Source organism: Aquila chrysaetos, chromosome 6 (assembly GCF_900496995.4).
Source record: "Aquila chrysaetos chrysaetos chromosome 6, bAquChr1.4, whole genome shotgun sequence".
In the NCBI taxonomy this organism is placed as follows: domain Eukaryota; kingdom Metazoa; phylum Chordata; class Aves; order Accipitriformes; family Accipitridae; genus Aquila; species Aquila chrysaetos.
Window position 1 is genome coordinate 16,948,669 of NC_044009.1, and position 144,179 is coordinate 17,092,847.

General features: G+C 37.2%; 1 long non-coding RNA gene across 1 annotated transcript; it reads right to left on the minus strand.

Annotated features, from left to right (window-relative positions):
* Positions 1-27,868: 27,868 nt before the first annotated feature.
* Positions 27,869-107,483, minus strand: LOC115343236. The gene is made up of 4 exons (XR_003924057.1): positions 107,452-107,483; positions 104,295-104,403; positions 30,005-30,055; positions 27,869-27,961 (listed from the first exon to the last, which is right to left on the minus strand). It is a non-coding gene; the product is annotated as an uncharacterized LOC115343236 (long non-coding RNA).
* Between the last annotated feature and the right edge of the window lie 36,696 nt (positions 107,484-144,179).

The window sequence follows — 144,179 nt, forward strand, 5'->3', positions numbered from 1 at the left end:
TTTTCATAGGACATACTTTGGCTTGGAAATTGTTACATGTCCCAGAAAAATTATATCTAATGAAGAAATTAGGGCAAACTTTACCATATTTCTCCATTTTTCTCTCTCTGTCCTGAACCAGAGAGGTTCACTAGGACTGGAAAGGTCCTTCATTTCTTGGTCACTCTGACCCCACTGTAAGCCTCTATCTTGTCATGGGATGTAGATCAACTCCTTTCATAATTGATTTCTGAGATATTGTTTGCTGGTGGCACATAACTCCTGAACTATGTTTGCCAAGTCTAATAGTGGCAAACCACAACTCTTCAAAGAAAAGCAAAAGCATCAATTGGCTAAAAGAGAAATTTCCTTCTACCTGATCTGTATCAGTCAGTAGTCTCTGGGACTTCTGCACAGAGAAATGGTAGTAACAGTCTTCATAAAAATCCATGGAAAAAAATCACTACTTTATTGGTGGAGCTTTATCTCAGTGTAAGACTGCCATGGTTTAACCCCAGCCAGCAGCTAAGCACCACGCAGCTGCTCACTCACTCCCCCCCACCCAGTGGGATGGGGGAGAAAATTGGGAAAAGAAGCAAAACCTGTGGGTTGAGATAAGAACAGTTTAATAGAACAGAAAAGAAACTAATAATGATAATGATAACACTAATAAAATGACAACAGCAATAATGAAAGGATTGGAATGTACAAATGATGTGCAGTGCAATTGCTCACCACCCGCCGACCGGCACCCAGTTAGTCCCCAAGCGGCAATCCCCCCGCCCCACTCCCCCAGTTTATACACTAGATGTGACGTCCCATGGTATGGAATACCCCTTTGGCCAGTTTGGGTCAGCTGCCCTGGCTGTGTCCTGTGCCAGCTTCTTGTGCCCCTCCAGCTTTCTCGCTGGCTGGGCATCAGAAGCTGAAAAATCCTTGACTTAGTCTAAATACTACCTAGCAACAACTGAAAACATCAGTGTGTTATCAACATTCTTCTCATACTGAACTCAAAACATAGCACTGTACCAGCTGCTAGGAAGACAATTAACTCTATCGCAGCTGAAACCAGGACAAAGACTCAAACAGAGCAGTTTGGGAGCACTGCTCTCAAGAAACTCTGACAGCACAGCTGCTGCAAGGGGCAGCCCTTTGCCTGATCGCAGGTGGAGCCCCAAGCACAAAGACAATACAAACACAGTGACAAAAGAGACAGGGCCATTGCTGAGGCTGAAATATGAGAAAAGGTGGTGGTGGTGGGTAGGAAGGAAGAGAATGCTTTTTTAAAATCTCCCTAAATCATGTCAAAAGATTTCTCATTCGCTTTTCTTGGTGCCTTCCTTTCTCTTCTTGCTCACTGCTGTCTTCCACAATAAGGCAAGAATAATGAAGAAGTAAAAAAGCTAATTCAAGGACTTGTGTAACAAAAATATGCTTGATATTGTTCAGGGGTGCAGGAGAAAAAGCAAACAAATTAGCAATTGTATAAATTGGCTTTCTTATCAATCTACTGGCAATGAAAGCTTGTACTTTGCCAGGCTGAAAACTGCAGAATAAAGCTGTTTCCATACACACAGCTGGGGAACTGCGGCCATTTAGTGAGTGCTTCCACTTGGCACAACTCTGAGCAATGGGTTATATTTACTTTATCAGATTTACCAAATTACTCATCTGCCTACAGCCGTCACCTACAGGAGCTAAATGTATCTCAGCTGTAACAATACTTTCCTTCACCCAGTAGCAAGTCAGGATTGGTACGCTGTAAGGGACAGGAAATTCCTTAACCCTTCTAATTGCTGGCCTTAAGAACTGGAAGCAAGCGCAGAACTATGAGGACCTAAAGGATTCTGCAATATGCATCATTGATTTCTATATTTAGAACAAATTATAGAACAAAAAAGTGTTTATTGCAGAAAACAGTTCTATGCTCCCGACTTATTTTCCAGTGTCTGTATCAAGAGCTGGATGAAATAATTGATTCCCTCAGCTAAAATCCTCCACATCCCAAGAGACATGGCAATGGATATGAAATTCCTCTAGAGAATTCTGCCTTACAGAAGAGAAAAAACTATTATATGAAATAATTTTTTTAATGTTTGAATGCTACAGTGTCAGCAGAGCAGCTGCAAGAAGGAAAGAAAACCAGGTAGAAACTAGCCTTGGAGTATGTTTGATGGGAAATAATCTAAAAACTGTAGAGCACTGAAAAAGTGGCACAGCGAGACCTTAAGGGAAAGGGGAGAGCTGCAAAAGCTTCTAGAAGTTTTTAGGGTTATTTTAGACCAGCTAATTACACAGTTGAGGGAGCTGAGCTCAGGCAGGGCTAGTGACAGGAGCAGAGCTTCTTGATCTAGGTCACAGAACTGCTACAGCTCAGGTTTTTCTATCTGAGGGACTTTTATAGCTCCCGTCTGCATAGTATCTAAGAGCCTTACACTCTTTTAATGTGTTTATTCTCAAAACGTCCCTGTGAGGCAGGGAAGCATTGTTATTGCCATTTTACTCATAGGAAACTAAAACCTAGAGATTGTAGGGAAGATTCTCAGTTGGCATAAATTGTCACGGCTCCATTAAAACCAAGAGCGTCCACTGACTCTCCAGTAAGGCGAGTGGAACTAAGATGATTTAAACCAGCTGAGGTTCTTTCCCTACATGATTTGTCTGAGGTCACACAGGATCATGATAGTATTGGAGAATGAAACCAGTCTTCTGAGGAACACTAACAACTGGCCGATCATTTTGGTTTTCATGTCTGATACAGGCATGTGACTGAAGAAGAAACCTGAGCCTCAGAGCTGTAAAACGCATGAGGGAGCAGATGCACAGATTTAATTTACTTCTTCTATGGCAGCCTTTTTTCTGGTCCTTTCTGACTCTATCAGTTGTTGGGTTTGTTGGTTTGGGTTTTTTTTTGAGGGGGGTGGGGGGTGTAATTCTTACTGTATTTCTGATGATACATTTCTCTTCAGCCACCACTGATTTTCCTTCAGTATGTACTTGCCCGTTAGTTGCCATCACACTCTCCACTCCATCCCCAGCCCTGGGGTCCTGTACTCCCTCCCCGTGCTGTGGCACACTTTGTGGGACACACCAGCTGCCTGCAACCCCAGGGCTCTGTCATTTGCCAATGCCCAGCTGCCAGCAGAAAGCATTTCCAGGCTAAATGCATGGATCTTTCAAAGCCAGTACCTTAGCATCCAAACACAACCACATGGTTTGGCCAAGTATCAGCAAAAAGACCATGACAGGAGCAAAAGGTGTATCATCAATGCCTGGGGCTGGAGAGACTGTTATTCTACCAGCAGCAGAAAATACCGGAACTCAACGGAAGATGCTTGTTTCTCATGGAAATCAAGTTGGGAGATAAGTATAGAGAATTGAGGCATTTTTCCAAAATTTAAAAGTACTTTCACTGCATTTAAAGCACTTTGAATTTCACATTTGTAAAACATATAAAATATTTTGTACATTTTTTGTACTTCAGCAGTAACAGAGTAAAACTAAACAATTCACTTCCTGCAAGTTGCTGTGCATATCAACTACTATCCTAAGATCCATCTTATCTGTTGATGCTACATCTGGCTGTCTTGAACAACATTCATTAAATTTGAATTTTTCTTATAGAAAACTTGGCAAGCCTCAAAACAATGAGCAGGGATGACAGATGTCAGTCATTTCCTCTGACAGGTCAAATGCAAATTTTTGCTCGAATGCTTTAGGTTCTGCAGAATTTAAAGCAAAACAAGAATTATCACTACAGTATAAAATTAATTAAGGTGTATAAACTAAACACCAAAGATAGATATATATACTGATAATATAAAATTACTACCATGTGAACGAAGTGCCAACTAGGGGCAGCGCAGGGAGTGTACTACTGTGTATCAAGACAGAAGAAGATTTGTGTTCTCACTGGAAATACTTTTACAGCAGTCAAAAGAGAAGCCTCGAACTTGACAAAGAAGGTCTGCTCTTTCTTTGATCCTATCAATCAAGAGTCTGGTAGGTCCTAACTCAAATAAGTCATATCTTAGTTTCACCCTTGGACAAATACCAAGTCTTTTTCCTTCTGCTCTTCTGAAGAACAATTGATTGACAGTTTTTTTAGGAATGTAAGAAATGATCTTTGGAATGTAATTGATACTTGCAGGATTATTGACAATTGCCTCCACAGAAAAATGTCAAGGTGACAAATGCATTTGAGGATGACCATTTTTAATGTTGGATGGCATGACAGAAAACTAATTAAAGACATCATTTATGTTTTATTTGTGCAAGGAAGACACTGTCAGCAGCATACTGATATAACACAATAGGCCAGCTAAATTCTGCTATCACTTATACTGTACAGAACCCACAGTAAGTCCACTTAGCTATAACAGAAATGAAAACTATAGCAGGAGAAGGCCAAAGTTATGCTATCAGTTGTCTCACTGCCCACAAGTACTATCCTTTCTGGCAAACAGCTTTGAGTTTAAATCTCCATCTCTTATTCTGTCATGCTCAAGCCAGGATTCAGAAAGCAGGAAACAGATGTGGGACAAAAATATGCCTGAAATACACAAGGCCAGCTGAGAGGAACAAAAGGTGAAAAAAGTTTAAGAAATTTTTCTACAACATTCATTCTGTCTTTTCCCCATCACCAACTTTATTTCAGTCCAAATTTCGATTTTTTTTTACTTACTATCTTAATTCTATCAGTTATTGCATTTATCTGCATGAGATCATTTATAAAGTGCTGGACTCTACACCTCAGTTGTAAATCCTAGTGTATTGGCTTTGTGTGGCAAGGTTTTGGTAGTGGGGGGGGGGGGGGGGGGGGGTGTTACAGGGGTGGCTTCTGTAAGAAGTTGCTGGAAGCTTCCCCTGTGTCCGACAGAGCCAATACCAGCCGGCTCTAAGACGGACCTGCCGCCGGCCAAGGCCGAGCCAATCAGTAATAGTGGTAACGCCTCTGTGATAACATTTTTAAGAAGGAAAAAGTTGGGACAGGCAGTATTCGGCAGCCAGAGAGAGGAGTGAGAACATGTAAGAGAAACAACCCTGCAGACCCCCAGGTCAGTGAAGAAGGAGGGGGAGGAGATGCTCCAGGCGCCGGAGCAGAGATTCCCCTGCAGCCCGTGGTGAAGACCATGGTGAGGCAGGTTGTCCCCCTGCAGCCCATGGAGGTCCACAGTGGAGCAGAAATCCACCTGCAGCCCGTGGAGGACCCCACGCCGGAGCAGGTGGGTTCCCGAAGGAGGCTGAGACCCCATGGGAACCCCGCGCTGGAGCAGGCTCCTGGCAGGACCTGCGGATCTGTGGAGAGAGGAGCCCACGGAGCAGGTTTTCTGGCAGGACTTGTGACCCCGTGGGGGACCCAAGCTGGAGCAGTGTGCTCCTGAAGGACTGCACACCATGGAAAGGACCCAAGCTGGAGCAGTTCGTGAAGAACTGCAGCCCGTGGGAAGGGCCCACGTTGGAGAAGTTCGTGGAGGACTGTCTCCCATGGGTGGGACCCCACGCTGGAGCAGGGAAGAGTGTGATGAGTCCTCCCCCTGAGGAGGGTGAAGCGGCAGAAAACAACGTGTGATGAACTGACCGTAAACCCCGTTCCCCGTCCCCCTGTGCCGCTGGGGGGGTTGGTAGAGAAGCCAGGAGTGAAGTTGTGCCCGGGAAGAAGGGAGGGGTGGAGGGAAGGTGTTCTGAGATTTGGTTTTCTTTCTCATTACCCTACTCTGGTTGATTTGTAATAAAGTGAGTTAATTTTCCCCAAGTTGAGTCTGTTTTGCCCGTAACGGTAAGTGGTGAGTGATCTCTCTCCTGTCCTTATCTTGACCCACAAGCCCTTTGTTATATTTTCTCTCCCCTGTCCAGCTGAGGAGGGGGAGTGATAGAACGGCTTTGGTGGGCACCTGGCAACCAGCCAGGGTCAACCCATCACACCTAGGAACAGAAATCTATAGACAGATTTGGAGTGTGCAATGTATATATATATATAAAGTATATATAACAAACCTCCTAGTTCTTTGTAAATAAAACCCAGAAAACTACTGGTCTGGAGTCTTACAAATTGTTGCTTAAGCAATATGAATGTCAGTATTATTTTAACTGTTTTGGCTTTCAGTAGATTAGATTCTGTTATCACACAATAATCGCATATTAGCATGTCTCAAATACTTACAATGGTACATACATATAAATCCTCCTTGCGAAAATCTGTCTCAGCATTTAGGAACTATTTTGGCTATAGGCACGACCAGGAAATCTGTGCACAGGGTCCACAATCTGAATATCCAAACATTACAAACTAGAAACTACCACACTCAAAAAGCGAAACAATCTCTTTTCTGCAGGAATTAATAGCTTAGCACAGCAGCTACATGAACATAAATAGACAGGTACCACTCTAGAGCTGGCTTGTGTTCAGAAGGCCTGAAATATGAGAGGAACGACCTCTTATCATTCAGAGGGTGAGAGTACACCAAAGGGAAAAAAAAAACCAAAACCCCAAACCCCAAAAAACCCTATATGGACCTCATCTTTGATAAGAGAGAATGAAAAGAACCTACAAATCAAATCCTTGGACTCAGGATTAAGGACAAAAGAAAGTAGGAATCCTTTCTGAGGTCAGTTCGGAAGCCTCCTACAAGACTTGGAAAAACAATCACATTTTAAGGCTTTTTTCCCCTTTAATTTCTTGCAAAGTTTAATAAGAAGGTGTTGTGGGAACATTTTCAGCTAACGGTCACAAGAGCATTCCAGACGCCTTTAGAAGGCCTTGAACAGAATAAACAAGAAGACAAAAATAAGAAAGATACCAATTAGAAAAACACAGGTGCATATTCCACGATAAAGAGAACTTGGCACAAACAACCTCAATTTGGCAGTTTATCTTGACCAATTAGACTGAGATAAGTCTCGTATGTTTAGTTAGTATGACCAATTATATTTTATGTTTATGCGCGTGTGCAGTGTTGATGCAGCCAATCATTGAGTGCAACTGGACGCGTGGACAGTGCATGAATAGTGTGTGTAACCAATGGGAGCTAGTTGGACATGAGGAGGGGGAGATGTAGGGTACAGCGTTCGGAAGATCTCGCGATGTCACGGAAAGGTAGAAGGCTAGTCGTCGCCTCCCTATGACATATCAGTAATCCCACCTACCGTTGTTAGTATAAAAGGAATTAACTGCGCAATAAAGGATGGAGTTGGCACTCACACCATGTGTGTTATCTGTCTCTTCCCTGGTCCGGGCCGACCAGTGATCTAATCGCAGCACCTTGATATGTAGCACTGCTACAAGAAGGCAATACCTTTTAACAGGAGCAACTGATGGAGTTGAAAACACAGGCGAACTTTCTGTCATATAAAACTTTCTTGAAGTTTCTTCAGCTCTTTAAACCCTACAGAATTTCTCTTGTTTACATCTATTAAGCACCATAGTTATAGCCACATTAGTACCACTTTTCCCTTTATATCACAATCTCTATTAAAAAATGGTATGAATCCTGAATCCTACAAACAGCACAAATCCTATGAGTCCTGATACTCACTCACTAATGTGAAATATCTCATCGCCACCATCAGATAACTTTTTACATATTCTTGATCACCAGCAGAAAAGGAGATGCTAATAAGTTTCAACTCAAGGGTACGGTATAACATAACTAAGCCCATATGGTTTAGCTAACACAGCCAGCTTTCCAAGATTATTTTAATATGCATAGTTTGGTCCTTGCAGCTGGACAAGCTGGGGTTTTATTTGTTGTATTTCTTTTCTTTTTTTTTTTTTTTTTTTTATGTCTCCACCATCTGTTTTATGAATCCTTGAATTTATTAAAGGTCATTGTTTCAGCATATAGGGAATTGGATTTCGCTATTAAGGCAGAAGTTGGCAAGAATTAAATTAATATATACATTTTAATAAACGTATATGTGCATGCACCACCATAAGCATTTTGGACCACGTAACTTTAAAGTATTTGATAAATTGCTAGGAGGGTTCTTAGAGGGAAGTCTTGAACGAATGACCTCAAGGAAGAGCTTTTAATCAGATCTTTGGGGATGTGGTATGGATTCTTCACATTTAAAACAGACACAGTTAAGGCACATTCCTGATTTTTTTTGTGTATGTCTGTGTAGAAAATGCTATTGCAACACTGTATCAGCAATATCGCAAATATCCACCTAAGATCCTACAGGAGGAGAAGGTGATCTTAAAATTAAAACCTGAAGTGAAACAGGTTTCAGTCAGGCTCTCAGAGACTCGTACTCACCAGCACCTGGATATCTGTGATGCCCAAGTCTGCCCAGCTGTCAGGGCAGGGGTGCTCACCCGGTCCAGCCAGTGGTCGGGCACCCCAGTGCTCCTGTCCACGCATGTCAGGTCCAGGATCTGTTGTGATGACAGGGAGGACAGGGAATGGCAGCTGTCAAGTCCTTGACACTTCTCTGCAGTTCTTTGTAGGCTAGTGACAATGTCCGGGTTTTGGATACGTGTTTCTGAGACCTGGAGCTGACAGTGAGGAGTGTCTCCCTCCTGTCCCACCTCTGGAGTCATCAGGAGTCATCACTGTCCTTTGCCCAAAGCTGGGTGCCTTATGAAACTGCAGGTAGATGCACTGGGGTCTTGAAGGCGTGCCATCCCTGGTGGGTTAACATGAGGCATACTGAGAGCCTCTTTCCTGCTGTTTGCCCCTTTCGTGCTTCCACACCCAGACATCCCCACCAATTCCCCATTCACACTGACCTTAGCCTTTCTATTACAGTCCTCTACATCTGTCTGTGTGCATGTACTGCTTTTGGAGTGAGTTGTCTAATGTTTAGAGTCAAGAATTACTGTAGGCAATGCTTTGTAAGATACGAACTTTCGGTGAACGATTACTTATCCCGATCCTTAGGCTGTAAAACCAGATGGCAAGACGATCCTACTGTGCTTACAGAATAAAATGCAGCAGTGATCTGCGCAGCTAGGCTATCAGAAGACAGCCAAATGGAAATGAAGTTCTCCTACTCTGTGACCACAGGAAGAATCTCACAAAATATTACTTCTAGCAGTATTAAAACAGTGGCTACTAACATCGAGCTTCTTACAGCTTCATTCATTCAGAATTTCAATAGCATCACTGTCCTTTCTGGGAAAAAGGACAAGGGAATCAAGGTGCTGACATTCAAAGATGGACACAGCGTGTGCAGGACCTCTGCTTGGATATCAGAACAGAAGACTGTGAACAGCTAGTGTTATTTAACCAATTTCTAAGATAAGGCAAGGGGAACATGGGAATTTGTGTATGTGATACCATGTGTATACTATATACTTATGAGGCTGTGGGTTCACTGCTTGATGAGTCCCTTGGGATGAGAATGGCAAAAGGGGCACAGCCATTCTTGATAATTCTCTTGCGTTCCTTGTGCTAAGATGGCGTCTTCCTTCCTCCACCCAAAAAATAGTCTGAGAGCAAAGCAAACAAGAAAAGTTACATGGCATATCACTTTCAGTAATTGATTTTAACAATTGTTTTTGAGATGTGATTATTTTAGGATTGAAAAAGCAACCTTTCTGCTATTGTATTATGACTATTACTTCTGGGGATAATCTGTTATCACTTAAACTAGATAATTGAAAAGTTAACTTTTAAACTATATTTCTGTTGTTGAATTCAAAGCTCTGTGTATTTATTTCAATAAGGATTGATGGGTTTTTGTTTTTCCACCTTTACAGAATACTTTTACTGTGCTACGTAAAAATAAGGTCACATTTTATGATCCTCTGCTTTGACACGTGAAAACAGTTAAGAATCAGTCGGACGCTTAAGTGTTTCCAGTCATCGACTTCCCTACTATAGATAAAAGCCCAGCCTGGGTTTTAGAAAGCCTTTTCTTTCCATGATATATAGCATATTCCATTTAAATTAAGCACAGAGAATTTGCAGGAGAAAAAAAGGTAAAAATCTCAAAGACCACAATTAGTAACATAAAATGCTAGCCACGCTTAATAAATATTCAAACATTTTCAATGCAACACACCAGACTATGCATTTTTTTTCCAGCACAGATTTCCCTCCTCAGCCTCATTCTCTATTTGCAGGTCGGACAAGTTTAACGTATCACCATATTAGCTCTGCTCAGCTCATGCTGAGGGAAGGACCCCCGCAGTATCACGGCTGTCCATCACACTGAAGTGATTAGACAAAATCTTGCTTCCCCTGGCAGTGATGAGCTAGCAGCGATGAGCTTCTGCCAGCCCAGTCCAGCTCCCCACTGACTCTTACAGCTGAAGCTGAAAATCCACTGCGTGTTGTCATCCCTGACAGCGTCCATCAGTGGCTGCCTGTCAGCTCGCTGCAGTTTTGACCCTCAAACACTGAGCCAGTCTCCAGCTTACCGTGCCTCGGCATACTGCCATGATGGGTATAATAGGAGGAACAAAGGAATTGCCTCTCAAAACCTGAATTTTTCTCTGCTTTTGTTTTTCAGTATTCCTGAAATTATTTTTAAAAGCACTAATGATAATCTATTTGAACGCAATAAAGTACTCACAGTCCCAAATTCAGTTATGACAACATGTAGTCATTAAAATAAAGTCTTCCAGGCAGTAACCTTAGTTCCAGTTTGGGAGGTCTGAGATTATGAATTCTGATCTGTCAGTGATAAACAAGCAGCCATATATTCACACATAAGAACAATTCTCGCTGGTATCAGTGTGAAGCATATTGTGGACGAAGGGCAACTCTTCAACTTTAACTCTTCTTTGGTAACTCTTCACATAGTTGGTATCATGCCTCTGATCTCTTGGACACATCATAAAACAGGAACTTCAACTTGAGCGGAGTTCTTAGGAGCTACTGCAGTTCTAGAATGAGAAACAGCAACACAATCTGATGTAATCTTTGAGATACTTTGAAGCCGTAAGTACTAAAGAGTATTGTTTTTCCTTCTTTTGTTAGTATGTTTGCACACAAATATTCATTCCCCAACACAACTACTGCTGTTTGGTTTAGCAAAAATCTAAATATAGAGGAAGTAATTCCACTTGTTCCATGCAAAGGTCTTTTTCTTTTTTTGGTAGCAGAACACTCTTTATGAGTCAGCAGCAGTTTATTGCTTTTCTGTCTCAAGAATTTTTGAGGCAGGCTCTCAAATTAGGTTGGATCTTCACTCACGTCAGTCAGAGAGAACTTGTTGATTTCCCTGTCAGCAGACTGGTGGAGATCAAGTCTTTATACCCCACTTTTTAAACATTTTTCTCAACTCAAGATTTTTGAAAAGCACGTACAAAAAGTTTCATGAAACTTACAAAGACGTGGCAGGGAGTTCCATTAACATTACTGATTTTATTGGCCCTTCTACATCTTTAGCAATGTCTTTGAGAACTGATAGAGAACTTAACACTGTAAAAACTGTTTGCTCTCTTATAATAAATATGATAATCTCTCCTATGTTTACCCAACAGATAGAATTTTAAAGCCGAGATAAATAAATGTAACATCCCACAGGAACCATGATTGTAGAGTAAAAACATTTAGCACAGCAGTACATAACAGTAACAAATATTAATATGACTACAGAAGAAGCCAAAGAACTTAAGTACAGGCATGTACTGCTATCCATTGAGTATACCTGAAAAGCGTGACAGTTACAACTCAATAGACAGCAAAAGTTTTCCCCATAAGGTTCAATGTACTAATGGGGAAATGCACACAGGAACTCAAGAAATATATACAATTTAAATACACAGGGAAAATATACACCAGCATAAGATCTTTCCTATTCATGTTGCAACAAAACCATCCAAAAGAGCAAGAACTCAATAGTACAAAGGCAGAGCAAAGACAAGAGGCATAGCTGTAGACAAGATGCTTTCTGCTTTCCTACTATGGTGTAATACAAAAATAATATTGAAATATGAAAAAAACCAATGTTGTGGGCTGTCTGTATTCCTTGTAGTTACTTTAACATAAAAAAACCTGTGAACAAACACCATAGTTTGGGTTTGGGCAGTGTAAAAGGGTAGGGTGGGTAGTAAGAACACTTAACAGAGCAGGTTTCTAAATGATTGATGATTAAACTTCAAACAAAAAAAAAGATAAGGAACCAAACATGCAGTGTTACTAGACTTTCAAAATGCAAATACACAGTGGGCATGGTCTGCCCAGACTACACAATCTAAATCATGGCTGCTTAAATGTCATGTAAGTTCAGACCAGAGCCAGATCAAAAGTAAATTTTTTCGACTTCATTCAGTCATGAATAATTATGGATCCATGAGCCTGAATATGATGTTGAGTAAAATAAAGGAACAGCTAACCTGGAATTTGAATACAACTAATAATTAAAGATAAGGAACTGAATTTAGAGAAAACATGTCTTCCTGGAGCTCACAGGGAATTGGGCTCTAGTGTCGTGTTGCAACCAAGAAGGTTACAATAATATGTTTAAACAAAGGAATATTCCATACAAGTGGAAAGATTACTTTGTACCAGACATCTACAGTTTATAGGGGTGACTGTACTAGTCAGATGAAAGATTCATTTAGCCCAGTATCTGGCCTTTAACAACAGCCATTCATGGAGGCCCAGAAGTATATGAGCATGGGATGGAATGATACTTCCCCTGTCTCTGAGCTTCCAGCAGTTCCCAAACTGACAGTTACCTCAATGGTATCATGATTATCCAACTCTCCATCATTTACTTGATTGTATTTTGAACGCATCAAAACTTGTGGCATCTAAAAGAATCAGTGGGTACGAGTTTCTCAACTTAGTTATGCATAACACAAAAAAGTTCTTCTTTTCATTCAATATAAACTGTCTGCCTGATCATTTCATTTCATGTACCTTGGTTTATGTCCTTTGAATAGTAGATAATCATTCCCTCAAGACTTCCCCCATGTCATTCAGGATGGTATAGATCTCTATAATAACCCTTTGCGGTCGTTTTTTTTCTAAGCTATAGAGTCTTAGTTATTTCATTTCCTCTGCATAGAGAAGGTATTCTGTACCTCTGATTATTATTCTCTGGGTTTTTCTAGGTTGCTGTATCCTTTTCTGAAATGAGGTGAGCAGACTTGTAGTATATATTCAAATCTTAGTTCCCCAAAATTGTATGGAGCTGTATAACGATGTTTCATCCCATCCTTTTCAGTATTTCCTAACACCTTCACTTTCCTGCCCACCACCTAAGGCCAAGCTAACATTTATAGGTAACTACAGATAGGCTTATAATTCTCTTTCAATAATGGCATATTTAGAACCTACCACAATATACAAAGATTTTGTTTGCTTGTTTTCCCCTGTGTGCATGGCTTTTTATTTATCAACATTGAATTTCATCTGCTGCTTACTTGGCACTGTGAAGTGGTAGAACAATGGCCTATAGCCATCCTCAGTTTCAATACTCTCTATCATCAGCAAACATTCCCATTCATCCTTTTTTTTGTCACACAGGCGTATGTTAAATAGCAACCATTCCAGCATCTCATTTCACTGTAAAAATAGACCATTTTTTCTGACTTTGCTTTCTAACTTTAAAGTAGATATCAGTTTCTGAGAATACAGCTCCTTTTGTCTTGTGACAGGTTAGTTTCTTTAACAGCCATTGGCAAAGAACCTTTTCATATGCTTTGGTGTGCCTCAGGGAGGGAAATGCAGCTGGTGCAGAGCAGAGCTATGGAATTAATGAAGAGATATAAATACTTACAACACTACAGTGGGGGTCAAAATACTCAAGGATCATGTTAAAAGATGAGCTTATTGCAATTAAATATACCTTCTTACTGAAAAAAAATCTTGTAAAAATGACTACTTAATCTGAAAAAAGGCTGTGCTGGAAGTTGAAACATGATTTAGACTAGAAATAAAGTGCATTATTTTTAAATGGTGAAGACAATCACTCAAACAACCAGCAGCAGTGGTGGATTCTATACCACGTACAATGTTTCTCAAAGGTGTCTTTCAGTTAAAATTATTTCTTGCAAGTTCTATGTTTTCTATTATGAAGAGAATTAGATCAGACTGTTCTAATGGTATTTCCTAAGCTGACTCTAGAGTCTACTTAATGACGTGCTGCTTTATTAATTCCTTTTTTGGTCCAGTTCCTCCAAAATGTACTAACAATCCACTTCTGTACCAGCTCAGCCTAGAAATCTTACACAGGTATTAGTTTACTAAAAATAGTCAGTCAATAGTTTTCTCTCTCTAATCTCATCCAAAGAAATGTGCTATATTAATAAGCATTCACACTGTGGTATTTACAAACAGTGTACTACTCTGGTACAGACTGTTCTTATGTGAACACTTTGGCTTAAAATACTTAACTGCTACCAAATCTCTTCCTTGAATCCTTTGTCTGGATAACCAGGGGACATCCATATGCAAGGGACATCCATATGCAAAGTTAGTAGCTGGCCACTTTCTGATTTAAATTTCAAGTAAAACTGCTATAGAGATCCTGTGACAGATGTGGAATACAACAGCTGCTTAAAGGAGCAATAGATGTCTGCTCCCATCTCCTTGAATGATGGTGATATAATGCCTTTCTTCTAAAATTGCTGGGAAGATCTCCCATGTGGCAAAAGGCAGCCAGCATAGACAATGAGAGGGTTCACTGCTTTCAGCATTATGATTATACAATTATTTCTGTCTGATAAACTGTTTGAGAATCATCTGAGCCGAAAGCCATAAGTCTGTTCAATGCTATATCAATTTGTGTAATATTTTTTCCTGTAATCAAATGTCATATTTCTGTTCTAGTCAACTTTAGCTTATAGTGAGACCACTGGCTTCAGCTTTTCCACAAGCCATATGATCTCAATGTGTATATAGAGTGATTGTCCTTGCTCCAAGCTCCATAAACAAAAAGAAAATGTATTTATTTGGAATGCATCAGCTACATTTTTTTCCTGCAATGGTGAAAAATGTGCCCAAGCACATCTCAAGCGATGCTTGTAATTTGTAGTTTACTGTACTATGCTGCTGACAGTTTAGAGATCATATAATGAAGCGTGAGAGGTGTGCTGATCACTGCAGACCTAGTTATGTTACATTTCAAAAGATATGCAGCAGACTCACAAGCATCCACCACCACTCAACAGCTTATTAATCAGCAGCCTGCTGGTCTCTTAGCATCTTTGCTATTCCACACTGTCAGGAGCTATGCTTACACGAGAGCTCTCAGTGAAGTTGTTTCTAGGAAGGATACAAATACATGTCTTGTCCCTTTTCTGACTGCAGAACATGCTCATTGCTGATCCAAATAGGGCGCTCTGGATAAATGGATGTTATTTCCCTCAAAAAAACCCCACCACCAAACGTGGGAAACCACATAACCAGATCTCTCTCCAAGTTCAGTTGGGGTTCAGCATAAGACTACTCTAAAGAATGAAACAAAATAGAGACATTTTCAACATTTCATAATATGCATCTTTTTAAAAAAATCTCTTTTTCCCAAACAACAAGCAAAATAATTACTACTTATATTCAGAAAACAGCAATCAAGCAGCCCAAGATCAAGAGTAAATTCAGTTAAACAGAGGAAGCCCAGGTAAGGTTGCTTCTAAATTGTGCTATAATGAATGCACACCTTTAACTTTCTAGCTTTGAAAAATGAACAGGTAAGTTACCTGCTGGCTATTTACTCCTAAGCATCTGGGTAGTACTGTCTGGGACTTCCTTCTCCAAGCTGCAACGTCAGGAAGCACGAAATGAGGAATGGGAGGTTTTGCCAGAAATATGTGGGGGCAATAAAAATGGGACTACACAATGAACACTCTCCTACACTCGTGCAAATAGAGAGGAGGCTAAGGATGTGATATTTCAGTGTGATTTGCTTGAGAAACACTTAGTGAAGAACCAAAGATTTAGTCTATTAGTTTTTATTGAAAACATTGTTCTCAGTGAGGTTTTCTTGTTAGTGAAGTATAGACACAATGCTGAACTGAATTGTGAACTGAAGATAAGAGAAAATGGTAATTAATTCAAAATGAATGCAATGAACAAGGTTGGTCAGGCCATTATGAGCACAGGATGGGGTCTCCTATTAAAATAATGCCCTCTACTAAATTTCTTTTGAACATCTGAAATTTTGGTGGTTCCAGCTATGACTTACCACTCTTTAAATAGTGGTTTAAAAAACCCTGTTTCCATAGAAGGCATCCAGAACAGTCATTCTCCATATCTTCAGGAAAGCTCATACTGTGGGGTAATATTTCATGCTACCTACTAACTCAACAAGAACTCCAGACAAGCCCTACACTATGGTGAAAATGGAAAGCACAGAATGAAAAAATTGTCAGCCACAATACAAGGCTTCCTAAAAACGTAGGTCTGTTCCCAAACAATGCCACAGGGGCCAGCAACATTACTTTTTAAGAAAACAGCTATCCCACTGTGAACAGTTTGCCGGTTGTACACTTTAACAGCCGTTAACTCTTCCACTCTCAAAATAATATTCTAATAAATCCTTAACGAAAGGGCTTTTCATTATACACAGTTCACTTGTGTGCATTAGAAACTGTGCCGCTGACTGATTCGCAGTAATTAGTCTCACTGTGGTAGGCTTTTGATGTATCATCTTCTGTTTCAAGAGAGAGAAGCTGTAAGATGTGGTGGGATGATGGAATTGTTGTGAACATGTAGGAATTTCACTGTGAAAATTATTGTTGACCAGACAATGTGACAGGGAGCCAGCTCCAACCTTTCCTTTTTTTTTTTTTTTAAGTAGAAATTACCCATTTTGCATCCTTGATCTTGTATTTCAGTAAAAAGTGGACATCTTTTATTTTAGAGGTGGGAAGAAAAGCAATTATTATCTTGCCTTGCTAAATCTACCAATGGATATATGAGAAAACTTCAGTGGGTGACAGTTCATTTGTCAAATATGGTATACGCAGCATGGTACACCAAAGTAGAAATTAATTATTTCACTCTGATTTTTTTATTATGCATTATTTGTAAGACATCTGTGCTCAGAACTCCCAAATGAACTCAAAGCTCTGCAAATTCAGATGCTGTAAATTAGTACAAATGTCACAATCAGGTATTTATAATGGTTAAATATAAGGAACGTGGAATGGCCATACTGCCCAGCCAGCAGGTAGAAAGGCAATTAAAAAATATATGAACAAAATGTTTACACTTTTTTTGTCTTTTTTTCTGAGATCGAAATGGGGGAGCGACAGGAAGTAGAAAATTAAGGAAAATAAGGGAATTTCCTACACACACCAGTATGAATATACTAGTGGTTTTTAATTTCATTGACATTTCAAAAAATTTCAAATGAAATTCTGCCTGCAGAAACACTATTAACTGATCATCCATGCAATCTCTTAAAAACAAAACACCAATGAACAACCGAAAAGAAGAAGAAGGGAAAAAAAAAAAGCGGAAAAACCTTTAGGATTCCTATATGTTATGTAAAAGTGTTCAATCCAGTAATGGAAAACACTAGATCAACTCTCAGGTTAAATGGACAGGATTATTGGCTCTTATTCAAATTCAGTCAATGGATTACATTCTTTCTGTCACAATTAATATCTAATTGGTTTTCTAAGACATTTTAATTTCTTTCTTTCACTTCTAAGTTTAGATCATTGGCAGCTTTATCATTCTGTGCCTGCTGATGAAATGAGAATTAACACTGTCTTTTGGTGCTTGATGTTAAATTAACACCATTTCCAATGTGCTCTTGCAGGAAACACAAAGTATCACGATCTGATTACTCACCTAATCACTTCCTTCCCATCTGTCCTTTTGACTAGTAACCAAAGCACTTTTGGTCTTTTTTCCTATAAATGAATGAGTACCTTCAGTATTTTTTTTACTCTTTGGTCAATAACAATGAGACACACAAAGCCCAGGATATAATCCAGGTGCATTTGCCTACGTCCACACAGAGTCTGCTCCAAAAATCCTGTAATCCCTTTCCAAGCTTGTGCCTTGCAAATCTGTTCTCCCTGCAGGAAAACTTCTCCTCACCTCTAGCTTCTTGTAGTCTTCCACAGTTATGTATGAACAAACATAGGGCCCCTCGCTACAGGAAAGACATTGAGGTGCTGGAGCGTGTCCAGAGAAGGGCAACCAAGTTGGTGAGGGGCCTGGAGCACAAGTCTTATGAGGAGCGGCTGAGGGAGCTGAGGCTGTTTAGCCTGGAGGAAAGGAGGCTGAGGGGAGACTTTATCACTCTCTGCGACTACCTGAAGGGGGGTTGTAGTGAGGTGGGTGCTGGTCTCTTCTGTCAGGTGGCTGGAGATAGGACGAGAGGAAATGGCCTCAAGTTGAAGCAGGGGAGGTTTAGATTGGATATTAGGAAAAATTTCTTTACTGAGAGGGTTGTCAGACATTCTGATAGGCTGCCCAGGGAAGTGGGTGAGTCACCATCCCTGGAGGTATTCAGAAAGCGAGTAGACGGGGTACTCCAGAACATGGTTTAGTGGGCATGGATGATGGTTGGACTCGATGATCTTGAAGGTCTTTTCCAACCTAAATGATTCTATGATCCTATTGGAAGCACAAATAAAAATGAGCATATAATTTTTTTTTAAATTGCATATATAGCATCATTATGGTTTTTTAGTTATAACCAGATGCTCTTTTCAGTCTTAAGTCCAGCTCTCCACAGATCCTAATAATGGGAAATGAAGGAAGGAGTTTGAGCAGCCCATCACACTTGCTATTATTCTCTGGAGAGTGCAAGTTATGTGTTAAGAAAAGCAGCCACCAGGAAGTGACAAGCAGTAATGGAGCTAAAGGCAGGAGAAATACACCTACTTCCCAACTCAGGAGAGAATAGTACCTTTATCCTTGTCTAGTGTGCTACACCCGATAGGCTAATTTAACTTACCAATGCCCTACTTTTAGGAGACAGAAGAGGCTACACAAATTCAGTATGGATTGCTGAAACAGAACATCTTTTCTTTTGACAAGTTACTCAAAAGATTGTAACTCCAAGAGAAAATCTTAAACTGCTAAGAATGGAGTCTGTCCTGAATGTTATTGTCTAAAATGTGAACTAATCACTTCTGCTGTAGCCATATGTACAACACACCTCTACAAAGAACATCAGTTTATCTGGCACTAATGAGAGGGAAGCAAGAGTTTTGATCTTCCTCGGTGGCATCCCAAAGTGTGAATGCACTGTCGCAACATTCTAGTAGGTACCTATCACTATAATCAAGCGCTGCAATACCTTTAAGGTGATTATCATTAACAAGTAACAGTTAAGTCATATCTGGCAAGATAGTTGCCTGATTTTAACGTGGTATGTGACATTCTGTGTAGACATGTACCATGTATCTTCTCAAGACAGTGTTAAGCAAACAAAATCATATTAAATAGATAGCAATTTGGGGGGGGGGGGGGGAAGCTTTCAAATTCATTTTTGGGTAATGTGATATAGCAATGTCATGGCACATATCATGCTTAAAACAAAAAAAGCCAAACACCTTAAAAGCGCAGAGGGTTGAGGAGCATGCCAAATTATCATCCCATGACTATTAGTGCAACATGTTATGACAGAATATACAGTTTAGGCAGGAGAGTGCTATTTTCAGCAGGCTTTATCAAAAGTCATGAAGCCTTGTTTAAAGAAGAAACATCATCTGTCAGTGCAAGAAAGAGAATGAATGATAATCTTTGTTTAAAAACTGCCAAGGAGTGATTCAACATTCATCAACTCACTTCATTCTCATTAGCAAAATTTAAATATCCAATTTAGCAACCTTTCACTTTTCCATTTTAGATGATGGTATGTTGCTAAACTCATTTTACAGAGAATAATTGGTAATAATACTTCCCTTCTTTCTGTGAAATTCTGAGATGATTCATGAAATTATTTCCATTTCACCTGGAACATTTTCCCTTCTGCAGTACCTGTGGAATCAACCCAATTGTCTGTCTGTTTCAGAAATCATTAGCTCTCCAGTGCAAACCATCTCTCAAGATGCTTTTATTACTTCTGAAAGCCCTACCTCCTAATGGACGGAAGGTAATCAAGCACAGATGCTATTTGCAATGAATAGACAATCCAAACTTTCAAACAATTGCACAGCATTGAGCTACTCTGAGTGCACAAATAAGCTTGTTATTGTTTTTAATTTTCACCCGTTGGACTTGAAAATTGCAGCCATATGAAAACGTTATGCAATCCTATGGCTCATGGGCCCAGTTCAGACTCCATTTTGCCTGAATTAGAAAAGCAAAGCAAGTGCTATAGAACTACAAAGGCTTTACAATCTTGATCTTACTTGCTTTGAAAAACCTCCTGCAGACATCAATGGGATTTGCAATAGACCTTCTGTGAGTTATAGAAACAAGATCTGCTTTTTGTATACTTCATGTGAGTTCTCTAAATAGGAACTAAATAATATTTTGACATTTTAGAGTAGTAGTTGGTATTTAATGGAAATATTTCCAGAGATCATTGCACTTGATATTGATCAGTACGATTACTGACATCAGAAATATGTCATTTCCATAATACTATGGATTAGTGTGCTCAGAACGCTACACAAGTCATATCAGCAGTACTAAAGAGCAAAGAAAAAACCAAACCACTTATGAAAATTCTGTAAATAGCAAAAAAATTTGAAAAGGCTGACCTTTTATGAACACCCAATAACTTAGATATTTACTCTAAGTTTATCTGAAAGAACAAGAAATCAAATTTGGAAGGAGGTAAGACTGAGGGCAGGCTTTTGGCATTTCAGAATACACTTTTTTTCCTCTCATCCAGAATGGAGAGTACTCACTACTTTGCATCCCATCAGAACAGAAATTTCCTGCATTTTTCAATTATGTAGGAACCTCAAAGGAACTCACAGTTTAGGTCTCCAACTCTGATGTTTTGAGCGTTCTTATGGAAATTACTTGTTGAAAATGTGTATTTCATTGAAGTCAAACAGATTTGTGCATTTACGTTATACAATGGTTTCACAGGTGAAGCATTCCTAGAACAGCCATTGGTGGGATATAGATGTGCTAGACTAATGAAAATACCTCACAGCTGTTCAGTTGCTGGTACCTATACATCTTGGATTTTGTTGCAAGTCTTTAAAATAGTTAACATTAAAGCATTCAATTCATTAATTAATTCCTTTCTTGTAGACACACAACAATGAGAAATTAAATAGAAAACCAGGACCCGCTACATGGCTAATACTCACTAAAATTATTATTAGTAATCTGCTTTTCTTAGTTTTTTTCATATTTTTTTCATCTTAGCTTAGATGTGTGTCCTGGGTTCAGCTGGGATAGAGTTAATTTTTGCAGGAGCCTGGGAGGGGGCACAGCCAGGACAGGTGACCTGAAGTAGCCGAGGAGCTATTCCATACCATGTGATGTCCTGCTCAGTATATAAATGGGGAGCGGGCTGGGGGGTGCTCTTGGTTTTTGGTGGGGGAAGTGGTGGAGCGTCGGGTTCCGGGCAGTGAGCAGTTGCAATGTGCACCACTCGTTTTGTATATTCTTTTATTAGTACCGTTGTTGTAACTTCTCTTTTTGTGTTGTCCCAGTAAATTGTCCTTATCTCAATCCACGAGGTTCTGGTTTTTTCTTTTCTCCTTTCTGATTCTCCTCCCCATCCCACCGGAGGGGGGCAGGAGGAGTGAGGAGGGACTGCGAGGTCCTTTGTTACCGGGCTGAAACTACGACAATGTGTCAGAAGAATTTCATATGAACTATGAATACACATCCAAGGTGTTACAAATTGCACTGAACTGACCATTTGAATCTGCAAATAAAAAGCATCTGCACAAAACCAAAGGACATTCAGTGGGGTTTTTTTTCAAGCCTCAGGTGTCATCCTCAGTGAGTTGGGGACACAAGTCCCAACACACTCAGCTTCTGTTGCTGTCACTTGCCCACAGAACCACACTCAAGCTCTGTTAGTGCCTTGTATGTGTCTCCTATGTGAAAAATGACATATGAAAAAAAAGAAAAAAGAAATTACATAGTAGTTTGCATGCAAGACAATGCCTGTCTATTCAGAACAAGAGGTTTTAGCTCTTTTCTCCCTTTGAAATTTCTCTTTTGAAAAGGGAAAGAAGAAACAAGTAATTAGCAAGGTTGTCTACAAATCACTGTGGAGAAGTATTGCAACATTTGGAATACACGCACTTTGCAGTTTTAAAGTTTTTGCATATTTTACATACATGCAAATATCTTTTTAAAACATAAACTTCTGAAACTACTATTTTTATGACATTTTTGTCTTTTTTTAAAAAAAACATGATGATTGAAAGAAAATTAATGCACAACAACACTACTCCTACAGTATTTTATCAGGTAAGAAATCTAACCATGTTGTTCAGCACCTTCAGTTATTAACTTTGCTCTGCTTCTGTCTCCTCCCAAACTTGATGCCTGCTCTCAAATTCTACTTAAGATAATTTTTGCAACTTTTCCCCGTATTCTTTTTCATGAGACAATGTGTCAATCATCTGATAGTATGGGAATGTCCCCTAGCTATCCATCAAAAGTCCTGTTCCTCAGGAGACTAACATCACATCACTGGAAAACAATCTGTCTGGTCAGTCAAAATTCTCAGGGATTTTTTCAGTGAATTGTATCAGAACCATGTATGCAAAACTGTCTGTTAATGTAGACAGTTATTTATATTTGGGGGAAAAGAAATATTAACTGCATTACTTACTGCTGTAGTATCATGCAATATCTTTTTAACAAGGCACATTAGAACACCTACTTTAGATTTTGGGTGTATCATGCAAAAGCTTAATATTTAGATATGGTGGTGAACACGTTCCTGAACGTGGATTTACTTCATTTCAAGTTCATCTCCAAAAATCATACCTGGATTTCCAAACTTGTATAAATCTGTTAGGTCTGACTTTATCCCAGCTAAGTCTAAGCACAACTGATAGTTCAGAATTCAGGACTATTGATTCCTCCCTAGTCAATGTACCGAAGGCAATGTCCAGAAGGTAATAGAGATGCTAAGAGGGTTCAGTCACTTCTGGAAGTACTTATTATTCTTTACAAATACCCTGAAGTTAACCAGGGTGCTTATGGCCTTCTGACAACCATGTATATTTCAGCACCAGCATTAAAGGTGTGTTCCTTTTGTCATTTCTGAACATTCCTAGGTAAACTGCCAATGTTTTATTGCCATGAAATGTATATACAGTTACACTTTTTAGAAGCATAGGGATGCTGTTCTGCAGGCCACAGGCACTTGTGGTCAGATTTTTAAAGGCACAGATACATGTTTGAATTTTAAGACTTAGGCTTTTAGGCAGCAGAAGTTAAGAGCTCAGGCACCTCTTTGCATCTGTAAACAAAATCGGAAGTGCTGCAGAGGGCTTAAAGCAGAATGATTAATAGCAACACTGTAAGCACTGAATAACTTCAGATTTGCACCCACACAGCAAGAACAGCTCAAAGAAATGAAAATGCAAAAGTGTAATGGAACAGGCCCTGGCTCCTAATGTGTGTTTCTGTCACAGCAGAGTTAACATCTAATCAGTTATTTAAATTAAAATGTCTAAACATCAAAAATAACTAAATGCCTTAAGCAAGGGCATTTAGCCAGAACATGCTAAAATACACATCAAAGAATATTTCTAGCTGAAGAGTATGAACATATGAAGAGTTGATACATACCAGATGTTAAAGGTGTATAAGGTAGGCTCTTGCCTATAGCAGAGGAATGATGGATACAGGTACAAGAGCTTCTGCTATTTTGTGTTTAGGCTAGAAGCAGGAAGCATTTGCAAATGCAGTGATGACTCACTGAATAGGTCCTGTCTTCATTCTTGTAAAACTGACGCACCAAAAGCAAAAATATTGTGCTATTAACAAAATTATTATGAGAAACAAAATCAGCAGGAAATTTTTATCTTAGGCCTGTGATGGATGCACTCGACTCCCCCTTAACCAAACCAGCAGCACTTTGGTAGAGGCTCCAAAGGAGGTAAAGGCCTGAGCTGCAGCCGGGCCAAGAACTCCTCTAGGAAACCCACAAAGGAGCAGAGTGACCCAGTGGACGTTGTGTGGACAAGGAGTCTCGCGCATACCGCTCCCACTGTACGCAATTTGACTACCAGCCAACGACTTTATCCCATAAATACAACAGCCGCCTTTGAGCTCTCCCTGCTAGGCACTGCATGGCAGTGAGTAATCTCCAGCAATGTGATCTTTTACTAAGGACAGATCCCTGGGTGAGCCCAATTTGAATTCTCCCTAGACAGCAACTGAACTGCACTCCAGGCAACCCTCCTCTTGAGCAGAGACTCCTCTCAGTATTAAGAGATATTAGTCATTTAAATAAGTAAGTTTTAAATAGAATGAATCACTTAAAGTTACAATGTTGTGTGATTTAGTATGCTGTTTGCTCAGCTTTACTTACTTAGCACGAGTGGCTAAATTTGCTGAAGCCTTAGGCTGCAAGCTGTAACTTTCATTTAGATTGACTGTACCTACTTAGTCAAAACAGGGGTCTCCAGAACCACAGCGTAAATCAGAAGATAAGGAGGCTTCATGGCTACGACCGTCAGCAGCACCTGCAACTCAAGAAGATAACAAGCAGCCTTTCTGGAGACAGTGAATTAATCCAATAAGGAGTCAGAGGGCATCAGAAGACCTCAGACCAGAATCTGAGGGTGTGCGGAAGGTGTGTGAAGAGAGTATGAAGAATGCGTGAGGGGCGGGTGATTAGTCTGTAAGGGTATAATTGCCCAGGGATTTCTTTGTTTGGGTTGTTCTTCTCCTTCTCCCCCTGCCCCTGGGGGCACCCAGCTAGAGCTGATCCTGCTGCTGTACCACTCTATTAAATTATTTATTTTTATAAGACTCAATGCCTCAGAGTCTGTTTTGGGAAGCCAAGGGCTCAAACTTCGGAGCAAAATAACACCAGATGCCTGGATGGATTAGTAAGTGATTAATAGCATGTTAACTTTGAAATCCTAACTAAGTGATATAAAGGACTGATTGTGCACATATAATCTTTTAGATGTAAAACATTGACCAAGTCTGAGACTAAGTCTGGATCCAGCCGCACCTAGACTCCTTTCTGAGAAGGAGTTTAGAAAGCAAGGGGGTTTGTTCTGAACCTCATGAATCAATGGGAGGTTTTCCTTACCCTTTGAATCTCTTAGATATTAATAGTTGACCGGGTCTGAGACTAAGTTTGGATCTAGCTGCACCTAAGCTCCATCAGGAGTTTAGAAAGCAAGGGGGACCATTCTGAACCTCATGACTCAACGGCTCTCCCTTACCTTTTTGCACCTCTGATCTCTGTGCAAATGATCCTAAATCGATTCTAACTCAATTTTCCTTTGTATGTTTCTCCCATGTAGTAGAGTGAACCTTGCCATCGAACTCTGTTAAGTTGCACTTTTACAGATTCTTTAAGGATCCTAAATCACTCATCCACGACAAGGCCCTAACAAAGTACTAGCATTCAAGAACTCCTGAATGTATATTCAGCTCTTCTAAACAAGGGTTGAAGGCATAGTATGAAGGTCAGGAGTTATATGCAGAATGAGGTCTAGCTAAAACACCTAAAATCAAAATTATTTATTACCTCAGAGAAAAGAAACTGATTGAGGTAAATGGGCCAGAAAAAGACAACTTTGTTTTACCTGTGCAATTTTAAGGCTACAAGCATACTAGCAAGCTCTTTTAGAGGAGAACTGAAGAAAATGTAGTGTTGTAAGGAAAGTACTGTATTATCACAAGATTGCCATATAGAATATCGTTAACATCTGGGATTTTTCATACAGCCATGGAAAATATGCCCATCCAGCCTGTTGAAGTGAGGACTGACAATACTCTCATCTCAACCAGAAGTGATGCTGTGTATCTGCCATCATTAGAGAAGGTACTGCAAAAACTGAAGGTAGCTAAGACTCGGTGTCAAAAAAAGAGAGTGCTGCTTTGAAACTAAAGCATAGACTTAGGCTACAGGACCAAGGAAAAGATGAAAATTGTTTCTATGAAAGACAAGCTCACGACATCAGAATGAATCTCAGTCATGTAGAACATCATTTGTCATATACAAATCTGGGCAAAGAATTAATCTTGTCTTGTTCATCCTATATAGCTGGGACAGTTTTGTAGTATAACATAAAAAATAACAAAAAATGGTTAGCTGGGTATGTTTTCATGTCTCTAGCTAGTGCTTTTCCCAGCTGCAGCAAAAGTAAAAAACAAAACAAAACAAAACAAAAAAACACAAAACAGTCATTTTTAGCCTTGTGTGAAATCCCTTTTACCAGCTTGACATGTCGCATATGACTGGTAAGATTCAGCTCTGAAGTCAGCCAAAGCACCTGGCTGTGCATAGTACTCAGCTTTTGCCCAAAACTCAAATGATTAAGTCACACTAAGAGCAGCACTGTGCCAGCACAGATTCCCTCTATTCCCCTAAACCAGTCTAGTTCTGTGCTCATCTTAGATTGTATTATTCACAGAAGATGATAACTAGACGCCTGTAAAAATTTCCTCCGTTAGGGCTAGACAGGACCCTAACATGTCCCAAAGGCAGCAACATGTACTCTGTGTTGCTAGGGCAAGGTCAGGAGTACAGAAGTAGGGTTATAAAATAAATGTAGCCTGTGGGGCACAGAAGTCATCTTTCACTCACAAAACAAGATGAGCTATCTGCACTTCAGCTACCTGGCATTTTTTTGTATGAAATCTGTAGTTGATAAGTAAACAGAGCAGACCTGGAAAAAGCAGCAAAGAGATTTGAGCAGTGTTATGTATGGCAGAAAAAGCTTATAAGCCTGGCGACTCTTCTGGCTCGTGAATACCTGAATTCTGCCATGAGAGAGACTCTGTATGTCTGTATTAATGGCAGATATTCTTGTTAAAGCAGCCGCATGTTCAAAAGGGTTAGAAGGATACAGAAAGATCTTGACAACCAATGCTACCTCCAACAGAGAGCTCTGACAAACCTTTCTGAAACAGCCTGTTCTGGGGATCCAGTCACAGGCACTACTGCAGGTTTTAAAGCTCCCCTGAAACAAGAATGGAACGAAATATTATCAAACATCCCCATTCCATCACAAGGTCCAGATTCTAGATTTTCTTTTAAAAGTGAGGTGAAGAAATGATTAAAAGCAGTTTGGACAAAGCAATTGCTTTTTAGATGCTGTCTAACTCCATAAGCTCTGACGAGAGCAAACCTTCACCAGCTTTGGATGGAAAGACAGACAAGAACTCATTCAGATTTAATCTAATCCAGGACAGCAAGAGAACTGTGAAACAAGCTTTTCAAAATCAGTTTGTGTATATCACTCCAAAGAAGGAGTTAAGCCAAAAGAACCTGACATGTATCAGATGTTTCATGAGCTATCTGCCCTCCAGTAGACCATGTATCATTCTGGAGCAAACTGGATCCTTGTTATTCAAAGAGCATTAGACTAATGTTTGAACTCTAAGGAAACGTCAGGACAGGGTTTGCTTATGAAGTAACATGGAGTGCAAGAGTCCTTTGCTTCTCCCAATGATTTTCTGAAGGAAGAGAGGCCAAGAGGATTTTATCCTTCTGGGAACACCAGACACCGGGAGAATCCATAGAACTGAGGGACTGAGAGAGTAAAAGGTAAGGTGAGAGAGAACAACTCTTCCCATCTGAAATAAAAAAAGGACGTCTTTGTGGCTTTAAAAAATATCTTTTTGTTTGTAAACTAGGAATAAGAAAGGGGTCGACACAGAGTCAGCCAGTTGCCAGTAGAGATAAGGGATAAAGCTATGTTCTTCCCTGTCTCTTGTTCCCTGTCTGTTCTGTGGAACTTTCCCCTTCATCCTCTTTGTTGTATGATTAATATAAAGCTGCATGTTTCCTCCAGTAACTAAGTAGATTAGTTTCTTGTGAACAGAACAGCTGCTTTAAAAAGGCCCTGTATCACTTCTGAAAATAGGACTTAGGCACCTAAGTAACTTACCAATCTCTGTTGAAAATTTCACCCTTAGCATACTGCATGCTTCTCTTCTCCATCTGCAGACTAGAGATAAGAGCTTTTGAATGTGGCTGCTTCTATCATCTTGGGAATAAGAGCGTTAGAGGAAAAAAGACACAACAGCAGTGAGCACTCAAGCTGGTATAATGGCAGTGCTGCACTGATAGCATCCTTTTTCATATACTATGGAAAAATGTTACTACTCATCTTATCAATTCAAGTACAGTGATTCTCACCAATGTAATATTTGACCTCCTATGCCTTGTTTGATGCAGACCTCATGAAAATCTATATATAAAATCATACAAAATAACTAGGGTACGTTCCTGCTCCTATCAGACTTCCTGTACACCATAATGAAAACAGAATGCGTATCTTTATGAGAATTTATTTATGGACTAACAGGCATCTATATATTCTACAAGATCACTTATAAGACAGTCTGAACAAGAGTTGATCTCCAAGTTCAGTTCTCTACTAAGCAGAGCTGATGTTGACTGCTACATTTACCTTTCAAAATACCTCTATCCAAGCAAAGGAAAATAAAACCAGCAGGCAAAAAGATAGCTACAGTCTTATGCTGAACCTGAAAGTAGAGTGTTTCTGTCAGGTGCTGAATAAAACCATTGAGTTAGCTCTAATTTGGGACAAACTATTGTAAACATCTACCAACATTTAGAACTTATGAGCACTTTCCAATCAGTTGTGGCTATTTCAAGCCATGCTGAAAGATTATTTGGTCTGCTGCTATCAAAAACCAGTGAGGATCGAACCTCAGAAGGCTTGGAGGTTTCAGATGAAACCGCCACAATACCTGAATTGTGAGGTGAGTCATGTGGTCTTATGTTGATGCACAAGTAAAACATTTAACTGTGAAATCTGAAAACACACTTTGGCAACTGTTATCTAAATTTCAAATTGTATTCATTAATCCTTTATTGTTAAAACCAAAATAATCAAAAAAGTAATTTTCTTTTAAATTATGTCCATTTTTAACGTGCTTTGTGCAGCAACAAAAGATAAGATAACAATGCCATGGTATTTAATTCCTAACGCTGGACCAACAGGATGAGAACCCCCACTGGAATAGCAAGGATGTGGCATTTACTTATTGCTCTCAATTTCACACCACCACAGGGAGAAGTTCTGTCCCTAAGTCACCTAGTTGTGAGAAAGACTTTCTAAACTTCTTCACTGTGCCAATGGGGAAACCTCATGTTTATGATTGAGAGCAGACTTTTTGAATACTCATCTAAAATATATGCAATCAGCAGATGTACTACCACACCCTTTGTTCTGGCAGGAACCACAGCACCCCCTCAGATTTTGCCCCTTTGTCTTGCCTTGGAGGAGGCAACTCCATTGCTTACACAGCACTTTCCATGTGAGCTTCTGTAAGTATCACAAAGGCATCAGTTGCAACTACCATCAAGTAACTGATGCTTCTTAAAGTATGTGCACACTGTTCGGCCAGATCATTCTGTCAATTATTCTGATGATGCCATGAAACACGAGCACTGCAGGGAAGCACTGCTGTTCCATACTAATCCGTCAAATCCAGAAGCAGTAAGGCTCTCAGCAGTGGGAGGGCAGGATCACTCCCAGCCTGGAAGACAGTGGAGGCAAAGGCATAATGATTTGCTGATGTGCAGTTCTTAATGAGCAGAGCAAGCAGAAATGCAGGGAGCCACAAAAACCCCCACAACACTTTGAAGCTGCAGGAGCAGAGCAGCAGACTCACTAATGGGAGTTTGTTTGTTCCCTCTTCTAAGCAAGAAAGCAGAGATGGTAGTTAAGATCTGGCAACTCTTTTAAGCTCAGACTTTCATGCTGAGCATACCACAAGTATTCATAGTTAGAGCTAGTGCATTCTGGAATTTTAAAACTCTAGTGTACAAATACCACTGATGCAAATCACACTTGAACCGCTAAACTGGGTAAAATATACACTTGCTGTGTTCCTTTCCCCATTGCTTAACATTTTGGACTGTGCTTTCTGTAGATTTTTACACTCTCTGAAATTCAGTGAAGAATCAGAATTTATCCAGTGTCATTCCCTGGAGACAACCAGTCCTTGTCCGTAGATTCATTAAATGACATAAACATGGATACAGTAATAATACTTACCTGCAAATGAGAGGAAGCAATGCTGTTCAGAGAGGGTATTCAAATCTTCTGCTATGGGGCAATACAAATTGTTAATTAATCAATGCAATGCCATGTCGCATCTGTGAAGCCCCTCTGTATCCCTGTAGCAATGAAGTTTGCACAGCTGGCAAATTTTAAAAAAGCAATTACAAGAACCATTTTGAAAGTCTGGGAAACTCTGAACAGTATTAAAGACTAAATATTAATTATAACAAGTATCATTCAAACGCCTTATAGGACTCCGAGGTACTAATGAACTCTGTTAAGAGCAATAATCAGGTTTACAAATTAAACTACTGGATTATATATTAGGCAAGCTTCAGTTTGTTGGAGCTTTCTGTGTAATGAGGTTATTTTGCCTCTTGATAAAATAAATCTAATTTTACATGTTTATTATGACATCTTATTAAACTGCTTTATAGGAGGAGCATTAGAGACACATTTTGGAACTTCTCAATGTCCAAGCTAATTTAAAAAAGAACATCAAGTGCTCCTCTATGACAATATTATTTTTAATTCATTCTCTAGCAAAAAATAGAAAAATAAAAGAAAAAAGATAAGTGGTAGTTTCTGCTTCAGCTACAAGAAGAATATGTATATAGTCATGTTGAGCTTTAAAAGCCTGATTTTTTTTATTCTGAATAGTTTGGAGGTTTTTTAAATCTAAAATCCTAAAGTCTTTAATATTAGCAAGTCACAAAGTAGTCATCATCACAGATTTTGCTTCTGCTTGTGTGTCTGGCAATGCTACCCATAGAGGCTGTTCCACTACTGTGGGTAACTTTGATTTAAACTGAAATGAAAACTATAAATGAAAACAAGGAGCGAGTACAGTGGGATGAGGTGGTTTAGAAGAGGGAAAGAGAAAGAAAGTTTCTGTGTATGCACCAGGTAGGGACAATCCATATGTTTCTGTTGAACAAAACAACTGAATGCTGCAAAGCATAAAGATGTAGGGTTTTTTAAGCCAGTAGTAAACACATATAATCTGACATGTCAAACTGGCTTTGCTCGAACTAAAACAAAACAACAATGGAAAAAACTCAACAACCAATCCCCCCCCGCCCAAATACAATCCAAAACCTATTTTCCAATTAAAAAATGTAAAAACCTAATCTCAGTATGCAATGAACTGAACACACACAGAAATAGTCTTCCGTCCTTAACTAGGTTTCTGTATTTCCATTGATTGGCTTAGCTTCCAGGCAGTATATGAAATCTCATAAAATTCTCTTCTGACTCCAAGAAAAATACTTTAGTAGAGATGTATCGAACTACTAACAGAAATTTTGGCCTCATTTTCTACTCATGATTTATCATTATTTGTGTCACAGATGATATAAACCTCTACATCTTTCAGAATGATATAAAAAGTTCAATGTTAAATGAACAGTATAAAATGGTTAGTCTTTCTGACTAACTCAGCGTAAGTTACATGTATCTATAATGTAGGCGAGTTGATTAGTCACTTGAAATGTTTGTTCTTTTTTTAGTGTTCATCCCTTAGAAAAAAAAAAGTGCTCCATTTACAATTTTCAATTTTTCCATAAGAAATCTTGCTGCATGCATAAAGCACTTTCAAGTAATTGTCACAACTGTAACAGCAACTTTCAATTTTTACTTTTCATTAACTAAAGCTTAATAGACAGTAATGTTTTTTTTTTAAGTTTAAAATTTATGGCTAAACTGCAGCACTATGGATATGAAATGCTGGTTTTACTACTCAGAATATGAACACATTAAAATTGAGACAGTGTCATGTGCATAAAACCACGTAATGCTGCACAAGCCCTGATGCTTTTTTGTCAAGTGGGCTTCAGAGCCCACTTAAAAGCAAAAGGACTAAATAAAACATGACCAAAAGGTTAACTTGTGAAGAATGATACATGTTCTAGTATAAATCCAATTGCATATGCAACTTTATTTTATTTGAGCATCCAAACCAGAAAAAAACCTGCATATGTTTTCTAGTGTCATGCATTTAGCTAAAATACCCAGGCAAAGCAAACCATCTCTATTGACATGCAGAACTCAAGCCTTTGGTTGATTTTATTTGTTCCCACTGGCTTTAACAGAAGGCAAATTTTCTTGCATCCCCTCATGGAATATGACCTTCCATATGAAGTTAAATGCTACTGAAAACAAAGCTTTCAGTGGCAATACTTAATGTTAAAGCATAAATGATAATTGTTACCATGCAACTACCTAAGATAGCTTATAGCCCAAGCAGCAAAATAACCAGTGCAGTAATAGAATACCCTCATTTTCCATGTACTTAGACAAATGTCTTTAAATAACCGTTAGGCTTTCTCTTTTAAAAAGAGCCTACAGGTCAAAACGCTCCCAGGTGCCCCTGATGCTGGTGACCTGTGGAGCAGCCAGGCAGACACAGCAGCTCCGGCTGCCACCAACCTGCCAGCTCCCTTCTCCTGGAGGAGAGGCAGCCCTACACATCCCGAGGTGCGGGAAGCCTGGCCAGACCTGCCATCTTCAGAGTTTCAATGCATCGGGATGTGCTTGGAGCTCGTTCTTCTCTATCTCTGGGTCATTTCCTTCTAATTTTCATCCTATCCACCTCTCTTAAAAAACAGCTGAACAACTCTGCAGCACACCATGAGCATATGGAAGCGTCATTCTACCCCCCACTTTTCACAACCTTTCTGATAGAGTGAAGAAATTGCTTGACATTAAGATCCATTTATATTTCAGCTCAGACTCATTAAAACAGAGGGTGATTGTGGAGAGCTGCTGGAAACAAAGGCTAATACTTCCTCATTGGCATTTGTCCTGGCAAACTCTCTCTGCACTGAAGATAAACCACAGCTAAGTACCAGCCATCAGACCTGATCAGGCTACTTTAACTCCCCTCCCTTCCTAGGGAGGAGTCCTCCAGCATTCACAAGATTGAAGACGTGGATTCTCTATCCCACAAGTCTGTTACAAGCATTTTTGCATTTATAAAGCATTTTGCAAGGTGCAAAACTACCACCTATAAAGTAAATGCCTCATAGAAGCCTCAGTGAATCCAATATCTTTCTTCACAATTTCTCCAGTATATCCCTCAAAATGAACTTTGGAGATTTCTAAGCACCTCTTCTTAGAGTCCCTAGCCTGCACTGGCAATACAATGGTGAGAGAATATTGTCCTAAAACATTCTCCCAAGTAGCAGAGAAAGCAATGGGTTTCACTGACGACGAGAAAAGCCACAGAGCTTCCTAGCGTTTGTCATTTCTACTGTCAGATCCTTGAGGTTTCCTCCATACAATTTGATTTATTCATTCTATTTTTTTGTGTCATGTTTCTACAAGCCTCATTACATGGCTATGGAAAAAATATTGCAGATGAATTTTTGTTATCTGAAAAATGATAATGGTTCTTGTGCTAAATGGTTCAAGATTTGTTAGGTAGTGAAGTCATTATGTAAAAAGAACTCTCTTACAGGAAACCAGCTTTTTGGCACCAGGCTCTGGAAGTTCTACAGCTAATGAAGGAATCTACATAATGATATAGAGTCTGTGCATTCTTTTAGTAAAATATGAATAAGCAAAAAAAGGACATGTAAGGAAATTTTCCTTGAAAATAGAAACATATAAAAGTAATTGAATTATTTGACCTTTGAGTTTCTTATCTTTTTTCCCTCCTCAAAGGATTGCCTTAAAAATAAAATCTTTAATGCTGACTGAGGTAAGGATGATCACAATTTTATAACCCCGAGTGCTCTTGCGTATCTGTTTTTGAAGTGCTTTTGAAGCCCACACCCAAGGTGAAGTTTATGCTATAGGACTTAATTTTCTGTATCATATTTCATAGGTACATTCTCAGATTCTTGGCAGCCATTTCTTTGTTTGTGAGGAAACTAGTAAAATTAATTTCTTCTTTTGACTAGTTCTGAACAGCAAGCTGAGCACACAATGCATCATACATATCTATACACACTCACATACGCACAAAGATCTGTTTCTATCTATGCTATGTCAGTGCATTTGTGTGCACACATGAATACCTGCCTTAACACATGGTTAAATCTAAGCCTGTTATCCAGTGGCCATGCTAAGATAATTCCTACTTTGGGTTTATAGGTAACAGGAAGAGATTAAAAATTTTCTTTCCAGGAGCTTGTCCTGGTTTCAGTTGGGATAGAGTTAATCACCTTCCTAGTAGCTGGTACAGTGCTATGTTTTGAGTTCAGTATGCAAAGAATGTTGATAACACACTGATGTTTTCAGTTGTTGCTAGGTAGTGTTTAGACTAAAGTCAGGATTTTTCAGCTTCTGATGCCCAGCCAGGGAGAAGGCTGGAGGGGCACAAGAAGTTGGCACAGGACACAGCCAGGGCAGCTGACCCAAACTGGCCAGTGGGGTATTCCATACCATGGGACGTCACATCTAGTATAGGAACTGGGGGGAGTGGGGGCGGGGAATCGCCTCTCGGGGACTAGCTGGGTGCCGGTCGGCGGATGGTGAGCAATTGCACTGCGCATCGTTTGTATATTCCAATCCTTCTATTATTGCTGTTGTCATTCTATTAGTGTTATCATTATCATTATTAGTTTCTTCTTTTCTGTTCTATTAAACCGTTCTTATGTCAACCCACAGCTTTTGCTTCTTTTCCTGATTTTCTCCCCCATCCCACTGGGTGGGGGGGGGAGTGAGTGAGCGGCTGCGTGGTGCTTAGTTGCTGGCTGGGGTTAAACCAAGACAGAGCTAAACTAAAAACCCCTCTAACTTACAAACATGCACCTCAGCTGACCCTAGAGGTATGCTTCATCAGTACTGAGGGAGGAAGGAGGACTGAGTCCTGCTCTTAACATGCTTTTTCCTTCATATTATACCTGCTGGTTATTTGGAGAAGTCCTGGATTTTTTCGTGCCTACTCAGCTATGCCACAACCCATCCTGTATTAACAGAGACAACTGACTCTTTTAGTTAAATGCTAGTTCTGAGTAAACCCCAAATATAACATATCCCTACAACATATCTCTGCCTAAAAATGCACGATGTTAAAGTTACAGATTACAGCACACTTTTAATCAACCCTGATGTTAAACTCTTGTTTTATATGCACATACAAATAAATAGATGTGCGTATGGAAAAAGTATAACTGAGGATTTTATATGTTGTTCTGCTACATATATACATACCAGTTTCATTAGAACTTAGGTTCATACTGCAACAAGCTATTGCTAGGGGGTTTTGCCTTTGCTTAGGGAGTACATATTTTATTAAAATGGTCTTTTTTTACATTCTGGGGATATGACCTTGGTTGTGTTCAATGACTAAGTTCTGGCAGGTTAAGAAAAGCCTTTTATTTCAAAACACTGTATGAAATCTCCTTATCGACAAGGAGAAAATATTCTATACTCCTGTATTATAAAAATAACTCCATATTTGTGTTTTGTGAAGCATTAGCAGAGCTCAAGTTAGTCAAAATCCCATATTCAGTATTCCCCTCAACCTTTTTGAATCAGAGAGAGTGAGAGAGAGAGATACCCAGAAGGGCAAAACAGTACATCAGAAATCTGTGCTCGAAATCTGTCACTAGGACTGCAGGCTTTGCTACAAACAGCACAGCAGTCAGCAGCGTGGGCAGCCAAAAGAGCAAGCAAGGTCGTTCAAGAAGCTGCCACCGCAGACCTAAAAGCTGCTAGAAAAATACAGGAATTGTAGCAAGTACATTTAAATAACACCGAGGTCATGGTATACACTGTTACAAAGCACCAGGACTGCCACTCCATCATAGCTTGGTTTAGTCACTACCGAAGGAGTTCAAGAGATTTGTGCATTTGTTTCTTCACAGAAGGAACAGAAGCTGCTCATTCATCTAATGTTAAAATGCTGAGGTTTATTTTATATTAAGTTACACAGAGTCGGGAGGCCAGGATCTCAGCTACCACAGTAACAAAATAAAATGGCTATTTCTCATGGCATCCTTATCTTGTTAATAAAAGCCATGCCCTCCTTTGAGAGTGAGGCACGTAAGAACATAATACATGTATTTGGGCTGGAGAGAAAATAAACCATTGGATCCTCCAAAAAGAAATAGAAGAATGTGGGACATTGTGACAAAGTTCTTTGTTTGCAGTCTGTTCTGGGTTTGGCTAGGACAGAGTTAATTTTCACGAGAAGCTGAGAGGGGACACAACCAGGATAGCTGACCCAAACTAGCCAAGGGGATATTTTATACCATATAATGTCATGCTTAGTATATAAACTGGGGGAGCTGGCCGGGGGGAGGAGGGATCACAGCTTGGGAACACGCTGGGCATCGAGTTCCAGGTGGTGAGCGATTGCACTGTGCATTACTCGCTTCGTATACTCCTTTATTAGTATTATTGTTACTCTTAGTATTTCTCTCCTTGTGTTGTCCTATTAAACTGTCCTTATTTCAATGCACGAGTTTTTACCTTTTTCTTCCGATTTCTCCTCCCCATCCCACCGGGGCAGGGGAAGGAATGTGCGAGCGGCTGCGTGGTGCTTAGCTGCCAGCTGGGCCTAAACGACGACAGAGTCCTGTACATATACTGTAGACAAGAGTAAAGGGCATGTGTATGAGTTATTTTTCTTCCATGGCATAAATCCAGCAGTACCAACAGAGCTGGGACCTCTCCCAGGCACAAGAGATGGATGTAAGCAATTCAGCAGACGTGCTTTCTGAAGAACCGTATATTCCCTGCTTTGCTGGGGAAGTTTGATCTTAAAATCACGTGGAACTGCATCAACAAAGACCTCTTGCTGCTTATTGATGTTGTAGAGAAAATGAGGAAGAGAAAAAATTATCCCCTGTCCGCGATTTACCAAGGTTTGTTTGCAAAAGTTCAGTCTCAAAAGCCATGTGACAAAGCATCAAAATTCAGACCTTTCCAGTATAGCAGAGAAAAAGCTATAGGGCTTTTTAAGTGACACATGGTCAGGTGAGTCCTAAAATGGGACTTAGCATTACCTTTAGGTAGCTACAGTAAGGCAAAGTCTATTTATGCTTTATGTTCCCTATATCTGATTTTACTTTTAGATGATACATAAAAAGTCACAGTGAAGTTGGGCAAACAAACACAGTCCCATTGGCACTTTCAAGTAGGTGTATAGTGTTGAATGCTACTTTTGTCTTAGGAGAGGAAGCGCTCCAGAGATGTTTGAAATTACCTGTTTAATTCGACGGTCAGGTTGAGCTAGCCCAAGGGATGCAGTGGCTCTCTATGGATTCAGTGGCTTACCCGTACAGACATGATTACACATTTGGGACCAGAGCTGTGATAAACTTGTTAAAAATTTGAGGGTTTTGGATAAAAAAGCTGACACGAAAGCTATATATAATTGATCTTAATGAGGAAATGGTTGTGTTCATTGCTCCCTTTTGGTATAGAATCTTAAATTCTCTTCCTTTTAAATTATTTTTCCTGGAACTCATTCAGGTACCAGGTCCTTATCTACCCACATAGACACAGACTAACTGAACAGAATGGTGGTTGTGGGAGCACATTAAATAAAGGAGAAGATACAAGGCCATTCTAAGCTTTAAGCTGGTAAACGAGAGATGTGTCTGATTTTAAGATGAACGCTATTTTATTCCTGAACAGATGGTATCATGGTTTAACCCCAGCCATCAACTAAGCATCACACAGCCGCTCACTCAGTCCCCCCCACCCAGTGGGATGGGGGACAGAATCAGAAAAAAAAATGTAAAACTCGTGGGCTGAGATAAGAACAGTTTAACAGAACAGAAAAGGAAGAAAAGAAGAATAATAGGAATAATAATTTTAAAGAATTATACTACTACTACTACTACTACTAAAAGAATTAGAATATACAAAACAAGCGATGCACAATGCAATTGCTCACCACCCAGAATCCAATGCCCAGCCAGTTCCCAAGCAGTGGCCCTGGCCAGTTTCCCCCCAGTTTATAGACTGGGCATGATGTCACAGGGTTTGGAATACCCCTTTGGCCAGTTTGGGTCAGCTGCCCTGGCTGTCTCCCCTCCCAACTTCTTGTGCCCCTCCAGCTTTCTTGCTGGCTGGGCATGAGAAGGTGACAAATCCTTGACTTTAGACTAAACACTACCTAGCAACAACTGAAAACATCAGTGTGTTATCAACATTCTTCTCATACTGAACTCAAAACACAGCACTATACCAGCCACTAGGAAGACAATTAACTCGACCCCAGCCGAAACCAGGACAGAACCAAAATTCTTTAAAATAATTTAACTTTTTTTTTTTTTTTTTTTTTTTTTTTAAATCTTCAGATAACTCTGGAATTGTTACCGATGGAGAGAGACACTGGTTTTCACCTCTCTGCAATGTTTAGCGGTCCTGCTTAACCCCAGTGTCACACCTACAGACCACCAACTCACAACTGTGTTGATAGCACGTTTATGGCATTATCCCCATGCACTTGGTTGCTCTCACCTTCAATTCCTCATATGCAGGAGAGTTGATGTCCAACAGATTTCAGGTACAGAGTGTGTTATGCTTTTTGAGCTCTACTTCTCCCTGGTAAACTCCATATAGAGATTTCAAACAATCTGACCAGACTGAGGAGAAAGTGGGACAACTACAGGAAACTTCTTTCTTTAGCACAGGACCAATGCATAGCAGGGAGTCCTTGTCAGACAAAGGACAGCTGTCAAGCTAAAATGAAAAATCAACTGAAAACAAGAAAAGTTGTTTTAAAAATTAATAGTCAGAAAATACATTTCATCAAATTGAGACAGGCAGCAAATGTTCTCACTACATTACTTACACCGCCCCCCCCCCCCCCCCCCCGCCTTTTTATTCTGAAGTAGTTGTGCTACCGTAACTTCTTAAGGGGAAGACTACTGTACCCTTACTCAGCCCCTACTTCAAAGAGAATTACTTAATAGTAAAAGGTACCATATCTTCTTATGAAAGGTGCTACACTGTCACCCAAAGGAAATGAAGTTGAAACTACAGACAAATGTAATGTATAGCAGTACGTTTTAGCTCAGGTTCTTGTCTGACTCTAGTGGAATGTCACTCATTTACAACTACTAAGCATCTGGCTTAAACTTTCAAAGTTACTGAAGTAATTATTATAGCTCTTAAGGACAAAATCTTTATTTTTTAATGCTGTAAAAAAACAACAGTCTGTTTGAATGCTACTTTCTAATTAAAAAAGTCAATTTTTTTTTTGTCACTCAAAACCAAAGAAAGAGTATCTAAGAATTAAGCTTTAGACACAATTTGTGAGGAAATAGAATTAAAAAAATGCAATAACTTAGAAAATATCCTAGTTATCATAGACCAAAGTAAATTATATTGTACATAAAATTTTGGAAAAAAAAAGAAACCTCAAGTGGAAAACAGGAAGATTAGAAAAATGGACAAATGCTGCAAGAAAAATTAATGTGTTAAAAATTAATAGCTTTTTATTGAGACTCATAACCTTTTCAGGGCAATCAGTCTTTTCATGACCACTTACAATCAAATACTAATTGTCTCGATTTCTTCTTGATGAAACAGGTGTGCAATAGTTTAGTCAGATATTACCTGAAATGTTTGCTTGTTTTTCTTTCTCAATTGTTGACAAAGTTACTGAGATGACAGCTGCTGATAAACAACTCTCTGTAAATTTGAATTGAGCAAATTTACATATAGACAGATAGCTGAAGGCTTCCATACTACAAGGCTGATCAAAAGAAGAATTTCCAGAACAGAAAACTGGGTTATTTTAATTTGTATAATTTGAGTGAATAAATGTAATTATGCAGCATTTATTTTCATTTTAATATCATATTCCGGTAATAATGTCATATTTTCTCTATTTATCAAACATGCATACATCCTTCAATTAATTTATCTATTTTAATTTACTGATACTAAATTACCTGTGTATACCTCAATTAATTTACCTATTTTTACTTTGCTGTTTGCTGACATTAATTCAGTTCATGAGGTATGCTTTAGAAAGCCTTGTTGAAAATGTGACATCATGGTTTTAGTCTAGAGATGCAAAAAATTCAGAGGGGAAGAAATTGAAGGGAGATGGGTTTTTCCCGCTTTTTTTTATCCTGTAAACCTAGAACCTGAAAAAAAAAAAATTATGAATTTCATTCATAGCATTTTCTTTAAAAAATAATAAAATAATTCTATATCATCCTTAAGAGATTCTTTTTGCTTTGCACTTCGTATAAACTTCAAAGTGCTTTCCATCTGACAAGTATTTTAGATGAGTTACAATAGTTAGTGAATTGTGATCTGGCAATTTGCAATGTCTGATTCAAATACTCACAAATATCTGTCTGCAAAGCAGAAAAAATCACTGGAATTATAGGATCAGGGATTAAAATTTTATATAGTTCAGATACATTTTCAGATATTGGCATACCAAATGATATTGGCATAACAAATGGTTTAGCAATTCTGGAGTTACAGTTTCTTTGAGAGAGTACCTAAAAGGTCATGCTATTTTTATAAGCCTTAGCAGTCGAGCTTAAATGGGAGATACCTTCTTCAATGCCACTATTAAAACAGGATACAATTTGAAGACAAATGCGTCTTATCTTTTAGCTGAAAACACCTTAGTGTACAGTTCACTATTTGAGAAGAATATTTGAAAACTTTTTCCTTTTTCTGCCTCTGAAAAAGTGATCTACCTAAATTCCTTACACTTCCCACTCTTTTATGCTAATGATTGAAAAGCCAAATATTCTACTACAGACAATTGACTTGGGCCTTTAGCATTTAATGCAATTATTTTTTCTTGAGATGCATTATAAAATTCTAAAAAAGATTTTATTGCACCCATTTCATTACACCCAGGATGAATTTTGAAGGCTAATTTTGACACCAAACCAGGACTAAATGTATGCCAACTGGCAGAAATAACACATTGGTTTCATGTGAAAGCTTTGTTTGGATATTACTTTTCCATATTAGCAGATGTGTTCACTGATATGATCTAGAAGATGCTAATATGATTGCACATTTCATTGCTTACCAGAAATCTGATTAAGCATAATAACAAAGTCGTAATGGGCTATAGTGCAAGATGCCTGTCTAGGGCTCCTTGACATTTTCCCCAAAGACGACAGCCATGGTATGAACTGACTGTATATAATACGTAGGGCAGCGTCAAAAGGATGGTGGTTGCTGGGTAGAAGTGCAACAGTCATCTACCTAGCAATCGCAATGGAATGGGTTGTACAACTACACAAAATCATGATCTGCTGCCTCAATGAGCCCAAAAGTATCACCCGAAAGAGATACCAACAGAAGTGCTGCGTAAAATGATCTCAAAGTTTTTCCATTAATTCGGTGTTCAGAAAATATCAGATTGATACCCCTTTAAGGTTGAATATCTTCACTTGTCCTTATATATTAATTTTTAAGTGACAGATTTAACCACAATGAGTATCACCCTCAGAAGCAAGTAGGTTCAGAAGCACAGGAAGGTCAAGTCAAGTGATAAGGGATTACTGGGCAGTATGATAAGGCTATCTGAGCGTCTCTGCTTAGTCTTAGAGGAAAGCGACCTTACTCCAGAATGTGTCAGAAAATGAGCAAAGAATGTAAAATCACATAGACATGTTATCAGAGAGGACTAAGTGTTAAATCCAGGAAGATTCATGATGGAGAGCTGAGCTCTTCTCTTGACAAAAGCTCTTGTGCCAATTTTGCTCCACACTATAAGAAAGGGCAAAGATAACAGTAATTTCTTTGATTTAGCACAATAACATGCCTATTTCTTCATTTCATCTTAGAAATGGATTTTCTTTTTCCACAGAGTCACTAGCAGAGCCATTATCTCCCTTCAGCAGAGATGAAAACATATAGCAAGTAAGTGTACACAAAGTAGCAGTACACCAGTCATGGACTAAAGTAGAAGAAAATAAAAACGATGCTTTTAGAGCTTAGATAATTTAAGAGACACACAGTATGAAGAACAGACTTCAAAAGGTAGAGATTTGCTTTTAAAAACAACTAACATCTGCGTGTTAGATAACTAGGTCTAAAGAATTTCAGTCTCTTAAAGAGCCAAATACTATAACTTATGAGAGCAAACTTTTTTTTTTCTTCTTAACACAGCATTAATCATAATTCAAATTAATCTATTCAATTTTTTCCATTGTCAACTTGTCAGGTTAGCTTAGAGATCAAGCTTACTGTTCAAATTATTTATTTCTGTTGCTTTATAGCAGAGGTGAATGAATGAGAAACAAATTACACCTTTGTGGCAGCTTATAAATAGAAACAATATATATTTGCAGCTTAACTTTGACCATTTTAATTTTTACATATATAGCTATAGCTGGGATAAAAAACACAGTAAGGAGGTGTTAAAATGTTGCAAAAATTCTCTAGCTGAAACAGTTAGGAATCTGATTCTATCATTTTTGTCATTCATTTGTGCATATCCCACAGAATTATATAATAGGAATAAAGCTTAGATAATAACTAAATTTCAGATGCTCACCTGAAAGGTACAAGTTAACCTTCTGCAACACAGCATGTTGACATCCTGATCCCAAACTAGAACACTAATGGGGAAAGCAGTTTGGCTACCGTATTTTTCACATACGTAACTTGCACATTACTTGTTCAATATGGAAGGAAATCTCACTTGAGACCGACCTCTCGCAGGAACTGCCAGCCCTCTCCCCACCAGAATACTCACAACCTCAGACTCTTCCCTCTGTCACCACAGATTTTAAGCAAGTATATGAGGTTATGGGTTATCTGGAGACGTATTCTCAAATTTCAGGAGTGAAAGGTTCAAGTTGTTTCCAAGACATCACTGCAAATAAAAATAGCAACCCTGAATTACGGTACATACATTACAGGTAATTTTCCTAAATTTTTAAAATGTGTTGCTTCAGACAGGAACACCCTTAAATTTAATTGAGATCATACAATGGTTTTTCATACTATCTTACCTGATCAACACAAAGAAAGCAAGGCAAAATTCTGTTCAACTTTTAGTCAATATGCAACCATTTCCATATAAGCCAAGCCAATCATATGAATATTTCTGAGTGCATGCCCACTACTAATCTTGAATCAAGCTAGTAGGTTGTCAAAATCAAGCTACTTCATTCTGTATTTTATTCCTTTTATTCCACATTCAGAAATGAGAATTGTCCTTCGGTCCTGGTTTTGGCTGGGGTAGAGTTAATTGTCTTCCTAGTGGCTGGTATAGTGTTATGTTTTGGGTTCAGTATGAGAAGAATGTTGATAACACACTGATGTTTTCAGCTGTTGCTAAGTAGTGTTTAGTCTAAAGTCAAGGATTTGTCACCTTCTCATGCCCAGCCAGCAAGAAGGCTGGAGGGGCACAAGAAGTTGGGAGGGGACACAGCCAGGGCAGCTGACCCAAACTGGCCAACGGGGTATTCTATACCATGTGACATCATGCCCAGTATATAAACTGGGGGGAATTGGCCTGGGAGGAATCACTGCTCGGGAACTAACTGGGCATCGGTCGGCAGGTGGTGAGCAATTGCACTGCGCATCACTTGTGTATTCCAATCCTGGTTTTATTATTATTTATTGTCAGTTTATTATTGTTATCATTATCATTATTACTTTCTTCCTTTCTGTTCTATTAAACTGTTCTTATCTCAACCCACGAGTTTTACTTTTTTCCCCAATTCTCTCCCCCATCCCACTGTGCAGGGTGGGCAGTGAGTGAGTGGCTGCATGGTGCTTAGTTACTAGCTTGGGTTAAACCACACCACCTTCAAACAAGTGGCAGAAGCTGTGCTGTGCGTGGGCAAGATGATTTGTGGATCTGTAACTGTGAACAGTTTTCAATATTTTTAAGTTAAAGATATATTTTAAGTACTATGTTCAATTAGAGTTTTACTGTATTTCCTCTCCAGGCTGTACATACTTTAAAGGTACAGTAAATGAAGATTAGGCAAAAAGAAAAGCAACTTTTCAGAGGAGGAAGACATTAAACTGTCCTCAGAATTTTTTTAAAAGAGAGTTTAATTTTCTTCTTCAGTATAATAATATACCATAGGTAACCCAATAATATAAATTAGCCATATAAATCATACAATTTAACCCCTAAGGCTAAGTATCATTATTCCTACTTTAAGGAGTTAAGCAACAAAGACACTAAGGCCAAAATGATACATAACTTGTATGAACACAAACAATTGTTTCAAATCTCATTCTAGCAGTTGAAGGGAAAATAAGCCATAGATTTCTGTATGTCTCTAGTACTTTTATGAACAATTGTAGATTTAGTTTTAGCCATTGATGCAGTAGTAACAGGAACATCAGTGATAATAAAAGACTACTTCATGTACTTACATCTAGTCATATTGGTGACACAACAATGAATAGGTGGGGAAGCCAGGCTGTGCCCCTGGATTTTAAGCCAGAATCACTGCATAAACTTTAGTGTACTAACACTTTACCCATTCTGTATGGAAACCATAGCAAAACTGGGCCCTGAAAGGTCAAAAAGTTCAGCCACATTTCTCAAGGGAATCTAAATATGCGACTTACTTCCTAACTGGTTTAGGCTTGCCTTTTGAGGATGCTTCACCACACACATATATTTATAGTTACCTAGTTTTACAAACTTGCTTATTCTAGTGGAACATCAGGGAAAACAACAGTTTAATTTAACATCTCTGTTTATCATAGACTTAGCTGTGTTACAAGACCTTTCCAATTTCAGACAGAGTGAAACAAATAAAACATAGGTGCCAGGTTCATTAGCATTTAATGAATAACAAATTAACTTGCCTCTGCTAGTAATCTGAACTTGTCTTACTCCTGAGTTTTTCAATTATATTATCTTCTTTCATGCAAATTAAAGGACTACACAAGCACAATTAGATGTGGCAGCTACAAAAAGCTGGAAAAGAGCTCAACAAAATAAATTACAGAACTCTTCTTTATTCAAACGGAGCATGTATCAATTCAGTTAACTGGCAGCTCTCTTCAGCTTTTATCTATTGCAACCCAGACAGGAAATAGGTATTAAGTTTGTGTTTCTATGAAAATAAGCTATGACTTTTCCTCTCTTCTTTCATTCTCTCTCCTTTCCTGCTGCTTATGAACTCAGTTTCTTAATATTAAATTGATGCATTGTCTAGTTCCTCTGTTTTACTCACAAATCTGCTCACTAGAGTACATAAATATAGATCCTTCTGCTGATCTTAATTCAGTCTCTTTTTATGACATTATTTGTCCAAAAACAGTCAACATTTTTCTTGAATTCCAGATATGTTTGCCTTTAACATCTTGGGCTCCTGTTTCTTTCCCTCAGCAACCTGCTACAAGGGAGCAGAAAGCTACACCATAGGCAACCTTTAAACTTAGATTTTTCCATTACAAAAATATATTAATTATATTTTCATCTAAAATCTTATTCAATCTGTTGGGAGTAATGGGAGTACAACAGACCTACCATTATATAATTTTGGCTATCATTTTTTGAATGATATTTTAATTATAAATGTCTAAAAACTTAGACAAAATGTCTCTCTAAATTGGAGAGACATGGATTTGGTGGATGGACCACTTGGTGGATAAAGAATTGGCTGGATGGTCGCATTCAAAGAGTTGCAGTCAACGGCTCGATGTCCCAGTGGAGAGCAGTGGCAAGTGGCATTCCTCAGGGGTCGGTATTGGGACTGGCACTGTTTAACATCTTTGTCGACGACATGGACAGTGGGACTGAGTGCACCCTCAGCAAGTTTGCCGATGACACCAAGCGGTGTGGTGCGGTTGACACGCTGGAGGGAAGGGATGCCATCCAGAGAGACTTTGACAGTCTTGAGAGGTGGGCCCGTGTGAACCTCATGAAGTTCAACACGGCCAAGCACAAGGCCCTGCACATGGGTCAAGGCAATCCCAAGCACAGATACAGGGTGGGTGATGAATGGATTGAGAGCAGCCCCACAAAGAAGGACTTGGGGGTGTTGGTGGATGAAAAGCTGGACATGAGCCAGCAATATGCGCTCACAGCCCAGAAAGCCAATCGCATTCTGGACTGTATCAAAAGACGCATGACCAGCAGGTCGAGGGAGGTGATTCTCCCCCTCTACTCCACTCTTGTGAGACCCCACCTGGAATACTGTGTTCAGCTCTGGGGCCCCCAACATAAGACAGACATGGACCAGCTCAAGTGGGCCCAGAGGAGGGCCATGAAGGTGATCCTTCGGTGGATCCGGCTGGAGCACCTCCCATATAAGAACAGGCTGAGAGAGTTGGGGTTGTTCAGCCTGGAGAAGAGAAGGCTTTGGGGAGACCTTATAGCAGCCTGCCAGTACTTAAAGTGGGACTACAGGAAAGATGGTGTGGCAGTACATTCCCCCCCCCCCCCCCCCCCCATCCTGCCAGCAGGAGGGACTGTTTATCAGGGCACGAAGCGATAGGACGAGAGGTAATGGTTTTAAACTGAAAGAGGGTGGATTTAGATTAGCTACTAGGAACAAATTCTTCACTGTGAGGGTGGTGAGGCACTGGCACAGGTTGCCCAGAGAGGTTGTGGATGCCCCATCCCTGGAAGAGTTCAAGGCCAGGTTGGATGGGGCTTTGAGCAACCTGATCTAGTGGAAGGTGTCCCTGCCCATGGCAGGGGGGGTTGGAACTAGATGACCTTTAAGGTCCATTTCAAACCAAACTATTTTATGATTTTATGATTATATAAAAAGAAGAGTATAGTGTGGATGAAACAATTAGAAAACTAAATGATGCCCATAAAGTTTCTGGCATACAAGAGGATCAAAAGTATTGCTCTTTGACAGTTCCATGTTAATACAGTATACCTCTACTTTGAGGTTAAAGATGAGAATACTCTAACAGGAACAAACCCCCAAAACTACCCTCCATGTGCCACCTATTTTAGTCGAGTAAACTTTGTCTTACAAAGGTTGCAAAATACTTTTTACCTTGCAAAAATTATTCTCAGGTATCCTGAAAATCAGTTAGGTTCTTAACTGTATTCTTTCAAGGACACTGGTGATTATTTGTATGCTCTTCTGATACTGACCTCTATGAAGAAGCTGACCATATGTCCAGCAAAGTTTTGTAATTTTAGGGGGTAAATTAGACCTCCACAGCCAAATAACTTTAGGAGCAAAAGTCAAGATATTTGGTATCCGGAGTTTAACTGTTCAACAGCAAGGCAATGCTGACCCTCTCCTGAGACCTTAATATAGGCCACAGATTAATGTATCAGAGAAAACTACCAGCTCCTTCTTGTGCCCTAGAAATCAAGCAATATTAATGTATTTGTTTTGTAACCCCTGCAGTATGTTCTAGGTAGGTAAATGAAAAAACACTGACAGAGCAAGGAAAGCAGATTGATTTTACATGGAATTAATCTTTAAATGAAGGGGATATGAAAGTCTTTTCCTTTCCAAGCAACATTTGTTATCAGTACTCACTGGTATAACCAGGGGTAACCAGGCCATAAACAAGTATTCACTTCTTTGGAGAAGCATTCTGGAAGCATTTTGTCAGACAATCTCACAGCAGTTTGCTCTACTTCTGCCTTGTACTTAAATACACATTTAGGACAATGCTACATTTGTTTTAATTTCTAAGCCAGTATGGAAAGTGATTTCACAGCAGGGAGAAAACTGTAGAATCTGCAATCCAGTGCAGCAGCACATTGACCTATTGGGTTTTTTTTTCCTCCTGTAATATCTCATTTCCTTTTATGCTCTAAGGTTGAACAAGAACAGATGTGGGATATTGTGATCACTGCTTTTTCTGCAAGGAGAATAGTTTAATGGTTCTGTATCACAGGCAACAGCTTCCCACGCTTATTTCTGTGATCTTATCAAGGTTGCAAACTATCTAAGCAAAAGAAATGTATTTTGATGTCTACAGCCTTCTTTACAGTTTTTTGTTTTACGTCGATTAGCAAAAGCAGCAAGTTCTTATCTTGATTTTTTTAGTGTAAATTGGAGCATTGGTAGCATAGGAAACTCCGTGGGCAGGCAAGTAAGCTCTGGGGCTTTTATTATTGATAAAGAAGCTTACAGAAATTTGGAGACATAAAGGTTGTAAAAGATTGAAAATACATTTCAGATGAGGACAATAAGAAAACCCCCTCCAAAACTAAAAGAATAAATGAAAACAAAGCATGATGTTCGTGCGTGTCAGGGGGTATCTTTTAATCTTTCACTGTAGGAAATCTCTGAAAAGGGAACATAGAGGGATGTCACAGACTCAAATAGCCCTTTCTTAGCATCATTCAGATCAGTTGTGCTACTTATTGTATTTTAGCAAGTAAGAACCAACTAGAAGGAGACTCACCCATACATGTTTGTTAGGAGTTACATCTTCTAGCCCACCTTCAGAGACCGGATGAGACTTAAGCGGTGTATTAACGACTCTGTCCCTGCAAACTTCTACAGGCTGTATCCAGCACTTCAAAATCTGCTCGTATCAATATTAACTTTAACATTGAAGGCTTACATTGTGTCCCATTTTATCTTGAAAAGCACATCTACCAAAGCTCAAATCTAGACTTGCAAGCTCCATGCTAACCCATACCGAAAATTATTTTCATTAAACTTTAGCTATACAGATGTAAATATGAACTGCATACTTACTGTCAGCCCACTGGTGGTAAATCTCTGTGCCCACTGAGGGCAATAACAAAGATTTAATTCATCATGACTCAGTGCAGAACACATCAAATCCACAACTACGACGCTAGTTTTCAGTGCCTCATTTCAGAGCTGAACTGAAGTAATCATAGAAAGTAAAATACGAAGTACAAGAGCAGAATACCCTTGATTTTTTGTCTACTTCCTACCAACAGTTTGTATCACGTATACTTGATAATGGTTCTGTTCAATCTGAAGCCCGTTATCCTGTTATCTATATACAGGAACCACATCTACGTGACTGCCCATTTTATTTTTAAATGTATTTATCATTCTCAATAATCAGGACAAAATTATGAATTGTAAAATGCTTCTAACAACATATTTCAGTTTTCAATTTAGTTGATAATGTTGATGTAGGTTTAATTTAGTACAATTTAAGTTACATTTCAGATTTCCTCTCTGTAACTAAAGTCATGCTATTTCTGCACTGATTGCCCATCCATATTCTCTACCACAGCACTATGCTTTTAGTACATTCTTTTTCTTGTGTCACATTGATTTACAGCTTACTTCGGGAAATGCTCACACTTCAACATTTTGATTAAATTATGGGGTCGATTCAGATATATTCTTCACCTAGAAATTCTATGGGCTTCAGTGGGAATTTGCATGTGCAAGGAATGCCAAAGTAGACGCTGTTCACAACAAACACAAAGAAAAATATCACAGCTCTTTCACTAGGCACTTAACTTATTTTCATCTAATGCCAATAGAATAAATTGATGGAAATGATTATTTTTTACCTGTTCACTTAGGTTCTGTTAAGTATAATCTTGCATACTTGAGTAGTTTCATTAACTGTTTGGGGAATATCATACAAACTTTTGTTTCTTGGGAAGTGTAAAGGATTACCTTTTTTGTTCTACCTTTTTGCACAACTGTTTAGAATAACAATATATTTCATTGTACATTTCAATTTATGACATCTCTTGGTTCTTTCTGTATTCTTTGGAGAAGTGTCTTCATTTATATACATTTGACACTGGTTTGTATATAGGCTCCAGGTGGAGCTTCGGCCTTCATCACTTAGCCTCAAGTTTGACAGAGCTTAGTTTTCCTTCAGGATAGACTATATGCAGTCATTCAGCCAACAATCAATAACAGAATTAAAGGCAAGAATAACTAAAAACTTGAAAAACTCATATGAAAATAAATGGAATAACTGACATCTCATAGGAACACTTTGGATTTGCTTTCTCTGATATTTTTCTGATTAGAAATCTCTCCTTGTTACCTACACTCTCTAGAGACTTTAGATTTGCATGGGCAGGTATGGATGTTCGTACATGCAAGGGAAAGAGGTGGGAATATAGATGTATCTTCATTAATCTTATCTAGCCAGCATGCCAAATTATTAGTTACTGGACTTCAGAACACTTCACAGATATTTTGGCTGTTACTGTGAAGTACATATATGAATGGGAATGGAGAGGGGATGGTGAGTGTCAAGCTTTAATCAGGTTTCTGACTTTGTCACGTAAAAATTCATCTCAAACACACCTCAAGTTCTCTCAATGATATAAGTTCCTCTGTAAGGGCATACTTACCAAGACTTTCTCCTCCAAGGGATTACATCAGTTTGGGGGATAATAGTACGTATAAAAGAACTTTCACATTTACGCTTCTAAAGAGAGTCATACAGGAAAAGACTTAAAATAGTCTGCATAAAACTAATTTTTAAAAATAAATTTAAAACTATATTATTAAATACAGATAAAGTACTATCCTTTAAAGTCATGTGTATTCTCCTATTTTTGTGCATGCTAAAAGCACTTTTGTGCTTACTGAAAGTACTGTATCCAATAGAGAGCACTGACAGTTTATGCCTCCATTCCTTTGTTATTTTATATTCTAATTAGATTATTGTTAACATAAAGTGTGAGGATGCCATTCTGAGCAGGGAAAAGGGTAAATGAAGGCAAGTTAAGTTTCCACAAAAGAGCTTGTATGATGGTATGGGCCTATTCCAGTTAAATTGAATTACCTCTCCATTTTCTGATCTAGGCAGATAGTGAATGGCATTCGCTATGCCAGCACAGATGAGTTGTTTAGTGAATGCTACTGGCCCTCTCTGGGTATCCAAACAGCTAAAGTACATGACGCCTTCAAGTAATTAGATTGTTTTCCAAACTACTAGGGAAGATTTAAAAATTCAGTTTGCTATGAGTAACATCACTCTGATGAGCAGAATTCAGCTTGGAGGCAGAAATTCCACGAACACTTACACAACTGATCTATTTTCTCCTTTTGTTTTGTTTTTTTTTTTCTAGAGAGAATTTCACAGAGACGGATTCTATTTTCTTTTTTCTACGAAAATCCATTGAAACTGCTTTGTATTATATCAGCAAAAGCCTCGGAAACAGACCCAAAGATTTTAATCACAAAGCCTTACAAATTACCCTCTTTTTTAGAAAACATTTCAAAGCAGGGTAATATCTATTTATTAAAAAAAAAAAAAAAACAGGAAAGCCTATCATGTCACTCCCCTTTCTTTCATCCATTTTATTAGCTGGAGTAGTCCACTCAAGGACTCAAGAAAGTACGAAGTTCAGATGGGTAAGGTCAGACACAGAACTCAGTATGACTTAGAAGTTTGAGATTTGGTTAAAAAAGTAGCACAACGTATCTCAATCCAACAGCAGTTAAATGCACCTTCCAAGTTGCTCAATGCTCATTTTGAAGACATTTATTCTATTTCTTCCAATTGTTTCAAAATTTATTTCCTTGCTGATGAAAGGCTCTACAAAGTAACAGCAGTAAAATGCTTCTAAAACTCACACAGGGTTTTATATATAAACAGCTGGAAAATGGGCTAAATTGAGGATTGCATATGCAGGGGACTGAAATTTTAAAGTGACAACTGATGCTATTCAGGGAAAACAGGAAAGTAGCAATGAATAGTGGAACTAGATAAGATACAGTCGAACCTCTCATTCAATTTCTATCTGTAAATCACTAAATATGTTTCTAGCAATAATAGCACAGGAAGTCATATGCTGTTTCAGCAATCCATTCATATTTAATTAAACTTATAAAGTATAAGCCCCAAGTTATAATTTTTGCCTTTTTGATTCAAGCTATAGTTCATTTATTTTAATGCCTTTGGGAGTTTTGCCAGTTAATAATTGAAGAGGTCATTTTGTTATGAATTGCTTCTTGCTTTTCCAGCCTATGTATTTATTTAGTTTACAGTGAAGGGAATTTTCACATTTTTGAAGGCCTACCAGTAGGCACAGCCACTGCCAGCTCTGTGTTTTAGCAGACAGCGAGGCTTTGAATTCCTATTCTAAAACACAGCGAGACAATTTTCAGATCGCTGGAGTCGGGTACCTGTCTGCTGATCTTTGATTTGTTTGCTAAAATCTGGTTCTGCAACTGATGTGTCATAACATATCAACATCTGCAGGAAAGTTCTTGCTAGCAAGGCTCCATCACTTTAGGAACTGCAATCAGCAAGCAAAGCCCAGTCATGCTCTATGTTCATAAAAGCTTTTTTTTTTTTTCCCTGGGGTTTCTAAAACAATACCCTTAACAGCAAGATGTAATATAAGTAATGTTTTCTTTGTTGTTTTGGGTTTGGGTTTTTTTCCAGACAAACTAAATCAATGTTCACTAAAACACAAAATATCAAGGTTAAAAAAAAAAAAAGCACTGACATTTTTTTCAAGGACAGGACAGGGGAAGGAAAGAAGGAAACAAACAGCCACTATTTTAATTGACTATGTCATGCCTTCTGAAAGTAGCAAATATATTGTGAGAAATCCTATAATACATTCAAAACCTAGAAGACAATACGGGCCACCTCATTTCCTACATATACAAAGAGGGACCATATCTGGAACTTTAGCGGCCAAGTCAACAGAACTTCCTGCTGTGCTGCCTGTTACCACAAAATAGGATTTATATGGCAAAGTAGTGGTTCTTGTAAATACATTGCCTCATCAATAAAACCACAGCTATAGTTGTGTTCCAGAAAGGCCTCTGATTGTGTTAAGGGGCCATTTCTCATTTCCTTCTTTGGACGTCCATGCTTCAACATCTCTGATTGTAATACACCACTAAAGAATATTGAAAAATGCATTGCAACACTTCTCATTTGCCAGGAAATATTCCCTGTAAATAAACTGATACAATATACAAATTCTTACATTTGGAGATAAATGATCTTTCACTGGATTCTCCTCTGTGTTATTCAAGAGTTCTGATACCTGATGATCTTTTTTTCCTAAGGCTTTCAGTTAAATCTGATACCCTGGCTTATTGTCAGAAAAGTTTTCTTTTAAATTTACTTTTCAAAACAATTCTGGAATTTACAGACATAATGAAATGCTGTAAAAGTGTCATTGTAGATTAACACAGTTAAATATATCATTAAAAATAATTTTCAAAATGCAGACTGTAATCCAAATTAAATTTCATACATTTAAATAATAAAGAAAATGGTTTGGAACTGTCAAACATGTCTTCTCCTTTCACCAAAACATTCAGGAACACTCAATATTAAAAAGAAAATCTACCAGCAAAATGCATATGTGGAATGATCACTGGTGGATACCTACGCTTCATCTTCCTTTTAATGACATATCTATCAGCCGATTCATTCAAAAAGATGTTTTTATTTCCCACTTTTTATCAAGCATAATGGCTTTGGACTGTCTTTCAGTCTCCAATAGACACATTGAGATCGGCCAAACCTGAATCTTTGATTTGGATGAAACATTTATACAATTGCCACTGACATTTGAAATGGAGCCATCATCAAATTGCATCATACGGTATAAACACGAGGAACAGGGAAAAGCTTAGGGAATCTGACAGGAGAGAATTGCAAGGCAGAAAAATAATTACATAGACTGTTGTGTATAAAGTTCTTGTAGAAAGAGATCAGATATTCTCTATGTTCAGTAATGGGCATATACACAACTGCCTGCATATACCTCGGTACCTGTTGTGAGCAATGCCTTGAATAGGAATGCCACCATCAGGACAATCTCAGGCCAATAACCAAACCAGAGCTCTGATGGCCAGAGCTGAGGAGATCCTGGACAAGTCTAAGGCTTTGTTCATATATGTGTGTGCAAATCAATAACATGTGGAGGCAATCCAAACATTACAAGTAGCTTTGAATCCTTTTAACATACCAGGTTGCACTATTTGTGTAATCACAGTATTCGCTTAAATGCCTTGTATACAATCTAGTAGCATAGATAAACACAGACAGCGTGATGCCAACACGTAATGCACTTTATTACTTAAAATGTTACAGACCAATGAAAATGCAGTTCTTACTCCAGCTTTGCAACCCATGACATCTGACTTTTTTTAGAGGTGACACTTCGGGATTTATCTAACGCACTGTCAGAAGTCACAGACAATCTAACTTTCTTAGAATATATTAGTTTATGCTGCTGCTATAAAGGATCCAAATTGAATTCCCCACAGGGATTTTTAACTGCCATACTAAGATGTACAAAGTAATTTTTTTTTTTTTGCCTAACAACAGGGACTACAATAATGACTGTTGAATTTTGTTTTGATAATGACAGATGTTACAAAGACAAAATAAGAATTCTTAATGAGATTTTGGGCACCAGTATCTCAATTTCATAGACTTACACACTTTCAAATTTGGTACTAGTAAAACTGTTTACTTCCTTACAAGATACTGCTTTTCTTATTATTTTAGATACATTTTCTACGTTGCATCAGATTCTCTCTGTAAGTTGCTGTAATTCAGAGCCTTTTACTTGAAGCATTGTAGAAATCTTTGACTTCTTGTGGTAATATATAATCCTAATACATAGAGAAGCAGGTGAATGTAAGATCAGAAAAAGGGAATTTATACAAATCTCTAGCAAGGTACAATTTGCTCTCACTCTGTCACTATTTTATGTGTGGTTATAGAAATGTGGTTGAATAAAATGACAAAGCATTCTATTTTGATACAACAATGGATAAAACCACTTCATTTTTTTGACTTAGAAGTGTGATTTCCTTTTTCAAAAAAAGTGGAACACCTACATGGTGTAGAAAGACAGATGACTATGTTCTTAAAAGATGAATACTGAACAGACTGAATAAAATAATCAAATAAATAATTAAATAAATTTAGATTCTGATTATATTTAGAAATATAACAATGGAGATCTAGGTACCAAGGGTTTTTTATTTATTTTTTATAACTGAATTCTTTTAAAACCTCATCCTTTACCTTTTACCCCTCCTTGTCCATTTCCATCTCTTTTACTCTAATTAAAATATTCTAGTTTACAAGGATTTTAAGAAACTCTGTTCATGTGATAGATTTCAAGCTACCAAAATTAGCAGCCTGTCTGAATGCTCCCCAAAGTATTTGCAAACACATAAAGCAAATACTGAAGATTCCATGTGGTTTTCAGGTACAATATATTCTTTGACTTCTATAGAATTTAGTTTGCCAAATCCCACCCAAACTGTGATATCTATACCTTCAGAACACAGCACACCTGTAACTCCTGTCTGCTAAGAAAATAGCCATGTCCAAGTTATCTCAGAGACGCAAATGTCACTCATCAGATGTATTGAGTTGCACTCAAAAATAAAAGCGAGAATGCTTACTCTTACATGCATATAGCTGGTATACAGGAACAAGAAATTAATTCTTCTAAAGTTCTTTATATATGTTTTGAACACTGAATTCACACCACCTCTTTTTTAAGTTTATAAATCTCTATATGAGTAATGCTATATATTCTGCTTACATCCTGAAAGGCTAACAGCAAAATATTTTTAAAAACAATTGCAGATTTCTATCCATGTCCTCAAGTGGTATTTTCACTACACAGTAGCTACTGCATCCAATACAGAGAGTAGAAAAAGAGATCACAAACTAATGGCAGCCATTTGAGTAGTCCTCTGAATTATTAATAAATTAGATCTATGGAAGCCATTTAGAATGACTCATTAAGCCGATTAACTCCCTATTTCATGAGCAAATGTTGGGTGTTCTAACAGAACGGAAGGTAGGAACTAGTAGATAAATAATGATTATTAGGATAGTGGAGATTTTTCTGGAGCAATTGTCAAGCTAGAGAGAAAGTGTTACTTGAAAGTCTCAGGAAGGACTTTCAAAAATTGGTGTGACAGAAAATTAGCACGAACTAGTAAAAAAACCCCAGATAAACTGATTACATAAAATGTGCACATGACAATGTAGTAAATAAGGAACGCTATCTAATTTGTACAGGCCCTAAAATACAGCAGCCATAAATTAAAGCTACAGGTATATCGCTAGCTCTGCTCAGGATTTAATACCAGTGCTTAGGCACAGTAGATTAAAGTGTAGCCCCTAGTGAATAAACCCGCTGCATGCAGACTGAGAGAATTACCGTTACTAGGGGATGCTTCACTTTGCATTTTATGATTTGTGTTTGCCTGTGTAGTTTCAGCATTGTTTTACCATACTGTTTATCACATTTTAATTGATTAAAGTAATAAACTTCACACACAAAAAAATCAGAATATATCCTTGCACACTTAATGAGATTTTCTAAACTACTTTCATCTCCTTTATCAATTTAAATGTGAACTGGCTGAAGAGAAATTAGCTATTTTATGGTGTAGTGGAATTAAATTAATGGTGATTATTTGGTGATGTAAAATTAATGCATTTTAATCAGCTATTACTAGTGCATCTATTTACATGCAATTATTTTCCTCAAGTATTAAATGCAGAGTAAAGATATAGCAGATGAACATTTTGCAAATAGCAGTCGTCTGTATTACAGAATATATTTTCTTCTAATTTTGGAAAACTTCATTACTATAACACCTTATTTTTTCTGTCTACAAAAGATTATTATAGGAGAATCTAGAAAGAGAATGTTAGTGTCAGAGAATCATGATGTTTTGCAGCCCCATCCATATAGCAGCTTTTCACAGGATAACTGGAATTCACATTACACGTTCTCTACATGGTCCATGAAAGCCCCTTAAAATCCTTCCAAAACCTGCAACAGCATGCTGGGAGTGCTATAAAATGTCTTGTAGATACCTAAAACTAGTGCTACTCTAATTACTTGAAACCAACACAAAACCAGTCTCATATCAATGATGCTGATACACAGACTATAAATCATGATCTCACATATTAGGAAGAACTATTGCTAAGAATTTGGAAGACTTACAGAGATTTTATTAATTAGTTATTCAATTATTATAAAATTAGTCAATAAATATCATATAATTATCTATAACTTTGGTGTGTAGATATATGTATTTTATTATACTCTTCTAAGATACCAGTGTAAATATTTACTATTTATTAGCCCTTTAAGCCTTGCAAGTTAATATAGTCTAAATTATAAAGACCTGTAAGTTTTTTCTAATTTCTGCTTAATCATACAAAGAGCCTAGAGACCACAAGATGAAAGTAAGATCCCATTTTTTCATAAGGTAGGCTTTTAAAGGGTAAGCTGTTGGGGGGAAAAAAAAGTCAATAAATACCTTTGTAAATTTTTTCCTGAATACAATGTAATCTATAACAGAACCTATGACTTTAAGTTATAACTCTGTTTTAATAGAATCCATAAAAAAATCCAGAATCTATAGCAGAATCAAATCACTCCTTCAGAATGCAAAAATACTGACTTTTTAAAAAAAAATTACTATTTTAGACTAGACAAAACAAAGCTCATTAAGAGACTATTCTGAGAAAATCACAGGCTTGAATCAATCAATTAGTTCACATGTTATACTGGACAGCACCATAAATAGGGTTATGTAAAAAAAAAACACCAGCGCGAAAGAGCAGTAAAATGCCTGTAGATAGTACAGAGCACCTCTACCGAGAAGTTCTTGTACAACTGTTAGAACTCCTGCTATCTTTACATCTCAAAGTACATACCTCCAGTGCAAATGTGCTTCAAATTCAGGAGGCATGCAGAACTGGGTATGTGCATTACCTAAATACAGTTATTTAAACCTGTGCAGGATACTTGCACTCAGAGCGTTCCCTCTTGTCCCCAGATCAACCAGCCTGGCAGATTTCCTTGCAGTGTGCCCAAGGAGGAGACTCACCCAGGCTATGCCCCAAAATGCAGTCAGGATATAATCAGGGTGCACACTAGATCTAGAGACTGCTAAAAGTGTCCACCAACTGCTGGATGCTTGCTTATCTACATACCTTCGTGGAGCTGGTTGTATAAATGTCCTACAGAGTCAATGAAGAAAGGCAACTCTTAAATTTTTCTTCTCTATTATTTATACAGCAAAGCTAAAACTAATTTAGGCTAATACATATTTCTGCCAAACACATGCTTATTTAAGAGAGAAACTGTGTAATTTTTTATTATTTCAATATTCCATTCAAGTACTAAAAAAAAAAAAAAAAATACAGTATTTATACTGATATATATGTATTTAATGCTATAAAGAAAGTTAAGAACTCCAGTGGAGTTCAAATAAGCCTAGGAAGTCTTTTCTGTCAAAACTACCTTGGCTAGTTTTTCAGATAAGTCATCTTACTTCAGTCCTCTTGGCTACTAAGTGATAAAACTGATTTTCAAAGACAGGATTTTTTTTTTTTTTTTTTCCCTCCTTAAAATAAATCCCCAATTCTATACTATTTGGATAAATAAAAGCTACACGTATTTTCAGTAGGGACTAATCAAGGAAAGTTTGTGTCTTGCAGAGGACCAAATTCTGCAATCATAATGGGTCCCCTCTAGCCGTACTTATGAATGAGTCTCTTGAGTTATTACTTTTATTGGCCCTGATAAGTGCTGCTTTGCATTTCAGTTTCTGTTATTTATAGCACAATGCCTCAAGGAGTAAGTACAAACAACATATGGAGGATCTACCAACTCATGCGTGATAGTTCAGCTTGACTTGTGCTTCTACGGGGATTTAAATACTAATACTGAAATACTTCAGTATTGGTCTGGAACCCTCTGAAGGCAAGCCCCACTTTTCAAACCATATGATCTTTATTTGATAAGGAGGAAGAAAAAGAATGGAGCACAAGCTCAAATCTTCTTATTTAGTTGGTTAAGAAGCTACACAGTACTAAATACGTTTTACTAATATATTTACGAAGACTTTTGTGTTACCTCGACTAGTACACAGACTGTGAACTTTACATAGTTTTGGGACCAGGCTGCATTCCCTGTTCAGTTGTTTTGCACTGGTGTGATGGGACAAAGCAGACAGAAAGCCAATTATTTCAGGGCTGGAGAAATGCTCAGAACAACAGAGTGACTATTGTTTTCCCTTCAGAAAAAAAGGCCTGGGGAAAAGATCACGGTGTGGCTATTCCTGATCTTTCATAATTTCTCTCAAGTCCCTAAACCCGTGTACGTGCAAAGGTACGCATAAAACTGATGTCTCAAAGGTGTGAGAAACATTTTGCGCTTGCATCTTGTGCACGGAGGCTGCCTCATTTAGGAAAGAAAGAGAAGGGGTGAGCAGGAAACTGGGGAGATGCATCTGAATGGGTGGCCCTGCTGAAACTCAGGGAAAGTTTAGCCCTGCACCCTCCAGGTGATAAGCGTGAAGTGCTTCTCCTGCTTGGGAAGCCTTGTGGCCAGCACAGCATTAGGTCCTCTGCTTTGCTGTAGACACCAAGGCAGGACACCAAGATGAATTATTGCTGGTGGCTCCCGAGAAGCAACACTGGTAAGGTTATAAACTGTTTAAGCCAGGAATCTCTTCCCTCATTCTCAATAAAAAAGAGTTAATACTCTCAGTTGAAGGCATGAAGTATATTCTGTCAAGGAGAATATACTTTATTCTACATTCCTTTAACAGCCAACAGCATTCGCCAAAATTTTTCAAACATCAAATTTGTTTGAATTAAAACACAGCCTTTTCTGAACAGCCATTTCAGGAATGTATTAATTTGTCTTACTAGAGTAGTTATTTAATTATCTACGTGTATTCTTCATTTGTAAATAAAAAGTTGCAAAACCTACATTTAATTTCTTTTTTTTTTCAAATAGAAAATGGAAGCAACTTTGAAACCTTTTTTCTCCATTTTAAACAGATTAAGGATCACATTCTCTTATATTATGATATTTCCCCCTCTTTGTCTTCCTGTAAAAAGTATGATATATGACCAACACTAGACGCTATCTCAGTTGAAAGCTAATCTTTCGTCTAGGGTACCATAACTTCACTGTGGCTTATTTATAAAATGGAAGATGTACTCTGAAACTGAACAAATGCAATGTACTTAACCTCTTGCTCTTTCCCTCCCTCCTTCTCTCTCCCCCTCAAAACTTGATCATGGGCAACTGTTCAAAATATTTTTGAACTACTACCATTTTTACTGAGGTCAGTGAAGCCTTTACACATCCTTAGCAGTCATATTTTACAATTTGTCAACCATTTTACTGGCTTTAAGAAGGGAATTTTTATGTGTTCACTTCAGAAAAAACTCTGACAGATTAATATTGAGGTTAATGTGCTGCTGTTTAAGTACAGCTGTACTAACAAAGGGTTTATTCAAAGTTAGACAATGCCCTGGTTCTGATAAAATGCATATTTGCATGTTTGTCCTTATGCTTCACCATATGTCACTGCCTGCAATGTTGAGTAATACAGCTGTCATATTAGTTGATATGATTGCTACTTTAGTAGATTGAACAAATAGAATCTGATCGCCTACATTAAATATGGGTATTTTTGCAATAAAGTATTTTGCAGGGCTACACACTGATTGCAAATATAGTCACTGTCATAAAAGAAACTAAAAATCCTAGAGAGACTATTTATATAAACACCACTTAATACTGTCTCTGACAAATGAAGTGGAACAGGTAAGACGACTTTTGAATCAGGTTTCAGTGTCTGGGGAGAACTTCTTTTGTAATTTGCTGTATGGCTGTAAAAACGACTAATGCATTCTATTACTTGAAAACTCCATTTCTTGAAATTTTAACTTTATTTTTATGATGAATATATTTGAATATTAAATGTATACCAAAATACATGGAGTATGAAAATACAGGCTTTGTTTAAGAAATACAAAAATGCTTTTCTCACTATATGAAAAAACAACTTAGTAGTTAAATAGCAAGTATTTGTTTTCCTTATTTTGTTTATTAATTTGTGGAATTCATTGCCACAAGTTGTTTTGGATTCCAGAAATGGAAATGAAAGAAAAACCATCAGGGGCTATTAACACACACAAACTAGTGCAAGTAATCCTAGATGAGAGGGTGTATCAAGCTAAGCTATCATTCTGATACTTGCTCTGACATTATTTTCCCTCCACAAATATCAATTATGGTCTAGTGTTGAAGAAGGTGTATCTTATGATTAAGAGCCTCATCTTCTCCAGCACCTCCATTTCTATGTTCTTAATACTAATTGCCTAAAAAAGAGAGATGTGAACTAAAGGAGACAGCTTCTATCTTTCAAACACAAAGGTAGCAAAAGGAAAGACTTAGTGTCCATAAGATTTCCTCATTGTGGCAAAAAGGCTTTGATAAAAGCTATCACTAGGGCATATTTTTAAGCATAAAGATAATCCTATACTTTAAATTACACATTAATTTTTCTGTGAACATTATTTAATAGAAGAGGAAATGTATGTCAATGTTACTAAAATTTGCAGAGCTCACCTTGAACTTTTTTTTTTTTACACACAGTACCCGCATTTGTCTGTATTAAACATGAATCTTAGTAGCAAGACAGTGTGCTTTGACAAGAGCAGTTATAAACACATGCTTAAATATCTACATTTCTTTGCAAATTGCTTTTTCTCCAACACCACTCAGATTTAAATCTCTATACTGTCTTCTATAATATACTTTTTTTGTAATTTCAAAAAAATTTGCTAAGAATTTTTTGTTGTTGTTACATAAAATTTTTTGTTATATAAACGTATCTGCTAATGAGAATGTAATTTTTTAAAATCAAAACTGTAAGGGTAGAGCATTGGGAATACTGGATTTTAGGCAAAATTTTCAAAGCTGATAAATGATCTAAATTATAATGCTGTTTAATTGCATTCTTCCTTTCACAGGAAGCTTGCAAAGGGGAACTGCATCTTGGTTTTAGTATATAACCCTCATCCCATTCTTTGAAATACACTGAGAGTCAGGAATAATAGAAAAATTTGGTATAGTCCTACCCTCGGACAGTGATTCAATTGTACAAAGAAGAAAAATCTTTCTTCTGTGAAACTCTCATGCCAATATTACAGAGTGAATAACAGTTTAAACACCAGAAGGAATGCAGTGTATCATATCTAGCTGTTAATAACACATTAGCTTGAAGAACTATTTTGTCTAATATTTAGGAAAGCTTTTTTGTTGGTATTGAAATGTCTGTCTTTTATTATCAGTCAAGACACATTAAAACCAGATTCCATTTGGGGGGACAACAAAGTCCCAAAGATGGAGGGGGGGAAAGCTTATGGGAGTTACTTGAAATATAAGTATGCTGTTTATTAATTTAAGATGCATTGATTCAGACAATGTCCTGATGTCCTGATAAACATAGGAAGCTGGAAATCACATTTTTAAGCAAATATTTTCTAGAAATTTATTTTAAATAATAAAATTAAGTATCAGTTCAGGAACTGGAAGGAAAATGGCAAGACTTTATTGATGACATTTTCTGTAAAGATTTCATTCTGTGTTCATAATCTAGAACAAATATACAAAGTAATTGATTTGAGGTGTGGAGGAAGATTTTTTTTCAGCACTGACTGTCATCCTCTCTCCTATTTCCAACGCTTCCCACACTGAAAAAGAGGACACAAGGCAGTAATAGGATCCTATTTCAAAGAGCTGTCTTAGAGAAAAATGAATATGATCTCTGCAGCCTGAATAAATTAATACATTGTTTAGCCAGTTACTGTTCTTAGTTTTTCAATCTTTTTTTTTAAATTATTTTTATTTTTTGATTTATCAAAACAAAAAAGCCAATTTTTTCCTGTCCTTCTGCCAGAAATATTTTGCCTTTTGTCCACCCACTCTGCAACATAACATTCACTGTTAGCTCATGGATACAATGCTCAAAGATGAGCAAAGCTTCATAGACATTTTTATTGCCACACAATCTTCTAAATGCTGCCCTAAATTACAGATCCAATCACAGGTTTATTGCTTGTGGAAGGAGGAGGGGGATAGGAAATCTGAGAAGAACTGGAGACAGACTTAGGATAGGGGAGTGGGACCAAGAAAGAGGAGCCTGAAGAACCTGGTTTCTTTATTTCTATCGTTCTTGAGGCTGGGACCAACGACAGCCTCATGAGTCCTTGCAGTTCTGTTTGATTTTGGGGAGAAAGAAACCTTCTGCCTTCTTCACTGCACTTCTTCATGCAAAAGACCTGCCAAGACAATCAGGACATAGGAATGTTCTGCAGAGCAGAGCTTGCAGCTAGCCAAAGCAGCTGCAGTGGGAAGCTGCTGAAGGTGTTGCAGAGAGCTCTGGTAGGGACAGGCAGAGATTGAAGGCCATCCTCTGTTTAACATAATGCCCTCTGTCATTCAAGACTGTGACTTGTAAAATTTACAAGATCTCACTACTGCACTACAAAATATAATTGTATCACTGTTAAATACAAAATGTCCTTACTGTTATTAAGCACAAAGAAAAGAAAAACAGGAGAAGGACAAATGGTTGAAAACACTTAATGGCTTCTAAAGGGCCTAAATCAATAGGAACAAGAGAGAGGCAGCCCAAGTTTCCATCAGCCAAAACCTTGCTGGATACAGCACATTCCCAGCAGCAACAGCTGCCCGCATGGGGCAGAGAAAACAAACTCGGGGTAAGGCTTACTCTTTTACTGGCCAGACATTCTAGGTCCTGCCTTGGGACAGGAGCTCACCCACACCTTCCTGCAGTTCTGCTGGTAGAAAGGCAGCCTCCAGTATGCAAACCTCAGGAGCATTTGGTAAAAAGACGTCAGGTGGGAGAGCTGACTAGAAAGAACTGCCCTTGACAGATAAAAATAAAGGGAAATTGCAGTAAAATCTTTGTGAAATGATGATTATTTTGGATATAGGTTGACCAAACAACTTTATCTCAGACTTGTTTGAAGGAGGTTTAGTGGTTTTTTTCTCTGCTTTCACCTCTCTGATACACATGATGAGTATACAAGGAACAAAATAAAAGCAACTGGTATGTTACAAGACTTTATGCTGTCTTTTGAGTCTTTATTTTGCAATCAAAGCATAATTACATCACAACAGATTTTTATCTGGGCCAGAACATCATTGCAGTCAATTATTAAATTCAGTAATAATATCAGGGTATAGTAACTCTCATCCTTTTTTTTTTTTTTTTTTTTTTAAAAAAAAAAACAAATAAGAACTTAATTCATTTGGAAAATCAGCCAGGCTTTTGAAGACTTTCAACTCATGTTACTGAAGCCATCACCCCTAATTCCAAATCACAGTCAAATTCTGTTCACAGCTACTCCCCATTTGCACTTACATAAATCTGTTGTCTCCAGTGGAAGCATTTAAGAAAAATGTTTTTGTAGCTCAGCCTAGCAATCTCAGTCAGTTGTTCTTGTTTCAACAGGGCAATACACCTGTGGAACACATAAATTAATTGACCCAAGTGGTGTGAAAGACAAACTGTAAATGGAAGTACTTTTTTAAAGTTGCACCATGAAACAGTCATTTAACTAGAAGAGTTGTTGTTTCATGTTTTCCCAATTAAAAAGAGGAAAAACACAGAACTGAAGACTAAATTTCATATATGTCAAGACTGTACAAGATCCTGTTTTTGAAGAAGAGCAAATGCTCTAGACACTCTCCTAAGGTCCCTTCTGACCCTACATACATGATGCCTTAAGTTTTGTGCCAAGAGACTCCTTTCAGAGCGTGTAAAGACAAAAGGAAGGGTTAGGAGTCAAAGTCATGACTCTGTGAGTTGTTAAGGAATGGAAAGTTTGGAGGTGATAGAAAGGCAAAATAATTAGTTTACACAGTTCAATGTCCAAATAATGTGTCAGATGAAAGCAGCTTTCAAACCTCTCTTTCCTCATCGACTTTGATTCCTTTATACTTTAGCAGTTCATAGAGAGACTTACAAGGAGAACTGTATACCTATTGACAGCTGAGATTTGAATTATTAAGGTGAACTGAAATGAAATGCCCTTGTTTCTTGCACCAGTGAACATCCCAAATGTGGCATCTCTTTTATTAGTGATGAAACTACTACTTTATACTCTCCATTCCACAGTTTTCTGAATGTGCAAGATAGCAATTTCAATGGCAGCCAAGGACATTGAATACATTGTATTTCAGAGACAAAACTTTCGTTGTGATTGTTCACTGGTATTTCTACCCTGGAAAATTAGAATGCCACAGCCCATACTCAAATTAATAAAATGCCTATTATAATACTGATGTACGCTGCTGCATATTTATTAATCTTGTCTGCAATAGTGGAATATAAGATGACATAGGATAAAATGAGAAGTCTCAGGACATTCATTAATCTAACCAACAAAATTAATTAGAAATTAGTAAACTACCCATGTAGGGAATATGACTCTAATCCTATTGTCTCCCTTGAAAAAAATCAGCCCTAAGGAGACATTTGTTTTGTTATGAAATCACTGCAAAATTTGCCATTGTATCTGTAACTTGAATTCATTATGAGTGTTTGGTATTAATCTATTCTGTTGCATCAACAGAACTTTCAATCTTTTTCTTCACCGGTAGGTGTTTTGTATATCTGTGCTGTCCTGCAAAAAAATAACAGTTATGTATTCACGTTATCCTGCCAAAATCAGAGGTATCGGAACAGATCAACGATACAATTTTCAAGGGATTATCTAACGTGAAAAAAAAAAAGGCATGAAGCTTATGTAATTAGAAAAAAAAATATTTGGAAACTGTATAAGGCTGTGATGGGGACAGCAAACTCTATGTATTCTACTGTATAGTTTGGCATACTGTACTACTACATTGTAATTATAAGTGTATTACCAGTCTATGTTTAGTAAATTTTGCTATATCATTCTAGTCTGTCACTTTGTTTTTATCAGTTCCAACTGACTGAAACTATTTTCTGACCTCTTGAACATACCTTTTCTATATTCTTCTGATTATATACACAAAACACATATCTTCAATAATTAGTGATTTTAGGGGAGAAAAAGGGCAAGAATCCATTCAGTAATTCCAAATGCACTGCTTTAGTGCTTAGCAGCATACAAACGTATTTTTAAATTATAATTCCAATACAGCATTTTATATGCTCAATATTCATGCAATTTGTACTATTGGCCAGTATATGTTCCATGTTATACAGAAATACGTTTTTTTTTAGAGCCTGTGCCCAAGCGATAAATTGTACAGTCCTATCTGAAATAAATTTATCATCCACATTTGACTTTATCACCTGTTAATACAGCAGCCCCAGAATTTATTGTAACATGCCAGATCTCTGCGCAACTTCAAACAGTGCCCATTTTCTAAACCTAGCAAGTCAGAGATACATTTTACTTTTTCCTGTCACAGTACTCTCTCTCTAACATTCTCTGCTCTCCTCCAAAAGACAAAAAGAATTCAAAAAACCAAAGACAATCGAAAGCTGTCAAGAGTTAGGAGAAAGGATTCAGTCTTGTATCAGTAACAGATTTGCCATAAATAAACATTTAATTAATTTAAAATTCCTTTACTTGGGAACAGAATTTGACAACTTTGGAAAGAGTTGCTGGTTTTCCCTAGTGGTCTGGAATTCACTTTTAGGCTTTAAATCTTTTCTCTTGGGGCTTTCAAAATCTTACATTCATGAAAATAAGAGTGCGTATAAGACATTTATAAATAAGTATGATGTACTTGTTATTTGAAAATGTATTCCTCTGTTTTGCTTCTTTTAACTTACCATCTCTTAGCAAAAAGCAAATGTATAACATGGTCAAGTGCAGAAACAATAACTAGAATCAATTTTCAGCAAGCTAGCAATTTCATACTTCATGTTTCAGCTCGACATTGGTTAAATGAAACATTATAACAAGCCAAATACTGTAATCGAAGAAAATACCTTTTTACATTTTCATCATTCCTGTCCTTCATGAAAACTACTTGTGACCCTCTCAGAGTCCCAGAGAGGATTTCTAAGTGACATAGCTTTGAAAAGCAATCAGGTATAGCTCTTTAAAAGGAGGCTTTAACATAATCAAAAGCAGGGCAGACTGCCAGTTTTCCTGGCAATCCCAAGTGGACGATGTTCCATTACGCATTCCTCCATCAGCTTAAATTCATATTGAACTTAAATAAAAGCCTTGGTTGTGCAACTTCAGGGACCGCATCTTGTTTGAAAATGGCATGCAGTCCCTCACTCCGGTGAGACTGGATCAAAGAAAACAGGATAAAAGCTACAGCCAATTACACCATTGCTCTTTCTACACTGTTCAATAAACCAGCAGCTCAGTATGTGTGATATTTCAGGAACCTCTGTTTCAAACTATTTGTAAGAATTCATCGCCATTTAGTCCATATCTTGCAAGCCATTGAAGCAGTTGCTGCTGAAAACACAACCCACCGTGGCAGTAAAATCCCAGTTATATTACATTTAAGGGGCTTAGCCAAAATAAAGCAGTGTAGCTATTTTGTAGCTATTTTTATTTATTGGTAATACATTTTGATTTTATTATAAAGTAATAATTATCCTAAATTCGTCCAAGCAGAAATTAAGACAAACTATATGTTAGTCCTTTCAGATTTACTCAAACCTGAGTATTCCAGACTTCACTTGCAACTGCTAAAATGCACAAAAAAAGACTATATTTGCCATGCAGCCAGCAGTTCCAATGTCACATTAGCATTCATTTTTTTCCAAGAGCTCAGCTTCCCTAATACTGTTTGAAAATGTAGTCCACATAATTTTTCAGGGTGTATTTTCCACATTTTATATAATATCAAGGATTTTTCTCTTGGGACTCTTGGGTTTTGATGTCAGAGATAGCCTTGACTGACTGTTAACTGGAGATTCCACCAGCATCACCATAAGAAGCAAGTAAAGGATGAACTTAAGCACTTCTCTATAAGAAAGAAAAAATCAAAGAAAACACAGTCCAAATATAATTATAAAGCTAGAAAAGGGATTGTTAACAAGGAGGAGTTAGAAAGCCTCATTGACTCCATTTGTATTTTCTAGGTCCTTGACATTACCCTACGGTTTTGACATCAATTCAACACACTGGTTTCAAAACCTTCTTTGATTCATTTTTCTATTTAGCACAGCAGCACATAAGACCATGACCTCAGTAGGCAGATGAGTTTTCAAAATCCTTATTTTGCACCTAACTCTCAGAAACTGTTCTTGCAAATCTGTTTTTTTGAAAAGAAGTGTTTAATTTAAAACATTTCTTCCCTCCAAATTCTTGCAAAAACTTTAGGTGCAAATGGGACTATTACCTTTCATCATTACATTCAACGAGAGTTCTGGTTGTAACAGAAACATTTTATGTCCTTTGACTTTCTCATAAAATAGTATTTATGGAGCTTATGCACACAGTACAGTTGCTTTTTCCATTCACATTCTTATATCATCTACATTATTATAGTTTCTAAATACTTAACATACTGAAAAGACACAACAAAATTTTGCTGTGCCTAGAAAAGAGAAAAAAGAGAGATCATTTATTCACCACAAAATTCAATTAATGCCTGTCTTTTGTTAACGGCTTCTAACAATTCCTTATTGCAACTGAGCCATCGCACGAATCTTCTATTTCAACAGACAAGAAACCTGTAATTTTTAATTATAGTCATTGTTTGCCTGCATCTTTTTGGACAGTGCCATGCAGGACTGACAAAGCTCTTCCTCATCCTAAAATAGTACCTTACAACAGGTTACAGCAGTTCAAGGAAAACTGACTGGAAAGAGAAGCTTAGCAAGAGCCTGAAGAAATTTGCTGTTCCGTTATGACTGTTTCTCACTTTATGATTCATTACTGGTGCTTATTTCTAGCCTTTCTGTGTCGTGAAACCTAAACAAGTTTGAATGGGGGGGTGAGGGGGTGGGTCAGGAAGTCAGTAGTATTGTGTGAATACTACCAAATACTACCAGTCCTACTGCCAATATCAGCATACGGTAATTGCTTAGATGTTTAATTCCCTTATGTGTGGACAAAGACTTTGTTTTGGTCCTTGAGGATGAAAGAGCGCTGTGCGTTGTTTCAGCGGATGTTGACTCTCATATGCTTGGGGTTGACATTTACTTTGATTAGATGGAAAATGTGACCTGGTTTATGAATTGACTGTGGGAATCCTACAGTGATCATCCTACAGAGTCCTCGCCACCAGAGTACTGAAATCTCTGTGTCAGGTTTGGCATTTTATTTCATCATTGCTGACCCCCTACTATAAAGCTGAAGAAATACTTCTATTTTCGCAACGCTAACTTTTCAAACTACACTAGTCAGCTTATTGTCCTTAGACCATCATAGCTACAACAACATTACTACATAAAATATATATGATATTTGGCTTTGCTTTCTGTTGGATGAATGCTGCTAGATATATGCATTCAAATAAATTTGTTTTACTTAAGGCACCTTTTCATCATTTGAGGTCTGAAGAGAAAATGAATGTAATATTCTCTTTCCTGTGGAAAGACAATTCATCGGCAAATACAGAGCTCCCTAAAACAAGCAGAAAATTTAATACTTATACCAATTTGACCCTCCTCTTCACCTAAAGAACATAATAGCGCACTAAGAATTCTGTTCTGTCTCTCTTCATTGAAACATTACTGAGCAAGGCCTATTTAATTGGAGCAGGAAGGAGTTTTTTTCCCCCGAAAAACCTTCATTCTCAGTGCACATGTTAATCTGCTTTCATTCCAATTTTCTGACAGCAAGAGTCATTGGATTTATTTCACTGAATCACAGCAGTGCACTAGTGAATTATACTAGCGTTTTAAACTGATCATATTTTCTAGGGAGATAATAGCACAATCATTAGAAAAGCCCAGCTCCTCATTTATCAACATCTTATTCAGGTAACTCTAAAAAGAAGGTATCTTAAGATCCAAGGAAAAAAAAACAACTTAAATTTATAGAGAAAATAAATTCCTGTCATATCCTTGACAGGAATATGATAATAGTTTTGTTTCAGACCTCTATCTAATAAAACTTATAAAGCCTTGGGAAATTCTGAAACCTTCAGAGCTTAGTTGACTTCAGGTTGTCGGGACAGGAAGAGTTACCAAGAATACCTGTCAAAATCTTCAGCTCCACCTTGCAGAAGAGAAAAATAAGAGGGAGAACCTTGCCACAGGGGGGCATAATGTCTAAGCATCTGCACACACTACTAACTCGATTGCATGGGCTGCTATTGCATGCTACCAGGCAATAGAAATTTCACAAATTACAACAGAATTCATGATTGGTTGGGGGGCAGGAAGCAGGAGAGAATACTTAAGTACTTCTCAGAGTAATAAAATAGCAGATTAATAAAATAGATCACGTAACTTCTCACCCTGCCTTTTCCATCATTGTTGCTGCAATTACTATCACATTTTCTACTGCTGCTTCAAACATGATAGATTTGTACTTCAGTTCACATCAACTTCTCTCTCTGCTACAGGAAGATTTTTATTTTTTTTAAAATATTATGTAAAGTTTCACCACCCTGATTATTAATGAAAACACATGCCAAAATGCATACATACTGAAAATATGCCAAACCCCAACCAAATCCAAGGGAAATACTTTTAATGGCCTCAGAAAAGACAGGCTGAGACTGGGTACATGTCATTCTTATTTAACTTTTCCAGTGTCAGATTGCTGCTGCTGTCACTAAGACCTCACCTCCTCCTTCATTCCCTCTCAAGTACTGCAGCAAAAGCTACAGCCATACAGAGTGACAGTGGACACAGTGACACTCAGAAGGAGGTTCTGATTGTTATCCAACTGCTCTGGTCTAATCAACAGATAAATCAAATTAATAGAGTATTCTAGTTAGTTTTTGGATTTAGGGGAAGTTTGTCTCAGCATCAGGAGTTTCTAGAGAAACTTGTACCCATAGTGACACATTCAGGGATTTCAATCTTACAACACAAGGTTAAACTCATGAATGAAAAAGTTATGCTAATGAAATACCAGAGTCCAGAACTCAGGCTCCCAATAACTTTAACATTTCATACTCTGCTGAATTTAGTACATTTTGCAAGACTGTTTATTTCACTGAATCAAGAAGGACAGATTCTTAGCCAGCTGGTTAACATGGCTCTTGCACTTCTGTGAGAGCAATCACAATGAGAAGATCAAGGAATACTTGTCTGATTTAAAACTCTTTTATAAAACTTTTAGAAAACAACCATGAAAATATTATGTCATGTGGGAAGCAGTGCAAGAGCATGAAGGAAGAAGCATGGCTTTGCACAAAGTAGAAATGACACTATTCTTAAAAATGAAAAGTCCATAATAAACTTGTAAACAGAAGTATTTAAGAGCATTCATTTGTAAACAGTAATTTTACCACATATAGCTCTACAACAGCTGTAAATATTCCAAGTAAGCCACAACAAAGAAAGTAACATCTTTAAGCAATTCCAAGTTTTTAGTGGTCTAAAACTGTAGCCTGTCTAAACAGAACATTTCAATATTGAAGTTGAAAATAGCCATTTCTACTTCAATATCCAAAGTAGCCAGATCTATCAGAAATGTACCTTTCATCCCAATTAACCACGAGGATGAATACTCCATTTGAGCTTTTCCCAGTTTGCATCCTGACCAAACATTCACCAAAAATGAAGCTGTGAATTCAGAGCGGGGAGTCGCAGGCAGACTGGCCCAACTGCGGTAAGGCAGAACACAGAAGTAAGTGCAACACCCGTGCCACAACAGGTAAGGCACACCACCGAACGATGGCAAGGGCTGCAAGAACTGCACTAACGATTTGCCAGGTTTACCGAGAGGACTTGAGTGATTGCAGCTCTATGGAAGTTCACGTGAGAGTACTTGGAACAGATAAACCGCTGCCAAAGCTAGTGGTTTTTTTCAGCAGAAAAGGAACTTCAGGCTCCCTGACTGCGATTCATCTTTTCTATTGCATAAAATTAGCTGAGTTGCAGACCTTTAAGGGATGCCTTTGTAGTTGGTGGAGACAATTAGGAATCAGCATAGCTGTCTAAAGTTAAGAGCAAGAAAATCTATTCTTTTAGTTTCTGCGTTTCATCCCATGCAAAGATAGCTCAAACACATTTCAAAACAAACATCCTCTTTATCTTTACTGCTAGTGATTTTGAAAAACTGTGTAATAGGACTGAGCAGAAGCTTTCACCATAGCAAGCTGCAAAATCATAAGTACCATCTTCGCAAGTCCTTCTCCCTTAACAGCATTCTGAAAGGATGCTTAACAAAATGCATTTTGGGATCAGTTCTAGATGCTGGAGGAAGCAGTCCATCTTCCTCTCTTTCCAGTTAAAACTCTAAGTAATTGTGCTTGTGTTAAATGAAAGCAAAAATAGGTTTCATTCACTAGAGGAAGGGTAATCATTTACTTATCACCTGCTTTTGAGAAAATGGCGAAGTGTAACAAGAAATGGAAAAGTTTTTCTAGTCTTTGCATTTTAATACCAGTTAGTGATTATTTAGCTCACTGGGTGTTAAATATTAGAATAGTAAATGTTTTGTTTTTCACACAGAAATTCATACTGATGACAGTTCTTCAATGGGACATTTTCCCCCAGACACTAGGAATCAGGAGTTTGATTTTTGTTACATTTACTCTTCTAACACTATGCAAAAGAAAAAGATGAAAGTAAAGGCAAATTCATTAAATGCTTACAAATCCATCCTGAAAAAAAAATGTAATTTTCTTTGTCACTTATTACCTATCAGCCAGTCTGAGCATCTTTTTTCATTTTCTAGCTGTCACATCAAACTCCATTTGACTAAAATAAACCTTTAGAATCAAATATTGCTATACAGTATAATATTTTCTGGTACCTATAAACCATTTGGCTATTTGACTTCAGTTCCCTTTTCATTTGAATGAGCTTTCATGCCTTTCTGACATGTGAGTTATAACTCACAGTCATCTTACTTAACTAACCACAGATATTAATGCAGCAGAATACCAATAAACATGATTCCAAAAATAAGAGATGAGAGGTGCATGCTGTAGATGTAGATCTACCACCTATTTGGTTTTATTTCACTGGATAATCTCCCCTGTGTCATAGTCATCCAAAGACATAAAGCTCAAAACCAGAGTATAAGAGCATCAGTCTTTTACTGAATTAATGTCCTCTGTGCCAGCACAGATCCTCATCTCAGTCAAGCCTCATCACAGCACTGTGTGGGCATTCCGCGTAAATATATAGCGTACCCATGAAAAAAGCAAGAGTAAACAAACTAAGAAGGCAAAACTGCTTGGGCCACTAAGTAGGACAAGAGACCTGTGTTCAGTTCTCTCCTTTCCCAAAGACAACGTAATTCACCTCTCTGTACCTCAGCTCTGAATTTGTAGGATGGAGTAGCAGGACTTCCCATCTCCCACAAAATCTCAAACTGTATACCTGGAAGAAATTCAGGTTCATTCAGAGAGAGGCATTGGGAGTGTGTAAGCATCCTGGGCAGAAAACCCAAAAAAGATGCAAAAATGTGCTTCCTTAAAACACATGAACTAGAACAGTGGTCCTGACCAAGAGCCCATCTGCTTCACTACTCTGTCTTCAGCACAGTATAAAAGTACTTAGGCTAAAGGAAAACCAGGGCAAACATATGTGACTGCTTCCCTTTCGTATACACCTAGCCTCCAACTACTTCCAGCTCAGAGGATTTCCCTTTAATTATTAATTATTAATTTTAATTTTTAATTTAATGTTTAATTGTTAATTAATCCTTTTAATTGTTAATTCTTTGACAAGTACCACTTAGTCTGTTAATTCTTTTTTATAATTCATATATGATAAATAATCTTTACTCCTACTTGTAAGCACTATTTAGTAGCAGATTCTTTATAAGGCCAAATACCTGAGAATTTTAAAATATTTTTTAATACAAAATATTATGTTGTATTGATTAGTGAAGTGTCTCTCCTACCAAAGTTGTGATCTAATTATTTTTAATTTGATTTGGAATTTATTTTGATGCTTTAGTTGTCAACTATCACCTTTAAAAACCAAAACCAAAACCAACCCCCAACAGACGAAGAATTTTGGTTTAAACTAATTAGAAGTGGTCCCAGTATCCATTTTTCTGTGCTCTATCTTAACTTGGTAAAAACCATTGGTAATTCAGGCTTAGCAGCGTTGGCATGAACCTTAACCACTAGATTGGTTAATAAGATGAAGAAAATTGTTTTAGATAAAATAAACAATTTTCAGCTTTGGAATTATTTGGACTTCAATGTTGTTCACTGTTAGAAATATTACTAATCTTTGGGAGGTTAACTGTAACTACTAACTCATAAGCAATGTGCGAGGTTATACCCAGCTGGTGGTCTATTAATTGTGTAGGATTTTTAATGCTTTTGGGTTGCACATGTTTCAAGTCAAGCAAAGCTTTCATTTTCACATGCTTTCTTCTTCCATTCACTAAGATATCTATTTAACTTATACTCTAAATAATTTCTCTGCTGTAGCTCGATGTTATCCCATAGTTTTGTTTGTAGTCCAGAAACAGATAAATTTCTACCACAGCAGTCATTCCAAATCTATATTTTCAAATAAAAAAAAAAAAAAAAACCAAACAAAACCCAAATACGTTTGTAAAGTATTTGGGGCTGCATTCAGAACAGGAAAGTAACTTCTTCATTACACAAAGTCTTGAAGCCTCACTTGTCCTTGCAATTAGAAACATTTCAGTCTCAATTCCAGTAATATATTTGGCTTATCTCTATAGTTTAGCTATACAATCAAATCTAAGCCTTAAACAGATCATCTCATTCTAGCATAGACGTGCAAGACATTCAGCTTCATTTGTTCTGGCCAGGCAGAACAGCAAACCTCAAAATTTACTAGGAATGAAAGAAAAGATAACCAAATCCATATACATTCTAAAAAAAAAAAAAAATTATGAAGACTAAGATATTTTTCTCATGTCTTTCATTCTAAATAAAGTAGGGGTTTTTTGTTTCTTTGGTCTTGTGTGGTTTTTTAAATATTAACATAAAACTTGTCATACAAAGCTATGCACTAGCTGGGTTAATAGCCATTTCTTGTCACCCTAAATAGTTTTCGGTCAAGCACAGAGAGATAGGGTTTGTGAAGTTACAGGACTGGTGTACAGAATAACTGTTCATGCTTGTCTGCCACCTAGAATGGAGACATTAAATAAATGCTTGCAGCATGTTTATAACTGGCTCTTTCTCTTGCTAGTTATTTTGCAAATATTTTATTGGCAACTCTTTGTAAATGAAGTTACTTTAATATGATCCAAGGTAAATGGATCAATTCAGACCTAAAGTGAAAATGAAAAATAACTCTTGACTTGAAGTAGTGTCTACAGACTAATCGGCTTGCTTTCCCCAAACAGATTCCCCCCCCCCCCACCACCAGTGCTTTACTCCTACCATTTAATCCATTCCTGTTAGAAGAACCTTTGAGAAGTAAAAAGGTTATTCAGCCCACTCCTGTCCAAACTCTTACATGAAGGGATGTTGCTACTTATTGATACTTGAGGTCTACATTGTGGTATGGTTATTTGTCCTTGTTGCCTGGTCTAGCACTATAACAGTATTTTATTAAGACAGCAGCCTTCCACAACATGGTGATAGCTTTCGGTTATTACCCAGCCATATCAGCTGTGAATTGGTGACCTAAAAGTAAAATGATTCAAACCCATTTCCAACTGCATGAGCTTTCCAGCCTTCCAGAACTGTTAGCACTCACCTTTACAGACAGCAGATTAGGCTCAGTTTTAGTGCCTTACCATCTGGAGCTGCATTACATAATGGGTGATCTTTCAATTTTACTTTGATCAAAATAAAACAGAAAATAAAATTCACCACAAACATCATGCTTTACACATATCATCCAAAATAGCTGATTGAAAAAAATACATTTGTTGCCTATGTTGCATGAAAAATCTACTGTCTGAAAAAGTAGCTGTTCCCTGATATTTTACTAGTAAAAGTCACTGAAGTACTAAAAAGATGTACATTTAATAAAAATGTAAAAAGGGTTATAATTATTGCTACAGAAAGTAATAACTTTACTTTAGAAAGTAATAATTCCTTTCTACACTAGTAGCATGGAAAGTAATAATTCCTTTCTACACTACTAGCATTATCTAAAATCTTATTTACTGGCAACTAGCCTATCAAAAACTCACTGTACGTTTTAATTACTTTAGAAAGTAGTAGTATTATTAGACCTATACATTAAAAAATTTATCAGGTGAATTATTTTAAATCATTACTTATTCAATAAAGTAAGTAGATCTTTTACAGTACCTCATCAGAGTATATGAAAATCGCTTTTTATATTTACCACCTCCCTTTTAAAGTAGTATATTTTTCTGTTTTGATGACTAGCTGTAATCATTAAATCAGCTGTATTGTTGACCAAAGTAGCTAGAACAGAAAATGCCACAAAAATATGCTAGAATAATATGGTTAAATGACGGCAGTTCACAATTTTCCAACACAAAGCATGGACTATGTTTTATTTCTCCTTGAATTTAGAATAACTGGAAAAATTTTCTGTAATTACAACGTTCATGGAGTGATAATGACATCTTAGAGACAAAAATGCTGATTCACTTTTCTTTAAAACTTATTTTTAAGAGTATGTGCATATCAGAAATGTGATCTTCCTCCAGAGATTAATTTTCTGAGTGGCAGAGAGGGAGAAAGAATTGGCTGATAGCAAGCACTTCATTATCTCCCCTAGACTAAAAAAAATCTTTAAAGATCTTCTGTGTGTACAGTTTTACATGAGATGGTCTTTGTTCACTCTTATCTTCATGAGAAGCCAGCGATATACAGTAATTCTGCATGCATAGGAGAAAGATGCTGCAAAGAGAGAGATGCTAAGAGACTGTTTATTCAAACAAACTCATTTATTTCATGCAATGGACAAACCTGATGCAAGCAAAGCATAGGAAAAAATAAAGTAATGAAAGATTTCATTATTCACTGCATAGAAGTAAGATTTTCCAGCCATATATAGTGTCCAACAAGGACCAGAGCAAAACATCTGCTTTCTGTCATATATAGGCAGTTACTTACTACCCGATGAAAAGAAGACCTTAGCTTTAACGTATGACAGCAGACAGGAACCTCATTTTGTAGAAGCACAGCAGGGACAAGTTCACAATGGTACACGTAGTTCCATATGACACACCAGAACATGTGAGAGATGAGAACCACAGGACACAGATAAATGACACTGGAGCTCTGCATTCTCTGATAGCAAGCTGAAAAAAAGAATGACGTATGGAATCATAACACAAAAGTTTCATTCAAGCATTTAACGTAAACTGCTAACTTCTGAAAAAACTGTAAACTGTCAGATCTTCAAGGGGATTTATTTACTGAGCAAATATTTTTTCCTAAAAAAAGTCCACACAATGCCCAAAACCATGAACTAAGACTGAGTAAGTTCCAGACTATCAAGCTCCCCTGCTTCTTAGGAAATGCAATGTGTTATAAAGATACCTCAGCTAAATTTAAATAGGGTAGCGAGATGGTCTGAAGTAATTTAAATATGGCAAAAAGGAGCTCAAGGCAAGATGAAACACAGCAAAGAATCAGGTAATAACCATAAGTAACAAAAGGGTCACAGAGCAAGGTATGTAGTAACAACTTCCCAACTTTTTTTCTGCTCTGTGTGCAGCTTATGCTTATCCAAGACTAACATATCTATCTGCTTTAATCTAAGGCAAATAAACTGCATTTTGCAATCCCGTTTAGTAGCAACATCTGGAAGTGTACTAAGTTTGGGCTTATCACACGGATTTCAGTGTATGAATTATTACTTTCAGGAAGTTTTGAGAAATAAAACATGTCCGCTCTAATTCAATCTGCACCCATCATCATCTCTAACTCAGAAGTGTCAATTCCTTCTTCGTAAATTCCTCTCATGTCATTGTAACATCCTTTTCATGCTTGTAAGTCCACTTTCTTTTTAAGTATTTTCTTTTAAGGAGGGTTAAAGCCTCAATAAGATCACAAAATACTGAAGGAAAGCAAGTATCTTGACAATAGTATTCTGGATTGCCAAGAAAAATGAATTTAATTTTGGGCTAAGAAACTGTACTTTTCCTTACACATTAATCTAAAATATTTTCCACCTTTGAAGCAGCTTTTCCAAATTCAGGTTAATAGTCCTTTAACAAATTTTGGAAATAAACTAATATTGTGAAAATAAACAAAACATTTGCTGTAAGTCTGTCTCCTAAGACCACATTCATCAAAAGCAGAAGAGTTACGGACAGTTTCTCAGGGCAAAGAGCATCATGGTGAATTGTAACTGACCTCCTTGTGTGATGAGTATTTGGGGTTTTTTTGTAGCTGTCTTCAGAGACCAGTTCCATTTATCAAAACCTAAGCATTTAGAGAGACTAAAATAGCATGCTCAATGTACCCCATCAAATATTATCCTTAATATATCTGCTGCAAGGAAGCATAACATGTTTTGATGGCATTAAACATTTACCTGCTAAAAAACCTGAAACGCTGTACCTCTTAAAAGCAAAAGGAAACAAAGGGTTTGTAATGATACAGTTTCTTGATATGATTCCTTCCTCAGAGTCTCCTCTAATCCATTGCTCTGCATCAGGCTAAGCTCTGTTGGCTCTTTTAATCTTTTTCTTGGTGAAAAGCAATTGTCATAAGAATACATTTGAAACACAAACTTATGTTCAAATGTTTAAAGTTTTAATACAGAGCAACACTTTCAGATTGCAAACACTCAATACTGAGTTTATGTGATATTATATAACCACAATTTATTATAAAACTATGCTTTAACTTTGCCTATACTCTTTGTACAGCCATGTACAACTGGCTTAAGGGAAAAAAACGTCATAGGCATTTTCCGAACTACTTTGCTGTCACTTAGTCTTTTACCACTGTAATCAATTACAGGTTTTTTATCAGTCTCAAAGAAAGTGGATTCAGACCTGAGTTTTCAAAAGAATTCTGTCTTATGTGTTACATGAAAACATACTACTTTTTGAACAGCCAGAATCTATCATTCCTTCAGAGTCAGTAGACTTAGCTACAATTTGGTACATTTCATAACATGCCTGCAGGAAGTTCTATTATTGCTAATGACTTTCAAGAACATCAGATGTGCGTAGGAATCTCCCAACACACATTATTCCAGAGCTTCCCTACTGTCATGGTTTCAGCCCAAAGGACCACACAGCCGCTCGCTCACTTCTCCCTGCCCGCCTTTGGTGGGATGGGGAGGAGAATCAGAGAGGAGAAAAGAAAAAAAAACCAGAACCTCGTGGGTTGAGATAAGGACGATTTACTAGGACAACACATAAAGAGAAGTTACAACAGCAACAATGGTACTAACAAAAGAATATACAAAATGAGTGATGCACAGTGCAACTGCTCACCGCCCAGAACCCAACGCTTTGCCCCTTCCCCCAGCAAAACCCAAGGGCTTCCCCCCCAGCCCGCTCCCCATTTATATACTGAGCAGGACATCCCATGGTATGGAATAGCTCCTCGGCTAGTTCAGGTCACTTGTCCTGGCTGTGCCCCCACCCAGGTTCCTGAGAAAATTAACTCTATCCCAGCTGAACCCAGGACACCTACACAGTTATTTTCACAACAGCCTGTACTTCAGTACAAATTCCTAATATCCCAACTCCAAGAAGACATCTTCTAAAATAATTTCTTTTAATCACAGCACTAAACAATAGTTCTTGGAAATGAACCACTTGGTGTTACCTCAGAGTAACCTTATGCATCCAACCTTTTTATCACTTTTGCACTGGATAATTATTCTTGTTGTAAGTTAATTGCCTAAATATGCATAATGACATGGTACCTCGACTAAAACGTTTATTCTTGTTTTTGCTGTTGTTGCCTAATATTTGTTAGTAATTTATATGAGTTTCTGTGAGTTTAAAGCAGCCTGTGATAGTTTTCATAAATGTTAATTATTAATATGACAGCCAATACTATGAATCACAAGACTAGGAAGAACCTGAAGAAGTTCTGTTTCCCTGCCCCAGGGGAAAAGCCTCGCTGCTTCTGCCATTCCAGGCAAATATTGTAGTCAGTCCAGACACTGTTCAGTGGCCTCTAGCGAGAAAGACAAACTGTTCAGAGATGCATGAAGCCTATTATCCATGCCATCAAAATGTTTTTCCTAATTCTAAATTAAGATTTTCTTACTCCATGGCCGTGGGAAAGACATTGCACCTTTCTTCTTTACAACAGCCTGTTATGCGCTTGAGACTGCTACATACTTCTTGATGTTTTATTTAAGTTAAACAGTGCAAATTATTTCTCTTAGTAAGATTATCTAGATACCAGTCATCCTCATTTCTTTTCTATGGAGTAACTGCTACCTGCCATGCCCTGGCTGAAAGCTGTGCCATAGTAGAGAGATTGTTTCGCCTTGATGTTTGCCTTTTTTTTTTTTTTTTTTTAAATACCTTAATATTGTTATTATTCACTATAACCAGCTATGTAACAAATATAGCTATATAATATCTATATAAACAACTTTACTCAGTGAGGAAAACTTACTTATGAAGTCAGCCAGGGCCACAGTTTGTAGCAGGTCAGACTACAGCAAGCATGAGCACTAGATTGAGTACTGACTCTCACTTGTGCTGGGGGTATTGCATTTCACTGTGGTTTGATATTTATCTGTACTTGGAGCCAGATAAGCAGCTCTCTGGCAAAGGTTCAGTGCGCAGCACTGGAAAAGCTCGCACCGACCGAAGGAGAGCATTAGCCTAATTGGGTTGTGGTATGCAATGCTATAAACCTAAGTGGAACCTTTCTGTAACAACTGATGTTCTAGTCAAGCAGGGACAAGCTGCAGTGACCCCATCTTTTGATTTTGTTTTGCAGTCACATAGTATTTTGTAAAACTGATGCCTCCATACTGACAATTTATTGCCATGGAATTCATTTTTTTATTATTGTTCTGACTGAAAAAAATCTTACTATCTTTTCCATTCTCACACTAAGGCAGACTTCATACTGTTACAACAAAACAGACAATGGGAAACTATGAACTGGTCTAAACTGGCAATGGCATTAGAGCCAGCCTATGATTTTTTTTTTTACTATCTTTGATGGAAACATAAGAAAGATTTTTGTACAAAAAGACAGGCTTCCAAAACTCAGAGCAGAAGGAACAATAGCTTATACAACTTGAAATGTAATGGGACAACTCAGTGAGTAGTACAAGCATGCATATTCAAAGACTTAACGAGTTGCCTCCCATTGTCACGTAATACCAAAACAAAAAGTTTATGACATAGTGATTTAACAGGGGACATGTTTCCTGACTTTTCAGAACGTACATAAATTATGAAGCATTGCATTTCCATGCCCAGTTTTATCATCTGGAAGACAACATAAGAAAGAAAAAGGATCTGTCCAAAAAGTAACGATACTGCTAAACCTATTGCACGAATACTCTAAGTCTTAGATGTTGGTGCTGCATCACTTGCTGAAAAAAGGACTTGTTTTTGAATAGACAAACCAAAGTTTTATATTCCAGTTCAAAAGCTGAGCTCTTGTTTAAAAGAATTTGCCAAACTTCCTAGTGAATTTGAGTCAACAGTTTTATAAAAGGCGTCTGAACCCTAAAAAGCAAATTTGTTTGGATGTACTCAACTTAATAGAGCCTCAAGTGACCCATTAAATTTTGTTCATTAGACTCGCTGACATAATTTAAAACACTTCATCCAGGTAAATTTTATGTCAAGCACAATTTGTTTTGTACCCATGTGAAAAGTCCAGTCAGCAGAAGTTCAAATGGGATTTAATAGAATGAGCAAAGTACATTAATGATGGCTAGCAATAAAACCAATAAAATCTTCAGCAAGTGTATTTCTTAACCTAAGAAAGAGATACCTATGCATCAGTGGGAAAACAGATATCCCTCTTTTCAGTGCGTACGGATACATTCATCCCACAAACCTTTAGTGAGATTTCAGGGAAGGTCCTGTTTCACATTAAAACAAAACCCAAAGCCATCTTAAAGGCATTGTTTCAGGTGGTTGTTTTTTCCCCTCAATAAACCAGAAAGAAGGCAACACAGAAAGGCTAGTGGTTGACTCGTTCACATAATATGAAAGAGGCCTAGTTAAACACCTGTTTTGCCGTTCCTCATATCTGAGGAGCATGATCTTTGTAGACTTAGCTCGTGGTTTCTCAGCAGCGTAGGCAGAACTTATTTTTTTTTTGTCAGGATTTTTGTCCATGCTTTGAAGACAGTAAAAATTCAATTTTGCAGAAATGGCAGAGCTGATCCTAAAGGATAATAGAATACCTAGGTCAGTAGGATGCTAGGAGAAAGTGAGGGTTGAGAAGAGTCGGGGGATTTCAAAATGCTTTCAGCAGAAAGGAGGATTTCCCCCTCTTGCACATCCACCTGTCCTGCTGGAACATCTTTGCTCTGCTTTCTCTGTTCTCTCTACTAGTCCCATGCAGTTAGTGGGTGACTCTCCAATTCCAGCAACATTACAAGAAATGTTACCACCCTGCCATGATGGCCTTACTTACTATCTCATCCCCACGGGGGCTTTTTGCACATTTTATGAACATATCAAAGGGCTGAACCCTGTAGATGCATATTTACTGAGCTACTAACTATATTTTGGATGTACAACTTTAATCCTGCCTTTTCACTTCCAGGTTGTGTTGTAACTCTTAAAGACCTAACAGAAGAGGGACAGGGCATGTTCAAAAGTAAACATCTTAATCACTGTAGTGAATTTACTGAGACTGCTTTTTTCAGGATAGTACTAACACTGTCAAAGTGATTTGGGGAAGATTTGCGATCAGCTCCTCCTGAGCTCACACATCATACAAAGACAAGGAATGAGACATCTTTTCTTTGTCTGCTATCAGTGATAAACAGAGTGAGAAGTGGGGACAGAAACCAGGGGCAGAGTGGAATTGGTGCTTTCCTGGACACGGACGGGACTCCCGAATGAAACACAGAACGCTCTACCATTATTTTAGAATGCTCTCTTATCTCTTGCCCTCTGTCGTTGTAGTGAAAGCACTGACAGCTTTAATAATTTTGGGCAAAGCTTATCTTTTCCTACACGCTCCTCTTCCCATGTGCTCTCCGAAGAATTATTATGCAAAATTCTGGGAAACTTTTATTAAACTCTGTTAAATCATAGAAATATTTGTGAAGACCACTTCACTGAACAGCTTGGGCCTTGGAGCATCTCCACAGATGTTAAGGCTGAAGGACTCTGCCTGGGATCAGTTCAGTATCCAGTGGTTTAACAAAATGCCAGCTTTTAGTGGAAGGTCTGAAAGCGCTATCACAGGAGTTGGGTTGTAGGATGCATTTTTGGCAAGATATCATAAACCCTGCCTGAGTTACTGAGATTGACCACTCTTCTTTCTTCCTTCTCTCCTGAAATTCCATGCTGGACCTCAAAAATACTACCCAGTAGGACTGCCAGCAAAATTAATACATTTCTGTGAAGAGTTTCCATTTAGGGAAATATGGGTTTCCATAATAAAATTTTCAACCTTCTGTATGTTACACATATAGTTGCTTATGTAAATAAATTATTTTAACACTTGGTATTCAAACATTCATGTTCAATCTACAACTTTACCTATGCAGTGTATATTACAGAAAGAACTACACAATAAATAAATTTCATCTCAATGCAACAGTGTTTACAAAGATAAAGGAAACATCTGAGATGTGCACATTCTTATCAGATAGGTCCATAATATTTCCATATCTTAGCTATGTTTTATTGCCAGTGACAAAACTTAAAAAAAAAAATAAAAAAATCAAAAAGATACGAGTGAATACCCATGAATTTTCCCTACTAAAACCTACTTCAAAAACTGAGTGCAGTTTTCGGGAAAGGCTCAGACTATCATAAACACACTTCTGGTGGAAATGTTGAGCTCCTTTGTCCTTGAGATTAGTCTGAATTAAAGAAACATGCTCAAAAGACAGATTTTTTACCCTGATTTTGAAGCCTTCAAATTCTGTAGGCTTCATATGAATACATGCAAGACACAGCTTGCTTAGCCCACTGTTGAGATGTAGAAAAAGTTTGCATGTCTTGAATCATGATGATACATACAATTTTGTCTGTGTGCGCACTTCAAAAAGTAATTTTTATGCACTCATTCAGATTCGTGTTTCAAGCTTGGCAAGAAAATTAACTTTTCTGTGAGTCTTCATATTGGTCCTCCAGGGTCTAGCTAGTCTGGAATTCTTTGGCAATTAAGTGCCTAGAGATTAATTAGGAAGAGAAAACACTTCTTCCATAATGAAAACAAAAAAACCACAAACACAAAACCTTCCTTCTAAAAAAAAAAAAAAAAAATTAATTGGAAACACAATAATGTTTTCTACATAGTCAGCCAGTTGGAAACAGTAGAATGCTTTCCTTTCCATTTGCTATGTGTCTGCACATTCCCAGGCAGGTATACAACAGACTTGGCCGTCTCAGAAATAACCACTGTGCATTTGAGCCTCAATATTCTCCCTTTTTCAACCTGCTGTCAAATTGCAGACCATGAACTAATTGTAAATCTCTCAGTATAGTAACTCTTTTGAGAAGAATGGGCAGCAAAAAATGTTTATGTATTCCATATCAAGACAAAAAATTGGTAGTCTTGGATTTTTTTTTTCCCCAGTAGAAATAAAAAACAAAGTCTAAAAAGAAGGCTAACTATAAGATTGTGAGGTCCAACAGAAATCTGTGTAGCTAGGCAATACGAAACAAAAGACAATATTGATAATTGTGGTACTGTACACACTTAAAATACCTAATCGATTCAGGTACTTGCTGTCATGGTTTAACCCCAGCCAGCAACTAAGCACCACGCAGCCGCTCACTCACTCCCCCCGACCCAGGGGGATGGGGGACAAAATCGGGGAAAAAAAGTAAAACTCATGGTTTGAAGAACAGTTTAATAGAACAGTTTAATAGAACAGAAAAGAAGAAACTAATAATGATAACAATAATAAAGTGACAATAATAATAATAAAAGGATTAGAATATACAAGTGATGCACAATGCAATTGCTCACCACCTGCTGACTGATGCCCAGTTAGTCCCCGAGCGGTGATCCCCCCAGCCCCACTCCCCAGGTTTATATACTCGATGTGACGTCCCATGGTATGGAATACCCTGTTGGCCAGTTTAGGTCAGCTGTCCTGGCTGTGTCCTGTGCCAACTTCTTGTGCCTCTCCAGCTTTCTCGCTGGCTGGGCATGAGAAGCTGAAAAATCCTTGACTTAGTCTAAACACTACCTAGCAACAACTGAAAACATCAGTGTGTTATCAACAGTCTTCTCATACTGAACCCAAAACACAGCACTATACCAGCTACTAGGAAGACAATTAACGGTATTCCAGCTGAAAGCAGGACACTTGCACATCTTCAATTAAATAAACATTTAGAAAACAATTCTCAGCCTCACTATTAACATCATAATAGCAATTACGATGCACTTTATAGAGAAGATGATCGGTTTTAGAATAAGAAACAAAATTTTACATAGACAAAAATAGAGTTGGAAAAGTAAGAATATAATTTCTTCTTTTTATCTCCATCTCAGAAAGGATACAGAGACATTAAAAGACAAAAATACTTAGAAAAGGGAAATGAGAAGTGAAGCATTTGTTTGTTTGGTGGGTAGATATAGCACATGACAGTACAACAAATTATACCATTGTATCCAGAGAAGGTCACCTACGTGTTCTTTACCTTTTCTCACAAAAGAATAATACAAAGAATGTGAAAATAAAACACAATTATAAATAAAAAAAATCATCTATAATTCTAAGCGTGCTATACAATCCCTGGGGTTTAAGGGATAGTGAGAAGGCCAAGCATGCAATAGCTATGAAAATTACCATACATTTACACATACATAGTGCACTACGTATTTAAAGTATCCAAAGATACTCTAGGTTAGGTATAAAATTATGAGGAATTTAAATTCTCATGCTTCACGAGCATGACTAGTACTAATTGCTGCAGTTAGGAAGAAAGCAGACCCAGGAGACAGGAATTTGACTTAATCCATTACAAAGTTTTATACTCTTTTGCTCTCTGAGGTATCTGAAACTGGACAAACTGTAAGAGTAGGTAGACCAATAGTCTGCTGTAATGTAAAGCTTATATTCCTACCAAAAATGAGTTTGAAATGATCATGATATTCAACTTGTTCTTATCAACTACTCACTCTTGTTAAAATGAAAGAACAGTATTTTGCATTGCATTTGTACCGAAAATTATATTTGTGGACATACAGACATCGTAAAACCACCACAAATTAAGTAACATCTACAATCTGATACAAGTCCATCATAAGCACAACTGAAAGGAATAATAAGACATAACCCCTCGAACTAATTGAAAAGCCACAAACCTTTGGGACAATTGGGGCTACTCAAATGCAGATTTTGAAATTTTAAAAAATATTGCACATCATTTTTTTTTCCTCCCACTTTTCCCAGACCAAACCATTCCCAAGAATTGATGCAGATATGTGAATGGTTTCACTTAACTAAAAAAATACTTTGTGTGAGTTATTTACTGACCAAAAAAATGCATACTGTTCTAAATACCTCATTATCTGTGTTAAGTTAGAGGTACTGTATCATGAAGACATTAATAAATACTGTTTAAGCCATACCTATTTAAACCATAATGTACAATAGTAGAAAGTATGCATTATAAGTAAGAAAGAAATATTTTGGTAGTTTCTAAGTCGTTCCTTTTCTCCAGTTCACCTCTCAGGAGGTCCTTGTATACAGGGATTTTTTTTTTCATACAAATTGATACAAAGTCATTTTTTTCCAGTTATCTGCATAATAACTCTTCACAGCATTGCTGTAATACAGCTTGTATCGTACTGAAATCTTGCGGTGAAATTCTGGACCTTGAAGTCCATAAGCATTTCGATAAACAATTTAACATGGTCAAGATTTCATCTGTCAGAGAAATGACGATTGTCCTGGACTTCGATGAGCCTCTGTTTACTCAATCCATAAATTTTAATAGTTTTTACTTCTCCCAAGTCCTCCAATGTTCAGCTAACATGATCAGAATTATTTCACTTCTACTGCACGCATCCTTTATTAGACAAGAGATATCTATGAAGATATCCTTAGAGAGGCCATCCTAAATAAGACTCAAGGGGAACTGAAATGCATGATGTATTATTATTTAGCAAAGCATATAGCAGGAAAATGAAACTTAAGTCTTGAAAATAAGGAAACTATCTTTTAAATCTCCTCCAGAAAATAATTCTTTTTTCTGAAAGAACAAAACAAATATTCTAATTAACCAAAAATTATACCATCTAACTGAATGAATCCCCATGTAACTGACACACACACAAATCTCTACCTACATTTAAACCTTCATTAGAGAACATAAGGATAGCTGTGAGAAAATGACTTTATATGCATTGAGATATACTTCTTTGCTTTCAGTTTAGCTCCATAGGCATCAGCCCTCCCAGTGGACTTAGTCTGTCTGAGCCCCTGCCTCACTCTCCTGATAAGAGCCTTTAAAATTCATCATACCATGTGCAAAGACAAGTTAATGAGATCTCATAATTGCCTCCCAACAATATATGCTCAAGCAGATTACATTCATTAGCAATCATACATATAGCCTCATAAATCTATTGTAAAAGAGTATGGCATTTCTTTCCTTGAGTAGTGTCTATTCTAAGCCCATTTGCTGACATTGATGCTGATGGACATGGCTATTTTTGAGATCTGCCCTTGCACGGATGCTTTCACACCCACTGCTCCACAACAGATTCCCACCAGGGAGTCAAGAAAGCTTCTCAATAGCACAAATCAGGGTTGTTATTGGAAATGCCAAAGATCAAAACACCTGTGTGCAATACTTAGTGCTGCAACAAGTGTTGCACCCCCAGGAAAACATATAGGCACATTCCAGGAAATTTTCATGTCTTTAAGCCAACGAACCAAGCTGTAGCCAGCAAGCATTTCATAAGATAATAATAATAATAATAATTTCCATGCCTTTTCACATATTACTTTCTCAGAAACTGTTCTGATGCAGAAATCTTCTGTTGCAAGAGGTACCATCGAGTAACATTTTACACCCAAGTTACAAAATCACAAGGAACAGGAATAAAAAAATAAAATGCTCCTAAATCTTAAACTATAGTGATGTGAAAGTGAGTCTATAATTACTTCTGCCACTACAATACATTTTTCATATAATTCTATGGGGTAAGGTCCATCAATTATTATTTAGACTAAGAAAAACAATCCAAATTATCTTTTCTAATCTAACATTGTATACAACTGTAATGAATTTGTGCATTACGTACTCACTCCGAACTTCATGTGACTTGACATCATTTTAGTTGACTTTACTGAATTCTTACCTCCACTACAAAACCAGTCCTGAGCGATGAACAAAAACAAGATAGAGAAACTAAGATAAAAATTCAATGGTACAATATTTTAAATATTTAAGAGTAATTTGAATAAACGCTATTTGTCTTAACAGCACAATTTATAAATGCTCACCAGGAATAGAGACTTTCTCATGATAAATGCTTCTATTAGAATTCAGTAATGACTTAATTTTTAATAAGGCAATGATCTTGTTACCATTAAAGGTAATTTCCCTTTCTTTTTACATTAAAAAACTGGCCAAGTTTCTGCAAGCAGTTAACCTCTAGTTGTTAGGTATAAAGAATTACTATTTTTTGTACATTCTAAAGCTTGTATCTGCAGCAGGGAAGATATACTATGAAAAAGAAGAAAATGTATCATTTAGTGGTGCAACTAGGGTTCAACTCACTGGAAGGAGTTACCTTAGAGATTTATTTCAGCTGAAGAACAGATCTTAGGTTTTGTATTAAGCTTCAAAAAGAGTTAGTTTTTAAAGCATTTTCATAAGTGTACTTTAGCATTTTATAATTTTAAAAATATTGTTAATAATTTACATTCTAAATGTTTCCTAAATATATTGATATATGTATGATAATATAGTTAAGTACTGTATCAATTTATTATATATTTACACTTTTTTATAGCTCTAAAAATGTCTTCTAAATTAATTTTACTTATGGTGTAAATTATTGAGTTCATAATGTTGCATGACAATAAGAAAATAATCTTTTATCTCAATTTGGTAGTCTACCTTTTCTAAACAGTAATAATTAAAAAAACCCCAAATCTATAAATTAATGACAATCTTGATTAATTAATGAATCTTGCTGAGAACAGAATGGAAATTCTCTCTCTACAAAAAACATTCTGCTAGGGACGGGGAAAATCACATTATTTTAGTATGTAGAAATAACAAGAAGAATTTTACTGCAGATAAGTGGAGAATCACACAATGACTTCGCTGATTTTTAAGAATGTGTGTATCAAGGAAAACATTTGTTATATATTTCAAAAACATTTACCTCACATGTAGAAATTAATTAATGAATATTTGTTGATCATAAATTGATAAAAGTACCTTCAAATAATGTAACATAAAATTAAAAATCCAGAAAGAAATACCATTTTGGAAACATGCACTAATTTTTATTTCCTGTTACTTGAGAAAAAGGCAGGGATGTAGGGAGGGAGAATAGCTTTAAAGCATTTTCACAAGACCTTAATCTAGAAGACAGTCAAATATCACTAGGAGAACTTTGGTATGCCAAATTTTTACAGGTATACAGGTATTAATTTTATTAGCCTGATACATAAATAGCTAAATAACTCAAGAAGAGTTTAAACATATTATTAAATAACTTTTTAAAATATGTACATATACAAACATATATGTATATATGGGACATATATAGAGACATATATATGTATATAGGGACTTCTAAAAAGTGGAGGCTTTCTGACCTTCATCCCATTAATGTATAAACATACATGATTTACATAAATCTCAAGGGAAATAAACACGGCAAATTGAGTTGACATTTGCTGAATAATAAAATATCTAGTTTGGACTTTGATTTTTTTCCTTTCTAAAATCATTATAGATAATAGTGAAAATAAAGGTGCTATATTTGAGCATGCACAGTTCTTGTTTGAATAAATAAAACTTAAAAATGAGGGAAAAACAAGAAGCAAGGACACAGACCAACTTGGTTTTATAAACTTTCTAGGACTTAATTTTCTAAGTTAATTCTAAGTTAAATTGCCATGTGTAGAAAATATTGCCCCTGGACCCTTTGCAGAGAATTTGGCATGGTATAGCTCTCTAATAACTCAGAAGAAAATATAACCTTGGGCTATACCCCGAATGTGTTGTGTTTTGCAGATGTATACAGATGGCCCTGCTAAAGAGCCCTTGTATGAAACAATTTACTTTTTTAAAGACATGCCATTGGTCATAGATATAATTACACTTCTGACAGACATTTTGAGTCACTGGAGTTCTAGCTTTGAAAATGCATGAAGATGATGGTTTATTTGCAATACCTGTGCTTATACAGTACTTCCCCCACACACACACTGTAAAGAAAAATGCTGAATCAGTGTTTATTAAGTGGATGACTGGATAGTTTAAGTTGTTTTATTTATTATGAAAGGCTAAATTTTTTTCTTGTTTTTTCAAATATGTATTATTTTCTTTTTATTTTTTTTTTTCCAATCAATCCTATGGCGATAGATTCAGTTTTACAGTCAATCCTGTGACTTACATGACATTTTATTGCCTTCAGACTTGTCTTTCATATCAGTTGGGTTTTCCCTACTGGAAAGTTAGATGAAAATCTTTAGAGAAGTATAGAATTATATAATGATGCTGCCTATAAAACCTTCATATTTGTTATGGATATTGTCTATGTTCACCATTATATTATGTTTAAACATTTATTAATATTTATTTAATAAAGAACATAGTAGGAGAAAATTTGTAAATATAATAGCTAACATATGTAGTCATACACATTTTGTTGTTGGTTTTTTTTTCTACCAGCCTCTCAACCTGTTACTTAGATGTCAAGAAAAATACACTTTGATTTATAAATGTACATTATCATGTACACAATAAATTAACCTGAGGTTATTTGTTTGAATCTGAGAGCTCACATTTTCAAAATTTATTTCATACAAAAAAAACCCCAACCCTTTGTAAATATGAATGGTACACAGCAACCTTATTTGTGACAGAAAAGAACAAACAGTATCAATGTTCAATTAATGCATAGCACTTGCTGAATCCTAACTTGTTTAACTGTCATATTTCATTTGAAGGCAGTAGAGCAAGGACAGATTAAAGCAGCTCAGGATCTGGCCTGATAAGTATAGTAAAACCCTGACGCTAGAAAGAGTGTTGAGAAAATGCTTACAGTTCCCACAATGCTTGTGGATCTAAAACCGCAGTCTGATCTGTCAGTCTGTTCCCTAATTTCTTTTTTTCTGTTTTTCATATTCATAATGAAAAGTCTCTTATTTTTGTCTCCTCTTTCATCAAATAACATATGAGATATTTGCAAATTATCAGGGAAGAGGAGCTCCTGTTTACCACTGTCATCTTCAATACCCTCTTACATCTTCCACTTAAGTGTTTTACACCATGTTTCAAATTGACAAAAATTAAATGCAATGGTGAGAGGGCACAAAGCAAGAAAGAATATTTGAATGAAGTGATAAATGCTGGAGAAATAGAAACATGGACAGAAAGGAGCACGTTTAAAGGTATGTCAAACTTTTCATCTCTGCTATACAGTATAAATAACATGGGAGTATGTGGCTGCACTACTTGAGAAGACACACACCAAAATATTTTGACATATTCAGTAAGCTGTTGAAGAAGACTAAAATAATAAAGAAACAGATGAGCTGTATGGAAGAAATACATCAGCATGGCAAGAGAGATGAACTAAGGTATGTAAGAAAGTGATGACCCCTTTCTTCTCTTTTGTTTCTGTGAAGAAGCAACACAACCAGTATAAATATGAGATAAGACAAGAAATTTAATTTCACAAACCAAATCCGTTGTCTCAAGTTTGACAGAGACAGCCCATCTTACTATCAACAAAAGCATAACAATGCTGGAGAAAATTTAATTTTCTTCTAAAGGACAGACCAGTGTATCTGTTGGACCAGATATATGGATCTGCACATTCACTAAAAAAACTGCAAACTCCCATTGTCTATTTTGTTTCTAAATACTCATTTATGTATTTATTGAAGCTATCGTCTTCCAGAAACTTAAATACTAGCATCATTTTTGTCAGATCCTGTTTTCCTCTCAAAGCACTAGTTTCTATAAATACATATATATATTTATGAAAAAGGAAAAGTCAAACAGAGATTCTGCACTAAAATAGCGAATGATTTACCTGATATGCTCAAAAGCTTAAAATGTCACTACTATTCTTTTAGTAATATGAAGTATCATACAGCAAGTTCTAGCTGTATTTTGTCTCTTTTTAAAAAGAAAAAAAAACAAAAACAAAACCCAACAAACCAAAACAGGTTAATGTCTTTCAGATGCCTTTAAAGGCATACATTATTATTTCTTTTAAAGACTGCGTCCTTTGATTTAAAGTGCTGTGAAGGAACTGCAGTTTAGCCTGTCAAGAAATAACATTGTTTCTTAACAATTTCCAGAAAAATGTTTATCCCAACACAAAAAGCAGACAGCTAGAACTCTTCTGCCTTCTACCAGCAAAACAGCTATATGAATATTTCTTTTCTTATAAGAAAGCAAAAGAAGTTGGACGAGAAAGCTGGCAAAACAAAAGAAGAAAATAACAACCACAGTGAAATATGAAATCTCTGCTCTGTTGACCTCAATGCAGTCCAAATTGACTTCAATGTGGTCAGAGTTTCACAGTCATCTGGTGAGGCTGAACTCTAAGTGCTTGGTGTCAGGAGTCATCACAGTCAGGGAGCTGAATTCCTTGGTACTGCAAGTTATGTGTCACTTGCCTTCCTCCTCTGTTTATATCTAACAAGCACCCTCTCTTACTTCCCTTGGACTATTTTAATCCAAGGTCATCTTTCGCCAGCGTCTTTTCATCTGACACAAATCTATAACTTTCTAATCAAGGCTCCCGACTCTTCCAGACCTCCTTTTCCAGCCAGCATTGCCTGCCTTGTAAATCAGTGATACACTCTTAGTTCCCAATCAACTTCTCTCTTCCCTGCTTTCCTTAGGTGTCTGACCTTATTGTAACCATCCATCTGTGCTAAATCTCCACCCTTGCACCACTACTGCTCACCTGTTAAATTAATCTTGTCATCCTATATCCATGCTATTTGAATTTAATAATGTGAAACATTTTATAAGTCCCGTTTGCATTAATGTAAATGGTATTAAATTGCCTAGCTAAATCACAGCAGAGATTGGATAAATAGAGCTTTTAAAATGGGGTAAATGCTGAAGGGGAGGAAAAAACCTCTTTGAGATGAAGCAAGCATATAATAGTAGTATGAAATTAAAAACAATCTTTAGGAAATTGTTTTGGGAGTAAATGTGAAAATATTGAAATCATCAGTGTAGTGCAGAGTAACAATAAAAAAAGGCAAACAAGGCAGCAGTGCATGTCAGAATCAGGAAAGAATGACTAGTTTAATGTATCAACATTACACAAGACACCCAATATACCTGAAACATCTAGGAAAATATTAACCAATGTGTTGTAGAAAGATACTGACTTATGACACCAGAAAACTGTAGAATTATTGAAATATCCAAGATACTTTGTAAGGAAAAGAGTTATTCTGATTGGAGATGTATTTGGAAGGAGAGGAGTCAGTTCAAGTTAGGTCCAGGAAATACTGCAGAGTATATTTGACTGAATTTTAAAATCATTTTCTGCTTTTCATATAAGTTTCCTATCAGCAATATTTTATGAGTAACTTCTCAATCAGTGTTTATTGCTCAACCAGTGAAATGAATCCTAATTTTGAAAGCACACACTTTACTCCTAAGTAAAACAAATTAAGTAACTATGACTAATTCCACGCCCCCAAATATGTATGCATATGTATACAGAAGTACAGGATAACAGATCAAATATTTACAATTCCCCATGCACTCTGATATTTGCACCAGCCTGAGTAAGACAAGCATCAATCTAAAGCAAATACATCATCGCTTCCTAAGACAACAAGTATGTGCGAAATGTAACATAATCTACATATCACACTCCTAGATTCTCAGCATAAAAAGAGTGGATTTTGTGCAATACACTTTATTTAACCAAAATAAAGGTAACAGCTGTTATTCACACACAAACAGCTAGATACTGTGATGTCCTCTGTTCTACTTTCTCAATATGTTGAAGGTAAGATGTGGGGAAAAGAAACATGAAATTAGTATGGTGTTCATGAAAAGTGTCATAAAAATTCTTATTAAAAAACTACTTCATGTACAATAAACATACAACTCCAATGTCTTTAAACAAAACAAAAAAAAAAATCCAGCATTTTTCAAACCATTTTTGCAGTCCTCCCATCTATAGTTTCAGTTCAATACTTTTACCACAGTAATGACATGTTTCGGTATGCATTGATAACAGTTTAATAACAAGTTAAGCATGGATGGCAACCCATCAAATGGTAAAGGAAATCTATGAGACACATACAGTATTATACAGTGAATATAAGATGGTTACAAAAAAAAAAAGTACTGAATACGCAATGACACCGATTGTTATAGCCTGAGTACATTTTCAGTATATCAGTAAAATGTACCAATTAAAAATCTATAGTAAGAGATAACAGTAAATAGAAAAATACATAATGTAACACAAAAGAATTGATTACATATTTATAGAGGGGAGGCATTGCCAAACTTATATGACCTCAAGCTGCCCCACAGCTGCATACACTGTGTGCTATTTGTTCCTGAAAATACACGTTTGTCATGGTTTAACCCCAGCCAGCAACTAAGCACCACACAGCCGCTCACTCAATCCCCCCCCACCCAGTGGGATGGGGGAGAAAATCGGGAAAAGAAACAAAACCCGTGGGTTGAGATAAGAATGGTTTAATAGAACAGAAAAGAAGAAACTAATAATGATACTGATAACACTAATAAAATGACAACAGCAATAATGAAAGGATTGGAATGTACAAACGATGCGCAGTGCAATTGCTCACCACCCGCCGACCGACACCCCGCTAGTCCCCCAGTGGCAATTCCCTGCCCCCACTCCCCCCAGTTTGTACACTAGATGTGATGTCCCATGGTATGGAATACCCCTTTGGCCAGTTTGGGTCAGCTGCCCTGGCTGTGTCCTGTGCCAACTTCTTGTGCCCCTCCAGCTTTCTCGCTGGCTAGGCATGAGAAGCTGAAGAATCCTTAACTTTAGTCTAAACACTACTGAGCAACAACTGAAAACATCGGTGTTATCAACATTCTTCTCATACTGAACTCAAAACATAGCACCGTACCAGCTACTAGGAAGACGGTTAACTCTATCCCAGCTGAAACCAGGACAATGTTGCTTGTGGTCTTCACTGATTAATGGAAATTACAGTGACAAATTCTGAATTCAGTCCTTACCTAAAGGTGACAGATAATCAATATATTTACATTCCCTAACAAGCATGGATGAGGAGGAGTATGATACTCTGAACTTCTGCGAGAATAAATAATCTTGGCTATAAATATAAGAACTATCCATCACTCCTACTTATTTTCCCTATCAACAGCCTGCCAGCATTTTTTTCCAGCTGGAACCAGGGTAATGGACATGGTGCTCTGTGTAGATTGCAGGAACAATGTGAACAGGTCTCAGGTTATAAGTTATTGCTGTAGTCCCGTATGGCACATAATCCTCCTGCAATGCCAAGCAATGAACCGCTAGATTTCACATCGCTCTTTTATGAGTCAACAGAATTAGCAAGTTTGAAACAAGCAGCTCCTAGAAGAGATGAAGGAACACTAACTCAGCAGAAATGAACTGCAATATAGCTCTCTACTTGTAGTATTTACTTGTAGTCCATTACCCAATTCTGAGTCATCTTTGCCTCAAAATTGCTGCTAAAGCTGAAATAACCAACAACAGGACCTTTCTAGCACTGCTGCAAACAGCAACCTGAATCATAAAACTTGCACAAAAAAAAATCCACTACCCCACCCAATATGACTAATGGAGCTAACGCATCTTCTGTTTATAATAAGAGACAAAAATTGAACTTGAGGGACTATTGAAGATTAGACCTCCATGCTCCAAAAAACCTTGAAACAAACATCATTCAAAGCACCAGCAAGGAAGGCAGAATCTATGATTTCAAAGTTGGATGAGCATTATCTGTAGCTCATCATTAGCACTGCTAGCAAGATTCCCTTAAGCATGAGATGCATTCACTGTGCTGCAACTCAGCCACGGCACATACATCTCCCAGTAAGCCATATGGAAGAGACAATGGAGCATGAAGATCCGTAAGCCTGAAACGGATTATGAGACTTGCCGATTACATGCACTGCACTTAAAAATGTGTTCCCACTTTTTAAAAAGACTTTCCACCCAATAATTGCTGTCACGAGACAGAAAACAAAACAAAACTTTAAAAAAATATATATACTTCTATCCAACTTTTAATACACAAAGTTGCATTAAAAATACACAATACACAAGAAAACCAAATGAAAATGGACACATGTGGCTACACCAGGAATTCCTTCCCTCACTCAATCCTGAACATCATAATTAAGCACCACTATGGTGATTCAGTGCTGAAACCCATACTTTCAAGTCATTCTTCATCCTGAATTGACAATAAAATTTTCTATTCTTTGAGACTGTAGATAAAAGATATAAGAATCGAGCACAACAAATGTCACCTCTTTATGTGTCCCAGTGGCACCTACAGTTGCTGACACTACTACTTGAACATTTTTATTTCCGTAGTTAAGGGTGTAGGGGTATCCAGCTTATCTTTGGAGAGATGGAATTCACCATTCACAACTGTAAACACTAAAAGACCAGGCTTTCTGTCCTTTCATCTGCTTCAATTTCATAGGGAAACATTCAGAAGGATTCAAAATAATACATTACTAAAAAGATGTCAAAACAGATGATTCCCATTACAATGATAAGCAAGAACATTCAGTTCCTTGTTTTCTATCACGTGGGTGACACTTCTAACCTCACTGCAGGTTGCTGGAAGAAACCAAACAATTGGACAAAACTTGCAGGTTTAAAGTGCAAAGAGAAGCAACAGCATACTTAAACTAGCTTTCCTGCTATATGAATGTTTCAGCCATCACCAGCTATCACACGACTAGATCAAATCATAAAGTGCAGATTTAATCTATATCTAAAAATGTATTTCACTACTATTTAGCAGAAAACTGCATTTTTAGTTGGTCATCATAAGAATGTCATCATCAACACGTCTGTCCCCAGCATGCTGTAAAGGGTCTGTAATTTCTTTTGTTTCCAACTTAAAATGTTCTTAACCCATCAATCTGAAACAGCATCCTGAAACTGCTACTGGCGCAGATGTGCAATGGGAATCTGAACAATAAATTTGAGAAGGAACTCATGCAAGTCACTCCAGGTCCAAAAATCAAATGTTGCCCAACAATTCTGGTAGGTCTCAGCACCCCCCTGTGACTGTGTGAGCACTGTTCAGTGATTGAGGTAGAAGGCTACTTTTAAGCTTTACAATAGATGTCTTCCTCTAATACTAGTTGTTAATCGTTAACTTCACTTGGGAAAAGGTAATGTCTGAAACTGCATCTATTAAAGCATGTGTCAGTACCCAGCGGGAATGATTTAGGCATAAGTGAACATGCACAGAGATCCTCCAAAACCATGACATATGGTATATTATCCATTTGGGAATCTTACACTTTTATACAGTCTCCCTCTAACATTTAAAATGTTCACAAGCTTGAATAAATAATCTGTTGTCAAAAACATGGAACAAGCACTAGAAACTTAAAAATTGGGCATGAGAACTGTAGGCCATTGCTATGACTAAAGCAACCATATATTCTTTATTTCTTAATTCCTTTTTGACAACTGAATTATCTTGACAAATATCTAATGAAAAAAATTCAATATATTTTCTTTGTGCAGTATGTGCATTTGCAGGCTCTCACTTCCAAAGAATGCATTAGATATAGCTACCTTTCTCAAATACTTCATCATTGTCGGTCAGAAAGAGGCAGCTCAGTTCAGGTTTAAATGGCAATTACTTCCCAAGTCCATTGCTCCTTTTAAATTTCAGAAATTTTTAATTCCAGAAATTTCTATTAAACTTTTTGGTGTTTCTATGTAAATGTTCTAAACATGAAACAGTATATTGATCTCTGCCCAGCACATCCTGTGACCAGATATAACAAAGAATAGCTACTACAAAAAGAAATGTTATACCTGTCATCTAATTCTAGGTTATAAACTGACAGCATGATGTGAAACTCTGCTAAACTGCCAATGACATTGAAGAAGTTCAAGGTAATAAAGCTGCTCTTACTGGATAGAAAACTAAATTCCAAAGCTACATTTTTCAAAAGAGGAAAGACTGGGAAACAGAAGATCTTGCATTACATGGGATATTAGGGGAAAAAACCCCAAGCAAACTCTTTTTTTTCCCCTCAGGCACTTGTATAGGCTTCTCAAACTCAGAATGCAATTTTAGGAATGATGCAGAGTACTATTTTTTAACAGAAGACAAGGGAAAGAGCTCCTCTTGCTTCCTTTCTGAATATGACCAGAAAAGGCAATTAACAGCTTCAGCTTTCTTTTGAGCTGGCAGTTTCCACACGCACAGTGATTCGGCTTTGAATATGAATAGATACTACAATTTTTTTCTCTCTTTTGGCAAGTAACTAATCAACTGCTTTTTTGGATGTCACTGAAATGTCCCTTAATTAAGTTAATTTAAAGCTTGCATAACTGACATGAGCTATTAATATGACTGTATTTGTAGAAACTGCATATGCTAATAAGTATTAGATATCTGAAGATGCGATGGACTGTCCCCTCATACTAAAAGAAGATACAGAGTGTGTCAGTGCTGCTTTGCTTATGTACCTTTGGAGAGGTCTGCACAAATATCAGGGTTTGGACAAATATAGGCTGATACAGTTAAGAGTGCAGGATTTCAAGGAAGACTGCACAATCACCTCCAAAATAAACTTGCAGCTTATTGCCTAGATTTCTTTAGAGCCATTTGGATTTGCTTGCTTATTCATCTTGGTGGCTGGGTCACGAATCACCCCAGACAGAAGTAGTAGTGAAAACTATTTTCAGAAGAAATAGCACTGAATGGTAAAGCCACTAAGGATTTCTAAAACTAAAATCCATCTTAAAAACTCACTTTTTGCCCAAGAACCATGCTTTCTTACCCATATTTCTATTTAGAAATGGGCTTAATAAATTACTGCCTGCTGACTTTTTGGCTGTAATGTCAGACTGCTAAAAAGGGCTGAGTATTTCACTTAAATGCTCTTACCAGAATCCTGTGAACTCAAATTTTACCTTCATGGATTTTTAGATTAAAATTTCCTTCTTTTTGCACCAGACGCTATCCTGACTTCTCTTTTGTTGTCTATCCCAAAATCCTATTGCTACACCACCACCATGATGAATTACAAATAGATACTCCAAGGTGAATCTCCTAATGAGTCATTGCTTCCTCAGTTTCACTGAAAAGCAGTTATCATTATGCTATAACACTTTGTCCTTGCAACACTGAATGGTTATTTTTCAGTCTGAAAATTTCAGGGATACATTTTAAATGCTTCTCCCCCCTCTCTCTATTGCTCAGTAACCTTTAAAAAAAGTAGCAAAGCCTTTAGTTTTAGAGAGTTTTCTTTTAATCAGAAGTTAAATGTTAGAAGAGTTACAAAGCACATCAAGACATTCATAGAAATCAAGAAAAAGTACATCTTTAACAGGGAGGACAGAAAGTACACTTTTCTAACTGAAGAACCCTAAGTTCATCCTATATTCAGATTGATAGTTTCTTATCAGATTGCAAGTATTTGGACGATATAAAAATCCATCTGAACTACTGCAAGTCCTTCCACCACTGTTCCCTATCACTTCTTGTTCCATATTTTTGTTTTTCTGGGCTTCACCCAGAAGTACTGAGAAGTAAAATAAAAAACAGAATATACTTAAAAAAAAAAAAAAAATCTGGATCAGGAAAGTACTGGAAATTACATGACAAAATCCTAAGTTTATAAAATTCTCAGTCTAATTTCCAGAGCAGAAAGTGATCTCTTTCCCTCAAGCCTGCCTCCCGCACTAAAAGTTCATTCTTCTTGTTACTCAGTGCACCATATCAGGGTCAGCTTTCTGGTTTTCACATAGTAGAGTAATATCTTCTTCAATCTCTAGGCAACTATTCCTGACCACTTAAATCCTGGAGGTATTTCTAGGCGTGAGGTTTGTAGGTAGAATGCAAACTTGACAATGAGTTAGCTCGAAAGAAGCTATCTTTATAGCCAGAATCAGTAATGTGGCACATATTGTAACCAAATGCACCACAGGTGCAACTCTGTACTGGAGCTTCCCATGGTACCTTTGCTCATTTACCCATCATTAGGTTCAAAGAATCTTGTTAGACTATACTTTTTCTATTTTTTTTTTTGTTTGTTTAAATAAGTCATATGAAGAGTCATGTCCCTTCCTACACCAGAGTGCAATCTAAGACCACTGATATTCTCTCAAACTTTTGACTACCAGTAGTAGGAGAAAGAGGAGTTTGGTCCAGGCTTTCATTATAAAAAAAGATGGATTTGGTCTCTGCCTACAAGACAACTGGGGCAAGATCAGGACATAGAGATACACACTTCGGTATTTTATTTAATGTACATACAGTAAGAACAGGTGATTTTCACATGACAACCTTCATGGCCCCTTGAAGTATTTGTTGTACATTACTGACTGCACCCACAAATACTGGCACACAGTAGGTATTTGCTCAAGGTTGGGAATAGTGGAATAAGTGGCATGGAAGTGGCAGAGGAGGAAGAAATGTGGCAGAGGAGGAAGAAATGTGGCAGATTGACGTGCTGCAACATTTTCATCTGTGCAATTTTCCCCTTCGAAGTCAGAGACAGAAGGCAAAGCATAAAAGAACACGCACAGATATAACACTAGTGCAAGTCTGATATTCTACAGGCCTACAAAACTAGACATAAGGACAGTAAACACCTGCAGACTTTGGCAACTTTACAGATTATACAGTCTGGAAGGTTTTGTGTATGTGTGTGCGCGCGCACGCATGTGCATTTGTAACTAGCTTCAATCATATACAACATCCTTTAACACTATGTAAGTTTGTATCACTGAAACAAGGTAACTGCCTTTATATACAATTGGTCCCAAAAAGAATATAAAGATTTCTTTAATAATAATTAAAATAGCTTATTTTAACATACAGTGCAGAATATAGTCCCAAACTTTTTCCTACCAGAAAATATTACTCAAGGTCCTATATATAAATCTTTGGCATGAAGGATGGTGTAATTTAAAGAAGAATGCTCAGAAGGTTAAAAGACCTTCTCTCTGCCATTTAGTCTAAAGAGGAGTGCATCAAGATCCCTTTATACTGTAAAGTGCAAGGTCTCTCTTGGAACAGATCCTATAGAAAATAAATCACAGTAGTTTTCTTAAACTCTCCATCACTTGAAAAACAAAATCACCTTTATATTCTCTGCAAAGCTTAAACATTCCGTTTGCCTGAAAGCAATGTGTACTCTCATGTCTTTTTTACACACAGTAATTTTATTAAGGGGACTTTATTTTCAAAGGAAATTGAACAAAGCAATTTAAAGGCTCTCAGAGGAATAATGAGCAGTACTGAATTTTGGTGGATGAAGGAGTTATTTCCTATTTATTTTTCTATTACACGTTCAAATCAGAAGTATGCCTATAAATGATCAAGTAGGAAAGAATCACATCATCTCCAACATAAAATGATAAAAATAACTGGCACACGGAACCACAGATTTGCTAATAAGTATTTTGATAAAGCAATCAAAGTAGAGTTGAAACTGCATGATTAAAGAAAAATTGTGTTTAAGAAATGAGAGAAAACACTGGTATGTTTGAAACAAAACTAATGACTATGTAGATGATGTTTATTTTTTTATCCCACCTTTAAACATTTAAAAAAACCCAACAAACAAAACATGAGAAATAGATTATCTCAAAGCAGCTTGCCACAGAGAACACATTTGGGGTAAAAAGCAAAAACTGAAAAACCAGAACTGTTCCTTAGCAGTGGTTTCTGCAATTGTAAATTAAGCAGAAGTGACTTAAAACAGGAATGATATCCATGCTTCCCCTAGAGAATTTGAGAAATGCAAGGAGTGGGGTGCAAAAAAAACAAGATAATGGAACAAAGTACTACTTTGTGAATGTAATGAAGTAATACATCAAAGGAGAACTGTGGAAATCCTGAAAAACATCACTAACGATATTCAAAAAAGAATCACATGTTCCCTTTGTATTAAGGTGAGGGAAAGAAAACCAAACAATGCCATTTCAGAAGAAATCAAACAAACCTAAGCTCAAAGAAAAATCTGCATTTGGCACACAAGAGAAAGAATCAAACAAGAAAACATATTCTAGATTTTCAAGGGAAAAAATAAGGGATAGAAAAAGAGAAATATTAGTGACAGCCAAAGGAGCTAAAGAGAATGAAAAGATTTTATTAAGTGTCAAGAGAAAAGCAGAATTGGGAAACTAACAAATTCTTGCTAAGGGCCAGACTCACTGACTTCAGAGGTATCGCACATGGATCAGAAAAGATGGCACTGGCAGATTAACGCCCTCAGAAAAATACATAAAGGTGTGCAAATGAGCAGATCAAAGATCAGTAAAGTTGATCTATTTCATTAAATCTGTTTTTAGATAAAAGTAGGCAGAAAAATTATTTAATGCATTAGGCAGTGAAGAAGTTATTATCTAAACCAACAATAACAGCAGCAAAACCTCCCATACTGCATATATTTGTTAGAGCAGTTGCTAAGGGAATACTTAGAAATATTGAACATACAGGACTTGGATGACATGAAAAAAAAGCAAATTTAAGTACGGCAATAATTCCACCATCTATTCTATATAAAACAAAAGCTAAGAAAAGTTTGAGAAGCTTCCAAGAATAAAGACTAGCAAATGGATTATTAACTACAACCAGCAGGTGATGATCTCATCATTCTTTGAATCTCATTTGATCTTCCTTAAAAAGAGACCAAATAGCTAGAAAAATCAAGCATCTAGAGTGAAGCGAGAGAGGCCACAGCACTTCGTTCATGTTTCTACTAGAAGCCCTTCCATATACATTTCATTTTTCCTTTTTAACAGAAATACAAAAAAAGGAATAGAATGGAAGAAGTATTCTTTGTGATACATTCAGGTAACTTTCAAAGACTTTAAACGTGGTCTCAGGGTAATTTTAATTCTGAAGCAAATAACTAGGTGCTTCTACGAAATCTGCCACTTATTACTACTTCAATCTTACAATTTCAGAAAATAGCACAAACAAGAAGTTAGTGAAAATCATCAACAATATACTAAATTAAAAAGTATTTTGAGTAACAGTGAAAAGATAAAAATGCAAGTGAAACTATGAAAAAGAATTAATAGATAATTAACCTTTGGACTCTGACCCAAATATCATTTAAATCAACAGGAATATTTCTGCTGGTTTCAGTGGACTTCATATGCATCCCAAAATGTGATTTCCTAACCTCTAAGGCAAAGGAAAAAAATAGGAAGAAATAAATATTCCATGGGAGGAAGGAGTATGGAAGAAAACAATAATGCTGATATGTTTAACTGTAATAACAGACAGAGTTAATCTGCTTGACAAGGACTATAGATGGTAACAAATTTTCCTAGATGCAATTTGATTTCTATATACAGAAACAAAATTTGTGACAATTGTGTTTCTGGTACAAGTACCTCAGTTTGTTTTAATTTGTAGTTCATTAATTATTTTTAAAAATGAGAACTTCTTTCATCTTCAGTTGAAAATAATATTGATTTTTTTATATGGACAGTGAAAGAAATATTTAGATGAGAAAATACAGTTTTAAACCCTTGGGACTCATCAGAAACCCACTGAAAACTTCTTATAAAGTCTCTCTCAGACTTCAGCAAATTTTCAATGACTTCTTAATCAGATTGTAGGTAATTTTCTCCCGAGTAGACCAGGGCACCATTTCAAGTTTCAATAGATATGCGTGTTCAGCTGGTTTTCTGAAATGGTCCATCAGAGTGGAAGGAACTGTGAAGGTTGTATGTGATTTCAGGTTCCACTTAAGGAAAAGAAACACCTAAAGTAAACTTCCGAATTTTTGTTTCCCAGTATAACAGCATATTATCTCTTTATTTCTATATTCAGTTACTCCAGAAAATTTTGCTAAGCTATTACAAACACGGCAACTTTCAGTGTTTAATTGTTCTACATTGAGAATTAGTGGAGAAGCAACTGTGCTTCTGGAGGTTGAAATAAAAGAAAGCTGTGAGAAACCATGCTGATACAGTCACATAGCTATGCTCAGTGCATGCTATAGCAATTATCTTGTAAAAGGCTGGGGGAGGGGAAATAAACACCAGCTTCTCAGTACATCTCGTTCTTTTTTTAAGTCACTTATTGTTGACCATCTACAGCTTGAGCCTGTTTAGAGTTTCAACACAAGCCGTATGCTTATTTGTAGCAAGCTAATGAGTATAGCTCCCATTAACCAGGTCTTTAATTTCAGTATTATTTCTGTAGAACAAATATAACTTTCATAAGAAAAAAAATGTATATAAGGAAGGAAGCTTAATGTTCTTTCATATTCCTTTCTCTCTGTGCCAGAGTGACCAGAGAAGGTAATTAATGGTAGAGCATGATCAGGTAATTGCAATCAGTTCAGAGTGCTTTAGGTAGTTACTGCCCTCGTCAGCTGATTGTGTGCAGACCTGTCATCCGTTGCAATGCAAAAATGAAATGATTTAGCATATACTTCTTGCAAGGATTGACTGTTGAGTCCATCCTCTGTAGGCACAAGCTAAAGATTCAAAATATCTCCTGTTTTCTAGTCTTTAAGCACAATACACTCCATATGAAGACATAAACACAGCATTAAAATGCAAGCTAAAATATTAGTACTAAAACCGTATCCTATAATCATTATTTATTCCCATGAAAGTTGCGGCAGTCACAAAGTCCAAACCACTTAACTAAGCCACGTAGAACAAGTACTGTGTTTCTGCCAAGAATATCGGCACCTCTGATTTTTTAACCTCTGCTGGCAAAAACAACAGTTGCAGAAGAATCAAAGACTTGCCTGCTAAACGATGACTTTCCATTAGTGTGAATGAAAAGTTTCCTTAGCTTTTTTCTTCTCCAGAAACATCTACTTCAGCTTAATAATACAGTAGGACAGTTACAGAAAACACATTCATAATTACGTGGTTATCAGGTATTTGATTAGTCACCCTCCTCTGAACAGTCCTACTAAGCAAGCCATGTTACTGTTATAAAACTCTTGCTTGATTACATACTGCATTTTATATTTGAGAAGTTAAACATTGAGTTACTCACTGAACTGGCTCTTTAAATAATGCTTTAAGAGGATGACCCAATAGAGAGAGGAGGAGTAAAGCATTAAGAGATACATCAATATTGAAAGAAGAGAGAAGTATTATGTGAATTGAAAAGCTTTTGTTCAGGAAGTAATTAGTCGTCTTTTTTCCCTCTCATGTAGCTGGAGAAAAAATTGTCCAAAAAAAGTTGTAGGCTGATGTGTTCCCAGCATCGGGGAAGTCCAGGCTAGAGGGGCACAGCAGGGTCTGGTGCAGGAATTCCAGACCTCTGTCAAAACCTGACTCAGTTCTGTTGCAGGATAAATAGCAAACCTCTGCTTCCCTTTCCTATATTCATTTCTGAGTAGAACTCAAGAATTATTAATAGTGATATCTTAATATAAAAAAATGACACTTCTCCAAAGCACATATGACAACCTTAAAAATCATACAAGTCTCTCCCTGCTGAGAAAAGCAGCTTTTGAACAGCCATCGCAAAGATTTTTACAATGATCATTGTCCCATGCAGGCAGGGACTCAACTTTAAAATCTGTGTTAATATTTGAGCTGAAGTAATATTAAGATTAATTCTGGTGTATTAAATATGTATGAATAAAACAACAAGGAAGTCAAGTTAAAAAAAAAATACATGCATATCACTGGGTCTGACTCTCACCTCATTTAACATTATTTTATATCACTTATTGCAATCAATTTATTTTTTGTTTACTCCAGAGAATCCTGTGCCCCATTATGTTGCATACCAGCCACTCTAAATCTGATGGACAAGATTCATATTTTGCTGAGAGGTTTTATTTGTAACTCTTATTTTTGTTTTACTGCTCCAAAAGGTATTTCCAATGGTTGGTATCCATGTTACTAGACAATGCTATCGTTTTCAACATTACTTTATTTAGCCTATAATTTATACGAGCCTACCTACCATTTTGTTTCTAGGACAAGCTTTCAAGTAAGCTAGGTGTGGTAACATCCTTCAATGTCGTGTGCTCTCAGGTGCTTTAATGCAATTATATAGTACATCAGGTCTATTTGAAAGATGAAATAGGGGGTTTTGCTTATAGATTATTCAAAAAATAAAATGTAAAATTCTTGTGATTTTTCCCTAGAGGAAAATAATTACAAATATATTCAATTCTATAAAAATTAACATTTATTAGAGATGCAATTTTTTTGTTTGGTTTGGTTTTTTGTTTGGTTGGTTTTTTGTTTGTTTGGTTGGTTTGGTTTTCTGAGTAGGAAGGTTGAAAGGAGTTGAGTTCTTTGTTGAGTACTGGTTAAGAATTTCCAAGCAACGCTAAGAAATTTAGCTCCGCATTTTCCAGCAAAAGTAAAGGAAAATGCTATTTACTTGCTCTGTATTAAAAATGTCTTCCATTGTTACTAATTTATAATGCGGTATATCCAAAGCTCCCATTCGTGTCTGGAGCTCACCATGAATAGTGCTGAACACAGAGTGCCCATCCCAGAGTGTTATACGCTACAGACATTATACATGGATTAAGACTCAAAGTCTAATTTCAGTCTCTTCTTCAGCCAAAGATTTTGTACGCAAGCTTGGTAAACTTGTTCATCTTTTTGTCTCTCAAGTTCTTTCACCTGTGTGGTCATCTCAGTCTAAGTTATTCATGACAGAAACTTACAGACATGCCTGATATGGTAGGATTTCCTACCATTTCAATCCCATTTCTCTCTCCATCAGTTCCAGACCTTATGGCCCCAATTACTGCTTTTGTCTTTGCAGCTTCACTGTGGAATCAGGTAGAATTGGGAGAACAGAAAGGGGAAATTATTCAGTGCAAGGATGGTAGAAAACAACGAAAAACATGTAATGGCCCTCAAAGTTAGTGTCCTGCTGTGACAGGTCATCCCCTGACTACTGTAAACCTCATTTCTCCTCCTGTAAAGGTAACAGTGGTGAGGAAGACAAGAGTTCATACCGTAACTTCTCTTGGACTCTACACCCCCCTCCCCCTTTTTTTGATGAGTCTATCTTAAATTTTAAAAAATACTTCTTTTTAATCTTTTTTAATAGCATACTGAATGAGGTACTTGTATTCAAAGCCCACTAATTGAAAGGGTGCTAACTATAAAGTAAAAGCACAAACAAGGCATCAACCAGCATTGATATTAAAAAGATGATAAAAAGGTTCTATTAAAGAAAATTGTGTACAAATATATTCCATAAAATTCCATATGAACAATACAAACCCATAATCAACTTATACACTTTCCTTTTCCTCTTACTCATGCCCACACACACAAGCGTTTCCTCCCTCTCCTACATGACTAAAAAAGACTAGAAAGTTGTGGCAGGAAAATTCATGATTAAGCCAATTAAGCCTCACAATGAGACTAGTCCTTCAAATGTCATTTTAAGTCGTACTTCGGCTCTGCTGGGATTCTTATCTAAATTAGGACTGCACAATCGGATCTGAAAAGGAGCCAGCTCAGCCTGCTCTGCTGTCTAGAATACGACACTGGAGCGTATTGATTGATAAGTAGTATGCTGGGAGATACAGTGAAAAGAAAGCACTCCAGCAAACACATTATTGTTCCACTTCCTTACAATTACCACCTTATTAAAGAATTCTGCATTATTTCTGCTAACTAGGTTTTCAGTTGTTAATGGATACGTATCAGAAATTAAAGATGATTGATGACAGATTCTGACTGATTGCCCCAGTCAAAAAAACCAAACATCTGCAGGTGCCAACTCCCTGGAAATGAACCTGTGTGACCTAACAAAGTTTAGCGAGGCTTGATCCAGCTCTTTGCACCTCCTACCTCCCCGACTAGCTGATGAAGCCCACAGAACAGAAGAGCTTTAAGAATCTCTTTCCTTCCTCTCACCCACAAGAAAATAATGACCCCCAAATGGCCTAATGATCAAAGTTTATGGTATACTGACAGTTCACAACTACACTAACAGCCAACGTATGAGGTAAATACTTTAGAAAAGAAACTTAGCACTTAGTAAAATTTGGCTTTGAAACTTGTATCCTACTAACATGCAAGGTTTGGACCCCTGTTATACTGTACCAACCAGTCCATTGTACCAAACCAGCTGCACACAAAGCTATAAAACTGAAGTTATAAGATCTCAAGACAACATACTGAAGTCTCTTTTCAGTGACGCTCAAGACATTTTTCTCCTCATTTGAATACCTCAGTATTTTCTCATCAAGCTTTCATAAGATGAGAAACCATTATCTGTTCACATATAGTAAATGGTAAATTAACATTCCCATAAGACTTTCAAATTTAAATGAATTATCCTTGACTTCTTTAGTTAAAGTATTCATTAACTGCCATTTTACCAACTAGAAATTAGAAGCAATTATGTATATGCAAATAGTCATAGAGTAGGGACATTTCTCCATTTAAAACAGAGAGAAATTTTTTACTGTCGGCATGAAACAATGCAACCTGCTACAGTACTACAGTAATGTTGCTGGCACCATTAGCAATTATGGCAGCTATTGCAATTCTTTCAGCACATTATCTCCTATCAATAAAGTTATAGTATACCACAGGACAACTTAGAAATTTAAACTTCTTATACTAGATATCACTACGTAAAGCTAGGAGTCAGCTTTGAGAAGTACGTAATCACCTGTCTATTTTTACAAGCAGAGCCACTGATGTTAATGGGGTAACTCCTGTGGTTAGCTAGGCATGGTTTTAACTGCTTTGTCAAATTGGCATGCTATCCCAGTGTGCATCTGAAGAAAGCTTACAATATGCAAGCAATACTGTACATGTGCATATCTGTAGTCAAGAAGAAGGGAAATAATTTGTAGCTAATAAATGCAGTGAATGAATGAAACCATTTCTGCACACCACGCATCTATACACCTATTCCCTTTCTGAGGGTGTATTCATTACATGAGTTTAGCATGCTCTGATGTCAGCAAAGCGGCGAGGCAGGCTCGCCCGAACCACTTGCCTCCCCCACCACTTTCTCAAAGCTGGACCCCCCGCCATGCTCCCGACCAACAGGTCTTCACATCTAACATGCTGCCTTTTTTCAGAACACAATGCTTGCACCGCATATCCAGATTTCTTCCTTATTCCCCATTCCTGTACTCACTCTTTTCCTTTTCACTGCTCCCCATGTCCCAGTACAGCCTTCCTGTTCCTGCACTCCCATCGCACTAGGTCCCCCGTCACCATTCAAACAGCAAAGTAGGAATTGTATAGAGAAAAGACAGCTGCCACACAGCTGTATAAACCCTTTTTCCATATGGAGGGGCAGGCAAATTCAGGCCAAAGTGGGCACCGCTTCAGGTGTGCTTAGTAAGAGGAACTCCAAATGACACTGTGGGGGCTGCGCCAGCCCCACCGACACCAGTATTAGCTACAAAAACCCCAAGTCTATTACATATGCAAATCCAGCATCTGAAGATCCAGATCAGTTACTTGAATCTTTCACCTCCAGTTTTACACATTCACAGTGACTGGTGACCCCCAGTTACTAGGTACTGACAGACCCAAAAGCTGAGCCAGCATTGTCTTGCGTGAAGCAGGCTGCTTTACACATTTCTTGGATCCAATTTAGAACTAGTTTTAACATTCATCACAATTATTTTACTGTCAAATACTCTACAATCTACAGATGTAACACACACAAAACCCCAGGGTCCAAGGCTGTGAAGCAAAGGGAATTACAATTGCTAAATTGCTTCATATTTCTTCTTAAACAGTTGGAGAGGAACAGTGTTACCATCGGGGTTTTGTTCACTTCAACTAGTCTGTAGTGGCATTTAACCAAGCCTCACGTTTCCATTTTAATAATTAATAAAATACATAGGATACTAAGTGCATCACTATAAAGATGCTGATTATATTACAGTGAAATACTAAGATTCTAGCCTACTATATTAATCAATATGGTTGCCTCGGTTGCAAAAAGATAATTAAATTTTCGTTGCAATTCACTAAGAGTAAGATTAGCTATAAATATTTCTAACAAAGAGGATAAAAGGAGATTGTTAATATTTTATTTATCATGCATAACACTTTTAAAACACCTTCCAAAAAAACCAAGAAAGAAAACAGAATGCAAGATTTTTCTGGAGCTTGATCTTGATTTTTTAAGGACTAATAAAAAAGTTATGAAGATAAAATTCTGTACCTGGATACTCAGTTTTTACTTCATGCTCACAGAAAGAATTTTTGCTTGTCACTGGAAATAACCTTCAATATTTCAGACTGAAAAGAAAAATTTGACACCTTTCAATATTAAGGCCTGTTTAGGGCAGATGAGTAGGCCTCATAAGGGTAGTCCTAAGAGCTGGAAACAGAACTTATACATCGACCAGTTTCTTTTTCCCATTTGCTTAATGAAATACAAGGCCTGAAAGATTAGGGGGTTTTTTTTCCACTTTTTTTAACATAAGGTAGTGGATTTGCACTACACTAGTTGCCTTGGAAGATCACAGATGTAGCTGGGGAGCACCCAAGTTGCCAGCAAATTCCAGTGCCACTGTCAGACACACACAGGTTCTCTTAAAGAAAACAGAAAGAGACTCCAAAGTCAGGCTGGACACTGTGTGTGCACTGGGTCTTCAAATATCCAGCTACATAGGCCAAATTCCCAGTTTGATTGCCCTGAAACATTGGTTCATAGCGATGGGAAAGTCATTGCTTAAAGCCTGTTCTTCCAAACTCAACGTAGATGTTGCTACCTGCTGCTCTTACCGTAGCTGTAACTGACAGCGATATTATGAGGAGCAAGAAAAGAAAACACAATATGATGAGGGAGACATGCCCGTGTTCTAAGATCAAATTCTACACTTAGGTAACTTGGCTGGTTTCAATGGGTATGTGTAGCACTAAGGGCTTAATTTCATATTTTTCTGATATAATCATCTTGGGTTTGAGTCTATAAGTTAGAGAAAAGACAGTATGGCAAAGGATCAATTTAAAGTAATGTTCCCATTAACACAGTTTTGATACAAAGCAGTAGGGAAAGCACTCTCAAAGCAGCAAGAGCAACTTCTGCCACAGCACTACCTGTAACTGGAATGATACACACCCATCAAAATCTCACACTTGACTCTGAAATTTTCTTCTCACTGGGAACAATTGGGGGTAACTACTGATTATACCTCCTACTTCATTACATCAAAACGATACCAGTAGAACTGAGATTTTAAATCAATTGCACTAAGGGTCCCTTTGGCCTGTGACAGAAATGCACATCAGGTGTTATGCATGTGGATTCTGAAACAAATACACCAATCTATTCCTCAGCAAACAGATCAAAATAGCTCTAGATAATGTTTTAACCGGCTTTCAAATCATAAAAGAAAAAAGAACCTTACCCTGGAGTTCAGATGGTTAAAAAAAAAAAAAAAAAAAAAAAGGAAGAAAAGCAAACTATAGCTGTATACATCTGGGATACACCATCCCTAGTAGGACCAGGAACAGATGTTTGAAGTTCGCAACAGCAACTGCTATTCACGTACCAGTGCCTGGTGCAATCATGCCTGGCTTGCTAATGTACTTTATGTGCTTCAGTGTTGTATATGCTAAATAAAGCAATACAGAAGGAACAAAACAACAAAAGACAGGAGGAAGAAAAAGGGAAAAAAAAAAAAAAAAAGAACAGAGACACTGCTATTTCTTTTCCCACCGGGGTTTAATTTCATAATAACCTTTCTGCCTTCAAACTGCAGTGGAGCAGGAGGAGCTTCGCTGTGGGTAGCTGCCCCTGGAGAAGGCCCCAGCTCTGCCCTGGGCACCACCACTGAGCTCGGTGCAGCCAAGGCACTTCTGCTGCCAGCACCTACCATGGTGTGGACCATGAGCCATAGCTCGGGGGAAGACATTCTCATATAGGGGATCCTGATGTCCATGTGAACAGTCCTCCCTTCTAGTCACTGGGCCATGGCACTAGAGTGCCTTGCATCTTAAGACCCAAACTTTTTACATTAAGTACTGCCAGTGCATCTAATTAAGTGCATCTCTCAGTTCCTGCAGGATATGGGCATAAGCAGCTTTCATTTCCTTTATAGCTGTAAATGTTTCTCAAGAAAAAAATAAGTAAGATCAGAGCTACATAAAACTGTTTAAAAGACACTAAGAAGGAACGGCCGCAAAAAGACCTAAAAAGATCTATTACACTTCAGGAATCTTTGCTAAGGTACATTTAAATTCTTCACATTGAGGTGTTATGCAAAATATCTTCCTTCAGATACAAACATTTGGATACCTGATAAGTGTCTGTTTGGAACAAAAGGAATGAAAGAGAAAAAAATTGACACAATTATCAGCTGGGAAGCCCTAGGAAGCAAATTTCAGTACATTATTGTACAGGCGAAAGTACATTACACAGACTGAAAAGTTCATCATTGCTTTTTAAAAATCAGATTGCAAACATTTCACTGAATTTTATTTTCTGTGCTGACTGCATGCTGTTGCAAAATCCTCTGCATTATACTTTTTGAGGTGCTAGTGGACACCAGCAATAAAAAAACATCTCTACCTATAGCAATTTTACCTTAGCAACGTGGAAGCTAGCCAGTTTATTTCAAGATAATTTTCATAAAATGGGGCAAACGAAAACCATGGAAAACACAAGGAAAAAAAAAATACATTTCAGTGGGCAGAAAATCTAACTAAAATAAGCAGCTCAATCTTAATAAACAATTCAAAAGTATTTGGTCGGTTTTCAAGAATTTTAGCAGATAGAGACTTTAAAAGTCACGTATGAATCCAAGCATGCCTTCCAACCCAACGATGCAATTTTTTTTTTACTGATACACCAAAAAACTCTATTTTCCTTCAGATGTTCATCTATTTGCATTTTACTTCTGCATGCCTTATTAATGCCACTGTTAAACTGACACAGCTGATTCCTTTGAGATTTATGTTGATTGCTTTTAGAGCAAGAAGAGAAAAAAAAAGTATTTTTAAAAGGAAAAAAAAAGGGGGGGGGCAATTTAAGAGCAATAGCTGTCAACATTATTGAAATGACTGAAACTATGTTGAGCCCATTTTCACCTGTTCAGGTTGCCAAGTACTAAAGATTCTCTGCACAAAACTACACAAGTCTGAATTCTGAAAGAAAACTTACAGTAAGTTTCTTCTGAGTTGCTGCTCAGTTAAATTCTTGAGTAGATTTCAAATACATAACATAGAACAGAATAACATTTTTAACATTAAATCTGAAAATTTACAGAAGAGAATGGCTACTGCACATCTGCCTTTTGGCAGGGATATAAAAAAACTACAAGATTTTTGTTCTTTCATTATTATTATTATTTCACTGTCTTGCATACAGTCAACAAGGTCCTGACTCCTTAAGTGCTATTGAATTTTTAAGTAGACAAATGCCCTAATTCTCAAAGCAACCCATTATTCAGAACCAGTGAGTTTAATAAGAATGAAGTGCCCTAGAGTACTTGCCAATATGCTTACCAAAGAAATTAAAAAATTTAAAATATTGTTTAAAAATTTCTCCAGTAGTTCACTGAAAACCTTTTTCCATTTCTTCCCTACCCTCCTTCCCCATAAAATTATTATATCACAATGAAACTTTAAGGAGTGATATCCATTCATTTCTTTTGGTCTTGTTAGATCCTAGCTGTAGACAAGAATAAGGATTATTGCTTCTCTTGAATATGCATTTCCACTAATACTGTTGCCTGACTTGTTATATCTCAAGAGCTAGAATATTTGAATTTATGATCATATTAATTATGTCTAGGGTATTAGTCCCAAAGTTCTTCAGTTCTAGGATAATTCTAAATTGTGCTAACTCTCCCATTTGAGTAATTCCTGTAGAGAGCATTATCTCTTAATTCTAGCCTATGCAGTCATGATGGGCACATGGTTAATTAAGTACAGTTGTAAACTCTTCCAGTATATAATATTCACATCTTCAGTAGCTTAGTAGGTAGCTTTATCCCAGCTTGAATCCATTCCTTATTTAGAAAGTCAAATTTAAAAGTACCCCTAATACACAGAATATGATAATCTAAAATAATATTATATGGCAACAGTTATGATAAAAGACCAAGAGTGGATTTAAATTTAAATATTTTCCATATTCATACAGGAAATGCAAAAATAATAATAAACAAAAGAACAAACATATTCTCAAGTGAAACTCCTATACAATCTGTCAGACACTGGAACCTGGGAAGAAGTACGTGCACGTGCAGCTTATTGATAGTGGCAGAGTTAAAGGAATTGATGACTTTGTATTTGAAAATACAGAAGTCTGCCTGAAACGAAGGGTTTTTTGATTGAAATGAAGAAGGATTTACCTTAGGAGCAAACATTTTTGGCCTAGGAAGTGAAGAAATACATTTAATGTTAAGATTTCTCCTTATGTCTAAAATGATGCGAAGCAATCTTGGCAAATAGATAAGAATCAGGCTTTTTTTTTTTTTTTACAGGAATGTAGAGCAAATTACTTAGCTGGATCCATATCTCATGCTCCAAAAATTCCAGGGAAAACTTTTTTTTTTTTTTTTTTTTTAAAGAGAGAGTTTTTCCTCTATGATTTCCAGACCATTTGGCTACTGTTGTAGTAAACAGAAAAACGTCTGTCTGAATTTTCTTTAGCCCTTCCTGTCGCAAGTCTGTAACAACTTCCCAGAGTGACACCTAGTGATGATTTCATTTACAGGTAGCATTTGACTTCTTTATGTCATCAGTCTTTTGAGTACTTACTACATTCACTAAGCCAGGTTACCTCAATACACTTTCTTCATGCTTCTATTTCAAATTCTTAGGAAAATCGGAAAATATAAAGATTTTATAAAAATAGGACATAAATGTTTAGAGCTTCATCACAACTTGGATAGAACTGATATGAAAAGAATTTAGATTTAATCTAAATTAATTAGCCAGTGAGGATTGTCCATATCAGAATGAAATATAATGTGATTTTCATTTTGTGAAACCTAAACAGAAGTGGCCCAGGTTTGCAAAGCTCTCGGGCATAAAGGCAAATTTCCTAACACATACTATGTACTTCATATGCTATGCTAACACTATCTAATAAGTCACTGAAATTTTGAAGTTCCCAAATTTTAGAGCATTACTCAAACTTTCTACTACAATCTTCTTGCATGTTAAAGCCTTAAATCACTTCAAAGCTCTTGTTCATAATAATTCACCTGAATTATTATCGTTCAAAATTAGGTGGCCTATTAGACAGTGAGGCAACCTTTGGTAAGAAAATATATGAAGTTCGATATGGAAACACAAAGTATATTCCAAATGAATAATTTCTTTCTCTTGTGAGTTAATATTGTATATTATTTATTTTAAAGCTGGAAAAGGCAGAATTTAATCTGCATTTTTAAACTGATTTACCAGTAAATAACAACATTTGGAGCTGGCAGTTCAGTGAACTGTCATTTTTAGCTTACTCCATTTTGCAAAGCCGATTACAATCTCCCTCTTGCAAGTAAGCTGTTTGTCAGTTCTACTGTCAAGACACTCCAAGGTGCTTACACGGGGAAATAATTATTAAAGAATCTTTTGAAAATAAAATTTTCTTGTTTCTTCCTCGCTGCTGAGCTTAGCAAGTTTTGTTACTTGCTTTTACTGTTGCATAGTAATATAAAAATAAAGCAGCACAATGAGATATTACTGGGAAAAACCAGGAGTACCTTCAGCCGCTATGGATATATTACGTAGTGATGTTACATATGGTTGCAAATAGTCGTTTAAACAAACAAAGCTTTTATATCAGGTATCAGTAACCTGAAATCAACCTTGAGAACACATGGACACATCTTCTGTTGAAGACCACTTTGGAGGGGTGACAGCTCAGGCCAACTTTTGTCTTACTCATCTGATACTGTAAGGAAGAATTCACTGCTAACCACTGTAAATTACCTATTCAGAGGCAGATTAGAAGCCATTCATGGTTGTCCGCCTGCAGGCTGCACCTAACTGTAGCCTAAGATTAATAAATCTTACGCTTTCCTTACTGAAAACACATTGTGTTTAGATTCTAATTGCTCTACGTAACATAAAATGTACTTAGTTGTTTTACATGTGTCACATGCCAAGAGAATAACTGTATACAGAAGAAAGGCAAAACCAGTCTGGCAGATGTTTTCTGCATCTCACTGAAGTACCATCTCCCTGGGCACTGCCTGAGGCAACAATCATCAACAAAGCTCCGTGCAAACATAAAAAATGAGACAATCACAAACAAAAAATTAATGGTCACAGCCACTTTCTCAACATCATGCAGACTGACCAAGCAAATTGATTAAGCAAACCTTACATACTACCTTCTCATTTTGCTCTGACCCAGTAGTTGGTATTCACATCAAAGAAACATCAATCAAAATAAAGTAAAAGCACTTGCTGTTTTGCCACAAACATTTATTTGATCCACTAATTCGCAATTCTTTTCAGAAGGTGGTGATGGGAATTTCAAATATTCTATAGGAAATACCTTTTTCACATTGTCAAGTTTTTAAAATACCATAGCTGTAAGGAATTTTGGTACACAAACACTGGTTTCATCACCAAGACAATCGTATAACTATAATTTACTGTCAAGTCGTAAACTTCTGCACATATCTGTAAGGATATTATAAATTTAGTTAACTGGCTAACTACAGATACATGGTTTTATTTTCAGGTTTCTAAGAAATTCTTTACTTCAGTTTTCCTTCTTACAGGAATTTGTAGAATCTCCTGCAAATGCGTTTTGTGTTAGGCTGCCTAAGTTGGCTATTACTGTCTTTTCATTACTCTGGCCCACAGATGGGTATATAGCCTGAAAAGCAGAAAGTGCATTGCTTATCTGTATAATCATTTGGTCACTGTTTAAAAAATATCAGAGATTTTTTGTGGTTTGGTTTTTTTGTGTGTGTGGTTTGGGTTTTTTTAAAATAATTTACATATACAAAAGAGGTATGTCTAAAAATTTGAACTGGAAATAATAAAAACATTATAAGAAACACAAAACTATATGACACTGAGAATCTATTTCACACAAATTGCAAGGATTAGAGAATGAAATCTGAACTTAACTTTTAATCAATCCAATCATATTTTCAATTTAAAAACAAAAACGTCATTGAAATTACATCCCATTTTATTCTGTTCAGCAATTATTTGCCTGTAACTTCACTTTGCTGTTTTGAGAGCCTATGAGCTAATGAAGTTTCTACAGATGTTTTGTGTTTTAATTCCCCCAGTGCACCACTGTTACTGCCATAACTCCAACTCCCCACCGTGCTCCCAGTGACACTCCTACCACTCAAGAGATACCAAAGTTATGACCCATCTGCATATGCATATTGATTATCTAAGTGGTTGCTGCTTAACAGAATTCATAATGGCTGAAATTTGCTTGTCTAGTCATCAGTGGGAATGCTCATTTCCTCTGCACAGCTGCTGAAGGTCACAAAACTTGTAGGAAGCAATATCACAGAGATTTTTATTCTCCCTTGTTATGTTTGGTTGACAGTGGTCAGCTGGCTTAAAAGTCATAACTGACACACAGATGGACTCAATTACATAATCTTCAGCTCTTAAAAAAAAAAAAAAAAAGGCAAAAAAAAGCAGCAGCATTTCCTTTTCCCAAACTTGCATAGACCAATTTCTACCACACACATGTAGCTGCAGAATTTGTACTTTCAGTATTTCAGTCGGATGTACTATTTTCACTGTCAGACAGGACTTTGCATGAATGAAATTAAAGTTTCTCCCAAGGTAAGGAAAGGTTTCAAAATTCAGAAACAAAATATCCAGTATTCTTATAACTGAAAAATTCAGCAGCCTTTTTATTTTATGTATACTACCCCTGTTGTAGAAAAGAGAAAACCTGTAGACTTAACATGAAAAACTCAGAGGCAACAATATTTTCTTCAGACATCCCCAAATGGTCACCTTTAAGATAAGATCCACCTGATAATTAGTTTCACCTCCACTCTTTTGAAATGCTAGCAGAATTTAAATAATATCTATTAAATGTAATAAGAAAATGAATTAAAAGAAGTTTCTTATTATATTTTGTAATCAAATAAACCAGAGTTGTAGGCTCCCTTAGGTACAATGTTAGGAACAGATGGTCATCTTTTCACCTCAAAAGAAAATTGGTGTTTGATAATGAAATCTTGATCACCTACCATCTGCCTGCTAATGATTAGCAGCAACAGGATCATTTGTCTGAGTATACTCGAGAAGCGTGTCTTGGACAACTTTGAGGACTCTGATGATCTTAGTTCACAAAGTAAATGAGACGTCAAATATTAGAAAGGTTATAGGTAAAGTCAAGGTCTTAATTTCTTCTGTCAAATTTGAATCTTTGCTGAGATCCTAGCTGGAAAATACATATAAATATTAACATATTACATTTTCGGCAAGTACATGCATGTAACCCTATAGCCACAATTTTGTAGAGTATTTGCCTCCTGAGAAAGACAAAGACATAATGCAAAACTTGAACAACTCTGCAATGATAAGCAAAATAATAAAGTTATTGTTGCTTTCAAAGCTAATACTTGAAAACTAAAAGCCCACCATTACAGGCAAAGCCTGCAGCTGACCCCTAATCAGCCATGCATATGATGTGGAAAGGCTTGTCCCCCTTCCCAGCCATTTCCTCGAAGCAATCCCTGCTTTCAGTTGCTACTGCAATCTTTTTATAGAACACAAAAAAAGCCAACTACAGCAACATAACTTTAAGTAGGGAAATTTTTTTTTTCTCAGTGGAAAACATGAACCAGTTTGGAAACAAAGGTCTTGTACCCACAGCATCTATAAAGGGTAAGACCTTTGCTCTGATTTTCCTTTGTAGTTCAGCAACTGTCAGACTGCCTGAGGTTAACAAAGACCAAAAAAGTAATTTCTGTGGACGTACAGGAAAGACTTAATTTCTTCACTTCTGAGGTTTGGCTAGCATAGCGGCTACTAACATCCCCTGATCCTCTCCGAAGTTCCCTGCTCTCCTGCGTTGACTTCCTTCCCACTGAGTGTGTCCAGCTGTCTCCAAGTTATCGTCTTGCCCCTCTGCCTGTCAAAGGCTCCATGAAGCCCAGAAATGACACAGCAAGACCATGGCAGACAAGCAGTCTTCCTCTTGGCCCTCTTTCTGGGACACAGCTTTTAACATAGCACATCCAAGGCTGAAAGTAAATAAATTGTCTAGTTCTACCATCTGTCATACATCGCTCCTACAGAAATGTGAGAAGGATTCTCTCCTGATATGACACAGTGCAGCAATTGTCCCCTAAGGGGATGTTCCTGGACAGTCAGAAACATCAATACTTTTGCTTTTCAGTGTTTCTACTAGCATGCCATATGTTTGGCAAGAACAAATTTAACCTCATACATTTTGAATTCCCTTACTTCACGGTATCTTATAATTTTAGAAGTGTATCTACAATAGAAGGCTTCCCATACAAACAAGACAGCAGTTTCTCAAGAGATTGCACAATTGCCAAGTGTTTCTTCTCCTTCTCCAGATACAGAAAGTGATGCTACTTTTGAAATATATGCTACAGGATGTAATATTTCTCATTCTTTGATACACCAGAGCAGATTCTGAGTTATCTGTGGGTACAGCAGAAGCCTATTCTTCCCCCTCCCTCAGTGGGAAGCCATGCGTCCATCTCATCTGACCTGATTTGGATTTTCCACACCGCAGTTCTAGGAATTGCTACAGTTTTAACATTCAGCATACCACCTTAGTAATATCTCACAGATCCTACGAATAACACAAGTAACTTCTCTTCAGTGGTAAGAATTAGGCAGTTCAGTATGGCATTTTCACTCGATGTGAATATACAGTGTTATTTTTGTTTGTGTCTCAGAAACTGCATCAGTATAACTAACTAAATCTTTTTTTTGTTACTTTCCAGCAACACAGAAACTGAAATCTGTTCAACAGTTACATTTATTAGTCACATAGTGCTATATTCCAAAAGAGAATCAAGAAGTCCTCAAGGTTTGGGACAATAGCTCACTTGGTTACTCTCTCTTGAATCAACTAATCCAACACGCACCAATGCTCTCAAATAAAGCCATTCTCCCACCTAAAGTAAAATTGACATCTCTTTCTACCCTCTCTAGATTTTTTTAGTTAATTCTTTTTTTCTTAGAATATGCATACTGTTCCCCTTCTAGTTCAGTTTGTTTCTCATACTCTTTGAACTCTTCCTATAAGCCTTGCTTTCCAATTTGAAGTGGCACACTTAAGTGTTTTCCTGCCATTCCTCCTGTCTTAAGTTTCTTAAGTGCCTGTTCTTACTGCAGAAGAAACACTTCTCTCTAACCTCCCCAAATGCCATTCTATATATTCCTTGGGAGACTGGGTTTCAGCAGCTTTGGTCTGGAAACCTTCCCATGAAAGACACTTTCTTTTTTTCCTCTTCAAGCTTTCTCTTCCATTTGGCTCATCACAGGCTTCCAAATACATTTCTCAATCATGGAGTGTCAGCTTTAATCTTAGTAAGCTATCATGCAGATAAGATCTCAATAAATACTTTCCCACTTCACATGATCAGTCCTACACAGTTAGCCTTCCTTGATTTTACCACAGGGCTTGTAGTTATGTTGCACAGTTACATATGAATAAGCTTCCAGAGCACCTCTATCCAGTAAGACAGTGTAATTTGAATAAAGAGAGAGAGCAGAGTTGTTTGATAGGTTTCTCCAGAAAAACAAGACCTGGAAAGATCTTCTTTGAAGAAGGGAGTATGCAAATTACACAAAATTTGCAATACAGAAAAATAACGCAAAGACTTAATTTCAGGGACTCAAGAGCAAACTATATATGGGGGAAACTCAGCTTAAAGTTAATTGAGGTATCTGAGGAAAGAGTAAGAAAGCAGTGATTAACCTTTGTTGATTTTTTTTTTTTCTAAACTCAACAGTTTTTCCAGGAGCTATTTGAATATGCTATTTTCAACCACATCTGTTCAATCTACAAAACACTAATGATACCATTCAGTAACTATTGTGATAGATTGTAATAAGACTACTAACTCATTACACTTCACATTACTGGGTAGATTTCATGTATGTAATTACATAAATGCACAGCAGAGGAAAACCTAGTAGGCAGGATAGTAACAGACTGGTATGCGTCCTCCAACTCAATTATTAATGCCCTAGTTGGGTCAATTTTGACTACGGAATTGCAGGTTATAGTCTTATTAATATAAATGTCTACCCTTAGCGAGAAGGCATATAAAGCTATTTAAGGCCTCTTCCCAGGCCCCTACTGATGCTATCTAAAAGCTATTCAATTTTTTAATATATAAAAACAAAGTGACATATCAATACCTATTGAAATAAGCAAAAATATATCAAAATAAGAAGTACTACTATAAAACAAAAGCAACGATTTAATACAATTTTATGACAAAAAGGTTATAGAATAAATTTTAAAGGAATAAGAGACAGTTGAATTGTCCTTTTTTCTCTGTCAGTCTTTATTCTGTATATTAACTCACATTTACATAGACCATCTGCCCTTTCACATACCATTGGAATATCTTTTAATGAGTATGTGAATCATCTTACCATCCTGAATAATTAAAAAAGAGGGTATTATACAAGCATAGAATCTAGCTCTATTATTATCTTACATTTTTTCCCCAAGTCATGGCCATGAGCTTTTTGTGATGGAAAAAAACTGACCTTTTCCTCCTACTTCTCCCCCACCTTCAGCTATGTAAATTCCTCTCAAACTGTAACTAAGTGCAAGAAATTAGAGGCACTTACTACATTTCAAAATACTTTTCCACATACCTTCAAACACTGTGGGTTTTAAGGACTTCCTTACTTTTTTACAGAACTACAAAATACTTAAAATTGCCTTTAATGGAGAAGTATTAGTGTTGTTTAGCTTGGGAGGTTTAAGGAGGCAAAGTTTATAAGGAGCATCAAAATCTTCTGTTAGACTCAGCACAGTAGTTTGAAAAACCTAGTAAATTGTTGGGTACACAACCATTTTTTCAAGTACAAAATGCAAGCAACAACTTTGATGTGATAACAATTATTAATTCCTTTTTTTACTGTAAACTTGTCCTCTATCTCCAGTATGAATTTGCTGGTGTTCAGTCTCTGGCAGCTTCCCCACCCTACCCTTCCCCATGACTTCTGAAAATTTTACCCTTCCCAGCCGAACACTTGTCAAACCAAGTGATCCAGCCTTGCAAAAAGCCTTGTTTGCTTGATCCAGCCAAGCAAAAATTATTACTTAGATGAGAAAAACACAATGAGATTTTCATACTGTTTGATCCAATGCTCGTTACTTCTATGGCTTTTGGATCAAGTGCCCTTACCACCTTTTACTGCTATATGCCCTTAATGTAGTTTTGAACATGAGACTTCCTGTTACCAAAACTTAACAATGATGACAAACAGCAGTAAGTGCTTCTTGATTAGTTTTTCTTTCTTTCTTCCCCCGCCCAGTATTCAGTTGCAAATCTTAATATCCAACATAGTGGAAATAATTCACCCTTAAAGTGATTTAAAAACAAACAAACAAACAACTGAAAGGATAATTATAGCTATCGTGATTATTTGAAATGTTTGATATGAACATACATCCTGTCACACAGTAATAAAAAGGTTCAGACTCTCTATGGTCAGAAGTGAGATGAAAACATTTATAGGCATACCACTCATTTCATCACAGGCCATCATGTTGTAGATTAAGAAACACCAGAGAAATAAATTGCAATAGTAAATAATCAATATATTTCATATATTTTTACTCCTTTAGCTCATTAATCCATAGATGGGTAAGCATTGATTTAATAGCATTTTGGTAAAGAAACAAGAACATATTGACTCCAGTTTCAGAAAATGCAGAAGTATATTGCACTGTAAACATTTGAACAAGGGCATAATTGTTACATTTTTCACAAGTTACTGGTTCTATTGTTTTGAAAACAAAATAGAGCCAGAAAAAGCCAGGCCTATCTCACCTGCAACAGTACTCTACTTACAGTGATAAATAATAGCCAAAATCAAAGCAGGTCACAAATTGATGCCCCAAAATACCCATCTGTATCTGTACAGCAAGCAAGATAGACTCTAAAACTTATCTCCAGGCATCAGCAATGTGGAAAACATCTACATATCTCATGACCCCCCCAACCATCCTTGTTAAGACTAGTTAATTTTCCCAGGAGTGTTTATGATTAAATACTGCAAAATTAAGCATATGGAGTGCATTGCCCAAAATACATAAGATAACAAGTCTACCCTCAATGAGTAGATTTCCTTATACCTGCAGGGGTCTAACTTGAGTTCTAGTGGTTACTTGTACCTGAATGCCAGTGGGGGATACTTAGTTCTTTTATTAAGTGTTGGGTTGTTCATAGTTAAAGTCATATTCTCCTTAGTATGGTTACATTAACCCAATGTACCATATTAAAACAGTGATTCTGCACTGGCTTGCATGCTATGCTGCCCCAGCAATTACACCATCACAATGAATAGTCTTGTGGCATGAATGCTCCAACAGTTCTGCAAGTAAACAGGCGGCAGATAAGATAAAAACAGCCCAAGGCACGTGTAGCTTTCTAAAATTATTATTATAGAAAACATCTACGAATATACTCTATCGCTTACACACATAGAAACCTAGTGCCTTTCAGGTACTCAGTTTTATTTTGTACACTTCTCCACACAGAGGTGGAATTTTTATATATATATATATATATATATATATATATATATTTATGCACAGAATGAAATAGCTCATAAATTCCAAAGGTGGGAGGGCAAGAGAAAATGTAACACAACATAGGAAAAAGGACATATGATTTTGTTCATCTGCATATATAGCATGCGTATAGAGTTGCATCATCCTCCTATGAAGCAGCGGCTATTAACCCTTAGGCAGCCATCACTTCTCTACCTTGCCAGTCAAATAAATGAGGTAATAGCAAGTGAACCGGATGGAGCATATATGCAGTGTTATGCATGAATCAATCACTTGAAATACTGCACTGCAGTGAGAAAATACAAACTGGAGAGACAGCAAGAATCAGCATTCCCTCTCCCTTTTGTCAAGTAGCACAAATGTTACCGTAAAAATGGAGATACGCACAACACATTGATGGGCATAGAAGTTCTACACCAAGCACAGGTTAGCTATTAAGAGCACCATGACAGACATCACTTTTTTATATGTTCTGTTACTTTGAAGACTGCAGAGACAGATAACACATCATAGCTGCTAAATAACAGCACAATAGAAAGTAGCTGGCACTACACGTGCAGCTTTAGTCCCTGTTATTCTGCTACTGATCAACACTTACAATTAATTTATTTTGAAACTCTCTTCCCTTCCTAAGTGACTTCTGCAAACTGCAGAACAAGGAACCCTTACCAAAAAAAATTACCTACAGTAAGTTTGAGAATGGTAGCTGCTCACATGTGTGATCTTCTGGGGCACAAACATTCTTTGGCAATAACACTTAACAATCAGACCCTGCCGCTTCTTTCAAGCCTGCTGAAAGGACTCAACAAGGTGACAGAATGAAGATGTAACCCAGCTCCTACCTGAAGGAGGAAGATGAACTGGACAAAAATTAATGCTTGCTGCTTACAGCAAATTATTTTCATATATTCAGTCTTAAATCAAGACAGTGAATTGTGTGAGGCTTTTCAAGTGTACAGAACACACTGAAACCTTTTTAAATGATCCTATCAGAAAAGCAACATCATCTTCATCTATATTGTTTAATAAACGCCACCATCAGCATCTTCAATAGAAGATTGATTTATGCCTGACTACGGCCATACTGCCAGTTCTAGTCTAATGTCCTACATATTTAATTTTTGGCCTTCTTTTTTGATGCTCACCTTCATTTGTCTTATTCTGTTACACAGTCCCATTTAGTCTTGGCTTTGCTGTTACTATTTTTGACTCCTTCCCAGCTTTTTCAAGGTATCTCAGTCCTTATCAACTCAAAACACTCCTGCTCATTTCACTTCTCTCCTCTCTGGCAGTTGTTTCAGTTTGGCAGCTCTAAAATTTGAGAATGTCCACGACAATGTTCAGAAATGCGGTGTGGTGTTGTTCATGAGGTCGTCAAGCATGTTAACGAATGCACCTGCCCATCACTACCAAAAAAAAATGAGTTCGACTTTATCACCTTAATTCTAGAGCACATTTATCCGCAACAAAAAACAGCATATGTTATTGGCGTAGCAATTATGGATGGATGGCTGTATCAGCAGGGCAGAGCACAGGGCTGGAATAGAAAGGCTGCTTCCAGTCAGAGGTGAGGGTCACTGAAGCGATGTGGAGGCAGAAAAAGGCTGTATCACGCTGCTCCTGCCTTCATACAAGCAGGGAAGGTTGTGAAAAGGGCCCAAAGCATCTTGGCCTCTGTGATCAGTTGTCTCACACCCAGCTAATAAGAGTTACAGCTTTTAACTTTTCTACTTGTTCCCTTTTGCAGAAAGTTGTATGTTTTTTACGATCACTATACTAAAAAAAACCTCAACAAAACAGACAAAAAACCTTGAGGGACTAATGAACAATAAGCACCACGAGAGAAGGTGCAATCTGAATATATTGATGTAAAATGTTGGATCATGTATTCCATTTTTCTGTCTCCTTCTTCTAAGTGTGACATATCACGCTCACTTCTGCTTACCAGAATGAATCCTCTTCTACTTTTCCTCAGGACTTCATTTTTCCCTTCCTCTCACTCTACAAAGGGAGTTTGTTAGTCTGAATGAAGTGGCATGAAAAGAAAGCTCTGTAACATGCTGGTATCAACTCCAGCGGGGTATCAATAAACTTGATACCAGCTTAAATGGACTTCAGAATGATGCCCATGCACCCCATGCGTGCTAACACAAAGAACACAAAGCAGCAGCATGAAGAACAAGAGCAACATGCCCGAGACCTAAAAAAACAAGTGAGGCAAAGGAGGCTACTGCAGTTACACAAGTGGCAGCAGCAATGTGAAGCAGCAGGCTCTCACTGTATGTAAACCTATACAGTCATCTCCTCACCAGCCACATTTGGTGTCCGTGGAAGTTGAAGGAGACTCTGGGAAAACCTGTTCCACAGGACAGCTGTTAGTATAGGACCAACAGAAGTCATTTGGTGTGCTGAAACAGACTTCAGAAAAGCCTGGGTTACTGATATCAATTTGCTTTCTTTCCATGTGCTTCCCAACTCTATAATCCTAGCACGTGAAAAGGTTTATTATTGAAAAAGAGTGTAATCCACTCATTGAAATGACCAAGTACAGGAACACCGGCTGTGTTGGCATACTATGGCATCAAAATTAGTTTTACAACTGATTTTGAATCTGCTTATTATAAGAGCATGCAAGTAAATACTGCAGTCTATTTTAGTTGTAATCTCTAAGAGTAAGCAGTGCCTCTGTGATTTAAGTTATGAGAGATGGGAGGGGGGGAAGATGTGCTTTGTGCATATGCTTGAGTTCCCTACTCAGAGATGAGCTCTATCTGCATTGTTGTGAGATATATCCTCCCATAAACTTTAAGGAATTTACTTACTGAATGCACAGTCTTTAATAGTGATTACACAATTTAATATCTTTTCTGAAAGCTAAGTTACCATGCTGTTTATGATGTATACTTAGACTCCCTGGTGAAAGGTTTCTGAATTGTTATTTATAATACTTCTCCATCTTTCAGAAATGCTTAGAGCAGCGTTATGAAGGATAAAGTGCCATTCTGAAGAGGACAAAACTGAGCACAGGAAAGTGGAAAAATTAATTAGATGGCAATGTTTAACCAAAGGAATTGCCCATTTTCCTTGGTAGACATCTAAATAAATAGTTATGGGGGGGAAATGAGTTTCATTTAAAAAACGCTTTTCTATCACAAATACTACCGCTTCACAAATACCTTTACCTTAGGAAATTTTAGGCACAAAAATAAACCGCGATCTCTTATTTATCTTGAAAAATTACTGCAAAAGGTATTGCTTAATAGTTTGTTTACATCACTTCATGGTTTTTGTTCTGTGGCAATTGAGAGCGCTCTTTGGCATCTTGGTAATTACATTCAGAAGATCTAGCAGATAAAATGGAGTAAGCAAGAGCAGCACGTGTGTCATATTGCACAGAAGGCAATAGGAAGATGAAGAGAAGGAAATCAATGGGGGGGGGAAGAAGGAGAAGAGGGGAAGCTAAAAAGATCAGTGGCAAAGAGCCTGAGAAAAGCAGAGAGAAATAAATACCAGAAAAGAAAGAAGAATGAAAGAAAGAATGAATTTAACAGTAATTTAGTCAAAATGACATGTTAAAGTTTTACAGTGTAAATGTTTCAGTTTAGACATAATGGAAACAAAACAATGAATTAAAGCAGCTAAGAAAGAATACAAGGAACAATATGAAAACAGTCCAAAATAAGATACAGATGTGCAAACTAACTTAAAACAAGACCTAATTAATATGCCTGTGTTAAAAATGTGTCGTGGGAGGAATCAAGTTTCTTTCGTGTTTTAAACAACATCTATACCAGGGTATGCTTTTGAACTAGCTACTTGAACTTCTACCAGAAATGGATCTGAAGGTAGTTACAAGTCCACAATTTAATTACATGCCATGCAAGAGCAGAGCTATGGATTTCATCTTAATGTCTTCTGAGCACTGTAAAAGAATTCAACCTTACTTAATGATCAATGTCCCCAACATCAGTGGAGCAATCGCACAGCTAGGCATTTTACAGGATGCATTTGAAGAATTTGGGGTCTTGTAGTGCCGAGTTGTGGTGGGTTGACCCTGGCTGGACGCCAGGTGTCCACCAAAGCTGTTCTATCACTCCCCCCTCCTCAGCTGGGCAGGGGAGAGAAAATATAACAAAGGGCTTGTGGGTTGAGATAAGGACAGGAGAGATCACTTACCAATTACCATCACAGGCAAAACAGACTCAACTGGGGGAAAATTAACTCAATTTATTACCAATCAACCAGAGTAGGGTAATGAGAAATAAAACCAAATCTCAGAACACCTTCCCTCCACCCCTCCCTTCTTCCTGGGCACAACTTCACTCCCGGATTCTCTACCTACCTGCCCCAGCGGTGTAAGGGGACAGGGAATGGGTTTACAGTCAGTTCATCACACATTATCTCTGCCGCTTCATCCTCTTCAGGGGCAGGACTCCTCACACTCTTCCCCTGCTCCAGCGTGGGGTCCCTCCCACGGGAGACAGTCCTCCATGAACTTCTCCAATGTGGGTCCTTCCCACAGGCTGCAGTTCTTCACGAACTGCTCCAGCATGGGTCCTTTCCACGGTGTGCAGTCCTTCAGGAACACACTGCTCCAGTGTGGGTCCCCCGCGGGGTCACAAGTCCTGCCAGAAAACCTGCTCCGTGGGCTCCTCTCTCCACAGATCCGCAGGTCCTGCCAGGAGCCTGCTCCAGCGTGGGCTTCCCACGGGGTCACAGCCTCCTTTGGGAACCCACCTGCTCTGGCGTGGGGTCCTCCAGGGGCTACAGGTGGATATCTGCTCCACCATGGACCTCCGTGGGCTGCAGGGGGACAGCCTGCCTCACCATGGTCTTCTCCACGGGCTGCAGGGGAATCTCTGCTCCAGCGCCTGGAGCATCTCCTCCCCCTCCTTCTTCACTGACCTGGGGGTCTGCAGGGTTGTTTCTCTTACATGTTCTCACTCCTTCCTCCGGCTGCTGTTTCTGTGTCCCCCGCAATTTTTTTTTTTTCCTTCTTAAATCTGTTATCCCAGAGGCGTTACCACTATCACTGATTGGCTCGGCCTTGGCCGGCGGCGGGTCCGTCTCAGAGCCGGCTGGTATTGGCTCTGTCGGACACAGGGGAAGCTTCCAGCAGCTTCTCACAGAAACCACCCCTGTAACCCCCCCCGCTACCAAAACTTTGCCACACAAAGCCAATACACAAGCTCATAAGAACAGCTCAGAAAATAAAAAAGTATTTATGAACCCTAAAATAAAACCAAAACGCAGCTGCAGTTCCACCTTCTAGTAGCAGCAGACTCTTAATAGCTGATTATCTTAAAGATCATGTTTAGACATAATACAAGCTGATTACTGACTTCAAGGCTTCTGAAATGCCAGGAACACTGGGAAGCAACGATGAATGAGAGAAAAAATAGAAGTTTCCTTTCTCTGGGAAACTACACCTCCATTTAAGTGCTTTGTTGTTTACATAAGAATATTTCTGGGTTATTAAGAAAAGTGAACTGAACATCTGACAGGTATGTTTGGGGATCTGGTGCTCCGTCTCCACATTCTGTGGTGTACCGTCTTCTGCAGGGCCAGCGTAAAGATTCCTAAGTGCCACCTTATGCCTTTTGGTCCATTTCTGGATCAAACCCAGGCTCTAATTGACATTGCATTAGCTTGCTACCTCAGGCAGAGCTAATGGCATCTGAGGTGATCAATCATTCCCACTGTACTCTGCGAGTGGGAGTGAACGCCTGAACTAGTAAATGCCTATCTCCCGTTCCTCTTCATCACAGCACACACCAAATGGGAGCAGTTCTGTTTATAGCTAGGAAAATTACAGTCTCTGATATTGTTAGGAGATTATTTATGGCAAATTTGCTTCCACCTGTGATGTTAATTGTGAACATTTAGAGTCATCATTCAGCGTGGCTACAAGGGATCACAAAGTAATGAGGTAGACAGACAATCGGGCATCCACATGGATACCTTTGCATTTCTCATCCACATATTCTTTGCTTAGAAGGACAGAACAAAAAATAAAAAATTTAGACTCAACTTATTGGTTTGAATATGTTTTTGATTCAGAAGTACATGGTACCCTCAATGCTGTGAAGCCAAATAAAAAGACAATCTTGCTAAATATTGCAAAATGTTAAGTCTTCCTTGACTCATGGTTATCACTTGTACCCTAGTCATAAGTCATATGCTTTTATGAAATTCAAGTGCTGTATTTTTTCATTTCTAGTAATCTACCTTTGGGCACAGACAGGTAATTACTTGGAGTATATTTATTCTATTTTTATCTTTAGTTTCAAACTTAAAAGAAAAACCTTAAAAATTAAGTATTGCTATGTTTGCTTTTGACAATTTATAAATTTGTTGTTTCAATGTTTAGATGAACTGCATGATGATTAAAGATATTAGAGCAGACCTAGGAATACTTTTCTAATTGTATCACTTAACATTGTGAGTACAGGGCTTTCATTTCCACAGACTTCACATTACCTAGACTATATAGCAATTCCACCACTTGTAATTTGTAAGCAGTATGGCAATTAGGATATTATCCTTCCGGTGCCCAAAATTATTTACCTGTGATTCACCTATGGTGGTGAACATAACTCTTTCAGATACGTTGAATCTCATCATAGATGACACAGGTAAACAAACCATTGTTTGGGCTTTTAGTTCTTTCCTTGTTAATATTATTTTTTGTGTCAAAGACGTTAATTTTGTTTCCTCAACTCTGCAATAAAGAGTTCCTAAACTAGTCAGAGCATCAGCAGTGCACAGCCCCGCACAGAAGAGGATGCAGAAGGTCAGCCCTTTTGGAACTGCACGGCTCACAGTCTTGAACACTGGTATAAAACATAACAATATAAATAAAGGAAGTAAGATTCACTTTAATGAAAACATTTTAAAAAGAAGCCTTTCCACTCGACTCCTTAGAGACACATGGTGCTGTATCACAGTGAGATAGTCGATGATTAGGTTAGAAAGCTCAGCCACCAGGCTGGTTCACAGATTGCACATGCCACCGTCTGCCATTGTCACTGAAAGAGAGCCACTTAAGATTAAATAAAAGCAATGTTCCTCACATAAGTCCTCTCAGTTTTTTTTCTTTGCAACAGTGACTATCTCCACATACCTTAATTTCTGCAGGTATATTTACAAATATGAGCATTAGTTGCGCCACACAGAGAAAACCTGTGCCTCCACAGTTTCCCATATAATGAAGTCCTTAAGACTACAAAAAAGGGAGCAGAAATCTACCTGAGGATTTGAAATGTGTGCAACAGGCTGAAGGGCAGCTGGGGGTGATCCACTACGCATCATTTACTTTACTGCGGACTGGATCCTGGTGTAAGCAGAACATGCAATAATGAAGTGGACACTAACTAAAGTATCAACTATCAAGTTGGAATACTAGAAAAAAGAGGGCTTATTTCTGCTCATTAGTCTGGAAAAGTGCACCCCTAATATACCTGAATTACAGAAGAGGAGAACTGTTTTCAAATCAAAGAATAAACAGTTCCATTTATCTTGAACTGTTTAATGTAACTCAAAGTATAACAACATTGTACATTAGGAAAATACACATAGAAGTTCTAGCCACCAGCATGACTAATATGATGTGTTGTAGCACTGAGGGCATTGTTGTATTATAAATATTCATTCAAATGCTAATTTATTATAGTTACATTGCACCTGCAGGAAAAAAAAAATATTCAGAAAACCTAAAGTGTTCTAATAAATAATGAAGGCAAACAACATAAGCACTATGCAAATGTATTAGATGCATTAACTTTGTTACTTACTGATAAATGCAAAGTAATGCAGAATATTCCTGTGTTTTAAAAATTAATTCTTAATGACCACCATAGTCACAGGAAAACTACATCTGCTTTTCTTTGCGCTCATTCCAGTTTGTGATCCCCTTCTTGGAAAACATATACAGTACTGAATTTCTCTCCTTCATTGCCCTGCCCCTCCACATCATTCCTTTTTTCCTACAGAGTATTCTAATCTTGTTCTATACTGATTATTGACTCCTGACTTGAAAAGGACATTTTGATTACCATATACTATTTTTATGGTCTAAGGTCAGTAACTGAAAACAAGTTAAGGCCAGCTCTAAAACAGGTCATTGAGGTTATCCAGCAGTAACATTCTTACCATCTCTTAGATTCCCTGTTTGGCACAATTTCAGGACTCTCTAGCATGCCCTTCATCCACTTTGCTATTTTGTACTACACTTGTTTTCTGTACTACACCAACCCTTCCTCCAGCAACGCCTCAGTGTTCTCCTGAAAACCCATGGGCACCAATCAGAAGACTGAATTTCTGTTCAAATGGTTATTTATCAGTGCTTTCAAGGGCTCTTTTAAATCAGAACAGAAGCACAATTATTTCATTTTTGCTTTAAAAAAACCCCTAAGAACATACAAATAGAAATTGTGATTATGTGGTCTATCAGAAACAGTAAAATACAGGTGGGTTTGGGGGTTGGGGGGGGGGGGGGGAGCAGGAGGGTGGAGTTTCTGCATTTGCAGCTGCCCAGTAAACCTGAAGAGAGTGCTTCAGCAAGCATTGGAGGGTTTGCAACTATGAGGCACTAAGAACAAAGCCCTGCGCAAGCTCAGTCCAGAATTGCTACTGCAGGACAGAATGTTGAAGTCATGGTGACATCTGGGGCTTCAAAGGTGTTACCTTCCTACCACCGCTCTGGACAACCTCCCTCCTCTCAAACTGTGTCCTCTGGGAAGGCAACCTACAGAGCCAGTTCCAGAAAAAAAGGTCCGTTATTTCCCCAAAGTAGGCATCAGGTTACTTTAGCATAACCTCTCTAGAATATACTAGTGTCATTTTTCATGCCATTTATGCCTTTATCATCATCTTATATATATTTTTGCTTTGACGATTAACAGATCTGTCTTGCCTGGATTACTTAGATTTAAATATCGACTATGAATTTTTTATTTTCTACTCATCTGGACACCCAGTCAGACTTAAAACAACTTGTTCCTTGACCTGTGTTACTTCTCTAAATATTCTGAAAGGGATTTATGCAGTTTCCACAAAATACAAGCACCATGTTCTTCGAGCTTTCTTCTGCTATGAAGGTGATATTTTCTATTTTCATTCACGTTTCCATTAGTAATGCTCTTCATTAGTAATGAAGTACAATACGCATTTACTTTAGGGCAAAGCAAGCACTTTTATATTGAAAAAAAAAAAACTCCCATTACTTCTTGCTCTTTGTTTTAAACTACTTTAAGACAGCTGCCAATTCTCTAAATATTCTGGTTTCCAAGATATATGTAATTGTTGATCTTAAAAGGATTCCTTTATGGCTTTCTTGAGAAGGCTTTGCTTTAAGAGACTCCAGCCTTCCCTGTATCTCAGTCTTATTATTGTGTCAAATTATCAGCCCACAATATTTTGCAATAATACAAAAATATATATATAGCGCATATACTGAACTTAGAATAAGAGCCTAGTGACTAAAAACAAAAATGCAGACTAATCTGACAGACATCATCAAGGGATTCTTTAAATAATTCCCAGCAAACACCATAAAATCTATCTTGTAACATACCTTTCTTACTAGAAAAAGGAATAATGATCAGTGAAGCCACTCAAGCCATGGCATCAGCTCAGTTCTGGTCTTTTCTTTTGTATGTATGTTGAGGCAGGTGTGCTGATTTTAAAAACAAAATTATTGACTTCTTTTTATTCTACTTAGACCTCCAAAATCAAGACAGCTAAACTTCATTAGTTGTTGATTACATTCCCACAGGTTATACCAGTGCAAATATCATTAACTCAAGTGCTAAATCACATGGTGTCATTGATCTCAAACTTCTTTATCTCATTCATAAGTATCCACTGAGAAGCAAAAGAATACCAAACTCTCAACAGCATCTGAAAGACAATGGAAGTCTTGCTGAAAAGCATGCTCCAACAGGAACATAATATAACTCGACAACTTCAAAACTGAAAGCTCAAGGTGGCTGTGGTCCTTTTTAAATCCAAAGAAACTCATCCTTCTGAACACATGTGCACCTATCATTTTCGGTATTCTAAACTTTTTAATAAGAAATTTTTCATCTTAAAGCTATATGATTCTAGTGCTTTCTGTAAAATTTTATTTCCATTGAGATTAAAACCTAAGATTATTTACAACCTCTGCAAACACATGCAATAAAAGCACCATCAAGCATTGGAAGCAGACTCACAAACAAGCTTAGCTATTATAGACTTGTGTCCCTTCTTTTTCTGCCTTTGGGATCATTTTATTCTTTACCACAGTTAAGAAAGAACATATTACTCTTTTCCCATCAGATACTCTGGTAGCTAGGAGTGTCATGCCTTACACTTTCACTTAAAAATGTAACATGTGCTATGTCAACTGGCAAGCTTATAAGCATTTACAGATTTCATTTAAATATTTTAGTCATATACTTAAATAGCTATAGGTTTTCAGATTGTTTTGAAAGTAAAGCTTTACAGTCGATTATTTTTTTTGGGGGGGGGGAGAACACACCATAAAGAGGTAGCATTATGGATACTTGGAGTGTTGCTATTAAAATGTTTGAGTAAATTGCACTAGCAATAAAAATTATTAGTAGAATTAAATCCCAAATCTTAGTCCATGTGGATACAATTGATCATAACTGAAGGCAGCAATTATTTATGATTTTTAAAAAGCGTACAAATATTGCAGTTCTACCATATCATTCATTCGAACTACTTTGGCTAAATGTTTTTCCACTCCTCACTAAACAGTGATGAACTCTGCAAAGTAGGAAAAAAATTAGAAAAATCGGAAACATCGAGGTCCATGGAGTGGCTAAATTTCCATTCGTTCTCAGGCTATGAAATCTTCAAGCAATAACAAAATAGCAAGTCATAGAGCAAAAAAGATTTGTGATTGGCTGCTTTTTGGATGAGAGTACTGTATTTTCAGTTGAAGATGAAAAAGACCATTGGAACTAAGTGGAGTTCTTGTAAGGTTACAAATCCTTTCCCAGGATCCTGCATGGGTTAAACATCTCTGCAGTCCTTTTCCAAAATCACTATCCAATGTACCAAATATTGCCCTAACCAAAACAGATCAATGGACTTCAAGGGATATTTTCACACAGCAAAAATTCTTAATTAAAACTAAAATATATCATTATGCCTAACAGTATCATAGAAGAAGGTGAAAGAGCATTTAGGTCTTAAACCTTTGCCAATAATAAGTTAAATATAGAGAAAATCATGTATGAGAAGGGGAATAGTATACATGTGGTTTTATAAATATACACACACACACAATATGCATACACACACTCAGACACTATCAATATGAGATCCTTGGACCAATAATTATAACTATTTCAAAATCTTGTTGAAATGAATATACATATTTAAGTTTAGAAATGTCACTATCTCGAGCTTCTGTATTGTACGTAAAAATAATAATGACCGCTATTTCCTCATGGGACAATACGATACAAATTCAATTAGATTAGTCACCGTTCTATTAACAGAAAACCAATGAATTGGAATCTTATGGCTAAATTATATCCCTACATCTGTTTTTTTCAACAACATTTTGCTGTAAGCATAGGAGTTTAAAGAGGCAAAATGATAAATTATTATTTTGTCCCACTTGCAAACTTTTAGTATAAAAATACATTCTGCTAAGAGAACATTGTTCACATTGGACTTGCAAGGCATAGCCATGTCTGGCAGCAGCTTTGAAGTCTTTTCAGATTGTGCTTTTAATACCAGTAAGCACTAAGAAAGCTGTTGCATCACAGTCACAATCATAAAAAAGGACAGGTCACTGGAAGTATGTGCTTTCCAGTAACTACATAACCAACCAAAATCCATGCTATAAACAGTGGGTAGGAAAGAATTATATGAAGAAATAGCTTTATATTATCCTTTTCTGCTTGAAAACTTTGTCCTGAATAAACCCGAGTGCTCTAGACACTTGTAAAGGGTTTCAACACATCCAGAACCCCAGTTGGAATAGTATTTATAATTCATACACCTGGAACAGCTAGTCAGATGTGTTGCATATGTGTACATCAACTATGTCAAGCATTTGCAACATACCTGAAGCACTCGGGACCCATTGGACTCAATACACATTAACCCAGTCATGTCTAGCTCAGACACTTTAGAGCAGATATGCAACAAGTTAAGATTTGGTAACTCTATCTTATAAAATCTAGAAGCTTAGTCCTCTCTACCTCAGCAGTGCTTTGCACTAGTGCAGTGCTGAATTGAGAAGGCCCTTCAATAGAAGGCAATGCAAAGTAAATAAGAGAACTTTGTTTACAGTGAATGCAAAGCAAGCAAGGTTTTTTGCATGTTACATACCTTTACGCATCTTTAAGTTAAGATCAGATATATGCTGGAACAGATCTCCACATTATACCTTCTTCAGATCATTCTCTTATGGCATTCACACTGACCATTCCATTTATCCCCCATTTTGAACACATGTGGAGCCAGCATCAAAAACCACTTAAAAACTACCCATAGTATTTGAAAGTCTTTGCATCTCTACCTGAGACTTCAATTATTTTTTATTTCTTCTGTCCATGGTCAACAGAGTGATTTTACTTTATTTAGTATTTAAATATAAGAACAGTAATAGGAGGAGAGCCACAGCACTCTATCAAAGTCATCTTCTCAGCAAGGATCTAATGGGACAAATAGACCATATTGATGGCCAAGCAAACGGCTGTAGTCAGGCAGGAATGGGCAAGTGAGAAGCCAACATGGAAATGGAGAAGTCTGGCATGTCCTCCGAGGGGAGTGAACGTCTCATTCTGTTTACAACCTTGACAGGCCAACATTGTGCACACACTGCCCGTACTTCTGACAGCAGCTGGGTTGTATGTTCCACTAACTAATTTCACCACATAACATGCCTGAAGGAAATCACATTACTGAGGATGTGCCAGGGGTTTTGCTTTCAGTCTTATTTCTTTTATATCTTGCAGGTGTGAAAACTAAAAAATTTCAATTGCATTTTCATAGTCCCTTTCCCAGGATTTGGTGTGTGTATGGTCTGGAAAACAAAGCCCAGCAAATGTCTGCTTTTAAGCAGCAGGACAACTTTCTGGCAAATCTGTGCAACAGCTCAGGCTATATTCTGTCATCTCCTCTCTTGCTTGGTACTAACACAATTGCTGTGGTTTTGTTATGCAGTATTAGAATAATTTTTCTCAAAGAGGTGAGCATGTTTTTAGTCTTGAAAAGAATAAAAGCTATAATCCAAGTTTTCACCAAGATGTTGCCAGCCGCAAGTTTCCTCAGTTTTAATCTCTCCAGCTAGAGCCAGGTGATGAAGCAGAAATATTACTAGGAAACTGTTACCGTTGCTCGGGCTGTAAGAAACACTGCTCCATGCTATCTGTGATCAGCTTTCTTCGCAGGATCAAATAAAATAAATTGCACTACAGTATGTAACAAAGCAGCATCGGCCTCTCTGAAGAAAGATGCCTTGCAAAGCTTAAAACTTACTGCAGCTGCTGAGCTGCTCTAGCATTAGATGCCTAATCTTGGCAGAGGTTGAAGATTGTAAAAGAAACTAAGAGATGGTAAAACAGGTTTAGAAATATAAAGAGGTTATAGTAGTTTTTCCACTTATAAATTTATTCCAGTATTTGAATAGATTAACACAGACTGCAAGCTATTGTGTTGGCCCATAAGCAGGCAGAAGCTGAGGAAGTCATGTAAATTACCTGCCACTGAAAGTGAAAATTATTTAAGCCTTAAAAAACACTTCATATGATTTCAGAAAACATCACTGTCTCTACTGTATGATAATGAGACTTAAGCTCCAGGAAGTTGCAGTTTTTTCACAGAAGGTGCCTTAGTAAATTATTATATCCCTTCACCTGGGCTGCCTTTATTTTAGGAATGAAGACTTCTATTTGGGGCAAGGATTGTCAGTAATGTTGTTTTGTTCAATGCTATGTAAAATATATTTGCCATTATCGGTTTTAAATAAGTAAATTCAAAAGGCCAACAGAAGCAAGTAAAGTATTTTCAGTCTGTTGATCATTTAGAGACAAACTGGAAAACTGCCTGGATTCAACCTGATGGCAGATGTATTTATTTTCTATTTGCTTGTTCCAACACAGCAAAACAAGAGTATATGTGCTGCTTGCATTTTTGCCTGGGGGACAGGGGCTTTATATTGTAGTTAACGGACCATCTACAAACAGAAAATTAATTTGGCAAGAACTCACTGATGTTGTGGAAATCAGAGAACCATGGTCCATTCTGAAAGTAATTAATCCAGCCAACAGAGAAATCAAATTTCAGTTGTTTGGGCCACAACAACTTTGGCATACAGAAAACAAGAGAAACAAAGCCCTTTTGAAAAGAGTTTACCTGCAGGGGCACATGTTACATTTTGGAAACAGCACACACAGAAGAGTAGTTAACATTTCCAGTAATGGAGCAAGATTGAAACGTTAGTGAAAAAATACGCACCTCACCTGGTTTTCAACTACGCTATCTAGAAAAGTCACTTTTCTGTAATTGCCAATACGGTCATGTTTCCTGACAAAAATGAGGGGCATATTTCTTTGAAAGACCCAATCAATAAACTACTGGAATTATTTGCTTTCTCAGATTCGTAGTTGGGGATTTCTTTACTGTTTGTTTACGGTCACTGGGAGAAAAGGAAGCTTCTGATCCAGAGAAGTAGCGTATTCTGCTTCTCTGTGTCTGTGTCCTCTGTGGAACCACAACTCTTGATGTTGAGATTTTAGGGCATTTGAAACCCTGGATTCACAGCGCTGCAAAGAATTTCACTGGTGGTTTCTTACAAGAAAGGGTGTGCATGTTTTTGGCAAAAATGGATTTCAAAATCAGGCACCAGTTGTGCTGATTATACTTCCAGGTCAAGAAGCTGAATTTGTTAAAGAGGTGACTGGACACTATTGGATAATGAGATGAACAGCCGGAAGACTGATGGCTTTCTAATCTATTCAATGGTGGTACAGTGAAACTTCAGTCAAAATTATATTCTATAAAGTCTTCTGAGATTTGTTTTAAAAAAATACATCTTGAACAGAACTATAAAAATAATTTTATCAAAAGGCATGTAATCAGTGTAAGCAAAACAATAGCCTATTAAACTTTCAGACACGGGAGGAACGCATGTGGATAGCCAACAGCCTGAATTCATCCTGCTTCAGTCAGGACCTTAAATTCTTGTCTGAGCAATAAACATAGAAGACAGTTTTAATATTCAAAAACCTTAAGGTGATATTTTCTCCCATTTTAGTGATCACACACTATCTCAACAATTCTGTCTTTGTGTTAGAATTTAATCTCTCTATATTGGCCCTTTAATTTGGCTGAAAAGTAGGTGAAAACAGCACTTACTGAATCTATGGACTCATGTAAGAAAGTAATGAAAGGAGAAGCTTGGCACCTTTCTCATCCTGTGTTTCAACTTGAACAGTTTCTCCTGAGGGCTAGAAACAAATATGACAGTGAAGCTGATTGGATTTTTTTGGCCTATAACATCTTCACTACTAGGGATGATACATCAGGCAATAAGGTCATAATTTCATCTTGCAGTGTCAAGCTTTGATAGGAAGAACATCTATTTATTGTAAATAGAGCAAAAGTGAAAATAGTCATTGAAACATAAATGGGCAACTAATAAAGACACTTTAAGGGATTTTTTTTTTTTTAGTATCACACAATACTATAACTAGATATGATCTCTGATCTCTCACAAACGATTTCAAATAATGTGAAAATATTAAATTTTGCTCTTTAAGAAACAGCTTCATTCTCCAGAGAGATAACACTGGTTAAAAATAATGTGTTGATCAAGCAGAACATGAATTAGGAATTCAGTTATTCTTTGCTAGACCACTAAATATATTTTGATGCACCTAGCAAATTAGAAGTTTTTCCAATTAATTTATATATAAAGACAAGAGCATTTTCCCTCTAGGTAGATGCAGTGAGACACCGTGAAATCATCAAGGGGCACTCTCTATGTTCTCCACACTCTATACACTCTAGTATTCTCATTACCCTCTGAAGACATGCATATCTTCTCTCATTAAAAAGTGGCAAAGAATTACATATAAGAGCCTAACTTCTAATAAACAACTCGTATCCAGCCAGCTGAAGAAAAGACATCACAAAGAAATTTTAGAAATAGCAACCATTGAAGTCAACCTAACACTGATTGTCCTTTGCACCACAAAATTCAGTGTCATAGTTGGATATATGGCCACATAAGACTCAGAGTCAACTGTTTCACAGGGTGCTACAATCTACTAAGAGATCAGTACCCAGAAGTCAGGATTAAAAAAAAAAAAAAAAATCTCTTGTGTTCTATCATATGGATTGGCTAAAAAATTTAAACTGTTAGGGCATGAATCAGCATAGGCAGAGAAGCACACATTTGGCTTCCACCGAAGCAGAGGAAAATGCATCTGCAGAGAGCATTTTGTTCCCTACATAACATTGTATTCAGATAGCTTTTTTTATTTTTGCTAGAAAGTAATCATTCTCACCCCTAGTACCAGAACATAATAGAATAAAAAGTACATTTGTAAAATAAGTACACAGCATGTATCCTAATTGTATAAATCCAAAATAATAGTGCAATGAATCTAAGAAGATAGTGCAGTTTACGTGACTGAGATGTCTTCATTGTCTGAACTCCAAAGTGCCTGAAGAAAACTGTGCTGGCATTAAATAAGGATATATTGCTGTTACGGAGTTGCTAACCAACGATATGATGAAATCACAGTTTGTCCAATTCTGAAACTCATAAACAACCACCCTTATAAATGGAAGAAAATCTACACATTTCATATATTCAGTTGTTGTAACTTAAAGAAATAAATGAATATAGGCATTCTGCCTATAGATGCTCAGATAAAGCTCTCACTAGACTGAAGGGGAATGCATCTTCATGCACATCGATATATACAGAAATTTATTATTCAGAAATGTTTTGGGATGTAGAACCTAAACCACTAAGGTCCTAGTCCTGGCAAATATCTCAGCAGCACCTGACGGGTTTGTCTGAGAGCAGAATCAAGTTTTGGCAGTTAAGCAACTCTACATTGTGTTGATCAAAATCTATGCTAATTGAAAGAGGACTGTCAAGGCTGGAGTGAGGAAGAGAAAGTGAAATTCAAATTTCTTCTTTTTCTAAGCAGAGTCGTGAGCCTATTTGCTTTTCTTCCTGCTGCAGCCACAACTGCTGGTTTTTTCCCTGGTCTATTTTGTACTCTACTCCTTAATGGAATATTTAACAAAAACAAACAAACAAAAAAACCCCAAACCCAAAAAATGACACACCAAAACCAAAAACCAAACTAAACACAACACTTGGGCATCCCAGAACAGTGTATTTGTCATTGAGGTGAGAAAGGATACACCTGAGCTTCTCAAACTAAAGCACTCTTCACAACCATGAGCATTAAAATTATGTAAGAAATTACTACATTTAGCAGTAAGTGCTACGTTTATTGAAAGTCCTAACATGAACAACAAAGACAGGCATAGACCCATGTCTTCAGCCATTCTAACATCATCTAGAATTATGGTCAAAAAATACTAGAAAGAACCAAAGTAGCAGAAACTTACACTATTTCAGTTATACATATTCCCTGGGGAGATGATTTTGATTTTGAATATTATCTGGACTCAATATAGAAAGTATAAAATCCAGTGGAGAGAACAGAGTTTATAAACATCTGGGGTTTGTTTCTTAAATTCTTGCCTAGCTTAATTTAAATATTCAATCTCCTGGCAAACAAACATTTTAATAAAAACAGCCTCCTCATTAAATCTTCCTTGCACATATATATATTTAATCAAAAAACCCCACACTTTTTAACCAATTCTACAATAACTTATCCATACAAATTCTACCCCAAAAACATATCCTATCCTAGAAAAACCTCTATTTTGTTAGAAAAACTGCAATCTGAATTTTTTTTTTAAACTAACGGTTGAATTCTGAAAACCTTAAGCTTAGTCTTCTTTCCACAAATATTTTATCAGGCAAGGAGGAAAGAAATCACCAAACCATACTGCCAAGTGAATCAATATTCTTAATTAAAATGTTAATCTTCTAAAAAACTGAGTGCTTAATAATGAATTCAAACATGTTTATAGGATGGATTTTGATTGTGCATGTTCGCTCTTCATTGGCTGATGAGCAAATGGATCTAATATAAAATTAAAGTCTACATTATTACTGTAATTCTTTCCCCCTCCAGCATTCTGCTATGCCACAGCTTCCTCCTGCAAATGTACACTTCTCTGGAAATCTCATCTGAAAAGAGACAATTTGTGTCTCATAGCTAACCCAAACAAGTGCACGTGCATGATATAAAGGCAAAAAGAAAACACTAACTTTGCTGTGTAGAGAAAGATTGCATGAATGCTAGTGGGTGATAAATTTATCCCAGTGTACTCCTTGAGCTCATTGCAGAGTCTTTCAACAGAGAGACATTTTGCATAGCAGTAATCCTCCAGCTATGCTCAGAGTCACAAAAAGCTGCAACAACTACTTTCCCAGTATTAACTATATCTTGCTAATTGACAACTAAGCTTAAGGGTCACTATCACATCGCTAGCCAGCTGTGAAAAGAAAAATAGCTTCTCCCTTTCTCCTGTTCAGGGCCAATACTTAATACCACCTCTCAAGTAGAGTTTAAAACATTATTCTCATTTTTAAAATAAATATCTTTGTTTTAAATTCGACTTTTTTTTTTTTATATGCTTCTGCTATAACTAGTCATTACTTCTGAAAAAAGTTAAGTGACATTTCTTCCACTTGTAACACAGAAGTCTGGACATCTGCTGTATAAATAAGCATAGCCATAATGGAAATACTGCTTGGCACTAGGGCTGCATGGTAAATATTTTAGCTTCATGTGCCTTCCTGAACATTATCAGCAGCAACCTGACTGGGGGCAGGGGAACAGGGAGGGGGAAAACTTGGGCAGCAGTCTGGACTTTATTCCTTCATATAGGGTTTTCAACAACTTCCTATCTAGGTGGTAAATGGAAGTACAAACACCAAAATATACAGATATGGACAGGGCTTATCTATGAATAGTAAACTTTGTTTTCCATTTTTGCATTTAAGGTCAAATTTTCCAAAAGCCAAAACCCAGAATGATTTCTTAGGGAAAGACACTCTTCCTTTAACCTATTATTGAACAAATAGGCGGTTTTCAAAAGCCAGCTTCACCATTGCTACCATTCTATCATCTTAATGCCCAGGCAGACATGTACCAAATCAGCACCTAATTACGCAACGCTGTCAGAGACCCTGGCAATACTACTCAAGGTACAAATTTCTCACCTTAGAACAAAATAACAGATGACAGTGGGTGCCGAACAAGCTAGCATACAGAAGCACTACCTGAACCACAGGAGCTATGGAGGTTTGTTGAAATGTGCTGGAGGCATGAGACAAACTCTAGAGTTTTTAAAGATTGGCACATGTCAGAGTAATGTATTTGGCAATAGATTCTATGACGAACTCAATGCTGGCAGCAAAAAGGCAGAGGTAAATAGGGATTTGCATGAACTGGAACAGACAACTGGGGAACAGTGAAAGCTAATTACCCAGTTCTGTATACCAATTCAATGCTTAATAAAGGGCATAGCCTACATCAGTCTCCCCTTTTAGTCATTTATAACACATGCAAGTAGGTTTTCTTTTTTGCAGGGTTGGTTTTTTTTGTGGGGGTTTTTTTCTTCTTATAAACACAAGGTACAGCTTATATACAGCCATTGAAGGAAATGGAGATAATCCTGTCCCAAGCAGCCTGCCACATAACCTAGGGTGAGTTGTAGCCACATGCTTCCAAATCTCAGAGATGCAGCTCTGGCACTCACTGAGACCTGGGACTCTTCCTACTGCTACACAGCCTGACACACAAGAGCTGGTAATAAGCTGTACCAGTGAAAGCAGCTCCTTCAGCATACAAACCTCAAACCTGTTAGATTAAGCTAGTAAATAAAATTAAAATCAACACTGAAAAGAAGCATCTTTCACTTCACTTATAAAAATAAGCCAAGAAGTTCAATGTGATTTACTGAAATTTAGAAGTTATTTATTGAATTGTACCCAAAGTTGCCATAACAGCATATCAACAGAAAAGTGCCTATCCAAAAAGTTCACAATATAAAGTATTTAGGCAAAAGTATAGGTAGTATAGTACAAAACAGTTTTCCTTAGGGTTTGTTCATTTTTTTTTTTTCCTCCAACTTACCCCGTCATTTTTTGT